This window comes from Nymphalis io, chromosome 26 (assembly GCF_905147045.1).
Source record: "Nymphalis io chromosome 26, ilAglIoxx1.1, whole genome shotgun sequence".
Lineage (NCBI taxonomy): Eukaryota > Metazoa > Arthropoda > Insecta > Lepidoptera > Nymphalidae > Nymphalis > Nymphalis io.
Genome location: NC_065913.1, coordinates 56,135 through 200,313, shown reverse-complemented (window position 1 = coordinate 200,313; position 144,179 = coordinate 56,135). Strand labels below are relative to the sequence as shown.

At 40.7% G+C, this 144,179-nt stretch overlaps 2 protein-coding genes, 1 long non-coding RNA gene and 1 pseudogene across 13 annotated transcripts; 1 reads left to right on the top strand and 3 right to left on the bottom strand.

Annotated features, from left to right (window-relative positions):
* Window positions 1–3,511: 3,511 nt before the first annotated feature.
* On the top strand, window positions 3,512–9,689 carry LOC126778512 (uncharacterized). 11 transcript variants are annotated; one of them, XR_007670151.1, is made up of 4 exons: window positions 3,512–3,889; window positions 4,446–4,605; window positions 5,251–5,760; window positions 9,272–9,689. XR_007670151.1 is itself a non-coding variant. In XM_050502140.1 (4 exons), exons 1-4 carry the CDS (start codon window positions 4,263–4,265, stop codon window positions 9,488–9,490), a joined length of 879 nt encoding a protein of 292 aa, XP_050358097.1. In that variant the 5' UTR covers window positions 3,512–4,262; the 3' UTR covers window positions 9,491–9,689. The 11 variants fall into 11 exon arrangements, 8 of the variants coding, with proteins under 8 accessions (XP_050358097.1, XP_050358096.1, XP_050358095.1 ...); XR_007670150.1 differs by having other exon boundaries at window positions 3,512–4,164; XM_050502140.1 differs by adding an exon at window positions 7,452–7,624 and having other exon boundaries at window positions 3,512–4,605; window positions 5,617–5,760.
* Window positions 9,690–63,223: 53,534 nt separating this feature from the next.
* LOC126778604 (GTP-binding protein 2-like) lies at window positions 63,224–78,980 on the bottom strand. Its single transcript, XM_050502293.1, has 3 exons — window positions 78,828–78,980; window positions 63,689–63,850; window positions 63,224–63,396 (listed from the first exon to the last, which is right to left on the bottom strand). The coding sequence occupies exons 1-3, from the start codon at window positions 78,957–78,959 to the stop codon at window positions 63,283–63,285; spliced, it is 408 nt and encodes a 135-aa protein (XP_050358250.1). The 5' UTR covers window positions 78,960–78,980; the 3' UTR covers window positions 63,224–63,282.
* On the bottom strand, window positions 77,564–78,188 carry LOC126778629 (uncharacterized). Its single transcript, XR_007670177.1, has 3 exons — window positions 78,166–78,188; window positions 77,710–77,815; window positions 77,564–77,629 (listed from the first exon to the last, which is right to left on the bottom strand). It is a non-coding gene; the product is annotated as an uncharacterized LOC126778629 (long non-coding RNA).
* Window positions 78,981–97,114: 18,134 nt separating the features above from the next.
* On the bottom strand, window positions 97,115–130,421 carry LOC126778374 (GTP-binding protein 2-like; annotated as a pseudogene).
* Window positions 130,422–144,179: the final 13,758 nt, after the last annotated feature.

The following is a 144,179-nucleotide window of genomic DNA, read 5'->3' as shown; positions in this document are numbered from 1 at the left end:
TATACTCAATTAAATGAAGCTGAAGAGTTAATCCCCGGAGAGAATTTCTTTAAAAAAATGTTCCTCCTAAAAAATGTCTGACCTGAAAATATCCTATTTGATTTCATCTGACATAGCCCTATTTAGGGGGAAAACCCCCAAGTTGGCAACACTGTATAAAAAAATGTGGACCATCCATATAAACTTTCATATATTTAACACTAGGGGACAAATTTTTAATAAACCATCGTATGTGATCGAGCAAATTTTCACTCATAACTCATTTTTATTCAGTCAGTTAATTAATCAGTGTCAGAGTTTTTATTACGTATATAACATACATGCAAAACGTCTATGCTTATGTATAAATAATATTGCAATATATAAAGGCTTATATATATATATATGAAAATATAATATGGAACTAATGGCTTCTTATGTATGTACACACATACATCCAATTTCTAGTTAATATTAAATAATTATATAACTAGGTTTATGAAATAACGTACATACACAATGGATATTACATCTTGGTTCCCAATGTTGGTGGCACATTGACAATATAAATGATGGTTAATATTTCTTAAAACGCCAATGACGCGGTGGAGAATTACCACCAAAATTACATTAGCCTTCCTATTCGAAATTAAAAAAGAGAAACAGAAATCGCAACAGTAAAAGGTTATAAGTCTTTATATTTGAAAATATGTACATTCAAAAACATTAAATTCTTAGTTATACCATGTTTGCCTATCTACCCTTCCGTGACGCCAAGGTGACACGACTATGATAATCCTATCGTATGTTAAATTGTTACAATAATAACTTATTTAGAAGTTAGTTGACTTCAAATTTCAAATAAACTGAGATTTAAATTAAATATTCTTATTTAAAATCAAAATAGCACTATGTACGTGTTAATATTGTATTTAATACACCTTTTACAATTAGTTGAAATGTATATTTAGTATATTCCAATCGTAGGAGTAAATATAAACAAAATTTATATTTCCATACCCCGTGTTATTCGCTAACAGCTCAGCTTAACTACTTTCCCGAATAAAACGCAATTTTTTCGCAAATCCATAATGAATATCACAGATAATTCAAAATCTCGACCAATGATATCGCGCCAATTCAATGTCAGTTGTTAATTTGCCTTTGTCTACTCTTGTGGCTTTAATACACTAGTTATTTTCTATTTAAATGAAATAACATATTTATATGCATACATATATAACGTAACATTTTTAAAATGATAATCACGCCCCAAGGAACAAATCTTTTGGTTTATATTATGTGTTGTAATTTTGGGTAATTATACGTTTTTTCTTAAGGCTTTGCTTGCTTTTCACGGTATGGAAGAGCAAGGAACAATAACATATCTATTCGCTTCACCCGGGACTTCAATCAAGGCTTTATATTTAAGCTCATTAACTAACATCTAGATTAAAAGAGTCAATTGGTTTCAGAGATGTAGAATTAGGATTACAGTGTTAATGTACCAGGAGATCATAAACAGTGAGTCGGTCTCACCGAACGATTACATTAAAAGAGTCAATTAGTTTCAATTAGGATTACAGTGTTAATGTACCAGGAGATCATAAACAGTGAGTCGGTCTCACCGAACGATTAGATTAAAAGAGTTAATTTTGACAAGACGTTTGGCGCATTTGGTAGATACTTGCCTTTTCACGCCGAAGGTTGTGGGTTCGATTCCCACCCAGGACAGACATTTGTGTGCATGAACATGTCTGTTTGTTCTGAGTCTGGGTGTAATTTTCTGTATAAGTATGTATTTACAAAAGAAAAGTAGTATATGTAGTATATCAGTTGTCTGGTTTCCATAGCACGAGTTTTGTACGAGCTTAATTTGGGATCAGATGGCCGTGTGTGAAAAATGTCCCAGGATATTATTATTATTAAATATATTCGATTTGGCCCTCAGAACATCCGACGCCGATGTTTCCGGCGACGAGTGCTACGGGAGTCTACCCCAGAGCCTCGTTTCGGGAACGTCGAGTACAAACTGCAGCTGGTCTCGCCGTTCGAGCGACGCTTCAAGCACCTGGTGACGGAAGTGAATAATAAATAATATTAAATATATAACATTATATATAACTTAGGTAGCTAACTGGGTAGGTATCACCCACTCATCAGATATTCTACCGCAAAACAGCAGTACTTGGTATTGTTGTGTTCCGGTTTGAAGGGTGAGTGAGACAGTATAATTACAGGCACAAGGGACATAACGTCTCAGTTCCCAAGGTTGGTGGCGCATTTGCGATGTAAGCGATGGTTAACATGTCTTACAATGCCTATGTCTATGGGCGTTAGTGACCACTTACCATCAGGTGGCCCATATGCTCGTCCGCTTTCCTATTCTATAAAAAAAAATACCTTTGATATCACACAACGGTTATTAATTGATATAAAACAAACACTTTATTAGGAAAACATTTTCCTTGTTCGAAATATTTTATTAAATCACGAAGGTTTTAAAAATATGTTAATTTTGACTGTTAACGCTGATAAAACGCAACCACGAGCTACAGTGTGTGCTTTCATACAGACCCTGTGGTCTTGACAGCTCAACGCCACGAGGTAATTCATTTTATAACACGGATTAAAAAAAAACAATAGCGTTTTTATATGTCGTTTAAGCAATATTTATGTATATTCAATTTGAGCGTATAATACAAACAATTTTATTGAGGTTGTGCTCATGAAATATATCAATGCGATGCTCGTAGTTCCACTTTTTTCCACTTCACGCCGAATTTTCTTATCAATCTCAGTATACTTGCTATTGTCGGAATTCTTGTAATTCTCCTTTCTTCGATAAGATCAAATATTTTTTCTGTCATCCAACTCTGCTTAGGAATCCAATCTCTTTTCAAGTGTGTCTTATTGATGTTTAATATTTTGTTCTTTATTGAACACCACTCTTCCTCCACCGTACGCATTATCCCAGGTTTCTCATCTGCTGCCCACTCGTTTATTTCTTTCGCCACTTTATGTTGGATGTTAAGTTCTTTAAGTTTCCTCACGTCTATTGCGTGATACTGTGTTCTCTTCTTTAGTTGTTTGAGTCTACATGATATTAACATGGTTCGGTTTGATTTTGGTACTAAGTTAACAGGTGTATTAATGTATTTTGTGTTTATGATTACTCCCACTCCATACTTGTTGGAGCTATCCTCGGAACCAGAGTAATACATGGTGTAATTATTATCTATTTGGTATCCATCTAATCTCACTTTATACCTTTGCCTATCCATCTAATCTCACTTAGTCCCATGATGTTAATCTTCATTCGTTGCATTTCTTTGCCGACATTGTAGACTTTTTCAGGACTCTTCAAGCTTCTGACGTTCCACGTTCCTATCTTCATTTGTTGTTTTTTCCACCTGGAGATTCTTAGCACCCCTGTCCCATTTACGGGACGCCAAGAACTCGGGGCCATTTCTTTCTTAGACTTTTCCATAAAGCTGACGATAACTAGGGAATAATAGTGCAGTGGTGTCGGCGCTTCACATATGCCGACGACGAGAGAGGCGCGGGGCGCGGGGCGCGGGCTAGCGGCCCGTTGCGCGTGCGCCGCGATTCACCGGTCACTCAGCGAGCGACAGCCAACTAGGCGGACACTTTATCGTCCTTGCGTGCAATTTGAATACGCGAATAAATTATTATAATACAGTCCAAGTCTTATTACACCGAAGTCCCGTTAGGGCTCCTACATTTTCTGGTCCTTCGAGCCGGATAACCTGCATACTTCCGTCGCATTACAATTGCAACGCAACGGTCATTGACGTCGCGTGGTTTACATTGACCGCGCCCAAGGACAAAGGACAAGAAGTCGTCTCCGTCATCTACGTGGCAGCCTTTGTCGTCTGAAGAAGCTGATGTCAGGGAGTATAATTCTGTATTTGAGTGAGTCCATCCAATTACTTATTTCCAACTTTCCCTATTGAAAACTTCTTTTTGCTGAAATTTTTATTTTTTAAATATTTCTCCATAATTAATCTTCTAGTTAATCAAGTAATATATTGCTTAATTACTTCATTGATGCATTATTTAATTATTTTATAACAAAAAGTACGCACGCACTTGACACGTGTTAACCTTGAAACCGGTCAAGTCTTATCGCTTTGAATAGAACCCGTTCGTCTACGCAAACAGGTGCTGCATTTTTTATATCCATTCATTACGATTCCTTTGTTTAATTTTATTTTTTATGACTCTTTTTTTGTTTCACATTGCAACATAAAAACTTTAAGATGTCTGATAATTTAAAAACCCTTATTAAAAAACGTAGTTCAATAAAGTCTAAATTAACAATATTTAATAATTATTTAATGTTAATAAAAAGCAGTCCCGAATTATCAGAGTTACAACGTCTTGACCTCATGGAACGTTTTCGTAAATTTGAAAATTTATATAATGAATTTGATGACCTGCAGAATACGATTGAACTACTTTCCGAGGATGCCGAGTCTACGTTTACTGAGCGTGAGGACTTCGACCGTCAGTATTTCAATCTGGTGGCACTCACGCGCAGCCTGCTCGGTGCTTCGTCCAACGGTACTGGATCTGAGGCGGGCTTCAAAGATGCTGACTCAGGTGCACATATTTCCAATTCAAGGAATTTTATTCGTTTGCCTAAAATAGATTTACCGCATTTCGACGGGACCTATCAATGCTGGCTAGAATTTCGCGATACTTTTACATCTTTAATTCACAACAATACTACCATTAATGATATCAATAAATTCCATTACCTTCGAGCTTCACTCCAGGGTAATGCAGCTTTAATTATTAAAAATATTGATTTTAAAGGGGATCATTACAATATTGTATGGGATCTTTTATGCGAACGATACAATAATAATCGCATTCTCGTCAATAACCACATACAGGCCCTTTTTGATGTCGAGTCAATAACAAATGAGTCTAGTGTTTCAATTAGAAATCTAGTTGATACGATCAATAAAAATGTTGGGGCATTAACAACATTAAATCAGCCCACTCAATATTGGGATACTTTACTCATTTATATAATGTCTAAAAAATTAGATTTAAAAACTAGTCGTGATTGGGAAGAACATAGAAACAATACTTTAAAAGATGATCCCACTCTAGCACAATTTTGTTCTTTTTTAAACAAAAAGGCAGATTGGTTGGAATCCGTCGAATCAAATATTAATCTTTCCCAAAATAATATTATTGTTGCTTTAAATAATAATCATTCAAATAAATTTGTTCCAGATAAAACTACTCAAATACCAAAAAAATCTAATAATAATTTTAATAAATGTCCGCTTTGCTCCCAAGCACATGCTTTATACAAATGTGATTCATTTCGAAGTTTATCTATTGAAAGTCGCATACAAAAGGCAAATGATTATAATGATTGTCTTAATTACTTACGGTTAGGCCATTCTGCTAAGCAATGCAAACTATCACATTGCAAATATTGTAAAATAAAACATAATACGCTTTTGCATTTAAATTCGAATGACTTCAAAACTGTCAATTCATTGCTTTCTTCTTTGCACCTTGCTACGTCAAATGTTGCACTTCCGGCCAATTGCTTGCAGCTTGCTACTTCTGCGCATGTATTACTGTCCACAGCTCTGGTGAACGTGATCGGCGCGTCGGGTAAAAAGTACACGGCACGTCTACTGCTGGACAACGGTAGCACGGCCAACTTTGTTACGCAGACATTCTTCGAGAAACTGGGTTTGTTACGACGCGGTACTAGCACCAGGGTAACAGGTATTAATAATCGTATTTCTACTAGTACACAGTCTTGTCACCTCCTAATAGAGTATTTATGCTGTGCCTATACTGTAGATATAGAGTGTCATATCTTGCCTGAAATTACAAAAGTGTTACCGTCGTCTTTCGTACACATCAACCACGTCTCTATTCCTTCAGGTCTTAAACTAGCGGACCCGAACTTCAACGTTCCGTCGGCCGTAGATATCCTGGTAGGGGCTGAAGTGTTCTGGGAGGTATTAAGTAAAAATTATATAGATTTAGGGAAAAACTTACCTAAATTACACGAAACTAGATTCGGATGGCTAGTATCAGGTAGTATTCCCCACCAATCTAAACAAAAATCTATTTTTAATCATTTTTGCCATCACACCAATGTCACTCCCGACCTTACTCAATTCTGGGAGCTTGACAACGTTTCTTCAAAACATTCATATTCTCTAGAAGAAAGAGCATGTGAGCAAATTTTTAAGCAAACCACTGTTCGTAACAATGATGGTGGATTTGTAGTCACCATGCCTTTAAAGGGTGACCCTAGTAATTTAGGTCAATCTTATTTACATGCTAAAAATAGGTTTTTATCCCTTGAAAGGCGATTTAGGCGTGACCCTATTTTTAAAAGGCATTATATTGAATTTATGCGAGAATATGAAAACTTAGGTCATATGACTTTAGACTCGCACTCTACTTCAGTACCTGAAATCTCTAAATTTCAATATTTTATTCCCCATCATGGAGTTGTTCGAGATTCTAGTACCACGACAAAACTACGCGTAGTATTCGACGCATCAGCCTCTACCAGTTCGGGCGTGTCTCTTCTTGACATACAGATGGTCGGACCAGTAGTTCAAGACGACCTGTTTTAAATTTTAACACGTTTTCGTCAGCATAGGTACGTGGTTTCAGGTGACGTTGAAAAGATGTATAGGGCGATTGAATTAAATCCAGTTCAACGACCTCTTCGAAAAATTATTTTTCGTTTTAATTCTTCAGAACCTCTAAAGACCTATACATTAAATACGGTCACTTATGGTACTGCAGAGGCAGTATTATTTAGCTACAAATTTAGCTACAAAGTGTCTCACAAGTCTAGCTGATAACCTTGACGACTATAGTGTTCAAAGCGCTATTCGTCGTGATTTTTACGTAGACGACTATTTGAGTGGAGGGAATACCATAAGCGAAACTATCGAAATTTCAAAAAAGGTACATTCGGTTCTATCATCAGCTAAATTTAATTTACGTAAATGGAGATCAAATAATCCAGAAATTCTTAGACATGTTACTAATAGTAAAATCGAATCACAAAATACTCTACATTTTTTTTGATCAAGATCCGAATTCTTGTCAGGCTAAAACTCTAGGTCTTAATTGGGTTTGTGATTCAGATTCCCTTACATATACTATTAATATAACGCCAAATACTAAAATTACTAAACGTCATGTTCTTTCTGTAATTAGTAAAATATTTGATCCACTGGGTCTAGTAGGACCTTGTGTCGTTCAAGCAAAAATCATTATGCAGAGACTTTGGATAAATAAATATGATTGGGATGACGAGATGTCACACGAGCTTAAAAATCTTTGGTCGACATTTGAAAACACTTTGATATCATTAAATAATTTAAAAATACCACGATGGGTTTTGTGTCAAGACTCTATTAAACACGAAATTCATGTCTTCACAGATGCATCGGAAAAGGCGTACGGGGCATGTCTGTATATTCGATCAAGTAGTGATAATGGCTCTACAAATGTACAGCTTCTAGTCTCTAGAAACCGAATAGCGCCTGTCAAACCGACGACCATACCGAGGCTTGAACTTTGCGGAGCTTTGTTAGGTGCAAGGCTGTGTACTAAGGTTCAGGAATCGCTTACCATACCCATTCATAGATGTAGCTTTTGGTGTGACTCTACCATAGTTCTAGGATGGCTTTCAACTCCTTCTAATCAATTAAAACCTTTTGTTAAAAACAGAGTCAATGAGATTTTGGAAATCACATCTGGTCACTCCTGGAGCTACGTACCGTCGAAGGACAACCCGGCGGATCTTGTTTCCCGTGGCCTCAGTGCCGACGTAATAAACGATACACCTCTGTGGTGGTCCGGTCCTTCTTTTTTACTTCATGGTGAAAAAGAGTGGCCGAAAATGCCAAACACAGCGAAACACGATTTGCCGGAAGTAGTTACTCATTTCATTAGTAATTGTCGCAATCATTCATACGTTTATCATTCAGACGCAATCACGCATTCATCAATCATTAATTGCTTATTAGAAAAATATTCTAGCCTAAATAAAATTTACAAAATATTTACATATATACAAAGATTTATTTATAACTTAAAACATAAAAATAAAATGCATGGCAATCTTTCTGCAACAGAAATACAAAATTCAATAAATACTATTATACATCATTGTCAACTTGAAATGTTTCCTGAAGAGTATAATCTTTTAAAATCTGGTCAGAAATTGCCACGCAAAAGTAGATTGCTTCCTTTGACTCCATTCATTGACAATCATAATCTCATTCGCGTGGGCGGGAGGCTTGACAACTCCCCCTACGATTTTAACATAAAACATCCCATTGTAATTTGTAGTAAGCATATTTTTACTAAACTTTTATTTCATATGCAACATTTAAAACTTTTACATGCCGGCCCACAATTATTATTGTCACATATAAGACAAAGTTATTGGCCTCTAGGTGGCAGAAACTTATCTAGACTTATCGTAAATAAATGCCTCACATGTTTCAAAAATAGAGCACAAAATGTACAGCCTCTAATGGGTCATTTACCTAGTGCTCGAACTAATCTGGAATTTCCATTTCTCAACTGTTATGTAGATTACGCGGGGCCAGTATTGATAGCCGATCGTAAAGGCCGCGGTTGCAAACTTATAAAATCTTATATGTGCATCTTTGTTTGCTCAGCAGTAAAAGCAGTGCACTTGGAGCTCGTCTCTGATCTTAGCACTGATGCTTATATGGCCGCGCTACATCGTTTCATAGCGCGTCGAGGCAAACCGCGGACGATAACATCTGATAACGGCACGAATTTCGTAGGCGCATCCAACGAAATACAGAAATTTATTCAATCATCGAATGTTGCATGTGAGATAGCACAAGAGGGTATCGATTTCATTTTCACACCTGCTTATAGTCCTCATTTCAACTCTTTAGCAGAAGCAGCAGTCAAATCATGCAAGCATCATTTAAAAAGATTACTTTCTCTAACCCATTTCACATTTGAGGAGATGACTACGTGTCTCACTCAAATAGAAGCGATTCTAAATTCGCGTCCTCTAACACCTCTCTCTTCAGACCCTAATGATTTTTCGGCACTAACTCCTTCTAATTTTCTAATTGGACGACCACTCTTATCAGTACCATGCTCTCGGGTGACTGAAGCCGACATCACTCGACTGGACCGATGGAGGAGAATCCAGTACATACGACATCATTTCTGGAGCCGCTTCCATAATGAGTACACTTCTTTGCTACAGGCCAAATCCAAATGGTTTAGTTCCAGAGGGGAGGTGAAACCAGGGTCTTTAGTCCTAATCAAGGACAAAACAACACCACCGCTGCTCTGGTCCCTGGGTCGGGTCACACAGACCTTTCCCGGCGTAGACGGAGTCACGCGGGTGGCAGAAATCAAAACGAAGAGAGGAACAATTCGTCGCGCTTTCAATAACATCTGCCCCCTTCCTGATCAAGATTGAAGAGCACTCTTCAACCCGGGGAGTATGTCGGCGCTTCACATATGCCGACGACGAGAGGCGCGGGGCGCGGGGCGCGGGCTAGCGGCCCGTTGCGCGTGCGCCGCGATTCACCGGTCACTCAGCGAGCGACAGCCAACTAGGCGGACACTTTATCGTCCTTGCGTGCAATTTGAATACGCGAATAAATTATTATAATACAGTCCAAGTCTTATTACACCGAAGTCCCGTTAGGGCTCCTACATTTTCTGGTCCTTCGAGCCGGATCAGAAAATGTAGGTAAAGTGTAAAGGCTTTACCTTTACACTTTACCTACATTTTCTGATCCGGCTTACCTTTTTTTTTCGGCTTGTCCGCCTAGTTGGCTGTCGCTCGCTGAGTGACCGGTGAATCGCGGCGCACGCGCAACGGGCCGCTAGCCCGCGCCCCGCGCCCCGCGCCCCGCGCCCCGCGCCTCTCTCGTCGTCGGCATATGTGAAGCGCCGACAGTGGTTTCCCCTTGCCTTCTGCACCAGACATTTTAGAGGTTATTTGTACCTCAAGGTCGTTGTTTCCCTTTTTCCAATCATGGTGGGTATGGTTATACCGCCATTGATCGGTCGCCAGAGCCTCGTCTGTTATCTAGCAGGGAGCACCACGTGCAGGTGAGGTTGGCAATTGGGTCGGTTTAGATGGTAGTTCCGTTCCCCCCTTACCCCCCTTTCTTATAAAATAATATAACATTTATAAACATATTTTATAGTAAACATACAAAAAGATTTTTTTAAATTTAACTTTTTCTAATCTGTTATGACTAATAAAAACATTAAAATGCCTTATCGGTTATCTGTTGTGATTATTCCCTTTCCTGCCTTTCACGCCGAAGGTTGTGGGTTCGATTCCCACCCAGGACAGACATTTGTGTGCATGAACATGTCTGTTTGTCCTGAGTCTGGGTGTAATTATCTATATAAGTATGTATTTACAAAAGAAAAGTAGTATATGTAGTATATCAGTTGTCTGGTTTCCATGGCACAAGCTCTGCTTAATTTAGGATCAGATGGCCGTGTGTGAATAAAGTCCCAGGATATTATTATTATTATTATTATACATAGAGCTATACAATAAATATTAGTTGGCGGTTCTGTGGTCGCGTTATCGTATGTCTATTGTATGAGCAAATAAATATTCGCTTTCAAATTGAGTTCCAATTTTAAATTAAGGCTTAGTTTGTTTTAATTTTTGTTATTTTCAACGTTAGGTAGTAATTATTAATATAAAACAATATACTTATATTTAATTTCGTGTCGTTTCGTCTCGGTAGAATCCACACGTGAGTCCGATGAAATTATGCCACTTCACTGTATCAGATTATATAGACTTTAGATAAAACAGTTCAGTGCCTTCTTCTCCTCTGTTAAAGGATTCTTTTTTTTTGAGCTTTAGTGTTATTCATAAAAAAAAATTAAAGAGTAGAAAAAATTACGGTCGAAATATGCAAATTCATATATGTCTACAGAACTTGTACCTATGTAAGTATGTTTATAGATGTAGTAAGGGCTAGCTAATGTCGATAATATTAGTATATATGTTATTTTAAAGTTGCCGTCATGATTTTTCTTTAATACAATGATTATAAGAAAAAACGTTGACAGGTTTTTTTTTGACGTCAAAGAAAATGACGCCCTGAATTCGAGCATTTTACAAGATACAAAAAAAAGACAAGTATCTACTGCTGCTTTAAGCTTTAAGGTCTTATATCCCTCTATGAAGGTTAGGAGCTGTCTCAGGTTACTGCATTACCCTCGTGGTTAGAAGCGCGTTATTATATAGATTACTAAATCCGTAATATTTTAAGGGCTTAAATAAAATGTTTTTACGGAAGGACAGACAAAAAAAAATTACTTATTTTTGAGTCAGAAATCTTCGCAGTTTTACACAGAACACCTCACCAAAACTCATACACAATCGAATGATTAGTTCAAGAACGTTTACATAACGACAAACATACTTACAAACATTCCTTTTCATTTATTAATATGCTTAATGTTATTATGTATATTAGTAGTTTTATTCAAAACATAGAGCCGAGATGGCCCAGTGGTAACAACGCGTGAATCTTAACCGATGATCGTGGGTTCAAACCCGGCCAAGCACCACTGAATTTTCATGTGCTTAATTTGTGATTATAATTCATCTCTTGCTTCACGGTGAAGGAAAACATCGTGAGGAAATCTGCATGTGTCTGATTACACTGAAATTCTGCCACATGTGTATTCCACCAACCGGCATCGGAGCAGCGTTGTGGAATAAGCTGCAAACCTTCTCCTCAAAAAGAGGAGAGGAGGACTTTAGCCCAGCAGTGGGACATTCACAGGCTGTTACGGATTCAAAGCATGCTAATTTTATTTTTATCGTGTCAGTGAACTCTATTTCAATTTATTTATAATAAGAAATTCACGATTGTCAAGTTAAGAGTCTAAATTTAAAGAGGGTGACACTGCGAAGTACATCTATTTATATAATAATAGTTTTCGCCCGCAGCTTGACCCATGTTTGAGGGACTGAGACAGATGTATGTCCTTTGTCCTTTTCTGTTACAATGTCAACATTTTTTCGATCATGATAATCGGTCGAGAAGTTAAAACGTAAAAGCGTAACAAAGAAACAAACACACTTTCACATTCATAATATTAGTAAGGATTCTTTTGACCCTGTTGGTCTAGAAGCGATATATAAGGCAGCTGATCTCGAGGTCCTCAGTTCAATCCCCGAGTGGGGCTGATAGAAAGTTATTGGGTTATTCTTTTGAAAATTCTCAATAGCAGCTCGGAGTTTGGATGTTAGATGTGTGTTCATACCCGTGCCTCGGAAAGCACGTAAAGCCGTTGGTCAAGCGCTTGGACTCCCTTCGGTTGTTGTTGTATTGTTGAAACGTAAGCAATGAAGTTCTGAACAAAAATATCATCTATACTTAATATTATAAATGCGAAAGTAACTGTATGTCTGTTACGCTTTCACGGCTTAACCACCCCCCTATAACACGCGTGCGAAACTGCGAGTGTTAACTAGTATTCTAAAAGCAAAACAAAAATAAGCTTAATAAACATAACTAAATCTAAAAGTATAAGTAAGACATTCTAAAATAATTGTCTAACCATAAATCAATAAAATAACAAATAAAAAGCTAAAATCCACGCGAGTCTTGGTTCCAAAATGTCCATTCTAATCAACCAACCATTCTAATCGCGCGCGGATTATACATATTTCTTCCATTTGTTTAATATTTAAATTTTATTATTGACGGGCCGGTTGGCGTGGTTGGTAGACACTTACCTTTCACGCCGAAGGTTGTTGGTTCGATTCCCACCAGGACAGATATTCGTGTGCATGAACATGTCTGTTTGTCCCTAGTCTGGGTGTAATTATCTATATAAGTATGTATTTACAAAAGAAAAGTAGTATATGTAGTATATCAGTTGTCTGACTTCCGTAGTACGAGCTCTGCTTAGTTTGGGATCAGATGGCCGTGTGTGAATAATGTCCCAGGATATTATTATTATTCGAACAATAATGGGTAATCTAATTTTTCAGACAAAAATGGACTCGTTCTTCAGCCTCTTCGATCCGTCAGATGGCAATACGAACAGACAGAATAATAAGAAAAAACATAAAAACGATCAAGAGAACGGCAGGAAGAACCCAGACGCACCCAAGGGTATGTACAAACCTTTGTATATATGTAATAAGTTTATTTATTGAAATAAAAACTAAAGTCGTTGCTCTGTTAAGCGAAATTTATTCTTTTTTATATCATATCACAAATTACTTCTGCAAACAAAGTATGAGTACAAATTATAATTATTTACTAACCCGTAAAAAGAAACAACATTAAAAGCTATTGCTTCAAATATTTTTTTACAATCTGAATTGTTTCTTTTTTTAAAAAAACGTCGTTAACTTTTTATTATATTAAGCCAGTGTGAATTTCTCTAATTATAGAATTACACATGACATAATGCAAAGTGTTGCCACAATAGATAATACTTGGACGTAATAAGTCGAAGTTAATGCACGTGCAATTTAAATTTAATGAAGAGCCCAAAGAGCTTCATTTACATATATATAACATACTGGCATATAAACGCACAGCCCAAACTACTGCGACATGAAAATTTGCATACGGGTTCCTTTTACGCAATAGGTTAGCACTTAGGAAGGAGTTTTGAAAATTTAACCCTGCAGAAGGAACTCGGGCCTTTCGGAACTTCGGGAACCTTCGCCAGCGAAGGACGTCCTAACAACAGCATGGCAGAGTTCATCACAAGAAGTACCGGAACCGTTGAATAATCAATCGTCGATACCAAAGGTCTGTGACGAGAAAATCGAAAAGAACGTCAACGATTTGAAATCGGAAGACGATTTTAAGAAGACGAAGAGGAAACCGACCAATGATTATGAGGATGCAACGAGAAGTGGGACAAGGTTTGCCGATAGAGTGTACAATGTCATCGATAAGTTGGAGAAGGTCAGGATAAAGGACGATATGTATTTAGCTGGTGATTTCAATTCCGAGGACTTGGAGAGTGACTTCTTCTACAGCTCTGATGATATGGAAGACTTCTGCGATGATACGTAAGTGATGTTTTTTGTTAATTAAAAAAAAGTATTATAATTTATGTGTTGTAAAGTAGTAACGTAACAGCCTGTGTATGTCCCACTGCTGGGCTAAGATCTCCTCTCCCTTTTTGAAGAGAAGGTATGGAGCTTGTTCCACCACGCTGCTCCAATGCGGGTTGGTGGAATACACATGTGTCAAAATTTCAGTGTAATCAGACACATGCAGATTTCCTCACGATGTTTTCCTTCACCGTAAAGCAAGAGATGAATTATAATCACAAATTAAGCACATGAAAATTCAGTGGTGCTTGCCCGGGCTTCACCCACGATCATCGTTCAAGATTCACGCGTTCTTACCACTAGACCATCTCATCTCTTATGTGTTGTAATTTTGGGTAATTATACGTTTTTTCTTAAAGCTTTGCTTGCTTTTCACGGTATGGAAGAGCAAGAAACAATAACATATCTATTCGCTTCACCCGGGACTTCAATCAAGGCTTTATATTTAAGCTCATTAACTAACATCTAGATTAAAAGAGTCAATTAGTTTCAGAGATGTAGAATTAGGATTAAAGTGTTAATGTACCAGGAGATCATAAACAGTGAGTCGGTCTCACCGAACGATTACATTAAAAGAGTCAATTAGTTTCAATTAGGATTACAGTGTTAATGTACCAGGAGATCATAAACAGTGAGTCGGTCTCACCGAATGATTAGATTAAAAGAGTCAATTAGTTTCAGTTAGGATTACAGTGTTAATGTACCAGGAGATCATAAACAGTGAGTCGGTCTCATCGAACGATTAGATTAAAAGAGTCAATTAGTTTCAGTTAGGATTACAGTGTTAATGTAACAGGAGATCATAAACAGTGAGTCGGTCTCACCGAACGATTAGATTAAAAGAGTCAATTAGTTTCAGTTAGGATTACAGTGTTAATGTACCAGGAGATCATAAACAGTGAGTCGGTCTCACCGAACGATTAGATTAAAAGAGTTAATTTTGACAAGACGTTTGGCGCAGTTGGTAGATACTTGCCTTTTCATGCCGAAGGTTGTGGGTTTGATTCCCACCCAGGACAGACATTTGTGTGCATGAAAATGTCTGTTTGTCCTGAGTCTGGGTGTAATTTTCTGTATAAGTATGTATTTACAAAAGAAAAGTAGTATATGTAGTATATCAGTTGTCTGGTTTCCATAGCACGAGTTTTATACAAGCTTAATTTGGGATCAGGTGGCCGTGTGTGAAAATGTCCCAGGATATTATTATTATTAGTTTCAAAGATTTAGAATTAGGATTACGATGTTAATGTACCAGTAGAACATAAACAGTGAGACGGTTTCACCGAAAGATTAGATTAAAAGAGTCGATTAGTTTCAGTTAGGATTACAGTGTTAATGTACCAGGAGATCATAAACAGTGAGTCGGCTCCCGAACAATTAGATTAAAAGAGTCAATTAGTTTCAGTTAGGATTACAGTGTTAATGTACCAGGAGATCATAAACAGTGAGTCGGTCTCACCGAACGCGGATGGCATTAATCGAAATAAGATCAATGTTAAATATATTCGATTTGGCCCTCAGAACATCCGACGCCGACGTTTCCGGCGACGAGTGCTACGGGAGTCTACCCCCGGAGCCTCGTTTCGGGAACGTCGAGTACAAACTGCAGCTGGTCTCGCCGTTCGAGTGACGCTTCAAGCACCTGGTGACGCAAGTGAATAATATATAATATTAAATATATAACATTATATATAACTTAGGTAGCTAACTGGGTAGGTATCACCCACTCATCAGATATTCTACCGCAAAACAGCAGTACTTGGTATTGTTGTGTTGCGGTTTGAAGTGTGAGTGAGACAGTATAATTACAGGCACAAGGGACATAACGTCTCAGTTCCCAAGGTTGGTGGCGCATTTGCGATGTAAGCGATGGTTAACATTTCTTACAATGCCTATGTCTATGGGCGTTAGTGACCACTTACCATCAGGTGGCCCATATGCTTTGGTCTTTTTTTTTAAAATAATTTCGGGAAATATTTAATTCAGTAATCACTTGCCCTGATCGATTCAGACATCAGACCTAAACTGTGGGTATCCTCGAACGTTCATCCCACTTCTGATCTTATAAAGGTAAGATCAAATTAAGACAATAACAATCCTAACCTCTATTTATTCAAATAATCTTAACATGAGCAAATCACAAAATAAACTAAATAGGAACTAAAAAACAAAATTAGCACAAATAAATGAAATCAGAATTAGCAATCACCAATATTACGAATAGCACTTGAGAGCACAACCACACAACCGTCTCGCCCCAGCGCCGATGCAAAAAGTGAAGCGCTGCACGGTATTGCTCCGTTCTCGTGTTGCTATCTCTTCCACCTGACTTCATCGCGCCGATGTACTAGGTTGAGAGAGATTTTCCTCTAAGACGGCCGTTCCTGTCAGCTGAACGGCCTCGTCAGCTTGGATTTCTGCAGCAGGGTCTCTTTGTAGTCCATCCTCACTTGATGGTTCCTCATCAACATCATTCTCTTCAGTCCCGAAGAATGCCTCGCATGTATCCGGGGTCCACTCACCCCGCCACGGAACAATACGACGGAGGATGAGCCTCAGCCTCATCAGCACGGTCCACAGCTTCCAAACGTCAGCACTACATCCAGGAACGCGCGTCGGTTCCAACACTCGACCGCACCGTCCGGCCGCTGCACAAGAAGTGTCGTATGCGCCGCAATCAATCAATGGTCCTCCTGGCTGGCCTAGGCCAGTCTGGGTACGGGCCTCGGGGTTGCCCCCCCTACCCGGGCTGGTCCTCCCCGACGGTTCAACCGTCGTGTCGTTATATTATGACCCAGAGGGCCAGAGTCGTTATGACCCAGTGGCTGTTTTTTCTATGTGGTTTTTCTTCGTTTACGGGTGTTATCGTCCTACCGTGTCTCCAGATCGTCGTCGTCCTCTTCACCGATGCCCGCATCGGCGATGATGGTCGGCGACAGTAGGAGCTCACGAGGTAACGGACGCCCCTCAGGTGGTCTGGCATGAAGCGGTGCTATACCGTGGAGGTGTACGCTCGCACTGCTATCTGCCTTAGCAAATAGCGAGCGAGCGAGCTTGCGGACTTACTCCTCCACGGTGGGCGTCCTGGTGTCTCGATGGATGACATCATTTCTAACGTACCTCGGAGCTCCTACAATCAAGCGCAGACATCGGTTCTGTTGGATCTGAATCCTCCGCTTCTGGTACGCTGAGCAGAGTGCGTCTTGTCTAGCCAATACGGTATCAGATCCAACACACGTTGCATCCTATTATATAGATGATAGCGACGATCTGGTGGTAGGACGACGAGAAATATGCGCTGTCGTCCGCGTACAGGGCCAGCATCACATCCTCTTCACCCTCTCGCAGATGGTCGCGACGGGTAGGGATGTCGTCCGTGTACACCGCGTATAGACGCGGTGAGAGGCAGCTACCCTGGAGTACTCCGGCTCGAATGGGGCGCGGCTGAGAATCCGCGCCTTCCACCGAGCCATAAAAGCTTGGGCCTTCCAAAAATGACGCCACTACTCGCACATACGCGAGAGGCGCCGAGGTGTTCCAGAGCTTAGCCAGGAGTCCGGCATGCCACACCCGGTCGAAGGCCTTCTCCATGTCGAGAAAGACCTCGACGGTGGGATGCCCTTTGTTTCGCTCACTGGCTAAGTGGCTAAGAACTCTCGCCAGCTGGAGCGTCGTTGAGTGGTCGCTGCGGAATCCGAACTGCTCCTCGCGTAGAAGCAGGTGAGGCGCGAGTCTCCGCAGCAACAGACGCTCGAACAGCTTGGCGATGTGCGAGAGTAGCGTGATAAGCCGATAGCTTGCCGGGAAGCGACGATCCTTCCCGGGTTTAGGGAGGGCGATGACCTTCCCTATCTTCCACGCCTCGGGGAAGTGTCCGGTCCGGAGTACCCCGTTAAATGCACTCGCGAGCGCTACGAGGCAGTTGTTGGGTAGCTGCATCAACGCGGCGTTGGTAATTCCGTCGGGGCCTGGCGCCTTCCTCTTCGGTAGTCGGAAGACGGCCTTCCGCAGCTCGGACAGAGAGATATAATCGTCTCCCTGGAGCGGCGGGATTAGGGCCGACAGGAATACCTCCACTTGATTCTGGATCGCCGCGTGATGATGGACGACATCGGTTTTAGACAAGTCCGGTGGGTTGGGGGTAAATTGACCCTCCAAATATTCCGCCAGGATCTCTGCTCTGTCGCTGGCGGAATATCTTCAGTTACCCGCTCGATCTAGGAGCGGGTAGACAGGCGAGTCATGTCCGGTAAGTTGTTTGCAGAGGTGGTACAGCGTAGTGTCGTGCTCGGATGCTCGATCGATGGTGGCCTCCCAGTAGTCATCCTCGAGAGCCACGAGCGCACGCGACACTTCCTCTGCAATCCTGTTGAGGTCACGCTTCACCCTCGGGCAGCGCGTTCGCGCCCATAGTCAGCGAAGATTTCGTTTCTTCCTCAGTTTCACTTGGAGCGAGCTCGGCAGCTGGTCCTGACGACTTCTCGGCGTGCTTCCTTGAGAGGTGGCGGCTTCTTTGGCTTTCTGGATCGCCTCAGAAATTTTAGAAGCAGCTCCTTCTACATCTTCAGTCGTCGCGATCGGGACCGTGAGCTCAAACTCCGAGAGCTCTGAGGAGTAGCGCCCCCAGTCGACCCGCAAACGTGGGGAGCGGGGCACTGTGAAGTCGCGCTGGAGGCCGATTGTGACCACAATTGGTAGGTGTTGTGTGTTGAGGTAGTTCACCTCAACATCGATGGGTGCGTCTAGTCGGTGGTGCAGCACGATGTCCAGGACGTCCGGCTGGTACGTAGGGTTAGTCGATATGTGGGTCGGCGCTCCTGGACCCAACACACCGTAACCCTGTCGTTCGCTATCCTCGAGCAGGTGCCTACCCGCCTGGGTGATGACGCGCGAGCCCCAAGCGTGGTGCTTCGCGTTCAGATCACCCACGATCAGTGTAGGCATCGGCGAGTCGATAAGCGATTGGACATCGGTGCTGCAGAAGGTCTGTCCGGGTGGCTTGTAGGCGGCATACAGCAACAACTCCGTCTCACCAGCATGCACACGCACCCCCTGCGTACGTAGGCTCACAAACGGTGCATGTGCAAGTTCTTCGTGTATGATATCCCTCCTCACCAGGGCTGCAGTTCCTCTGAATGGGCAGCCCCGGGGAGAGATTTCATCTCACCGATACACGAAGAAGTTAGGGATTCGGAGCTCGATTTCGGCCGAGAGCTTCGTCTCGCCCAGGAGGATTACGTGAATATCCTGCAACTGGGCGAGTAGGGTCAGCTCCCGGATATGGCCACGTATGCCGCCTGGGTTCCAGTAAAGTATTCTCAGCTGGAATTAAGCTTCGCAAGAGCGGCTACTCCAGCTGAGATGGCAGGTATAATGTCCTGGCCTTGTGAATAGGCGAACAGGATCGCTGTCAGTGCCTCCATGAAGACCCGGACGATGATGGTGGTGTCCGGGCCTTTCGCACTGGCCGAGGTTGTTATCTGCACAGGGGGAGGCACTTCTTGCCTCACCACCGGCCGCGTGGCGGCAGCCGGAGCGGACTTTGGCTCCGTCGCTGCCTTCCTGGGCTGCGGCGTCGATGCCGCCGCATGCTCAGTCCTGGGTGGCCTAGCTGCCCTCTTCTTCTTCCTCATTTTGCTAGGCGCCTTTAGGGGTTGGTCCCTGGCCGTCGGCTGGTTGGCTGGAGGCGCCAGAGTTGTTGGGGGTGCAAGCTTAGCTCGCACCTCCGTGGCTTTCTTCGCAGGAGGTGGCCGCTTTGTTAGCTGGTCGACTACTATCGTCGCTCTGGGTTCTGCGACGATAGGGCGACCGACCACCTGCTTAGGTGCTACCGGGGGGACACGCTCCCTGTCCCCCTTTGGCTGTGCTCTTGATCCGTTCGGGCGAGGGGCGGGCACGTTAATGCCCCTCCTTCGTGCTTCTTTTTTGAAGACCGGGCACCTCCGGTCCTTTGCTGAGTGCGCCTTTGCCGGCAATTGGCCGAGGAGTGGCCAAATGCCTGGCAGCGGTGGCATTGAGGTGGGCTCTTCGCGCCTCTCCAGGCCTCGATCAGTAGGCCGGGCATGCACAGGAGCTCAGTTGTTTTATATAAACTTATGAGCTCCTGCTCCTTCAGGTGCACCAGCTGGACGAAATAAGTGCACCCATGTCGGCCTCTTCCACCTGGGATCGCCTTCGCGCTCTGCGCAGAGAACCCTAGACTGCGCAGGGCGGCGATCACCTCTTCCGGGGGTGTGGCAGCCCCCTAATGGCCACCTTGGTTGGCAGTTCCGCGGCTGGGCTATAGCAGAACCAGGATAAAGTCTTATCCTGGTTCATAGCCTCAGTCAGATGGCGCGGAATGACCCGGAACTCCTCCGCGGATCCGGGCAAGAAGCGCACTCCCTTTCCCAAAGGGCGAGGAAAGAGGCGTCGTTCTTGGGGCTGGTACCTTCTTCGAACTGGTTCTCTTCTTCGAACAGGCAGACTCCTGGCAACTAGCACCGGCCGTTTCCTCAAGCCGACGTCGGAGGACGCGGCGAGTACAACTGGCACCGGAGGGGGTGTTATTTAGTTTATTTTGTGATTTGCTCATGTTAAGATTATTTGAATAAATAGAGGTTAGGATTGTTATTGTCTTAATTTGATCTTACCTTTATAAGATCAGAAGTGGGATGAACGTTCGAGGATACCCACACTTTAGGTCTGATGTCTGAAGCGATCAGGGCAAGTGATTACTGAATTAAATATTTCACGAAATTATTTAAAAAAAAAAGAGACAATCCCATGAAATGAAGAGTAAAATCGAATAGCAGGCCGTGTCCCGATGGCGGCAAACGGTAGCTTCATTATGCGACGTATAAGCAAGCCGTGCTCCGATGGTGACAAACGAAAGCTTCGTTATGTGACGTATGAGCAGGCCGTGTTCCGATGGTGACAAACGGTAGCTTACCTCGACTATGTGCTGTTAATGAGCAGGCCGTGTCCCGACGGCGGCAAACGGTAGCTCAAGTTCATTAAGCTTGACACAATGTACGTCCAAATAAGAATGAAGTGATATCTAGTTTATTAGTGTAGTGATTACCAGTGAAGTGCGTTATTAGTGTTTCTGACATTAACGGAATAACTATTGATTAATTAAGTGATTGTATCATTTTAAATGTTTCTTAATGTTTGATCAAAACTTGAAATTATCAACCCACCTATCAAGATTGTTATTTAAATAAATGTGTAAACGTAACTATTTGATAGACTTTAAATGTTTCTTAATGTTTGATCAAAACTTGAAATGTGTAAACGTAACTATTTGATAGACTCAGAAATTAACTATATTCTATGATTATCATTTAAATAAATGTGTAAAAACTCAAGTACGGTGTACTAGGTATTTACTGTAATATTTACTTTTGATTTTTATTTTTTTTTATTATATAATTTACTTTTCATTCAATGTAACTCGGGTTTTCTACATAAATTTATTTAATTAAATATCTTATATTAAAACTTAATATATAAAATATACATGTACTCTAAAATTTGTTGTATGTGGTCATACTCTAATTCGAATGGCCGAGCATTATTTGGAATGGGGACATTCCAATAGAAGAATGGCCGTCTGTTAGCGTTTGTAGGAATATAGGAGGGTAGTAGTGGGAGGAAGTGTATTTAAAGACGGTAGACAGGTCTCTTTTTGCTATCGTGTGTTCGGTCGATTGGTGTCATACTGTGTTATTTTTGTAATCCATTGCGATTAAGTTTGTTAGTGTCGTGTTGCTAAGAGTCATTCGATCGGGGGCGACAGCGAATGAGAGTGTGTCCCGTGTGAATTGTGTCTGTGACATTTTAAAATAAAAACTGTTAATAGATTTGATTGTGTTTTCCTACAATTCATTTGGAAAGTTCGGATTCACCCATTTAATATCTGTTCCTGCTAGTGACTTTCAACATCAGAAGTGGGATGTGAATTCCATTGGCGCTCAATGTTCGCGATTCAGCAGAGAAATAGAGCAACCAGATGCTGATCCACGTGCTTGGTGTGCTACGATTGATATTTGTGTTATTGAACGTCCACTGGAAGGTGTATCGCTCATCATAGCTCTCAGAAAGGCACTGAAAGGCAGTGTCTTGTCGTGGCTGTCACAAATCTCCCATGCGGCATATGCAAGCCGTGTGATGACGTCACTGTTGACTAGATGGAAGGATTAAGTCACGAAGAAATCGCTATGTTATATGTGCCGGCCCATATTGCCCAGTTCGATTCGCGTCTGTATCGCTTAGCATTTACAAGACAAATGACAAATGACAAACGACATGTAAGAAATGACGACAAGAAGTGATAATAATTTGTGGTAACGTATTATACAATGAAAAATCTGGTGAGTACGTTCCAATTTGTTTAAAACCGAAACTGTGTCTTACTATGTGTTGTACATCATAAGTTTCTTAGTAACTTCACAAGTTACCTTGTACCTACATTGCGATAATTTCTTTATTTATCTACCCTGCTTTGGATTATTAATTAACAATGATCTTCTGCAATAATAGCTAAGAAACTTGCCTAATAACAATCGCTTACCATGGCTCTCGTTCCAGAAATCGATTAACGTCATTGAAAGAATAAACCGTTCACCTCCACGAGGGACGCTACCGCGACCGCGAGTAGTGCTTGTGACTATGGTGGAGCATCAGGATTCTGCGGCATTGTCTTCGCCAAGTCTGTGAGCTCTGCCACGAACCGCGATGCTGGTGCTGCCGATCGTATCATTGATGCGATACGATCTATCATTACTTCGGTGAGATCCAACCAATATTTTTATATTTCTAATTTCGACATTGATATTTGGTGCGAGGAGGCAGATCGTGCTAAAGTTTAAAGTAAATGGAGTGATAACGAGAGTTGGTCTCACATTGGCAATTGTGTTCTGAAGCGTGTTCGGCGCTTTTCGATTAAGAGTATAAGGAAAAGACTGTACTGGCCCTACTGGTCTGTCTTTATTGTTAACGGTACGTCAAGTCACTTTTAGTAAATAATTTTAATTAGCAACTGCTAACGAATGCGTTGATATTGTGTCCAAAGTCACTCAAGACTGATAGATGTGTGGGTTTTTCTATTAATTTAAAGAAGTGCCTTTTTAGCAATTAATATAAAACTGTTAGGTTGCACTATCAGTTAAGGTCAGGTACAGCCGAGCGAACACGTTAGTTACGTGTCGACCACTTCGAAGCTGTGCGTGAGGTGCAAAGGCAACGGGCATTAGAGCATCTAGCACACTCTACTGGCAAGCTTAATTCAGGCATGCGTGGTCCTATCATGTGGTCAAGGCGCTTCCCGATGGTCGTTACGTGCTGCGCTGCTGGCTGGCTCGTATGGCAAGTCGACTCAAGCGGCTGCGGAATATATTTGTCGCAATCGTATCATCTCTGGAACGCTAGCGCCATCTGTCGGCGCTCGACGGAGTCAATGATTCACCGGCTGAGCATACTACTACACTTATATACTACACACTTATATATATAATATATCGAATCGAATATATATATTGAGGGTATTTGTTAGATTTATATAACGAAATAATAATTTAACTACTACTAGCAACATCTGTCTCTAGGTATGTCAACCCTATTTGTTCTGTCATTGTGTCTTCCGTTCAAATAAAAACTGTTTAGTCTGTAAAAACTCAACGAGTGTTTCATTAGGTTATGGGCCCAGACCCGCTAAATTCAGAAAAAAGTATTAGTTTTCTGCAGTGAAATGGCTGGTAGTTACATCGTAAATGTTCCTAAACTCAAGGGACGCGAAAACTACGACGAGTGTTTCATTAGTATTCTCTGAATATTCTCGTATTGTATTCGGTGAGATAGTTGTGTATGTAAGTCGTGCCATCTCTCTTTTTGGACTTCCCCGCTCCCCGCAACAACCCCCTCCGGTGTTTATGATCTCCTGGTACATTAACACTTTAATCCTAACTAAAACTAATTGACTCTTTTAATCTAATCGTTCGGTGAGACCGACTCACTGTTTATGATCTCCTGGTACATTAACACTGTAATCCTAACTGAAACTAATTGACTCTTTTAATCTAATCGTTCGGTGAGACCGACTCACTGTTTATGATCTCCTGGTACATTAACACTCTAATCCTAACTGAAACTAATTGACTCTTTTAATCTAATCGTTCGGTGAGACCGACTCACTGTTTATGATCTTCTGGTACATTAACACTGTAATCCTAATTCTACATCTCTGAAACTAATTGACTCTTTTAATCTAATCGTTCGGTGAGACCGACTCACTGTTTATTATCTCCTGGTACATTAACACTGTAATCCTAACTGAAACTAATTGACTCTTTTAATCTAATCGTTCGGTGAGACCGACTCACTGTTTATGATCTCCTGTTACATTAACACTGTAATCCTAATTCTACATCTCTGAAACTAATTGACTCTTTTAATCTAATCGTTCGGTGAGACCGACTCACTGTTTATGATCTCCTGGTACATTAACACTGTAATCCTAATTCTACATCTCTGAAACTAATTGACTCTTTTAATCTAATCGTTCGGTGAGACCGACTCACTGTTTATTATCTCCTGGTACATTAACACTGTAATTCTTACTGAAACTAATTGACTCTTTTAATCTAATCGTTCGGTGAGACCGACTCACTGTTTATGATCTCCTGGTACATTAACACTGTAATCCTAACTGAAACTAATTGACTCTTTTAATCTAATCGTTCGGTGAGACCGACTCACTGTTTATTATCTCCTGGTACATTAACACTGTAATTCTTACTGAAACTAATTGACTCTTTTAATCTAATCGTTCGGTGAGACCGACTCACTGTTTATGATCTCCTGGTACATTAACACTGTAATCCTAACTGAAACTAATTGACTCTTTTAATCTAATCGTTCGGTGAGACCGACTCACTGTTTATGATCTCCTGGTACATTAACACTGTAATCCTAACTGAAACTAATTGACTCTTTTAATCTAATCGTTCGGTGAGACCGACTCACTGTTTATGATCTTCTGGTACATTAACACTGTAATCCTAATTCTACATCTCTGAAACTAATTGACTCTTTTAATCTAATCGTTCGGTGAGACCGACTCACTGTTTATTATCTCCTGGTACATTAACACTGTAATTCTTACTGAAACTAATTGACTCTTTTAATCTAATCGTTCGGTGAGACCGACTCACTGTTTATGATCTCCTGGTACATTAACACTGTAATCCTAACTGAAACTAATTGACTCTTTTAATCTAATCGTTCGGTGAGACCGACTCACTGTTTATGATCTCCTGGTACATTAACACTGTAATCCTAACTGAAACTAATTGACTCTTTTAATCTAATCGTTCGGTGAGACCGACTCACTGTTTATGATCTTCTGGTACATTAACACTGTAATCCTAATTCTACATCTCTGAAACTAATTGACTCTTTTAATCTAATCGTTCGGTGAGACCGACTCACTGTTTATTATCTCCTGGTACATTAACACTGTAATTCTTACTGAAACTAATTGACTCTTTTAATCTAATCGTTCGGTGAGACCGACTCACTGTTTATGATCTCCTGGTACATTAACACTGTAATCCTAACTGAAACTAATTGACTCTTTTAATCTAATCGTTCGGTGAGACCGACTCACTGTTTATGATCTCCTGGTACATTAACACTGTAATCGTAACTGAAACTAATTGACTCTTTTAATCTAATCGTTCGGTGAGACCGACTCACTGTTTATGATCTCCTGGTACATTAACACTGTAATCCTAACTGAAACTAATTGACTCTTTTAATCTAATCATTCGGTGAGACCGACTCACTGTTTCTGATCTCCTGGTACATTAACACTGTAATCCTAACTGAAACTAATTGACTCTTTTAATCTAATCGTTCGGTGAGACCGACTCACTGTTTATGATCTCCTGTTACATTAACACTGTAATCCTAACTGAAACTAATTGACTCTTTTAATCTAATCGTTCGGTGAGACCGACTCACTGTTTATGATCTCCTGGTACATTAACACTGTAATCCTAACTGAAACTAATTGACTCTTTTAATCTAATCGTTCGGTGAGACCGACTCACTGTTTATGATCTTCTGGTACATTAACACTGTAATCCTAATTCTACATCTCTGAAACTAATTGACTCTTTTAATCTAATCGTTCGGTGAGACCGACTCACTGTTTATTATCTCCTGGTACATTAACACTGTAATTCTTACTGAAACTAATTGACTCTTTTAATCTAATCGTTCGGTGAGACCGACTCACTGTTTATGATCTCCTGGTACATTAACACTGTAATCCTAACTGAAACTAATTGACTCTTTTAATCTAATCGTTCGGTGAGACCGACTCACTGTTTATGATCTCCTGGTACATTAACACTGTAATCCTAACTGAAACTAATTGACTCTTTTAATCTAATCGTTCGGTGAGATCGACTCACTGTTTATGATCTTCTGGTACATTAACACTGTAATCCTAATTCTACATCTCTGAAACTAATTGACTCTTTTAATCTAATCGTTCGGTGAGACCGACTCACTGTTTATTATCTCCTGGTACATTAACACTGTAATTCTTACTGAAACTAATTGACTCTTTTAATCTAATCGTTCGGTGAGACCGACTCACTGTTTATGATCTCCTGGTACATTAACACTGTAATCCTAACTGAAACTAATTGACTCTTTTAATCTAATCGTTCGGTGAGACCGACTCACTGTTTATGATCTCCTGGTACATTAACACTGTAATCCTAACTGAAACTAATTGACTCTTTTAATCTAATCGTTCGGTGAGACCGACTCACTGTTTCTGATCTCCTGGTACATTAACACTGTAATCCTAACTGAAACTAATTGACTCTTTTAATCTAATCGTTCGGTGAGACCGACTCACTGTTTATGATCTCCTGTTACATTAACACTGTAATCCTAACTGAAACTAATTGACTCTTTTAATCTAATCGTTCGGTGAGACCGACTCACTGTTTATGATCTCCTGGTACATTAACACTGTAATCCTAACTGAAACTAATTGACTCTTTTAATCTAATCATTCGGTGAGACCGACTCACTGTTTATGATCTCCTGGTACATTAACACTGTCATCCTAACTGAAACTAATTGACTCTTTTAATGTAATCGTTCGGTGAGACCGACTCACTGTTTATGATCTCCTGGTACATTAACACTGTAATCCTAATTCTACATCTCTGAAACTAATTGACTCTTTTAATCTAGATGTTAGTTAATGAGCTTAAATATAAAGCCTTGATTGAAGTCCCGGGTGAAGCGAATAGATATGTTATTGTTTCTTGCTCTTCCATACCGTGAAAAGCAAGCAAAGCTTTAAGAAAAAACGTATAATTACCCAAAATTACAACACATAAGAGATGAGATGGTCTAGTGGTAAGAACGCGTGAATCTTGAACGATGATCGTGGGTGAAGCCCGGGCAAGCACCACTGAATTTTCATGTGCTTAATTTGTGATTATAATTCATCTCTTGCTTTACGGTGAAGGAAAACATCGTGAGGAAATCTGCATGTGTCTGATTACACTGAAATTTTGACACATGTGTATTCCACCAACCCGCATTGGAGCAGCGTGGTGGAACAAGCTCCATACCTTCTCTTCAAAAAGGGAGAGGAGATCTTAGCCCAGCAGTGGGACATACACAGGCTGTTACGTTACTACTTTACAACACATAAATTATAATACTTTTTTTTAATTAACAAAAAACATCACTTACGTATCATCGCAGAAGTCTTCCATATCATCAGAGCTGTAGAAGAAGTCACTCTCCAAGTCCTCGGAATTGAAATCACCAGCTAAATACATATCGTCCTTTATCCTGACCTTCTCCAACTTATCGATGACATTGTACACTCTATCGGCAAACCTTGTCCCACTTCTCGTTGCATCCTCATAATCATTGGTCGGTTTCCTCTTCGTCTTCTTAAAATCGTCTTCCGATTTCAAATCGTTGACGTTCTTTCCGATTTTCTCGTCACAGACCTTTGGTATCGACGATTGATTATTCAACGGTTCCGGTACTTCTTGTGATGAACTCTGCCATGCTGTTGTTAGGACGTCCTTCGCTGGCGAAGGTTCCCGAAGTTCCGAAAGGCCCGAGTTCCTTCTGCAGGGTTAAATTTTCAAAAATCCTTCCTAAGTGCTAACCTATTGCGTAAAAGGAACCCGTATGCAAATTTTCATGTCGCAGTAGTTTGGGCTGTGCGTTTATATGCCAGTATGTTATATATATGTAAATGAAGCTCTTTGGGCTCTTCATTAAATTTAAATTGCACGTGCATTAACTTCGACTTATTACGTCCAAGTATTATCTATTGTGGCAACACTTTGCATTATGTCATGTGTAATTCTATAATTAGAGAAATTCACACTGGCTTAATATAATAAAAAGTTAACGACGTTTTTTTAAAAAAAGAAACAATTCAGATTGTAAAAAAATATTTGAAGCAATAGCTTTTAATGTTGTTTCTTTTTACGGGTTAGTAAATAATTATAATTTGTACTCATACTTTGTTTGCAGAAGTAATTTGTGATATGATATAAAAAAGAATAAATTTCGCTTAACAGAGCAACGACTTTAGTTTTTATTTCAATAAATAAACTTATTACATATATACAAAGGTTTGTACATACCCTTGGGTGCGTCTGGGTTCTTCCTGCCGTTCTCTTGATCGTTTTTATGTTTTTTCTTATTATTCTGTCTGTTCGTATTGCCATCTGACGGATCGAAGAGGCTGAAGAACGAGTCCATTTTTGTCTGAAAAATTAGATTACCCATTATTGTTCGAATAATAATAATATCCTGGGACATTATTCACACACGGCCATCTGATCCCAAACTAAGCAGAGCTCGTACTACGGAAGTCAGACAACTGATATACTACATATACTACTTTTCTTTTGTAAATACATACTTATATAGATAATTACACCCAGACTAGGGACAAACAGTCATGTTCATGCACACAAATGTCTGTCCTGGGTGGGAATCGAACCCACAACCTTCGGCGTGAAAGGCAGGTACCTACCAACCATGCCAAACGGCTCGTCATATAATATAAATACTACTGCTAGGCTTCAAATTAGTTCCGCCCGAGGTTTTATTCACATTCCTTTTTTTTATAAACAAATTAGTCTCATAAAAGGCTCGAATTCAGGGCGTCATTTTGTTTAACTTCAATTGGATAGAATGCGAATAAAACTGCGGGACAGCGCTTGTATATTTTGAAGTTTTATTTTAAGAAATAAATATTGAAAATCGATTTCATAATTATAGTATTATTGTAAAATAAAAGCTTTATAAATTGTTTTGGCAACACACCATATTTTCATTTCTGGCATTGGTTATTTTTTTTTATTGAAGTGGTATATTGCCAATTTCTGTATTTATTCTGGATGTTCCGAAAATGTCATTATATGTAACAGAGTCGAACAAGCAATGTAATTCAAAATTATTTTATGTTGTTTTTAGGAAGGACGAGTAAGCTGGCTGGTTAAGGTCTGTTCTACCTTTTTGGATAATACACAGTGGATTGTTTAGCAGAATTTCAGTGAAATTTGATAATTATAAATGCAGGCTGTCTCACGATATTTTTAAACGCAAACTAATCACATGAAAATTCACTGGTAGTGTTATATGTATTTCACTATGCCTGCTCGATATATATATATATATAAAAAACACACAGAAATTGACTTGGGAACAGATAAGTAACATTCCTTTTGAATACAATAACATAACATGAATGACAAATTTCATTATCAAAATAATCACAACAGATAACCGATAAGGCATTTTAATGTTTTTATTAGTCATAACAGATTAGAAAAAGTTAAATTTAAAAAAATCTTTTTGTATGTTTACTATAAAATATGTTTATAAATGTTATATTATTTTATAAGAAAGGGGGGTAAGGGGGGAACGGAACTACCATCTAAACCGACCCAATTGCCAACCTCACCTGCACGTGGTGCTCCCTGCTAGATAACAGACGAGGCTCTGGCGACCGATCAATGGCGGTATAACCATACGCACCATGATTGGAAAAAGGGAAACAGCGACCTTGAGGTACAAGTAACCTCTAAAATGTCTGGTGCAGAAGGCAAGGGGAAACCACTGCACTATTATTCCCTAGTTATCGTCAGCTTTATGGAAAAGTCTAAGAAAGAAATGGCCCCGAGTTCCTGGCGTCCCTTAGATGGGACAGGGGTGCTAAGAATCTCCAGGTGGAAAAAACAACAAATGAAGATAGGAACGTGGAACGTCAGAAGCTTGAAGAGTCCTGAAAAAGTCTACAATGTCTGCAAAGAAATGCAACGAATGAAGATTAACATCATGGGACTAAGTGAGATTAGATGGATAGGCAAAGTTAAACACCAAATAGATAATAATTACACCATGTATTACTCTGGTTCCGAGGATAGCTCCAACAAGTATGGAGTGGGAGTAATCATAAACACATCATCATCATCATCACCAGCCGAAAGACGTCCACTGCTGGACAAAGGCCTCCCCCAAGGATTTCCACGTTGGCCGATCTTGCGCTGCCCGCATCCAACGGCTTCCCGCGACTCGTTCTAAGTCGTCGGTCCACCTTGTAGGGGGCCTGCCCACGCTGCGTCTTCCGGTTCGTGGTCGCCACTCGAGAACCTTTCTGCCCCAGCGGCCGTCGGTTCTGCGAGCAATGTGCCCCGCCCACTGCCACTTCAATTTAGCAATTCTTCGGGCTATGTCGGTTACTTTGGTTCGCCTGCGGATTTCATCATTTCTGATTCGATCTCGCAGAGAAACTCCGAGCATAGCCCTCTCCATTGCCCTTTGAGTGACCTTGAGCCTTCTTATGAGGCCCATTGTGAGCGACCACGTCTCTGATCCATAAGTCATCACTGGCAACACACACTGGTCGAAGACTTTCGACTTGAGAAAAATAAATAAAAAAATAAAAAAAAAATCATAAACACAAAATACATTAATACACCTGTTAACTTAGTACCAAAATCAAACCGAAACATGTTAATATCATGTAGACTCAAACAACTAAAGAAGAGAACACAGTACCACGCAATAGACGTGAGGAAACTTAAAGAACTTAACATCCAAGATAAAGTGGCGAAAGAAATAAACGATTGGGCAGCAGATGAGAAACCTGGGATAATGCGTACGGTGGAGGAAGAGTGGTGTTCAATGAAGAACAAAATATTAAACATCAATGAGACACACTTGAAAAGAGATTGGATTCCTAAGCAGAGTTGGATGACAGAAAAAATATATTTATTTATTGACACTTTATTGCACCCAAACTTAAAACTAAAAATTACAATTTTTAAACAAAAAAGTTGCATGAGGTGCAACAGGCGGCCTTATCGCTAAGCAGCGATCTCTTCCAGGCAACCTTTGGGCAGAGGATCATAATATTTATAAATGGGAAGGGTACAAGCCAGTTTATCTATATACTACATACACTACTACATACATAATACATACATACATATATATACTACACTACTATTATATATAATCTCTCTACAATCTGACTTAAATAGGTTAGAGACATACTGCAAATTAAATTCTCTTCATCTTAACATAAACAAATGTGCTATAATTTCTTTTTCTCGTAAGCGTAAAACTTTGCTTTATAAATATACTGTCAATAATAACGACATATCAAGGAAGAACGAGGTGAGAGACTTAGGCGTGACACTGGATAGCAAGCTCTCTTTTGGTTCTCATATTAGAAGTATTTCAACAAAAGCCTATCGCATGCTAGGATTCATCATGAGAACAGGATCTGAATTTAAAAATACTTCTACTATTAACCTGCTTTATAACGCGTACGTCCGTTCTATACTCGAGTATGCATCTACGGTATGGAATCCTCAGTAAAATATTCATATAAATGAAATCGAGAAGATCCAATACAAATTTTTAAAATATTTGTCTTTTAAATCTAGCGATTCTACCCATGTACCTTTATTAGCTCTTTCAAAACGCCGATCTATGAGAGACCAAGTTCTCTTATATAAAATTATTAATAATATACTCCCCTTTTCTACTTAGCAAGTTGTCTCTGAACTGCCCACGATCCGACGCTCGTCAACCGTTATGATTTTATACTCCCACTTGTCATTCATCACATAATGCTAACTGTTTTCTAATCAGAGCTTGTCGCGAATATAATAAGCATTTTGGGAACATTGATATATTTCATTTATCTTTGATTAAATTTAAAGATAATATTTGTAACAATCTTAAATCAACTTAATTATATATTTTTAATATTGTCCAATAATTTTTCTCTTATTGTGTTAAAGTATTTGAGTGCATTTTATGTTTCATCAATCGGTGGAAACTTTGCTGGATAATGTGATATTTAAATTGTATTATGTAATTAGATTATATTTTATATCTGTTTGTTTCCCAAATATTAAATAAATAAATAAATAAATAAATAAAAACGGCCAATATATGATCTTATCGAAGATTTGATCCGTGCAGTGACGGAGAAAGAATACATTTCACTGCCCCTCTCTTTCCCATGGGTGTCGTAAGAGGCAACTAAGGGATATCTGAGCGACCATCTGCTCATCTGGTGGTAGGATGCTAACATCCGCCTGGCTTGTTACCACCGTACGCATGGTGAAAAACTCGTGAAGTGGCTTGCAGCCGCGTTTCGAGTTCAGCCAGCGTACAGCCAGAGCCCGAGCGAGTATTGCCGCGATGGGTGTTGTCCAAGAAGACGGCTGTTGAACCAATGCCGGGGGAAACTGTATTGACCTGCCGGACAGGGAGACCCGAAGAAACGGCTGTTCCGCTGGCCGCCCGTGCCATAGTACAGGGGCCCGAGCGTGCCTAACCAGCTCGTGAGGCTGCCCCACCAGGCCACGCATAATCTCGGGGTGGACCGTCGTGCCGGTTGGTGACCGGTAGGTGGGGTCCCGACGGCCACTTCCGGGGGGGTTCGGGGGCCCTTCCGTCCGGCGGGTCAGTGTATTTTTTCTTTTGGCAACCACTTGGGGAAACACGCCTCCACGCTTTGCCCATCCCTATCGTGGCAATACATCGCTCGCTTCGCTCTTTTCCATTTTATTTTTCCCAAATGGCGCAACAAAACAGAAATAACGGTTGTACAGCGGTGCACACCCCCACCATACCCTCGCTGTTTGAGGTCGAGTTCTCTAACATCCGAGGACTCCACACTAACCTCAACGCTGTCCACCACCTCGAGACAGCACGGCCAGCAATGTTGTTTCTCACGGAGGCACAAATACTCCGTCCTGCCGATACCAGCTACCTTAATTATCCCGGCTACACGCTTCAAGAATCCTTCAAAGCGAAAGCCGGAGTATGCTTGTTCGTCAGGACGGATGTTTGCTGTCACCGACTGCGCTGCTTGGAGGACCCCTCCTTCTCCATGTTGGTGGTACGTGTGGACCTGGTTCGTCAGAGCCGAGTCTATGTGTGCCTCTACAGATCCCACAATGGTGACTTGGAGACAAGCCGATTATTTGACCATCTTAGTCGGGTGACAGATGCTGCGCAAGAGCAATTTCCTAACGCGGAATTGGTGTTTTTGGGGGATTTTAATGCTCACCACGAATCCTGATTGAAATCCCTCAAAACTGACCATGCTGGAAGGACTGCTCATGCTTTTGCTCTCACACATGACTTGACCTAACTGGTTGATCAGCCCACCAGGATCCCAGACATTGATGGGCAAGCACCTTCTCTACTGGACCTTCTGCTGACTTCTCACCCGGTGGAATATCAGGTTGTGGTTCAGGCTCCTCTTGGCTCTTCGGATCACAGCCTTATTTCTACCAGAGTGCCACAGGCCAAGCTGCCGCCACTAGCGGTATGCAAACGTCGCGTTTGGCACTATAAGTCGGCGGATTGGGACGGTATGCGCGATTACTATGCGTCGGTCCCTTGGAAGGAACGTTGCTTCAGTGGGAATGACCCGACAGCTAGTGCCGCTGCTGTTGCTGGCGAGATCATGCTGGGAATGGAATACTACATTCCTAGCTCAGATCTCGTCAGTAGGAGTACGCGTAACCGTTGGTTCACTCGTGAATGTGCCGATGCTGTATCATCTAAGCAGGCGGCATATCGCAAGTGGATCAACGGCTGCATTAGCGGGGCATCTAACATTGACTCACTGAAAGCAAACTATAATAAAAATTCCAAGTCCTGTAGAAAGGCATACACAAGAGCGGATGCACAGCGCATTGTACAGATTGGTCATGACCTTGTTTCGCATCCTAGGGGCTCCCGTAGCTTCTGGCGTCTGACCAAGTCTGTGCAAAACAATTTCTGCCAACCTTCGCTGCCACCGCTCAGAAATCCGGACGGATCGCTAGCTCACAATCCGCAAGAGCAAACTGATCTCCTGGCAAAACTCTTTGCCGACAATTCCGTCACCGATGATTCTAGTGCACTGCCACCTACAATACCTGCATGTGGTCATACAATGCCTGACATTAAAATCAGGCAACGTGATGTGCGTGCGGAGCTGCAATCACTTGATGTACGGAAAGCTAGCGGTCCCGATGGAATACCAGCCATAGTGCTGAAGAAGTGCGCAGCGGAGCTGTCTCCTGTGTTAACGCGCCTGTTCCAACTTTCTCTCTCTTCGGGAAGTGTGCCGGAGGCTTGGAGAAGAGCTAATGTGCAAGCGGTTCCCAAAAAAGGGGATCGGTCTGACCCGGCAAATTATCGGTCAATAGCTATCACCTCAGTACTTTGTAAGGTGATGGAACAGATTTTAAACAACCAACTAATCCATTACCTAGAAGATCACTCTTTAATTAATGATCGTCAATACGGGTTTCGACCAAAACGGTCCACAGGTGATCTTCTAGCGTACGTAACGCACCTCTGGGGTGAAGCTATCGACAAGCATGGAGAATCGTTGGTTGTCAGCCTCGATATCTCCAAGGCTTTCGACAGGGTCTGGCACAGAAGTCTTCTCTCCAAGCTGCCGGCATATGGTCTGCCTGCTCAGCTATGCACCTGGATTGCCAGCTTCCTACACAAGCGTAGCCTTCGTGTTTTAGTTGATGGTTGCGCTTCACAATTCTTTGTAGTGAATGCTGGGGTCCCCCAGGGATCTGTGCTATCTCCCACACTCTTTCTTTTGCATATCAATGATATGCTCTCTCTTGGGAACATACATTGCTATGCAGACGATAGTACAGTGCATGGTGGATACCACGGACGCGCAGTGGCTGGGCGAGCGGAAATTGAGGAGAGGCGGAAGGATCTTGTCATTGAACTCGATAGGACGTTAGAGCTCATCGCCAAATAATCGGGCTCTGATAATCTTGTTGAGTTTAATGCCAAGAAAACACAGGTATGCGCTCTCACGGCGAAAAAGTCAACATTTTCCCCTCTTCCCACCCTCTGTGGTACTCCGCTGGTGATGCAAAGCAAAATCGCCATGCTGGGGATTGACGTTCGCTGCGACCTTAGTCCAAGGGATTACATCGAGGCTGTTATAAAAACAGCTTCACGGAAACTCGGAGTTCTGAACAAGGTGCGGCGCTTTTTCACGCCACAACAACTGTGCCTGCTGTACAAAACACAGGTACGGTCTTGCGTGGAATATTGCTCGCACCTTTGGGATGGCTCCGCTAAGTACCTACTTGAGGCCTTGGACCGGTTGCAGCGACGTGCCGCACGCATTATTGGCGAAGTAAAGGTCAGAAACACCCTTGAACCTTTACAATTGCGTCGTGAGATAGCAGCACTGAGCGCTTTCTATCGACTGTATCACGGCGAGTGCTCTGAGGAATTATTCTCCCTAATTCCTGCTTCCCCCTTCCTTCTTAAGTCAACGCGAGCTGGTTCTCGATGTCACCACCTAACTGTGACATTAATTCCATCGCGAACAAAGAAATTTGGCAACTTTGTCGCACTTCCAAAAAATGGAATTCCTTACTAGCTCACGTGTTCCCCTACTCTTACAACCCGGGTTCCTTCAAACGAGGCGTGAAGAGGCATCTTGCGGGCCGGCAAGGCGAAGGCGGCTGGTGCAGAACGTTTGTCCCGACTGTACTGGCCGTCGTCGCGTTTGGACTCTACTACCACTTACCATGAGGGATATCATATCCTGAAAAATGAAGTCACAAACGCTCTTAAAAAAGCTAAAACGGGAAAATCAACCGGACCGGATAATGTTCCCATAGAGGTACTCAAACTTATTGAAGACGAAAATATTAACTTCCTGGTTAAATTCTTTAACTTGGTATACGACTCTGGCCACTTACCCAAAGACTGACTAACCTCAACTTTTATTACGCTTCCTAAGAAGACCAACGCAAGAAGGTGCGAAGAGTTTCGAAAGATTAGCCTTATGAGCCAAGTATTGAAACTATTTCTGAATATCATCCACGAGCGAATAAGAGCTAAATGCGACGAACATCTCGCAGATAGTCAGTTTGGTTTTCGAATAGGAGTGGGCACGAGAGAGGCTCTTTTCGCAATGCAGGTTCTCGTACAAAAATGCAGAGACATGCAACAAGACGTTTTCCTTTGTTTCATCGATTACGAAAAAGCCTTTGACAGAGTACTGCATGACCGTCTAATTGCAATATTACATGATATCGGCTTAGATGACAAAGATGTACGTATTATCCAGAATCTGTATTGGAACCAGAAGGCTACTGTACGAGTTGACAATGAGGAGACTGATGAGGTAGAAATAAAGAGAGGAGTCCGACAGGGCTGTATATTATCACCCACGCTATTTAATTTGTACTCGGAACAAATAATAGCAGAAGCAATTGAAGGCCAAGAATGTGGAGTCAAAATAAATGGCCGGTATATTAACAACATCAGATACGCTGACGATACAGTCCTAATAGCATCATCTCCTGAAGAGCTGCAATTAATTATGAGCCATGTTAATGAGTGCAGTGAAAACGCTGGTCTGAGGATGAACCTATCAAAAACGAAGATCTTGGTGTTATCTAAACATAGCTTCGATGACATTGCTATCATTGTAGCAGGCCAAAAAATTGAGAGGGTGCGCAAGTACAAATATCTGGGGACATGGCTTAATGACACCTGGAGCTGTGAACAGGAGGTAAAGACTCGCATCGAAATAGCTCGAAGTGCCTTCTGCACGTTGAAAAAAGTACTCTGCAATCGCAGACTTAAGATCCCTGTGCGCATACGACTCCTACATTGTTACATCTGGCCTATACTTCTTTACGGATGCGAGGCGTGGACAATTAAAGAAGACCTCAAAAAACGTATAGAAGCTTTCGAGATGTGGGCTTATAGACGTATGTTGGCCATTAGTTGGACTCAAAAGGTCTCGAACGTGGAAGTTCTGCGACGCGTCAACCAAAAACGGCAACTTTTGGAGACTGTCAAGAAGAGAAAAGTTGCATATCTCGGACACGTGCTTAGGCATGAAAGATATGAACTTTTGCAACTGATTATGATGGGAAAAGTTGCCGGAAGGAGAGCTGTTGGGCGCAGAAAAAAGTCTTGGCTGTGCAACATCCGTGAATGGACGGGAATCGCGAGTGCTGTCGAACTCTTTCGCCTCGCGAAGAACAAGAAGGAGTATTTAAAGCTGACTGCCAACCTTCGCTAGTCGGAGTGGCACTCGAAGAAGAAGAAGAAATGATCCAGAGACTTTTTTCGAATTTATTTCTAAATTTGATTTTTTTTACCAGTATCTATGCTAGTTGTGTACAAAACATTCTGCCTTGATAAAAATATTTGTTGCTTATTACAAAAGACTACTATTTACTTTATAGACTAATAGTCTGAGTTTCTTTCACTGGTTCGACACAGGGCTGGGTGTTACTTTTAACCGGTGGGAGTTTCTAGTTTGACTATCAATAAGCAAGTGTAATGCTTCAATGTCGAATAAAGTATTTTGATATTAATATTGTTTATGTGAACCTAGTGTGTTTGTTAATTCATAATAAAATTTAAATAAAAGATGACATAGGATCTGGATAAGGATAAACAAACATAAATTATGGAAATAAACAGAAAAAATGACTAAATGAGTCATGGAAAACCACTAATGATGGAATTCGATTAACACTACAAGATTTACTATTGAGTTTCTTTCTTCGGTTCAGTTCTTCTTGGTAGAATCTGCATATATCCACAACTAGTAGCTTTAAACCTTTGTGAAATAATTCGAATGTACTTATAAGTCTACTTGATTAATTATCACAAACTCAGCAAGCGCGCATTGTCGTGCAACTTTCTTATGAACGCGGGTTGACACAATAATTGCCAATTTATTTTTTACAAATTGTAGCTTAAATTATAAAGATTTTAAATAAAAAATCCAACATACTTTAATTATTTTTATTATAGTCTAATGATGTGCTAAAAAATGTTTTAATTTTTTTTTTTAATATTGAAAAATTTTTTAATCTTTGCTAATATATAACATTTTTCTAAGTCAGTAAAAAACATTGTTTTATTTTTTAAGTCACAATCACACGTTTTATTCAAAGCATAATTAAATAAAAAGATTAATTTAGTCTAATAACACCCTAAAATTTTCATAAATAGATGACACGAAGCTAACTTTTATTAAAACTGGCCGTTTACTCTGACAAAATTAAAAAATTAAAGAAACACACGTTTAAAATTAATAATCTAAGCGAACTGCCACAGATAATACACAATTAATTATTTAACACCATCATTTCATCGCTTACCATTACTTTATCAAATTAAATTAATTCGGATTAATTGATACTTTGAGGCAAAGAGATCTAATAAAATACGTACTTAAAATTTATGCAATAACGACTATTATTGTATAAACAATAAGATATGTAAGAAAATTTTAAAGTCGTTAAGAAGAAGATAAAAGGTTAAATGAATCTTAGTGGAATATATATAAAATACAAATTTGATGATAAATATAAAGTAAATGTAAAAAATACACTTATAAATATACATTTTTTTAGTAGGATTACTTTTTAGGTATTTTTAGTTCTTACAAATTGTAAATTAAAATATTTACTTACAATTGTTTTTACAGATGAAAAACGAAACAGCAAATTATTTAATTAATTTTGTTCCCATAAATATTTCTGAATTTCAAAATGGTGTCACTTAAAAATGTCTTACGTTTGTGTTACATAAATACGTATATTTAACTTAAAATAGCAAGTTATATCAGCTTACAGGAACTAGAAAAATCATTTAGATTTAATGTACAAAATTTAAATACTTCGACAAAAGATATGTATACAACAATACAATAATATGAATCGCGCCTAAATTTAAATTTAAAATAGCGTCATGATTACGTTTAAAAATATTTAATATTTTAATAAATTTAAATAACACAATACGAATTTGAAAATGGGGTCTTTTCAAAATAACAGAATATGACATAACAGACCATTTTTAGTATTCTTGAGGATGGTTATCACTCAAATGCTATTTCTGATGTTAGGTCTGCTATTCTTTTAATAATTATTGTTATTTAGCTTAGCGGTATTTTTTTCCATTCATGTTGCCGCAGAGTCTTAAACACAGGCCATTCCTTATATATTCAAAATGGCGCCTAATAAGAATAAAATATAATTTTCAAGCAGTGATGAATCGCTTGAATTTTGTATGAAATGAATTATATGAAGTGAACACGACAAGAAAACTGGTTACAGATACAATTAATATATTTAATTTATCTAGAATATTCTAGAGAGATCTCGAATTTTACATTGGAGCCGTGTTCTATAGAATTCATGGTATGTACGGGAAGGTTTGCGTGACCCAGCCGATGGCTCTGTAACAAAACAATTTCGTTAATATATAAAAATGGCTGTTTGAGTATCTGTTTGTGATTAATAGAGTTCGGACCGTTTGAATCACCATTATAGTTGAAATTTAGATGTATGTCTCATGGTCATCATCAATGGTCCTCCTGGCTGGCCTAGGCCAGTCTGGGTACGGGCCTCGGGGTTGCCCCCCCTACCCGGGATGATCCTCCCCGACGGTTCATCCGTCGTGTCCTTACCTTTTGGCCAAGAGGGCCAGGGTCGTTGTGACCCAGCGGCTGTCTTTCTTCCTTGGTATTCTGTTGTTCACGGGTGATGTCTCATGATTTTATAATATCCACTTCGTTGTAACGCCGCTAGATGGCGCTGTACCACATTAACAGCCACCTTCCGGGTTTTGCTAGTAAAGTACAAAAGTGTCTGTTGGTCGAAGATATCTCTTCTTAAGAACAAAACTTATTCCAACATGATTCAAAACAGTTACAGTATATAAATGTCCCACAGCTGGGCTAAAACCCCTCCTTCTCAGGAGAAGGAGCTGAGCTTATTCCACAACCTGCTTCGATGCATGGATTTCCTTCACCGAACACTTATAAATTAAATGTGTGAAAGTCAGTGGAGCTAGCGATCTCGGATACCAACACTGAGCTGACGATATACTTTATTGACTCAACAATTCAACTGTAATTAGAAGTTATCGTTGGGTTCGTTGAGCGGTACCTGGTCCCCAGCCCCGCCCTGAACACCAGCCGGCGGCCCCGCACGAGGTACTCCGGACAGCGGGCGAACCTGAACAGCACGGAGGCCCCCTCGCCCGCCCTCAGCACGTTGTTCGGAGACATTATACCCTAAAGCGAAAAATATACCCGTGGTCAGCGATGAGATGAGCAACCCGATGGTAAGTGTAATAATTGACACCGCAATAAATATTAACCATCGCTTACATCACCAATGCGTCACCAACCTTGGGAACTAAGATGTTATGTCACTCGTGCCTGTAGATACACTGTTTTACTCACCAACAACAATGCTATTGCTGTTTGGCGGCAGAATATATTATGAGTGTGTGGTAACTGGTGGTAAGGGCATTGTGCAAACCCGCCTGGGTAGGTACCATCCACTCATCAGATATTCTACCGCTAAACAGGAATAAAACATAAAAAAATAAATATCATTATCATACTTAAGTATTTTACGCAACACCACAAATTATATCAAAATTAAACTATTTAATAGGTGATAATTACACCCAGACTCAGGACAAACAGACATGTTCATGCACACAAATGTCTGTCCTGGGTGGGAATCGAACCCACCTTTGGCATGAAATGCAAGTAACTACCAACCACGCCAACCGGCTTGTCAAAAAATCAATACGTCAATACTATCGAAAAATCATTGATTGTCGATAGTCCAAAACTATCGATTTTATCGATAATGGACTATCGACATGCAACACTACCCGGTATTACTTATACCTAAAATGAGAGTCATATAATGTATTACATTCATATAATCAGGGTAATGTCGTCAACTACGGTTGTTCCGAGCTGATGACAGCGGAGCGCATCGGAGAGAGGAGCGCCAAGCTGATGTATTTCCTGGACCTGGCGGGCCACAGCAAGTACCAACGCACCACGCTCCACGGGCTCACGGGTTACTCCCCGCACTACGCCATGCTCGTTGTAAGTATGTTTATTTATTACTAGTTCCCATAAGTGTGGGGGGGGGGCTCAGATTTTAGGTATCCTAAGTCTTTTTCTATAGCCCTGATAACGTGTTTTCAAATTATTATTAGGTAAGGATTTTTTTGGAGTCCTGACATATCAAACCAAAAGTTAATTTTCATTTTATTGAATAAATATCTTATCTTAATAATACATTTTTACAAACAGCTCAAAATCAAAATAATTTATTCAGGTAATAATATATAAACCTAACACCGGCTCAAACTGTAGATCCTACTAAAAATAATCGGCAAAAAACTAAACTCTTTTGCTACAATTAAACTATGTAAGAGTTTAAACACAATTTTTTATCATATTTATAAACCCTTATCGAGCAATAAGTCTTATTAATGAAAGTTTTTTAAGAGAGAGAGTTGGTTCCTCCTAACTGGCCTAGGCCAGTCTGGGTACGGGCCGCGGGGTTGCCCCCTAACCTGTCGTGTCTTTAATTTTTGGCCCAAGGGGCCAGGGTCACAGCGACCCAGTGGCTGTAAGTTTTTTAATTCAGCTACAAGATAATATTATAGATGGCACTGTAGTCATATTATCAACTTATACTATAAACTTATACTATAAAGTTCAAAAGTCGATACTGGACACCATAGACAATGTAGACAAGGAAATCAAAAAGGATGAGGAGTGAGTAGCTTCACAAGCCTTTATTTAAACCCGAAGTGTTTCTGGGTGAACTCTTATGTATGACCTTAAAACGAGTTCCATACTATTGGTAATGGTAATAGTATTGTCTATAGCTACGCCAACCACCCTTGCTAGATACTTGCCTTTCACGCCAAAGGTTGTGGGTTCGGTTCCCACTCAGGACAGACAATTGTGTGCATTAACATGTCTGTTTTTCCTGAGTCTGTGTGTAATTGTCTATACAATAGTATATCAGTAGTCTGGTTGCCATAGTACAAGCTCTGCTTAGTTTCGGATCAAATATATATATATATAGTTGAACGCAAATCACAGTAGTGTCGGCCGGCAGGGTGGCCGTGTTCCCGGTGAGCTGCGTGCGCGGCGCCGGCCTCAACGCGCTGCACGCGTGCCTGCTGGCGCTGGCGCCGCGCCGCGACCTGCAGCGCTCCGAGGACGTGAGTGAACCATATGTTGCGCAGTTGACTAGTATCCTTTTTATTAAATTATAAATGTTATAATTTATGTCACTTTACAGGAGGCGTGCGAGTTTCAAATAGACGAAATTTTCCACGTAGGGGACTCGACGGGGCCCGTCGTGGGGGGACTGCTCGCGCGAGGGCGACTCTACGAGGGCGACGAACTTATCATAGGTGCGTTGCGTTCTGTTAGTTGTGAGATGAATAGAGCGACGTATATTTAACCCCCCCAGGACCTCTGGAGTCCGGCGAGTTCGCGGAGATATCCGTGCGCACGATATACCGCAACCGCGTCACGTGCGGCAGCGTGCGCGCGGGACAGTCGGCGTCGCTGGGCCTGGGCTTCCCGCTGGGACTGCGGCAGGGCAGTGCTATTAGCGCGGCCGGGGGCTACGCCGCGGGACACGAGCGGCCCACCTTCGGAGGCTGTTCGCCCGGGACTTGCAGAGGACGACAGGTGGGTCGCTAATTCAAACCTTATTACTAAATAAAAACTTACATGTATTTAAGACAGAATATATATACGCGGCCAGTAGTGCTATTCTAGAATTTTAGATTCATCACTCTCCGGTGAAATGTTGACATGATGATGATGCGTGTGGTGAAATGTTACAATTATTACCGTTTTCTGCGGTGAGTGAGAGATTGTTCTTACAGAGTACTGGTTTACTGGTTGTAGCTTTATATTTAAAATTATATTATACAAACGATTTATATAACGATTATAAGGTCGAGATGGCCCAGTGGTAAGAACGCGTGAATCTAAACCGATGAACGTGGGTTCAAACCAGGGCAAGCACCTCTGAATTTTCATGTGCTTAATTTCTGTTATAATTCATCTCGTGCTTTTCGGTAGAGGAAAACATCGTGAGGAAACCTGCATGTGTCTAATTTCACTGAAATTCTGCCACATGTGTATTCTACCAAACCGCACTGGAGCAGCTTATTCCACCACGCTGCTCCAATGCGGGTTGGTGGAATACACATATGGCATCGTTATATGAATTATAATCACAAATTAAGTACATGAAAATTCAGTGGTGCCTGGATCATCTCGGCTGTTTTTTTTATATGCTAGCAATATTGGCACAGACTGTGCAATATAATATGTAATGCGGTCATGAATTAAATTTGATTGAATGTAACAGGCATCGATGCATGTCCTGAGACACTCCACGGCCATCTACCCAAGGTTTCAGTGCTCTGTGCATGTCGGGAACGTGCGTCAGACGGCCATTATCGAGGTAACGAATACATACATCAAACTCACTTTGCGGAGTGGAATTAAATAGTTTAATTTTGGTATAATTTGTGGTGTTGCGTAAAATACTTAAGTATGATAATGATATTTATTTTTTTATGTTTTATTCCTGTTTAGCGGTAGAATATCTGATGAGTGGGTGGTACCTACCCAGGCGGGTTTGCACAATGCCTATATAAGTATGTATTTACAAATTAAGTACATGAAAATTCAGTGGTGCCTGGATCATCTCGGCTGTTTTTTTTATATGCTAGCAATATTGGCACAGACTGTGCAATATAATATGTAATGCGGTCATGAATTAAATTTGATTGAATGTAACAGGCATCGATGCATGTCCTGAGACACTCCACGGCCATCTACCCAAGGTTTCAGTGCTCTGTGCATGTCGGGAACGTGCGTCAGACGGCCATTATCGAGGTAACGAATACATACATCAAACTCACTTTGCGGAGTGGAATTAAATAGTTTAATTTTGGTATAATTTGTGGTGTTGCGTAAAATACTTAAGTATGATAATGATATTTATTTTTTTATGTTTTATTCCTGTTTAGCGGTAGAATATCTGATGAGTGGGTGGTACCTACCCAGGCGGGTTTGCACAATGCCTATATAAGTATGTATTTACAAAAGAAAAGTAGTATATGTAGTATATCAGTTGTCTGGTTTCCATAACACAAGCTCTGCTTAATTTGTGATCAGATGACCGTGTGTGAATAATGTCCAATATTATTATTATTATTATTTCTATTTAACTTTTAAAGTTTCTCTTCTTTCGAAGGGTTTAAACCGAAAACGCGGGCTGCAGCCAAGCGTTAAGGAGTGTTGCTTATATTAAAAACGTTGATGATAAAGTGGATGATGATATAAACTTTCGGGTGATACGGCAGGTGTTAAGGATTATGGCTTTTTGAAGTATATGGAGAATATACGCTGGCATTTGTAAGGTGTTCAGACTTTGTGTCAAGGATTTTGGCACGATACCTGTGGATGATAGGACTATTGGTACTATGTGTACTGTTTGTGCTTTCCATTGCGTTTTAATTTCTATGGCGAGATCTTGATATTTACTTAACTTTTCAGATATTGTGGTTTGTATGTTATGTGAATTAGGAACGGCTATATCGATAAGATAAACGATTCTATTGATTTTATCATGAACGGTAATATCTGGTCTATTATAACAGATAGTTTTGTCAGTTATTATTGTTCTATCCCAGTAGATTTTGTGGTTTCTAGTGTCTAATACACTTTCCGGTTTATATTTGTAATATGGATTCATTTCTGTTATAAGTTTATATTTGTATGCTAAATGTTGGTGTATGATTGCAGCCACTTGATCATGTCGATGCTTATAATCGGTCTGTGCGAGAGATTTGCAAGCCCCCGTTATGTGCTGAATAGTTTCAGAGGCTGCGTTACATTGTCTACATAAGTCAGTAGGTTGATTATTATCCGTCACTATGTACTTCCTATAGTTACGAGTTGCTATTATTTGGTCGTGAATGGCGAGCATAAAACCTTCGGTCTCAGGGAACAGTTCACCTCGTTTGAGCCATTCGTTCGACTTCTCTTTGTCGACGTGGGGTTGGTTCAAATAGGCTCGGTGCCTCCCATGCAGTGTTTTTTCAGTCCATGCCAACATTTGTTGTTGTGTACTTATGATATGTTCGTTTACTTGAGTGTTTTTGTCATGTAGGTTTAATGGTGTAAGCTTTTTGTCTATTTCTGTTGCATGTCTATGTAGAGGTGAGTGTTCGGATTTATCATGGAAGTATGGTCTGAGTGAGAGTATCTGCTTATTGTGTAAATTGTGTATGTCTATTAATCCCCTTCCTCCTTCTTTGCGTGGTAGTGTAAGCCTTTGAATACAAGATTTTGGATGATGTTTCCTATATTTAGTGAAGTGAGTGTTTATAGTACGCTGCAATTTTTTTATGTCACTTTTTGACCATTGTATTATTCCGAAAGAGTACGTAAGTAAGGGTATGGGAAATGTGTTAATAGCTTTTATTGTGTTTTTAGAGTTAAGGTGTGTCTTTAATACGAGATTTAATCGGTGCGAGAATTTTGTAAGCAGTTCTTGTTTTGTCGTAGTTTGTAGTATTTGCCTAGATTGTTTAAAACCAAGGTATTTATATGTGCTTAGTTCATCCATTGGTTCAATTTGTTCACCAGTTTCGAGTGTGTAGCTATTATTAAGGCTTTTTCCTTTCGAGATTGACAGAATTTTGCACTTGTCGACACCGAATTTCATATGAATATCTTTGGAGAACTGTTCCGTAATGCTTGCTAACTCAAGCAGCGTGTTTTTGTCAGTGGAGTAAAGTTTTATATCGTCCATGTACATGAGGTGTGATAAGTTATATTGGGTGATAATTACCGTAGGATTCACACAATCCTGTATTGGTTTTATTTAACAAGAGTGAAAGAGGATTTAAGGCCAAGCAAAACCAGAGGGGGCTCAGAGCGTCTCCTTGAAAAACTCCTCGTTGGATACGAATTGGTTCAGTAGTTAGAGATTTCATGGACGATTGTTTTATTTTTAATACAGTTTGCCAGTTTTGCATAGAATTTTGAAGAAATGATATGAGGGTTGGGTTTATTTTATACAATTTTAAGACATACAATAACCAGCTATGCGGGACTGAATCAAAGGCTTTTTGATAATCAATAAACATAGTATGGATATCTGATTTTGATTTTACCGCACTACTTAAAATGATTGCATCAAAAGTAAGCTGCTCCGTACAACCTTGGCTATTTTTTCTACACCCCTTTTGCTGTTCGGCTAATATATTATGTTTAGTTAAATGTTTGTATATTTCTTCACTTATGCAAGCTGATAAAATTTTATATATGGTTTTTAAGCAAGTTATTGGTCGGTATTTATCTGGATTTGTGGTATCATGTTTATCTTTAGGTACTAAGTATGTGATTCCATGTGTTATATATTTCGGTAGTAAATGTGGTGATTGAATGAATTTATTTAAGTACTTATGTATGTATGAGTGTATGCTACTAAATTTCTTGTACCAATAGTTGTGAATATTGTCTGAGCCTGGGGATTTCCAATTGTGCATTCGTTTGATGACATCTATAAATGTTTCTATTGGTATGAAGTTGAACTCCATCTCTGGAATATGTGTAGTTATTTCGTTAACCCAGTCTGCATGTTCATTATGTTCTATGGGGTTTTCCCATGTCTTAGCCCATAATTGTCGAAATATTTCAGGGGGAGGTATTTCTAGATTTTGCTCATTATCTTTGCAGTTAGATAATAAATTTCTATAGAAGATTTTTTCATTGTTAGCAAATGTTTTGTTTTCTATTTTACGGGCAGTACACGTCAAATATCTCTTAAGTCTACTAGCTGCTGCATTGAGTTTCTGTTTTAAGGTATCTAAGAAGTGTTCTATATGCGTGTTTGTATTTTCATATTGTGCGTGTGATTGATATTGTGTCTTTATGAGTTCTACTGCAGCTACTACTTTTAGGTTTCTATTTCCTCTAATAAATTGTGTTAACCTGCCTATATTGACTCGCAACTTCCTTATTTTATTTTCTAATCTTCTTTGCCAACTAGGTTTTCTGTATGATTTGTTTTGGTGGTTGTTTTGTGTTAAGAATGTCATTCTTGCCCCATTACATTTAGCTGCTGTCCATGCTGCACAGTAAATTATTGTCTGTAGAGTGATAAAATCAGTATCAGTGTTTACAAATTTTGTCAGTATCATCGTATCTATGTATTTCATTATTAATGAAAACTTTTTAGAAGACCTTTGTTTAGGAATGTATGGTCTGCTAGTTGGTTCAGTATCACAAAAATGTTCTAGAGCATGAACGAATGTGTTCTCTATTTCAGTGTTTACTTCTAAAGTCATATCATGATCGTGGGTGATACTTTCTATGTTTTGTTCATCGATAGGGGTTGATGTAACGGAATCAGTGCATGTAACTGTAGTGTTTTGCATTTTCCTAGCTTGTGAGTTTGTTTCTGAATTAGATTTGAATGCATCGTAGTGTGTAATATTACTTTGTTCTGTTGTTTGTAAATGTTCATTATCTGTGTCTTCCGTTAGTGTGTGTGTATAATGTAATTCATCTGCTACTTGTTGTTTAATCAGTGTTAATCTATCTTGTTTAATATATTTATTATTTATTATTGCCCTTCGTTGATCCGCTAATCTTTGCTCAGTAATGTGTGTAAACTCTGGGTATAAGTTTTATTTTATTTTTATTTTTATTTTATTTATTTTAAGGACCACTAGTAGCTACTACATGTTTTAATGACAAATGTAAAACAATTTAGTGAAAATAGCTAACATGTGAAGCTTTTTAAAGTAGCCACAACAATTACAATATTTGTTTTAAAAATAGATAATAATTTCTTTTGTATAATAGCTCTACGTTGGTCACCAATTCTCTGTCTGCTTACTTCCATATGTGGATATTTATCTATAAATTTTATATGTAATGAAGAAAGATATGAATTTGTGTCTGATTCTAAATTTGTAAGATATAGGTAGGTACGTAGGATGAACTTATTCATTTCCATACTCCATTTTTTACGTTTTTTTATGCCACTGGTGGTAGGCACAGGTTCACTGACAAAATTTGTCTCCTGTACAACATCCGCCAGTTGAGCACCGGTTGATGATGAATTTGGTGAAGATGCATACAAAATTGGTGATGAAGAGGGTATTGATGGGAATAAAGATTTGGAGGATGAATTAGAAGTCTGCGTGGACTCTTCTTCTAACGATGGCTCGTTCGCCTGTATATATTTTTTAGTTTTAGACCTAGTTATCATATTATTCCCACGAGTAGCTAGGGACATAAAAGTCAATCACAGCAGAGCCCTGCATTCACTGTGATAAGGGTAAATTAAATTAGAGGTCCCCTTGTCTCTAAAGTTCGCATACTAACGACTAAGCACCCCCTTAGCCATGGAGCCCTCGGCGTACGCTGTTCCACCTTGGCTTGGGTTGTATCTCTCTTGGTCTGACTTCTCATCTTAGGCCAATCCAACATGAGTAGCTCTATTGACATAGCCCTAAGAATCATTGAAGCGCACAAGCCCCACCACGTCGGCAATGTGAAGATACGTCGGTGGGGTTATCATTTTTATTATTATATTATTATTGCTTTCTCAAGATAAGTAATGTAGTAGGCCCAGTAACAACACTATTATTAATGAAGTTTTATTAAATCGTTACTATTGAATGAATACCTATGGATTGCTGTTATCAATAGTATTAATAATAATAATGTCCTCCAGACCGATTTCGGCTACGGCGGCCAATCTCAAGAGAGATTAGCCAACTACGCAGGAGATATTATAGTGCACAAGTGTGTGCGCAAACACAGGTGTACTCTCTGTTCCCTAACTCTCATAATCCGATGGGACGGCGATCCGAAACGACCGGAAAGAGTTCATGCGCAGGACCAACGACTTTACGTGCTTTCCGAGGCACGGGAGTGTACACACTTCCAACTTCCAGACTCCGGGCTGCTACTGAGAATTTTTTGACAGAAAAACCCAATAACTTTTTATTGGCGCGACCTGGGAATTGAACCCAGGACCTCCGGGGTCTGCGGTCTTATATCAAGCCACTAGACCAACGAGGCAGGCAAACGAGTTATCAATAATATTGTGAACAGAGAGCTATAGTAACTATCGATAATATCGACAATATTGACACAAGACGATACTTTCGGAAGTACTGTCGATAATAGTTTTCGAGGTCAAACTATCGATAGTTCTGCAACACTGATACCTGGGATTAGGTAAATGAAACTACAATTTATTAGATTACAAAAACAATCACTTCTACACTATATACACTCCGTAGCGAATATCTAGACAGCGCGATTCAGGAATGTGACATTTCGAATGAGCGCCATCTATCGTTAACGGGGTGTAACATACGCCATCATACAACTGGATAATAGAATAACGGAAGCTTTTACAAAGATTAATATAATTGAAAAATGAGTATGAAAACTAGATGATGTTTAGACAACTTGTAGCCGAGATGGCCCAGTGGTAAGAACGCGTGAATCTTAACCGATGATCGTGAGTTCAAACCCGGGCAAGCACCACTGAATTTTCATGTGCTTAATTTGTGATTATAATTCATCTCTGCTTGACGGTGAAGGAAAACATCGTGAGGAAACCTGTATGTGTCTAATTTCACTGAAATTAGACACATACAGGTTTTAGGAATACACAAGTGGTAGGTGTATTCCACCAACCCGCATTGGAGCAGTGTGGTGGAATAAGCTCCAAACCTTCTTAAAAAAAGGGAGAGGAGGATTTAGCCCAGCAGTGGGACATTCACAGGCTGTTACGGATACGAACGGTTTAGACAACTGCACGGGACTAATAATAGTACTTGTGTTTGCGTGCAAGCACAGACAGTCTCTATTCCCACACACTCTTAATCCTATTGAAAACCGAGATGGTAGTGAATAGAATGTGTAAATCGTTACCAATGATAGCGTGTTAAAACCCAGATTAGCACCTCTAAATTGGAACAGCGTATTGGAATAAGCTCCTCATCAAAGGGAGAAGAGGGAGGGATTAGCCCAGCCGTGGGACATAGACATTTACATAAAATCCCAGGGTGAAAATTAGAGAGAGTTCAGGCGCAAACAATGTCTTTACATGCTTCCAAATCTCACTTCTAGTGTACAACTTACTTTTACTTTTCTTTTCTATTTACTTATTATAAAAAATAACGCCTCTGCTGGGCTAAGCCCTCCCCTCCACTTGTGATTTGGAGCTCTAGGTTGCTGCTTCAATGCGGGTTGATGGATATACATAGCAATACTTCATCCCATAAAAGCAGATCTCCTGACAATGTGCCCATTAATTAAGCACATCAAAGTGCAGTGGTGTTTGCCCGGGCTTTGCAAGTGGGTGGGGGATTGTTCTTGATTTAAATAAACGTCAAAATAATCATTAGCGCACCTGAGCATCGAAGTCGAGTATCTCGTGGCTGAGCAAGGACGTCCTACCACTTTTCACTTCGTGCAAATGCCTGAACATGTTCAGGCGAGCGCTCCGTCTACCGTTATCGAGTTCAACTGTAGAAAAGAAAAATTATTGTATTGCGCACTACAAACAGCTAACATACCATCAACCAATGACGTCATTACAATTTCAAGATCAAATTTTATACTGCCATTGTAATTACAACTAAGTTTCTTGACCATAAAATATTTATCTGAGGATAAAAAAAATGATATTACAATATAATATTAACAAAGTCGGTTTTTGTCCCGACTGAGTAGGTATCATTTAATTTGTTTAAAAATGTAACAGCATTTTGCCCACAGCTGGGATAAGGCGTCATCTCCTTATTACGAGTACACACGTATAGGATCTCTACATGATAATCGAATCAAAAACTTCTGGATACGAAGCCTTATAAATATATTTTTTTATAGAATAGGAAGGCGGACGAGCATATGGCCCACCTGATGGTGAGTGGTCACTAACGCCCATAAACATAGGCATTGTAAGAACTGTTAACCATCGCTTACATTGCAAATGCGCCACCAACCTTGGGAACTGAGACGTTATGTCCCTTGTGCCTGTAATTATACTGTCTCACTCACCCTTCAAACCGGAACACAACAATACCAAGTACTGCTGTTTTGCGGTAGAATATCTGATGAGTGGGTGATACCTACCCAGTTAGCTACCTAAGTTATATATAATGTTATATATTTAATATTATTTATTATTCACTTGCGTCACCAGGTGCTGGAAACGTCGCTCGCACGGCGAGACCAGCTGCAGTTTGTACTCCACGTTCCCGAAACGAGGCTCCGGGGGTAGACTCCCGTAGCACTCGTCGCCGGAATCGTCGGCGTCAGATGTTCTGAGGGCCAAATCGAATATATTTAACATTGATCTTATTTCGATTAATGCCATCCGCGTTCGGTGAGACCGACTCACTGTTTATGATCTCCTGGTACATTAACACTGTAATCCTAACTGAAACTAATTGACTCTTTTAATCTAATCGTTCGGTGAGACCGACTTACTGTTTATGATCTTTTAATCTAATCGTTCGGTGAGACCGACTCGATGTTAATGATCTCCTGGTACATTAACACTGTAATCCTAACTGGAAATAATTGACTTTTTTAATTTAATCGTTCGGTGAGACCGACTCACTGTTTATGATCTCCTGGTACATTAACACTGTAATCATAACTGGAACTAATTGACTCTTTTAATCTAATCGTTCGGTGAGACCGACTCACTGTTTATGATCTCCTGGTACATTAACACTGTAATCCTAACTGGAACTAATTGACTGTTTTAATCTAATCGTTCGGTGAGACCGACTCACTGTTTATGATCTCCTGGTACATTAACACTGTAATCATAACTGGAAATAATTGACTCTTTTAATCTAATCGTTCGGTGAGACCGACACACTGTTTATGATCTCCTGGTACATTAACACTCTAATCCTAACTGAAACTAATTGACTCTTTTAATCTAATCGTTCGGTGAGACCGGCACACTGTTTATGATCTCCTGGTACATTAACACTGTAATCCTAACTGAAACTAATTGACTCTTTTAATCTAATCGTTCGGTGAGACCGACTCACTGTTTATGATCTCCTGGTACATTAACACTCTAATCCTAACTGAAACTAATTGACTCTTTTAATCTAATCGTTCGGTGAGACCGGCACACTGTTTATGATCTCCTGGTACATTAACACTGTAATCCTAACTGAAACTAATTGACTCTTTTAATCTAATCGTTCGGTGAGACCGACTCACTGTTTATGATCTCCTTGTACATTAACACTGTAATCCTAACTGAAACTAATTGACTCTTTTAATCTAATCGTTTGGTGAGACCGACTTACTGTTTATGATCTTTTAATCTAATCGTTCGGTGAGACCGACTCGATGTTTATGATCTCCTGGTACATTAACACTCTAATCCTAACTGAAACTAATTGACTCTTTTAATCTAATCGTTCGGTGAGACCGACTCACTGTTTATGATCTCCTGGTACATTAACACTGTAATCATAACTGGAACTAATTGACTCTTTTAATGTAATCGTTCGGTGAGACCATCTCACTGTTTATGATCTCCTGGTACATTAACACTGTAATCCTAACTGAATCTAATTGACTCTTTTAATCTAATTGTTCGGTGAAACCGTCTCACTGTTTATGTTCTCCTGGTACATTTATTTATTTATTTTTTATTTATTTATTTAGTGTACAGGAAACAAACAGTGAAATAATTACAATAAAATAAAAAATATAAAACAATTCATAAACCAAAACAGTTTCCATTTATAAATTAATCATAAGTAATTACAAAACAAGACATTTTTTATATTTAATATAAATTTAATTTTTAAATCAAGAAAACATAATTTAATAATAAATAATCAATTTATAATTAATTAATTAAAAATGCATGAGTAAATTAAAGCTCTTGAGAGTATAATATTTCTTTTACTTGCAGTTTGAATTTTTTAAGGGAGAGATGAAATATATCACATTCAATAAATGTTTTATTGTACTGTTTAGATGATCTATTAATAAATGCATTTGCTGCATATTTAGTCTTTGTCAATGGAAAATCAAAAATAGATTTATTGCGACTACCAGGGCGAGGACACTTGATATTTATTTTAGAAAGGAGATAAGGGGAATCAAATATGTTGTGGATCAATTTATATAAAAACACCATATCACGTTCAAGTCGTCTCTGTTCAGTTGTCGGTATCTTTTCTATTTGATTCAAATTATTTATAGACGCAAATTTTAAATATTTTAAAAACTTTTCCTGAATATTTTCGATGAATTCTATATATTTACTATACTGTGGATTCCAGACAGTGCAAGCGTATTCTAGAATAGGTCTCACAAATGATTTATATAAAAGAGCAAAAGTTGAAACACGCTTAAACTCTCTGGAAATCCTCAGCACAAATCCTAGCATACGAAACGCTTTAGAAGTTATGGAATTTATGTGTTCATCGAAAAGAAGTTTAGAATCGAGTGTTATTCCAAGATCTTTGACCACTGATAGACGTTTTATATCATCTTCCTTAAATCGGTAGTTGTAAATGATCACTTTTCTTTTTCTGGTATATGTTATACAATTACATTTCTTTATATTCAAAAACAGCGAATTGGTAGTACAATAATCGCTAAGTAAGTTCAAATCTTTTTGCAGACTAATACAATCATCAACACTCTTAATAATTTTATAAGTTTTTGTATCATCAGCATATAATAGAAATTTAGAAGATGCAAATACCGAAACAACATCATTTATATATATATTAAAAAACAGTGGTCCAAGATGTGAGCCTTGAGGGACTCCAGATGGAACGGGTAGAAAAGATGAGCAATATCCTTTCACAGTCACGGCTTGTCTTCTATTCAATAAATATGACTTGATCCATCTAAGGAGGTCACCATGTACACCGATGAACTCCATTTTTGCTATTAAGATAGAATGAGAGATTTTGTCAAACGCTTTGGAGTAATCGGTGTACACAACGTCCACCTGATATCCTTTGTCCATTGCAGTCAAAACATAGTCAGTGAATTCACACAAATTAGTTTCAGTTGATTTCTTGTTAATAAATCCATGCTGCTGGTCAATAATTATGGGACGTATGCTTGGAAAGATTTTGTCATAAATTATACGTTCAAAAAGTTTTGGAATTGAACTTAATTTCGAAATAGGACGATAATTTTTGATATCATGTCTATCTCCATTTTTAAAAATAGGCACAACATAAGACTGTTTCCAAATTGAAGGCATAGTACATGTATGAAGGGAAATACAAAACAATAAATGTAAAGGAATACATATAGTCATATAGCATTTACTTAGAAAAAGAGGTGGTATACCGTCGGGTCCGCTACCTTTTTTAATATTTAAGGTTTTCAAATACTTACGAACATCAGCAAGTGAAATATCAACAGATGACAATATAATTGTATTAGCATATCCACTATTATTTTGACTGTTACAGGAAAAATTGTTAAGATGTGTACTATGTTCAAAGGATGTATAGAAATATTCATTAAATAGATTGCTTATTTGCTGACCGTCACTTGTTGAGATATCGTTATAATATAGCCGCTCAGGTATGTCATTTGTATTCTGTTTGGTCTTGACAAATGTCCAAAAACACTTAGAGTTTCTCAAAATATTATTTTCCGCAAAATCAAGATAGTTATCGTAGCATGTCTTTTCAACCCTTTTTTGTCTATCACGAAGTAATTTAAAAGTACTGTAATCACTGTAATTATCATACATTTTCCATTTTTTGTGATATTTTAGTTTTTCTTTAATAATTTTAATAAGTGCAGGAGAATACCACGCTGGATACTAAGATCAACAACCACTTTAGAAGGAATATTCTTTGTAATTATATCATTGATTATGTAATAGAATTTCTCAACGGATGTGTCAATATCATAGTAATCAGAAATAACCGACCAATCAATGTTAGCCAATAATTCATTAATTATTTTATAGTCAGCTTTATGAAAAAGTTTAACAATACGAGGAGGGCTAAGAAAGCTACTAATGTTAATATCTATTAACATAATATCCAACGTGGGATGGTGTAAATCTTCCTTTACTAAAGGTTTCACAGCGCATAACCCTACAATTTGAGTTACTGAAGACAAGGTCTAATTGGCGATTATTGATGTTTGAGACTAAGTTATATTGGGAAAAGTTATTTAAGGACATGAAGGAAGACATTGCATTGACCATTGAGTTTCCAATATTCTCACAGAGCTCAGCGGATGTGGACGAAGGAGACCAAATAGCACTGGGAACATTAAAATCACCAACTATTAAAAATATATCTTTCGGATTCAATATCACATATTCAGAGATACGTTCATAAAAGTTCAACTGATCTTGAAATTGTGAACCCGACTGAGGAAAATAACAACAAAAAAATCTACAATTAACGGGCTTACCTTTTGTCCTTAAAGCTACGCATAATGAAAAAACGTCACAGGAAACAATATCGTTTGACGGCAAAAAGACAGGGTCTTTAACAACGAGTCCGTTACGCACCGCAATCAGGACACCGCCTCCCATTTTATCGTTACGTTCATTGTAGTTACGATCACATCTATAGACCGAGTAGCGACTATCAAAAATTTCTGAATCAAAAATTCCAGGTAATAACCACGTTTCAGTTAGGCAAATTATGTCATGTTCACAATTTAATATATTCGAAAAGAACTCAGAAGTTTTTGTTCTAAGACCTCGCACGTTTTGGTACAAAATCGCTATTTTGGATACCATTGCGAAATAAGTAATTTATAAATCATATAAGACTTAAGAATTATACTAAATACATTTAAACTGACCATTTCATCTAAATTAATTGTAATAATTCTCCTTTCTAAAATTATACAAATAGAATAAACCTTAAACAGATTTAGCAGTTTCATCTCTCTCTCAAAGCCTAATAAAATTACAATCAAATAGAAAAGCCAACATAATTTTAGTAAATTTATAAAGAAGACACCAAACGTACTTATATATAATATGTTGGATAAATTAATTGTGCGTATTACAATTTTTTTAAATCACATTCGTTAAGTATATGAATAACAGGGCTAGTGTCAGTTTTTCTAGCCATAATAGAACAGTTTTTTACCCAAATATACGTATATTTTTTATCGCGAGCTATTTCTTTTGTTTTACGAAGAAGCGCCTTATTAGCACTTGTTAGATGATCGTTAAAGTAAACACGATTAGTATTTCCCACGTAGCCAAGGTCGCAAGCCCTGATATTCTTCTTTGCTCGTAATCTAGCAAGGAAATCATCCTTCTTCCATCTAGACAAAAATCGAATAATTACGGGTCTTGGTTTTTTAGAATCATTGCTTTTAGGGGCCACGCGGGTTATAAAATCGATGTCCGAATGACTGTAAGCTGAGTGAACCACCAGTTCCGATAACTTATTCATTGTTGTCATTAAATTTTCGTTTTTGGATTCGGGAAGGCCAATAATCTCAACATTAGAACGCCTGGACCATTGTTCCTTATTATTAATTTCATTTTGGAGGTTTATCATAGATAATTGGCAGTTTTTTACATCGGAATATAATGCATCACACTTTTTTATCCCATTCTCGGCTGTTTCTAGTCTCTTAAGAATCGCATCATGAGTATCACTTAAAAATTTCACAGAGTTTTGGAATGACAAAATTTCCTTTTTAACATCCTCAAGGACATTTTGAAATCCAGAAAAAGCCTCTTTAAACTCAGATTTAATAATATTTCGAATTCATCTCTTGATATTTGTAGCGCAGTGAGATTTACCTTATGTGTATTTTTTTCAGAAGACGTACTCTTATCAGTTTTTTGCTTGGACCGCTTTGTGACATTGCGAATTGGGGTATCAGATTTGTTGTCCCGAGAATTATTTGAGGTACACGATGAACACCGCCAGGAGAGTCTAAGATCATCGTCCGGTTTTAGTTCTTGATCTTTTAGCTGTAGCATACAAGCTACATGGAATTCCCTATCGCAAGATGTACATATAATAGGATCTTCAGCATCTTTTATTGATTTGCTACAGCAGGCGAACTCCATATTATTACTTCGCATCCAAAAAAAAAAAAAATGTAACGATGCGCACAAGTGAGATTTGAACCTGTATCGACTGCGTATGCGGTGCGTTCGAAACCTCTGTTCCAACAACTGTTTAAGTTGACCGGGCAAAAATAGTTATCAGTTTTGTACGTTGTTTATGTGTGGTCAATGACCTATCGGTTGCGGTATGTTTTTTCAATATGAAGCTCATTAACGTCTTGACGGACGAAGTAGATCACGATGCACTTGTCCAACGTTAAACATATGTAAATCACTTTTATATTTGCAAAGTTATTGTTGAAAACTATTATATTTTGGCACTGAAATTGTTATAAGTTTACTTATTCTTTTAAACGAAGATATACTACGTATTTAGATCTTAATTTTCGAGAAAACTGTTAGCAAAATCACTGATTTTTACAATAATATTAAAGCACCAATAGTTAATACGTATTGTCGCTATGTAACAAACAGTGCAACAACATTAACAACGTAATCCTAATTCTATAAAATTAAATTTAAAATGGCGTCATGATTATGTTTAAAAATATTTAATATTTTAATAAATTTAAATAACACAATACGAATTTGAAAATGGGGTCTTTTCAAAATAACAGAATATGACATAACAGAGCATTTTTTAATATTCTTGAGGATGGTTATCACTCAAATGCTATTTCTGATGTTAGGTCTGCTATTCTTTTAATAATTATTGTTATTTAGCTTAGCAGTATTTTTTTCCATTCATGTTGCCGCAGAGTCTTAAACACAGGCCATTCCTTATATATTCAAAATGGCGCCTAATAAGAATAAAATATAATTTTCAAGCAGTGATGAATCGCTTGAATTTTGTAAAAATTTACCAAAATAGTAATATATAATTTTGTTTTGGTACATATTCAAATTTAGTATTGCATAAGTTAGGTAATAGACGAAATTTCATTTATATTTATAACTGATCAGAATATGATTGACGGGAATAGTTCGTGCTTATAATGCCTGAAGTTCTCAAAAAATATGACCGAGTTATTACAACTTATACCTAAATACCTGGATGTTTATTTTTTAATTTATATATTATTAACATTACTTTATGCTGCAATTTCTATTGGAGTCTTACATATCAGCGCGGCTTAATGCAAAAGTAACATCGGCATTGTAAGAGCTACCATTAACAAAAAAAAAAAATACAAACCTAAAGATTTGTTCCTTGGGGCGTGATTATCATTTTAAAAACAGTTACGTTATATATGTATGTATATAAATATGTTATTTCATTTAAATAGAAAATAACTAGTGTATTAAAGCCACAAGAGTAGATAAAGGCAAATTAACAACCGACATTGAATTGGCGCGATATCATTGGTCGAGATTTTGAGTTATCTGTGATATTCATTATGGATTTGCGAAAAAATTGCGTTTTATTCGAGAAAGTAGTTAAGCTGAGCTGTTAGCGACTATCACGGGATATGGAAATATAAAGTTAGTTTATATTTACTCCTACGATTGGAATATACTAAATATACATTTCAACTAATTGTAAAAGGTGTATTAAATACAATATTAACACGTACATAGTGCTATTTTAATTTTAAATAAGAATATTTAATTTAAATCTCAGTTTATTTGAAATTTTAAGTCAACTAACTTCTAAATAAGTTATTATTGTAACAATTTAACATACGATAAGATTATCATAGTCCTGTCACCGTGGCGTCACGGAAGGGTAGATATGCAAACATGGTATTACTAAGAATTTAATGTTTTTGAATGTACATATTTTCAAATATAAAGACTTATAACCTTTTACTGTTGCGATTTCTGTTTCTCTTTTTTAATTTCGAATAGGAAGGCTAATGTAATTTTGGTGGTAATTCTCCACCACGTCATTGGCTTTTTAAGAAATATTAACCATCATTTATATTGTCAACGTGCCACCAACATTGGGAACCAAGATGTAATATCCATTGTGTATGTACGTTATTTCATAAACCTAGTTATATAATTATTTACTATTAATTTATTACTGGTGGTAGGGCTTTGTGCAAGCTCGTCTGGGTAGGTACCACCCACTCATCAGATATTCTACCGCAAAACAGCAATACTTGATATTGTGTTCCGGTTTAAAGGGTGAGTGAGTCAGTGTAATTACAGGCACAAGGGACATAAAATCTTAGTTCCCAAGGTTGGTGGCACATTGGCTATAAGCGATGGTTGACATTTCTTACAATGCCAATGTCTAAGGGCGTTTGGTGACCACTTACTATCAGGTGGCCCATATGCTCGTCCACCTTCCTATTCTATAAAAAAAAAATTAATATTAACTAGAAATTGGATGTATTATATTTTCATATATATTATATTAGCCTTTATATATTGCAATATTATTTATACATAAGCATAGACGTTTTGCATGTATGTTATATACGTAATAAAAACTCTGACACTGATTAATTAACTGACTGAATAAAAATGAGTTATGAGTGAAAATTTGCTCGATCACATACGATGGTTTATTAAAAATTTGTCCCCTAGTGTTAAATATATGAAAGTTTATATGGATGGTCCACATTTTTTTATACAGTGTTGCCAACTTGGGGGTTTTCCCCCTAAATAGGGCTATGTCAGATGAAATCAAATAGGATATTTTCAGGTCAGACATTTTTTAGGAGGAACATTTTTTTAAAGAAATTCTCTCCGGGGATTAACTCTTTAGCTTCATTTAATTGAGTATATTTCAAGTTTACTAATGTTACTTGCAGTACTTGATTTGCTTTTTTTTAACATCATATTATAAATGTATTTTGTATTTGTTTCAATTCATCCGTCAGGAGGATGCTTCTAAGAGGTTGGCAACACTGTTTTTATGTAACATAAAAATACCATCATCGTTTGTCGTTTTTTGTAATTTAATCCGCAAGGCGAAACGCCTCCCACGCAATCATGAAGTGAACACGACAAGAAAACTGGTTACAGATACAATTAATATATTTAATTTATCTAGAATATTCTAGACAGATCTCGAATTTTACATTGGAGCCGTGTTCTATAGAATTCATGGTATGTACGGGAAGGTTTGCGTGACCCGGCCGATGGCTCTGTAACAAAACAATTTCGTTAATATATAAAAACGGCTGTTTGTGTATCTGTTTGTGATTAATAGAGTTCGGACCGTTTGAATCACCATTATAGTTGAAATTTAGATGTATGTCTCATGGATGATTTAATAATATCCACTTCGTTGTAACGCCGCTAGATGGCGCTGTACCACATTAACAGCCACCTACCGGGTTTTGCTAGTAAAGTACAAAAGTGTCTGTTGGTCGAAGATATCTCTTCTTAAGAACAAAACTTATTCCAACATGATTCAAAACAGTTACAGTATATAAATGTCCCACAGCTGGGCTAAAAGCTCTCCTTCTCAGGAGAAGGTTTCAGCTTATTCCACAACCTGCTTCGATGCATGGATTTCCTTCACCGAACACTTATAAATTAAATGTGTGAAAGTCAGTGGAGCTAGCGATCTCGGATACCAACACTGAGCTGACGATATACTTTATTGGCTCAACAATTCAACTGTAATTAGAAGTTATCGTTGGGTTCGTTGAGCGGTACCTGGTCCCCAGCCCCGCCCTGAACAGCAGCCGGCGGCCCCGCACGAGGTACTCCGGACAGCGGGCGAACCTGAACGCCCGCCCTCAGCACGTTGCTCGGAGACATTATACCCTAAAGCGAAAAATATACCCGTGGTCAGCGATGAGATGAGCAACCCGATGGTAAGTGGTCACCACCGCCCATAGACATTGACACCGCAATAAATATTAACCATCGCTTACATCACCAATGCGTCACCAACCTTGGGAACTAAGATGTTATGTCCCTCGTTTTTTTACTCACCAGTTTTTTACTCACCAACAACAATGCTATTGCTGTTTGGCGGCAGAATATATTATGAGTGTGTGGTAACTGGTGGTAAGGGCATTGTGCAAACCCGCCTGGATAGGTACCACCCACTCATCAGATATTCTACCGCTAAACAGGAATATAACATAAAAAAATAAATATCATTATCATACTTAAGTATTTTACGCAACACCACAAATTATACCAAAATTAAACTATTTAATTCCACTCCGCAAAGTGAGTTTGATGTATGTATTCGTTACCTCGATAATGGCCGTCTGACGCACGTTCCCGATATGCACAGAGCACTGGAACCCTGGGTAGATGGCCGTGGAGTGTCTCAGGACATGCACGGATGCCTGTTTTATTCAATCAAATTTAATTCATGACCGCATTACATATTATATTGCACAGTCTGTGCTAATATTCTAAAAAAACAGCCGAGATGATCCAGGCACCACTGAATTTTCATGTACTTAATTTGTGATTATAATTCATCTCGTACTTTACGATGAAGGAAAACATCGTGAGGAAACCTGCATGTGTCTAATTTCACTGAAATTCTGCCACATGTGTATTCTACCAAACCGCACTGGAGCAGCTTATTACACCACGCTGCTCCAATGCGGGTTGGCACTACTGGCCGCGTATATATATTCTGTCTTAAATACATGTAAGTTTGTATTTAGTAATAAGGTTTGAATTAGCGACCCACCTGTCGTCCTCTGCAAGTCCCGGGCGGACAGCCTCCGAAGGTGGGCCGCTCGTGTCCCGCGGCGTAGCTCCCCGGCCGTGCTAGCAGCACCATGCCCTGCCGCAGTCCCGGCGGGAAGCGACCCAGGCCCAGCGACGCCGACTGTCCCGCGCGCACGCTGCTGCACGGGACGCGGTTGCGGTATATCGTGCGCACGGATATCTCCGCGAACTCGCCGGACTCCAGAAATCCGGGGGGGGGGGGGTGTTAAATATACGTCGCTCTATTCATCTCAGAACTAACAGAACGCAACGCACATATGATAAGTTCGTCGCCCTCGTAGAGTCGCCCTCGCGCGAGCAGTCCCCCCACGACAGGCCCCGTCGAGTCCCCTAAGTGGAAAATTTCGTCTATTTGAAACTCGCACGCCTCCTGTAAAGTGACATAAATTATAACATTTATAATTTAATAAAAAGGATACTAGTCAACTGCGCAACATATGGTTCACTCACGTCCTCGGAGCGCTGCAGGTCGCGGCGCGGCGCCAGCGCCAGCAGGCACGCGTGCAGCGCGTTGAGGCCGGCGCCGCGCACGCAGCTCACCGGGAACACGGCCACCTGCCGGCCGACACTACTGTGATTTGCGTTCAACTATATATATATATATATATATATATCTGATCCGAAACTAAGCAGAGCTTGTACTATGGCAACCAGACAACTGATATACTATTGTATAGACAATTACACACAGACTCAGGAAAAACAGACATGTTTATGCACACAATTGTCTGTCCTGAGTGGGAACCGAACCCACAACCTTTGGCGTGAAAGGCAAGTATCTAGCAAGGGTGGTTGGCGTAGCTATAGACAATACTATTACCATTACCAATAGTATGGAACTCGTTTTAAGGTCATACATAAGAGTTCACCCAGAAACACTTCGGGTTAAATAAAGGCTTGTGAAGCTACTCACTCCTCATCCTTTTTGATTTCCTCGTCTAGATTGTCTATGGTGTCCAGTATCGACTTTTGCGGCGCAACGCAGTTCCTTGCCATATTCTCGTCAGTTATTAACAGCGGTTTCTTTAATAAAACCAATATATACCATTAATTTAAATTTAAATAAATCTATAAATTGTACAGCATCCCTGATTTATCATCTCGTGCTCCTTGAAGAACATCGCGAGGAAACCTGCATGTTTCCAATTACAATATATACTAATATTATAAATTGGAAAGTAAATATATCTGTTTGTCTGTTAAACTTCCACCTGATGGTAAGTGGTCACCATCACCCATAAGCATTGATGTAAGAAATAATAACCTAGTTTATAAGCTAGTCTTTATAGATGCTATTTAAAATAAAATCACTGACCTTATTAGCGGGTTCCAACAATTGAGCCAGCCTCGCTACAACAGCGTTGATGTTGCTAACCAGTTCACACTTGTTGATGACTGCGAAGAACGGCATGTCCAAAGCCAGCAGAAGACCGATGTGTTCTTCTGTGATGCGAGTTATACCGGCTGTTGCCGAAATCTAGAAATAAAAAAAAAACTTTATAGTATAAGTTGATAATATGACTACAGTGCCATCTATAATATTATCTTGTAGCTGAATTAAAAAACTTACAGCCACTGGGTCGCTGTGACCTTGGCCCCTCGGGCCAAAAATTAAAGACACGACAGATTAGGGGGCAACCCCGCGGCCCGTACCCAGACTGGCCTAGGCCAGTTAGGAGGAACCAACTCTCTCTCTTAAAAAACTTTCATTAATAAGACGTATTGCTCGATAAGGGTTTATAAATATGATAAAAAATTGTGTTTAAACTCTTACATAGTTTAATTGTAGCAAAAGAGTTTAGTTTTTTGCCGATTATTTTTAGTAGGATCTACAGTTTGAGCCGGTGTTAGGTTTATATATTATTACCTGAATAAATTATTTTGATTTTGAGCTGTTTGTAAAAATGTATTATTAAGATAAGATATTTATTCAATAAAATGAAAATTAACTTTTGGTTTGATATGTCAGGACTCCAAAAAAATCCTTACCTAATAATAATTTGAAAACACGTTATCAGGGCTATAGAAAAAGACTTAGGATACCTAAAATCTGAAACCCCCCCCACACGTATGGGAACTAGTAATAAATAAACATACTTACAACGAGCATGGCGTAGTGCGGGGAGTAACCCTTAAGCCCGTGGAGCGTGGTGCGTTGGTACTTGCTGTGGCCCGCCAGGTCCAGGAAAGACACCAGCTTGGCGCTCCTCTCTCCGATGCGCTCCGCTGTCATCAGCTCGGAACAACCGTAGTTGACGACATTACCCTGATTATATGAATGTAATACATTATATGACTTTCATTTTAGGTATAAGTAATACCAGGTAGTGTTGCATGTCGATAGTCCATTATCGATAAAATCGATAGTTTTGGACTATCGATAATCAATGATTTTTCGATAGTATTGACGTATTGATTTTTTGACGAGCCGGTTGGCATGGTTGGTAGTTACTTGCCTTTCATGCCAAAGGTCGTGGGTTCGATTCCCACCCAGGACAGACATTTGTGTGCATGAACATGTCTGTTTGTCCTGAGTCTGGGTGTAATTATCTATATAAGTATGTATTTACAAAATAAAAGTAGTATATGTAGTATATCAGTTGTCTGGTTTCCATAACACAAGCTCTGCTTAATTTGTGATTAGATGACCGTGTGTGAATAATGTCCAATATTATTATTATTATTATTATTTCTATTTAACTTTTAAAGTTTCTCTTCGTTCGAAGGGTTTAAACCGAAAACGCGGGCTGCAGCCAAGCGTTAAGGAGTGTTGCTTATATTAAAAACGTTGATGATAAAGTGGATGATGATATAAACTTTCGGGTGATACGGCAGGTGTTAAGGATTATGGCTTTTTGAAGTATATGGAGGATATACGCTGGCATTTGTAAGGTGTTCAGACTTTGTGTCAAGGATTTTGGCACGATACCTGTGGATGATAGGACTATTGGGACTATGTGTACTGTTTGTGCTTTCCATTGCGTTTTAATTTCTATGGCGAGATCTTGATATTTACTTAACTTTTCAGATATTGTGGTTTGTATGTTATGTGAATTAGGAACGGCTATATCGATAAGATAAACGATTCTATTGATTTTATCATGAACGGTAATATCTGGTCTATTATAACAGATAGTTTTGTCAGTTATTATTGTTCTATCCCAGTAGATTTTGTGGTTTCTAGTGTCTAATACACTTTCCGGTTTACATTTGTAATATGGATTCATTTCTGTTATAAGTTTATATTTGTATGCTAAATGTTGGTGTATGATTGCAGCCACTTGATCATGTCGATGCTTATAATCGGTCTGTGCGAGAGATTTGCAAGCCCCCGTTATGTGCTGAATAGTTTCAGAGGCTGCGTTACATTGTCTACATAAGTCAGTAGGTTGATTATTATCCTTCATTATGTACTTCCTATAGTTACGAGTTGCTATTATTTGGTCTTGAATGGCGAGCATAAAACCTTCGGTCTCAGGGAACAGTTCACCTCGTTTGAGCCATTCGTTCGACTTCTCTTTGTCGACGTGGGGTTGGTTCAACTAGGCTCGGTGCCTCCCATGCACTGTTTTTTCAGTCCATGCCAACATTTGTTGTTGTGTACTTATGATATGTTCGTTTACTTGAGTGTTTTTGTCATGTAGGTTTAATGGTGTAAGCTTTTTGTCTATTTCTGTTGCGTGTCTATGTAGAGGTGAGTGTTCAGATTTATCATGGAAGTATGGTCTGAGTGAGAGTATCTGCTTATTGTGTAAATTGTGTATGTCTATTAATCCCCTTCCTCCTTCTTTGCGTGGTAGTGTGAGCCTTTGAATACAAGATTTTGGATGATGTTTCCTATATTTAGTGAAGTGAGTGTTTATAGTACGCTGCAATTTTTTTATGTCATTTTTTGACCATTGTATTATTCCGAAAGAGTACGTAAGTAAGGGTATGGCAAATGTGTTAATAGCTTTTATTGTGTTTTTAGAGTTAAGGTGTGTCTTTAATACGAGATTTAATCGGTGCGAGAATTTTGTAAGCAGTTCTTGTTTTGTCGTAGTTTGTAGTATTTGCCTAGATTGTCTAAAACCAAGGTATTTATATGTGCTTAGTTCATCCATTGGTTCAATTTGTTCACCAGTTTCGAGTGTGTAGCTATTATTAAGGATTTTTCCTTTCGAGATTGATAGAATTTTGCACTTGTCGACACCGAATTTCATATGAATATCTTTGGAGAACTGTTCCGTAATGCTTGCTAACTCAAGCAGCGTGTTTTTGTCAGTGGAGTAAAGTTTTATATCGTCCATGTACATGAGGTGTGATAAGTTATATTGGGTGTTATTACCGAAAAGTGTGAATCCTGTATTGGTTTTATTTAACAAGAGTGAAAGAGGATTTAAAGCCAAGCAAAACCAGAGGGGGCTCAGAGCGTCTCCTTGAAAAACTCCTCGTTGGATACGAATTGGTTCAGTAGTTAGAGATTTCATGGACGATTGTTTTATTTTTAATACAGTTTGCCAGTTTTGCATAGAATTTTGAAGAAATGATATGAGGGTTGGGTTTATTTTATACAATTTTAAGACATACAATAACCAGCTATGCGGGACTGAATCAAAGGCTTTTTGATAATCAATAAACATAGTATGGATATCTGATTTTGATTTTACCGCACTACTTAAAATGATTGCATCAAAAATAAGCTGCTCCTTACAACCTTGGCTATTTTTTCTACACCCCTTTTGCTGTTCGGTTAATATATTATGTTTAGTTAAATGTTTGTATATTTCTTCACTTATGCAAGCTGATAAAATTTTATATATGGTTTGTAAGCAAGTTATTGGTCGGTATTTATCTGGATTTGTGGTATCATGTTTATCTTTATGTACTAAGTATGTGATTCCATGTGTTATATACTTCGGTAGTAAATGTGGTGATTGAATGAATGTATTTAAGTACTTATGTATGTATGAGTGTATGCTACTAAATTTCTTGTACCAATAATTGTGAATATTTTCTGAGCCTGGGGATTTCAATTGTGCATTCGTTTGATGACATCTATAAATGTTTCTATTGGTGAATGTGAAATGAAGTTGAACTCCATCTTTGGAATATGTGTAGTTATTTCGTTAACCCAGTCTGCATGTTCATTATGTTCTATGGGGTTTTCCCATGTCTTAGCCCAGAATTGTCGAAATATTTCAGGGGGAGGTATTTCTAGATTTTGCTCATTATCTTTGCAGTTAGATAATAAATTTCTATAGATTTTTTCATTGTTAGCAAATGTTTTGTTTTCTATTTTACGGGCAGTACACGTCAAATATCTCTTAAGTCTACTAGCTGCTGCATTGAGTTTCTGTTTTAAGGTATCTAAGAAGTGTTCTATATGCGTGTTGGTATTTTCATATTGTGCGTGTGATTGATATTGTGTCTTTATGAGTTCTACTGCAGCTACTACTTTTGGGTTTCTATTTCCTCTAATAAATTGTGTTAACCTGCCTATATTGGCTCGCAACTTCCTTATTTTATTTTCTAATCTTCTTTGCCAACTAGGTTTTCTGTATGATTTGTTTTGGTGGTTGTTTTGTGTTAAGAATGTCATTCTTGCCCCCATTACATTTAGCTGCTGTCCATGCTGCACAGTAAATTATTGTCTGTAGAGTGATAAAATCAGTATCAGTGTTTACAAATTTTGTCAGTATCATCGTATCTATGTATTTCATTATTAATGAAAACTTTTTAGAAGACCTTTGTTTAGGAATGTATGGTCTGCTAGTTGGTTCAGTATCACAAAAATGTTCTAGAGCAAGCACGAATGTGTTCTCTATTTCAGTGTTTTCTTCTAAAGTCATATCATGATCGTGGGTGATACTTTCTATGTTTTGTTCATCGATAGGGGTTGATGTAACGGAATCAGTGCTTGTAACTGTAGTGTTTTGCATTTTCCTAGCTTGTGAGTTTGTTTCTGAATTAGATTTGAATGCATCGTAGTGTGTAATATTACTTTGTTCTGTTGTTTGTAAATGTTCATTATCTGTGTCTTCCGTTAGTGTGTGTGTATAATGTAATTCATCTGCTACTTGTTGTTTAATCAGTGTTAATCTATCTTGTTCAATATATTTATTATTTATTATTGCCCTTCGTTGATCCGCTAATCTTTGCTCAGTAATGTGTGTAAACTCTGGGTATAAGTTTATAAACTCTTCATACAAACGTTTTCTATAAGCGGTCTTATTAGTCTCTAATTGTGTTATTTTGAAATAAATCCTAATAATTGCTTCATTGCATTCATTTGTCCATTTCATACGTTTTCCTGTTAGTGTGTTAAGGGATGTTTTAAGATTTGTGGCGTTTTGTTGTATCTGAGTTTGGATTACTTGCAATTCTGTTCTAACTTCATCGTAAATCTGATCAATGGTTTCTTGTGATAATAATTTCTTTTGTATAATAGCTCTACGTTGGTCACCAATTCTCTGTCTGCTTACTTCCATATGTGGATATTTATCTATAAATTTTATATGTAATGAAGAAAGATATGAATTTGTGTCTGATTCTAAATTTGTAAGATATAGGTAGGTACGTAGGATGAACTTATTTATTTCCATACTCCATTTTATACGTTTTATTACGCTACTGGTGGTGGGCACAGGTTCACTGACAAAATTTGTCTCCTGTGTAACATCCGCCAGTTGAGCACCGGTTGATGATGAATTTGGTGAAGATGCATACAAAATTGGTGATGAAGAGGGTATTGATGGGAATAAAGATTTGGAGGATGAATTAGAAGTCTGCGTGGACTCTTCTTCTAACGATGGCTCGTTCGCCTGTATATATTTTTTAGTTTTAGACCTAGTTATCATATTATTCCCACGAGTAGCTAGGGACATAAAAGTCAATCACAGCAGAGCCCTGCATTCACTGTGATAAGGGTAAATTAAATTAGAGGTCCCCTTGTCTCTAAAGTTCGCATACTAACGACTAAGCACCCCCTTAGCCATGGAGCCCTCGGCGTACGCTGTTCCACCTTGGCTTGGGTTGTATCTCTCTTGGTCTGACTTCTCATCTTAGGCCAATCCAACATGAGTAGCTCTATTGACATAGCCCTAAGAATCATTGAAGCGCACAAGCCCCACCACGTCGGCAATGTGAAGATACGTCGGTGGGGTTATCATTTTTATTATTATATTATTATTGCTTTCTCAAGATAAGTAATGTAGTAGGCCCAGTAACAACACTATTATTAATGAAGTTTTATTAAATCGTTACTATTGAATGAATACCTATGGATTGCTGTTATCAATAGTATTAATAATAATAATGTCCTCCAGACCGATTTCGGCTACGGCGGCCAATCTCAAGAGAGATTAGCCAACTACGCAGGAGATATTATAGTGCACAAGTGTGTGCGCAAACACAGGTGTACTCTCTGTTCCCTAACTCTCATAATCCGATGGGACGGCGATCCGAAACGACCGGAAAGAGTTCATGCGCAGGACCAACGACTTTACGTGCTTTCCGAGGCACGGGAGTGTACACACTTCCAACTTCCAGACTCCGGGCTGCTACTGAGAATTTTTTGACAGAAAAACCCAATAACTTTTTATTGGCGCGACCTGGGAATTGAACCCAGGACCTCCGGGGTCTGCGGTCTTATATCAAGCCACTAGACCAACGAGGCAGGCAAACGAGTTATCAATAATATTGTGAACAGAGAGCTATAGTAACTATCGATAATATCGACAATATTGACACAAGACGATACTTTCGGAAGTACTGTCGATAATAGTTTTCGAGGTCAAACTATCGATAGTTCTGCAACACTGATACCTGGGATTAGGTAAATGAAACTACAATTTATTAGATTACAAAAACAATCACTTCTACACTATATACACTCCGTAGCGAATATCTAGACAGCGCGATTCAGGAATGTGACATTTCGAATGAGCGCCATCTATCGTTAACGGGGTGTAACATACGCCATCATACAACTGGATAATAGAATAACGGAAGCTTTTACAAAGATTAATATAAGATTAAGTTTTGTCAGACGCGGCCTCCCAAACTTGCGAGACGCTGCTGCCCATCCCCCCTTTTCCCCGTCCCTCAGTCGCCTCTTACGACACCCACGGGATGAGATTGGGGGAGTACTATTCTAAGCCGGTACTCCACGGCAATTACTCGAATCATTCTTTTTAATCGCGAAAATCTTTCACAATGTGATTGAAACGTTTCATTTATATTAATACAATAAGCTTTAATTTTCCTTTCTTCTAAATTAGTACCGACATCTGGTTTGTCATAATGTACAATATCATTACAGAGCCAACTGGGTCCGTTCATCCATAAAATATTGTTTTGTAAGTCACTAGGAGTCATCCCACGTGACGCGATGTCTGCTGGGTTTTCACCAGACTTAACATGTGACCATTGATTACTTTCAAGTGTTGTCAATATATCTGATACTCTATTCGCTACAAAAGTTTTCCATCGACTAGGGTGGCCACGCAGCCATGCCAGCACTATTGTCGAATCGGTCCACGCATGTATATTGGATGGTTCTACGTGTAGCATTGTTGCGACTTCTTTTAATAATTTTGTAAGTAACGTTGCACCACACAGCTCTAATCGAGGTATTGATATTTGCTTTATTGGTGCTACTTTTGTTTTGGACGTGAACAAGTTTACATTAATTCGTCCGTCTTTATCGAGCACTCTTGCATAAACAACAGCAGCATAGGCTGCATTTGATGCGTCACTAAATCCATGCAATTCTAATTTTGAATAAGTTGATTGGAGTCCAATCCAACGCTTTATTTCGATTTCAGACATTTTTTTTTAAACTCTTGCGATACTCTTCCCATTCCTTTTTCAACGAAGATGGTAACTCCTCGTCCCACGAGATACCTGACATCCACAATTTTGGGATTAAAATTTTTGCTGGTATAATACACGGCGAAATCCATCCAAGTGGATCATAAAGCTTAGATATATCCGAAATCACACGTCGTTTAGTAACTGGAATAATTTGTTCTTCTAGATGTACTGAATATACGAATTTATCTGTTGATCTATTCCAAGTATATACGGAAAGCTAGCGGTCCCGATGGAATACCAGCCATTGTGCTGAAGAAGTGCGCGGCGGAGCTGTCTCCTGTGTTAACGCGCCTGTTCCAACTTTCTCTCTCTTCGGGAAGTGTGCCGGAGGCTTGGAGAAGAGCTAATGTGCAAGCGGTTCCCAAAAAAGGGGATCGGTCTGACCCGGCAAATTATCGGCCAATAGCTATCACCTCAGTACTTTGTAAGGTGATGGAACGGATTTTAAACAACCAACTGATCCATTACCTAGAAGATCACTGTCTAATTAATGATCGTCAGTACGGGTTTCGACCAAAACGGTCCACAGGTGATCTTCTAGCGTACGTAACACACCTCTGGGGTGCAACACACAAGCATGGAGAATCGTTGGCTGTCAGCCTCGATATCTCCAAGGCTTTCGACAGGGTCTGGCACAGAAGTCTTCTCTCCAAGCTACCGGCATATGGTCTGCCTGCTCAGCTATGCACCTGGATTGCCAGCTTCCTACACAAGCGTAGCCTTCGTGTTTTAGTAGATGGTTGCGCTTCACAATTCTATGTAGTGAATGCTGGGGTCCCCCAGGGATCTGTGCTATCTCCCACACTCTTTCTTTTGCATATCAATGATATGCTCTCCCTTGGGAACATACATTGCTATGCAGATGATAGTACAGTGCATGGTGGATACCATGTTATGTAATGTTTTGACTGCTAGATAGGGAGCTGTGGGTGTGCCAAAGGTAACGCGAAGAAGTCTGTAATCTTTTAAGTCATCCTCTGGATTTCTGCGCCAAACGAGTCTTTGATAGTCCACATCCTGTTGAGCTACTTTAACCATTCTGTACATCTTCACAATATCCGCGACAAGGCAAATTGGACCTAGGCGAAATTTCATAATTAAATGTCGTAGATCTGGTTGTAGACGTGGTCCTATCATGAGATCGTCATTAAGAGAAATGCCATTCTCACCCTTACATGATGCATCAAAGACTACTCTCACTTTTGTTGTAGCCTTATCTTCACGAATCACTGCATGATGTGGCAAGTAAACAGCTTCTGTATTTTTATTAAATTTGATTTGTTCCATATGACCTAATTGCAAGTATTCTTCAATAGTGTCATCATATTGTTTTTTCAAATCTCTATTTCTGATTAATCCTTTTTCTTGTCCATAAAACCTGCGCACAGCTATTTCTCTTAAATTTCCATATTTTGATGCTGGGGTTTCTTTTGTAAAAGGCAATCTTACTATATATCGTCCTTTACAGTCTCTTTTTGTTGTGGTCGCAAACAAATCTTCACATTTTTGTTCCTCTGGTGTTAAGCGTTGATTTATTTTATCGGTAGGTTCTGCTTCTAGTTCCCAAAACTTCTTGAGAAGTTCATCATCGCTCATTTGTGTATGTAAATTCACAAATATACTGTGAGTGGTAGGTGAAATATTTTTTTTTTTTTATATCGCCGGGAGGGCAAATGACTCTACTCCACCTGATGGTAAGTGGTAGTAGAGTCCAAACGCGACGACGGCCAGTACAGACGGGAAAAACGTTCTGCACTAGCCACCTTCGCCTTGCCGGCCCGCAAGATGCCTCTTCACGCCTCGTTTGAAGGAACCCGGGTTGTAAGAGGAGGGGAATACGTGAGCTGGTAAGGAATTCCATTTTTTGGAAGTGCGACAAAGAAAGGAGTTGCCAAATTTCTTTGTTCGCGATGGAATTGATGTCACAGTTAGGCGGTGACATCGAGAACCAGCTCGCGTGGACTTAAGAAGGAAGGGGGAAGCAGGAATTAGAGAGAATAATTCCTCAGAGCACTCGCCGTGATACAGTCGATAGAAAGCGCTCAGTGCTGCTATCTCACGACGCAATTGTAAAGGTTCAAGGGTGTTTGTGACCTTTACGTCGCCAATAATGCGTACGGCACGTCGCTGCAATCGGTCCAAGGCCTCCATTAGGTACTTAGCGGAGCCATCCCAAAGGTGCGAGCAATATTCCACGCAAGACCGTACCTGTCTTTTGTACAGCAGGCACAGTTGTTGTGGCGTGAAAAAGCGCCGCACCTTGTTCAGAACTCCGAGTTTCCGTGAAGCTGTTTTTATAACAGCCTCGATGTAATCCCTTGGACTAAGGTCGCAGCGAACGTCAATCCCCAGCATGGCGATTTTGCTTTGCATCACCAGCGGAGTACCACAGAGGGAGGGAAGAGGGGAAAATGTTGACTTTTTCACCGTGAGAGCGCATACCTGTGTTTTCTTGGCATTAAACTCAACAAGATTATCAGAGCCCCATTTGGCGATGAGATCTAACGTCCTATCGAGTTCAATGACAAGATTCTCCCGCCTCTCCTCAGTTTCCGCCCGCCCAGCCACTGCGCGTCCGTGGTATCCACCATGCACTGTACTATCATCTGCATAGCAATGTATGTTCCCAAGGGAGAGCATATCATTGATATGCAAAAGAAAGAGTGTGGGAGATAGCACAGATCCCTGGGGAACCCCAGCATTCACTACATAGAATTGTGAAGCGCAACCATCTACTAAAACACGAAGGCTACGCTTGTGTAGGAAGCTGGCAATCCAGGTGCATAGCTGAGCAGGCAGACCATATGCCGGTAGCTTGGAGAGAAGACTTCTGTGCCAGACCCTGTCGAAAGCCTTGGAGATATCGAGGCTGACAGCCAACGATTCTCCATGCTTGTCGATAGCTTCACCCCAGAGGTGTGTTACGTACGCTAGAAGATCACCTGTGGACCGTTTTGGTCGAAACCCGTACTGACGATCATTAATTAGACAGTGATCTTCTAGGTAATGGATCAGTTGGTTGTTTAAAATCCGTTCCATCACCTTACAAAGTACTGAGGTGATAGCTATTGGCCGATAATTTGCCGGGTCAGACCGATCCCCTTTTTTGGGAACCGCTTGCACATTAGCTCTTCTCCAAGCCTCCGGCACACTTCCCGAAGAGAGAGAAAGTTGGAACAGGCGCGTTAACACAGGAGACAGCTCCGCTGCACACTTCTTCAGCACTATGGCTGGTATTCCATCGGGACCGCTAGCTTTCCGTACATCAAGTGATTGCAGCTCCGCACGCACATCACGTTGCCTGATTTTAATGTCAGGCATCGTATGGCCACATGCAGGTATTGTAGGTGGCAGTGCACTACAATCATCGATGACGGAATTGTCGGCAAAGAGTTTAGCCAGGAGATCAGCTTGCTCTTGCGGACTGTGAGCTAGCGATCCGTCCGGATTTCTGAGCGTTGGCAGCGAACTTGACCTGACAGTACCCAACCCAAATTAGTCTTCTGTGCTATGGTGGTGCCATAAGGGCTACGAAGGAGACCTTCCTCTATTATTTTTCCATAGACATCACTCCCCAATAAAATATCGATTTTACCAGGAGTGTGGTAATTTGGATCTGCTAACTTCAAATTTTTAAGTTCAGGCCAGTTATTCATGACTATTGGTTTGATTGGTAAAAACGATGTTAATCTGCTCAAAACATGAGCACCCAATTCAATTACAGTTTCAGTGTCATGGATTGATGATATAGCTATATTGACTATAGCCTTTGAGGTCAACACACTAACATTACCACCCAATCCACACACCGAACTCTTTACAAAAGTTTTCTTGACTCCAAGTAACTGTACTGCTGATTCTGTTATAAATGAGGCCTGTGACCCCTGGTCGAGCAAAGCTCTCAGCAGTTGGTAGCTTCCATTTTTAGTTTGGACCTTGACTAATGCAGTAGCTAATAATACCTGAGTATATTTATCCTTGCTAGAATAACTTTTAGTAACCATATTCAATGGTTGGTCAGTCTGCGGTTGATCATCACTAAAATGCATTGACTCAACAGCATGGTTAACAGGTACCGCAGACGCGATCGATCGATTTGGTTTTTGAGGATGAAGTAGTGTATGGTGTTTACGGTTACAGATCCGACATGAGGTACGTAAGAAACAAGATTTTACACTATGGTTAGACCCAAAACAATTAAAACAAAGCTTTTGCTTTTGCACAAAATCTATACGAGTCTTATAATCAGCATGATGAAATTTTTTACATTAAAACATTTTATGATTTTCCGAGCAAAACGGACATACGGTAGATGAAGCAGAAGAGACGTGATGTGCCTTAGGTTGATTATAATTATTTGATTTAAATCTACTTGTAGTAGGTTCCAAGAATTCCAATGCTCTAAAACGACTTATTAAAAATTCTTCGAATTGAGAAAAGGTAGGTAAATCATCGGTTAACTCATTTGATTTTATTTCCCATTGTTTGCGGGTATCACAATCTAACTTTTGACAAACTAAATAAATAAGTAACACATCCCATGAATCGGTACAGATACCAATATTAGACAATGCATTTAAACTATCTTTCGTTGTGTCTAAAAGGTTCTTTATACCATTGGCCGATTGCATGGTTAAATTATTTTGCGAGAATAAACGTTTAAAAATACAATTAACTAAGAATCTTTTATTATTATATCGCTCTTGTAATTGTGACCAACACGTAATATAATTAGCATCAGTAATAGAAATATGTCGTAACAGCTGTTCGGCTTCTCCCGATAAATTAGTTTTTAAATAATGCAATTTTTGAACATTATCTAATTGCTTATTATTATGAATAACTGATACAAATAAATCCCTAAACGTCGGCCATTCCGTGTACTTACCAGAAAAAACGGGTAGTTTAATATCCGGTAATTTTATAGGAATAGGATAACTGCCATTTTTAGCTATAGTCGATGATTCCGATTTTTCTGATAAGTTAACACTTTTAACTTTTAATAAATAATCTTTAAGTTCACATTTATATGCAGTATACTCTTGTTCAATTAACTCATACATATTCATACTAAAATAATCACAATTAAACTTAGATTCCTGGGTAGCTATGTCAATTATTTGCTTATGAGTGACCTTAACCTCACTCCAAATATCATTTAATATTTCAAGTCTAGTTTCTAGTTTTTAAAGTTTGCCAAATTTCTTTGTATTTGACCCCGATGATCTTCTTGGTACTTAATAAATTTTTCCATATTTATTGTTATAATAAAGTTCGTTTGTATAATTAATTAAATTTTCCAATTAATTATTAAATTGTACTATTCAAATAAATTATTATACTAAATAATTGTTGATTAACTTATAACTTAGTTCACTAAATGTTTTTATAAAACCGTTACGATTTTTTATAAAGTTCAAATTATCATTTATTTTTCACGTTACTTCACGTTCACTTTTATATAAATAAACTCAGTACCTCGGTTTATAAACTTTCCTCATCTGGAAATGCTCGCAGCCAGCAGTAACTTCTTGAACTAGCAAAGCTTGGTTTTCAATGACGACTAACGGCACCCGGCACCCGACACCCGGCACCCAGCTTCGGACACCCAGCACCTGGCATACAGCAAGCAGTACCAGCGACCCGGCCTCAGCAGTCTTGACTTTGTTTCTATTTAAACTTTGTCAGGTCTTGGCTCCTGAACAACTTTTGGTTGGTCACACAGGAACTACTCACGTATTAATAGCCGTTTTGCTTATATCTGTATGTTATTTCCTTTATATTCTCTTCATTTCATTATTTGATTAATTTATTTTCAACTAATTTGTTATTTATCCGACTCGAAGAACTATGAATAGAACTCATGTGTTTCGTACAACGGTTTATTGCAGACAAAAAAAAATCAAAAAATACATCGTCACTACGATACGGTGACCCGCGTAAAACCCAATCTACCCACAACTTTTTATATTAACGGGCGTCAACATAGCGACCCACCTGTCGTCCTCTGCAAGTCCCGGGCGGACAGCCTCCGAAGGTGGAACGCTCGTGTCCCGCGGCGTAGCCCCCCGGCCGCGCTAGCAGCACCATGCCCTGCCGCAGTCCCGGCGGGAAGCGACCCAGGCCCAGCGACGCCGACTGTCCCGCGCGCACGCTGCCGCACGGGACGCGGTTGCGGTATATCGTGCGCACGGATATCTCCGCAAACTCGCCGGACTCCAGAGGTCCTTGTGGTGTTAAATATACGTCGCTCTATTCATCTCACAACTAACAGAACGCAATGCACCTATGATAAGTTCGTCGCCCTCGTAGAGTCGCCCTCGCGCGATCAGACCCCTACGACGGGCCCCGTCGAGTCCCCTACGTGGAAAATTTCGTCTATTTGAAACTCGCACGCCTCCTGTAAAGTGACTTAAATTATAACATTTATAATTTAATAAAAATGATACTAGTCAACTGCGCAACATATGGTTCACTCACGTCCTCGGGGCGCTGCAGGTCGCGGCGCGGCGCCAGCGCCAGCAGGCACGCGTGCAGCGCGTTGAGGCCGGCGCCGCGCACGCAGCTCACCGGGAACACGGCCACCCTGCCGGCCGACACTACTGCGATTTGCGGTCAACTATATATATATATATATCTGATCCGAAACTAAGCAGAGCTTGTACTATGGCAACCAGACAACTGATGTACTATTGTATAGACAATTACACACAGACTCAGGAAAAACAGACATGTTAATGCACACAATTGTCTGTCCTGAGTGGGAACCGAATCCACAACCTTTGGCGTGAAAGGCAAGTATCTAGCAAGGGTGGTTGGCGTAGCTATAGACAATACTATTACCATTACCAATAGTATGGAACTCGTTTTAAGGTCATACATAAGAGTTCACCCAGAAACACTTCGGGTTAAATAAAGGCTTGTGAAGCTACTCACTCCTCATCCTTTTTGATTTCCTCGTCTAGATTGTCTATGGTGTCCAGTATCGACTTTTGCGGTGCAACGCAGTTCCTTGCCATATTCTCGTCAGTTATTAACCGCGGTTTCTGTAATAATACCAATATATACCATTACTTTTAATTTAAATAAATCTATAAATTATACAGCATCCCTGATTTATCATCTCGTGCTCCTTGAAGAACATCGCGAGGAAACCTGCATGTTTCCAATTACAATATATACTAATATTATAAATGGGAAAGTAAATATATCTCTTTGTCTGTTAACTTTTTCCCCCCGGCTTCTCTTTATGTTATATGTGTGCGGACGGGCAATTGGGCCACCTGATGGTAAGTGGTCACCATCACCCATAAGCATTGATGTAAGAAATAATTACCTAGTTTATAAGTTAGTCTTTATAGATGCTATTTAAAATAAAATCACTGACCTTATTAGCGGGTTCCAACAATTGAGCCAGCCTCGCTACAACAGCGTTGATGTTGCTAACCAGTTCACACTTGTTGATGACTGCGAAGAACGGCATGTCCAAAGCCAGCAGAAGACCGATGTGTTCTAAAAAAAAAAAGACTTAGGATACCTAAAATCTGAACCCCCCCCCCCCACACGTATGGGAACTAGTAATAAATAAACATACTTACAACCAGCATGGCGTAGTGCGGGGAGTAACCCGTGAGCCCGTGGAGCGTGGTGCGTTGGTACTTGCTGTGGCCCGCCAGGTCCAGGAAAGACACCAGCTTGGCGCTCCTCTCTCCGATGCGCTCCGCTGTCATCAGCTCGGAACAACCGTAGTTGACGACATTATATGAATGTAATACATTATATGACTTTCATTTTAGGTATAAGTAATACCGGGTAGTGTTGCATGTCGATAGTCCATTATCGATAAAATCGATAGTTTTGGACTATCGATAATCAATGATTTTTCGATAGTATTGATGTATTGATTTTTTGACGAGCCGGTTGGCGTGGTTGGTAGTTGCTTGCCTTTCATGCCAAAGGTCGTGGGTTCGATTCCCACCCAGGACAGACATTTGTGTGCATGAACATGTCTGTTTGTCCTGAGTCTGGGTGTAATTATCTATATAAGTATGTATTTACAAAAGAAAAGTAGTATATGTAGTATTTTCAGTCCATGCCAACATTTGTTGTTGTGTACTTATGATATGTTCGTTTACTTGAGTGTTTTTGTCATGTAGGTTTAATGGTGTAAGCTTTTTGTCTATTTCTGTTGCGTGTCTATGTAGAGGTGAGTGTTCGGATTTATCATGGAAGTATGGTCTGAGTGAGAGTATCTGCTTATTGTGTAAATTGTGTATGTGTATTAATCCCCTTCCTCCTTCTTTGCGTGGTAGTGTGAGCCTTTGAATACAAGATTTTGGATGATGTTTCCTATATTTAGTGAAGTGAGTGTTTATAGTACGCTGCAATTTTTTTATGTCACTTTTTGACCATTGTATTATTCCGAAAGAGTACGTAAGTAAGGGTATGGCAAATGTGTAAATAGCTTTTATTGTGTTTTTAGAGTTAAGGTGTGTCTTTAATACGAGATTTAATCGGTGCGATAATTTTGTAAGCAGTTCTTGTTTTGTCGTAGTTTGTAGTATTTGCCTAGATTGTTTAAAACCAAGGTATTTATATGTGCTTAGTTCATCCATTGGTTCAATTTGTTCACCAGTTTCGAGTGTGTAGCTATTATTAAGGATTTTTCCTTTCGAGATTGACAGAATTTTGCACTTGTCAACTCCGAATTTCATATGAATATCTTTTGAGAACTGTTCCGTAATGCTTGCTAACTCAAGCAGCGTGTTTTTGTCAGTGGAGTAAAGTTTTATATCGTCCATGTACATGAGGTGTGATAAGTTATATTGGGTGTTATTACCGTAAAGTGTGAATCCTGTATTGGTTTTATTTAACAAGAGTGAAAGAGAAACTACCAAAAAATGGAATTCCTTACCAGCTCACGTGTTCCCCTCCTCTTACAACCCGGGTTCCTTCAAACGAGGCGTAAAGAGGCATCTTGCGGGCCGGCAAGGCGGTGACGGCTAGTACAGAACATTCTTCCCGACTGTACTGGCCGTCGTCGCGTTTGGACTCTACTACCACTTACCATCAGGTGGAGTAGAGTCATTTGCCATCCCGGACATATAAAAAAAAAAAAACAAGTCCCACCACGTCGGCAACGTAAAGATACGTCGGTTGGGTTATTATTATTATTATTATATTATTATTATTGCTTTCTCAAGATAAGTAATGTAGTAGGCCCAGTAACAACACTATTATTAATGAAGTTTTATTAAATCGTTACTATCGAATGAATACCTATGGATTGCTGTTATCAATATTATTAATAATAATAATAATGTCCTCAAGACCGATTTCGGCCACGGCGGCCAATCTCAAGAGTGATTATTTTTTTTTTTTTTATAGAATAGGGAGGCGGACGAGCATGTGGGCCACCTGATGGTAAGTGGTCACCAACGCTCTTAGACATTAGCATTGTAAGAAATGTCAACCATCGCTTACATATCCAATGCGCCACCAACCTTGGGAACTAAGATTTTATGTCCCTTGTGCCTGTAATTACACTGGCTCACTCACCCTTCAAACCGGAATACAACAATATCAAGTATTGCTGTTTTGCGGTAGAATATCTGATGAGTGGGTGGTACCTACCCAGACGAGCTTGCACAAAGCCCTACCACCAGTAGCCAACTACGCAGGAGATATTATAGTGCACAAGTGTGTGCACAAACTCAGGTGCACTCTCTACTCCCCAACTCTCATAATCCGATGGGACGGCGACCCGACACGACCGGAAAGAGTTCAGGCGCAGGACCAACGGCTTTACGTGCTTTCCGAGGCACGGGAGTGTACACACTTCCAACTTCCGGACTCCGGGCTGCTACTGAGAATTTTCTAACAGAAAAACCCAATAACTTTTTATTGGCCCGATCTGGGTATTGAACCCAGGACCTCCGGGGTCTGCGGTCTTATATCAAGCCACTAGACCAACGAGGCAGGCAAACGAGTTATCAATAGTATTGTGAACAGAGAGCTATAGTAACTATCGATAATATCGACAATATTGACACAAGACGATACTTTCGGAAGTACTGTCGATAATAGTTTTCGAGGTCAAACTATCGATAGTTCTGCAACACTGATACCTGGGATTAGGTAAATGAAACTACAATTTATTAGATTACAAAAACAATCACTTCTACATTATATATACTTCTTAGCGAATATCTAGACAGCGCGATTCAGGAATGTGACATTTCGAATGAGCGCCATCTATCGTTAACGGGGTGTAACATACGCCATCATACAACTGGATAATAGAATAACGGAAGCTTTTACAAAGATTAATATAATTGAAAAATGAGTATGAAAACTAGATAATGTTTAGACAACTTGTAGCCGAGATGGCCCAGTGGTAAGAACGCGTGAATCTTAACCGATGATCGTGAGTTCAAACCCGGGCGAGCACCACTGAATTTTCATGTACTTAATTTGTGATTATAATTCATCTCTGCTTGACGGTGAAGGAAAGCACCGTGAGGAAACCTGCATGTGTCTAATTTCACTGAAATTCTGCCACATGTGTATTCCACCAACCCGCCTTTAGCCCAGCAGTGGGACATTCACAGGCTGTTACGGATACGAACGGTTTAGACAACTGCATGGGACTAATAATGGTACTTGTGTGTGCGTGCAAGCACAGACAGTCTCTATTCCCACACACTCTTAATCCTATTGAGAACCGAGATGGTAGTGAATAGAATGTGTAAATCGTTACCAATGATAGCGTGTTAAAACCCAGATTAGCACCACTAAATTGGAACAGCGTATTGGAATAAGCTCCTCATCAAAGGGAGAAGAGGGATTAGCCCAGCAATGGGACATAGACATTTACATAATCCCAGGGTGAAAATTAGAGAGAGTTCAGGCGCAAACAATGTCTTTACATGCTTCCAAATCTCACTTCTAGTGTACGACTTACTTTTACTTTTCTTTTCTATTTACTTATTATAAAAAAATAACGCCTCTGCTGGGCTAAGCCCTCCCCTCCACTTGTGATTTGGAGCTCTAACTTGCAGCTTCAATGCGGGTTGATTCATATACATAGCAATACTTCATCCCATAAAAGCAGATCTCCTGACAATGTGCCCATTAATTAAGCACATCAAAGTGCAGTGGTGTTTGCCCGGGCTTTGCAAGTGGGTGGGGGATTTTTCTTAATTTAAATAAACGTCAAAATAATCATTAGCGCACCTGAGCATCGAAGCCGAGTATCTCGTGGCTGAGCGAGGACGTCCTACCACTTTTCACTTCGTGCAAATGCCTGAACATGTTCAGGCGAGCGCACCCTCTACCGTTATCGAGTTCACCTGTAGAAAAGAAAAATTATTGTATTGCGCACTACAAACAGCTCACATACCATCAACCAATGACGTCATTACAATTTCAAGATCAAATTTTATACTGCCATTGTAATTACAACTAAGTTTCTTGACCATAAAATATTTATCTGAGGATAAAATAAATGATATTACAATATAATATTAACAAAGTCGGTTTTTGTCCCGACTGAGTAGGTATCATTTAACTTGTTTAAAAATGTAACAGCATTTTTACCCACAGCTGGGATAAGGCCTCATCTCCTTATTACGAGTACACACGTATAGGATCTCTACATCATAATCGAATCAAAAACTTCTGGATACGAAGCCTTATAAATATATTTTTTTATAGAATAGGAAACATTGGCATTGCAAGAAATGTTAACCATCGCTTACATCGCAAATGCGCCACCAACCTTGGGAACTGAGACGTTATGTCCCTTGTGCCTGTAATTATACTGTCTCACTCACCCTTCAAACCGGAACACAACAATACCAAGTACTGCTGTTTTGCGGTAGAATATCTGATGAGTGGGTGATACCTACCCAGTTAGCTACCTAAGTTATATATAATGTTATATATTTAATATTATTTATTATTCACTTGCGTCACCGGGTGCTGGAAGCGTCGCTCGCACGGCGAGACCAGCTGCAGTTTGTACTCGACGTTCCCGAAACGAGGCTCCGGGGGTAGACTCCCGTAGCACTCGTCACCGGAATCGTCGGCGTCGGATGTTCTGAAGGCCAAATCGAATATATTTAACATTGATGTTATTTCGATTAATGCCATCCGCGTTCGGTGAGACCGACTCACTGTTTATGATCTCCTGGTACATTAACACTGTAATCCTAACTGAAACTAATTGACTCTTTTAATCTAATCGTTCGGTGAGATCGACTCACTGTTTATGATCTCCTGCTACATTAACACTGTAATCCTAACTGAAACTAATTGACTCTTTTAATCTAATCGTTCGGTGAAACCGTCTCACTGTTTATGTTCTCCTGGTACATTAACATCGTAATCCTAATTCTAAATCTTTGAAACTAATGATAATAATATCCTGGGACATTTTTCACACACGGCCATCTGATCCCAAATTAAGCTTGTACAAAACTCGTGCTTTAGAAACCTGACAACTGATATACTACATATACTACTTTTCTTTTGTAAATACATACTTATACAGAAAATTAGACCAATTTTATTTTCTTTTGTAAATACATACTTATATAGAAAATGTAACCAGAAAATATAACCTAACCTTTTTTTTTTTTTTTCGGGGAGGAAAGTCAAGCCCCGCGGCGGATCAACAGACTGGCTCCGCCACCAACCACACCTTAACTCTGCGGCAGCGTCCGGCCTGCGAAGGCACGTCGCCGTCGAAGAGGTCTCCTTCTTCGTTGCGGGAGCGAGTCCACGTCGTCCTCCCGCTCCCGCTCTGCCTCCTCCTTTTGCGACATGACGCATGCGCTGAACCGGGACACTGCCGCCCAGATCTCTTCGCTTCCGGCCATCTTCTCGACGACGGCCGGAAGCGACAGGTCTCCACCTACGGCCGTGGATAGGACCGCGCGAGGCTCCGCTTAAGCCGGGCACTCTACGCGCGTGTGTTCCGCCGTATCCACGGCTCCTCCGCCACAATGGTGGCACTCCACCGTCGCCTCCCTACCGACCATCTCACACAGGTACCGGCCAAAACAACCGTGGCCGGTCAAAAGCTGTGTGAGGTGATACGTGGGTGGGCCATGCTTGCGCTCGACCCACTTCCTTAGCACCGGCCGAATGGCCGCAACGAGGTCCCGGCTAGCACTCGGGACACCCAGTCTCTCCGACCACTTGGCGAATACCCTCTCGCGGGCCTCCTCCCGCCACATCCGAACCTCACGTGGGTGGGGCCGGTTCTCCCCCTCCGCTCTCACTGCCGCCTTGATCCGCCAATAGACCCTCGAATTAGCTTCGGCCTCGAGGTCCCATGGCGGGCTTCCCGCGAGCAGGCACGCCGCGATGTACGACACCGTGCGGTACGCCCGAGCCGCTCTGAGCGCCATCGCTCGCTGTGGACGTCGCAGCGAGGCGACGTTACGGGCGCTCAGAGCGTCTGCCCATATCGGCGCCCCGTAGAGCGCCATCGAGCGCACGACGCCGGTGTACAGGCGCCTGCAGGAGCCTCCTGGCCCACCCACGTTCGGGAGGATCCTCCCTAGCGCCCCGGCTGCAGCCACCAACTTTGGGGCCAAGCGCCGGAAGTGCTCTTCGAACTTCCACCTGCCGTCGAGCACGAGTCCCAGGTACTTCATAGTCAACCCGACGGTGATGGAAGTTCCACCCACTGTTATCGCCGCCCCCGGAGGTGGCGCGTTCCGAGGCCCGTGAAAGACGAGGGCCTCGGTTTTGTGTAGGGCCACCTCGAGGCCCAGCGTGCGGATTCGGTGGACCACGTGCGCCACTCCAGCCGTGGCGCGATAGGCCGCCTCCCGGTATGAACTGCCGCGGGCCGACACGAGGGTGTCGTCAGCGTAGCACGTGACGCTGACCCCCCGCAACGTGGCCCCGCGCAGCACCCAGTCGTAGCCGATGCACCACAGGAGCGGTCCTAGTACCGACCCCTGCGGAACACCGCACGACAACGACCTGACGGCCCATCCGTCCGCAGTCGGGAAGGCCACCGCCCTGCCCGAGAAGTAATCGGCCACGGTACGCCGCAGGTAGCCCGGCACACCGTTGAACCGCAGGGCCTCCATCACCGTTTCCCAGGGCAGGGTGTTGAAGGCATTGGAAATATCCAGCGACACTGCCAACACAACCCTGCCCCGAGACACCTCCTCCTCGGCCAGGCCCCTCACCCTGGCGATCGCGTCGAGCGTCGAGCGGCCGGGACAGAACCCGTATTGCCGCTCGTCGAGTCCCGGCTCCATACTGCCGACGAGACGGGCAGCGAGCACCCGCTCGAAGAGCTTGCTCACCTCGTCGAGCAACAAGATCGGGCGGTAGGCTGACGGCTGATCGGACGGACGCCCGTCCTTGCGGATCAGAACGAGCGTGCCCGTTTTCCACCGTCGCGGGAACCTACCCTGAGACAAGCATGCGGTGAAAAGGCGCCGCATGCTCTCGCCGAGTTCCTCCGACGCGATCTTCAGGGCTCGACCAGGGATTCCGTCGGGCCCAGGGGCTGTCTTTTTCGACCCTAGTCTGATGACAGCCGCCTACAGTTCCGCTTCAGTGATCGGAATCACCGCTCCCCCGTCGTCCTCCTCTTGGGGCCTGCTCGCGGGCGGCACCATGGCCGGTGGGACGAATATAACCTAACCTGTCCTAACCTAACCTAACAGTGTGTCGGTCTCACCGAACGATTAGATTAAAAGAGTTAATTTTGACGAGACGTTTGGCGCGGTTGGTAGATACTTGCCTTTTCACGCCGAAGGTTGTGGGTTCGATTCCCACCCAGGACAGACATTTGTGTGCATGAACATGTCTGTTTGTCCTGAGTCTGGGTGTATTTTTCTGTATAAGTATGTATTTACAAAAGAAAAGTAGTATATGTAGTATATCAGTTGTCAGGTTTCCATAGCACGAGTTTTGTACAAGCTTAATTTGGGATCAGATGGCCGTGTGTGAAAAATGTCCCAGGATATTATTATTATTATTAGTTTCAAACATTTAGAATTAGGATTACGTTGTTAATGTACCAGGAGAACATAAACAGTGAGACGGTTTCACCGAACGATTAGATTAAAAGAGTCAATTAGTTTCAGTTAGGATTACAGTGTTAATGTACCAAGAGATCATAAACAGTGAGTCGGTCTCACCGAACGATTAGTTTAAAAGAGTTAATTTTGACGAGACGTTTGGCGCGGTTGGTAGATACTTGCCTTTTCACGCCGAAGGTTGTGGGTTCGATTCCCACCCAGGACAGACATTTGTGTGCATGAACATGTCTGTTTGTCTTGAGTCTGGGTGTAATTTTCTGTATTTACAAAAGAAAAGTAGTATATGTAGTATATCAGTTGTCTGGTTTCCATAGCACGAGTTTTGTACAAGCTTAATTTGGGATCAGATGGCCGTGAGTGAAAAATGTCCCAGGATATTATTATTATTAGTTTCAAACATTTAGAATTAGGATTACGTTGTTAATGTACCAGGAGAACATAAACAGTGAGACGGTTTCACCGAACAATTAGATTAAAAGAGTCAATTAGTTTCAATTATAATCAATGCTGTTTCTCACGGAGACGCAAATACTCCGCCCTGCCGACACCAGCTACCTTAACTATCCCGGCTACATGCTACAAGAATCTTTTAAAGCGAAAGCCGGAGTATGCTTGTTCGTCAGGGCGGGTGTTTGTTATCACCGATTGCGCTGCTTGGAGGACCCCTCCTTCTCCATGTTGGTGGTACATGTGGACCTGGTTCGTCAGAGTTGAGTCTACGTGTGCCTCTACAGATCCCACAATGGTGACTTGGAGACAAGCCGATTATTTGACCATCTTAGTCGGGTGGAAGATGCTGCGCAAGAGCAGTTTCCTAACGCGGAATTGGTGTTTTTGGGGGATTTTAATGCTCACCATGAATCATGGGTTAAATCTCTCAAAACTAACCATGCTGGAAGAACTGCTCATGCTTTTGCTCTCACATACGACTTGACCCAACTGGTTGATCAGCCCACCAGGATCCCAGACATTGATGGGCAAGCGCCTTCTCTACTGGATCTTCTGCTGACTTCTCATCCGGTGGAATATCAGGTTGTGGTTCAAGCTCCACTTGGTTCTTCGGATCACAGCCTTATATCTACCAAAGGGCCACAGGCCAAGCTGCCGCCATCAGCGGTATGCAAACGTCGCGTTTGCTGCCGCGACTTATAGCTGCTGTCGACTTATAGTGCTTTGGCACTATAAGTCGACAGCAGCTATAAGTCAGATTGGGACGGTATGCGCGATTACTATGCGTCAGTCCCTTGGAAGGAACGTTGCTTCAGTGGGAATGACCCGACAGCTAGTGCTGCTGCTGTTGCTGATGAGATCATGTTAGGAATGGAATACTACATTCCTAGCTCAGATCTCATCAATAGGGGTACGCGTAACCGTTGGTTCTCTCGTGAATGTGCCGACGCTGTATCATCTAAGCAGGCGGCATAACGCACGTGGATCAACGGCTGCATTAGCAGGGCATCTAACATTGACTCACTGAAAGCAAACTACAATAAAAATTCCAAGTCCTGTAGGAAGGCATACACGAGAGCAGATGCACAGCGCATTGTACAGATTGGTCATGACCTTATTTCGCATCCTAGGGGCTCCCGTAGCTTCTGGCGTCTGACCAAGTCTGTGCAAAACAATTTCTGCCAACCTTCGCTGCCACCGCTCAGAAATCCGGACGGATCGCTAGCTCACAGTGCGCAGGAGAAAGCCGACTCCTGGCTAAACTCTTTGCCCACAACTCTGTGATCGATGATTGTAGTGCGCAGCCATCAACAATACCTTCATGTGGCCACACGATGCCTGACATCAAAATCAGGCAACGTGATGTGCGTGCGGAGCTGCAATCAATTGATATACGGAAAGCTAGCGGTCCTGATGGAATACCAGCCATTGTGCTGAAGAAGTGTGCCGGAGGCTTGGAGAAGAGCTAATGTGCAAGCGGTTCCCAAAAAAGGGGATCGGTCTGACCCGGCAAATTATCGACCAATAGCTATCACCTCAGTACTTTGTAAGGTGATTGAACGGATTCTAAACAACCAACTGATCCATTACCTAGAAGATCACTGTCTAATTAATGATCGTCAGTACGGGTTTCGACCAAAACGGTCCACAGGTGATCTTCTAGCGTACGTAACACACCTCTGGGGTGAAGCTATCGACAAGCATGGAGAATCGTTGGCTGTCAGCCTCGATATCTCCAAGGCTTTCGACAGGGTCTGGCACAGAAGTCTTCTCTCCAAGCTACCGGCATATGGTCTGCCTGCTCAGCTATGCACCTGGATTGCCAGCTTCCTACACAAGCGTAGCCTTCGTGTTTTAGTTGATGGTTGCGCTTCACAATTCTATGTAGTGAATGCTGGGGTCCCCCAGGGATCTGTGCTATCTCCCACACTCTTTCTTTTGCATATCAATGATATGCTCTCCCTTGGGAACATACATTGCTATGCAGATGATAGTACAGTGCATGATGGATACCACGGACGCGCAGTGGCTGGGCGGGCGGAAACTGAGGAGAGGCGGGAGAATCTTGTCATTGAACTCGATGGGACGTTAGAGCTCATTGCCAAATGGGGTTCTGATAATCTTGTTGAGTTTAATGCCAAGAAAACACAGGTATGCGCTCTCACAGCGAAAAATTCACCATTTTACCCTCATCCCTCCCTCTGTGGCATACCGCTGATGATACAAAGCAAAATCGCCATGCTGGGGATGGACGTTCGCTGCGACCTTAATCCAAGGGCATATAATTACATCGAGGCTATTATAAAAACAGCTTCACGAAAACTCGGAGTTCTGAACAAGGTGCGGCGTTTTTTCACGCCACAACAACTGTGCCTGTTATACAAAACACAGGTACGATCTTGCGTTGAATATTGCTCGCACCTTTGGGATGGCTCCGCTAAGTACCTACTGGAGGCCTTGGACCGGTTGCAGCGACGTGCAGTACGCATTATTGGCGACGTAAAGGCGACGTAAGAAGAAGATATTTATTTCAGAAAGTATATATATTTTAGACATGGAAAAAAGGCTTCAGTAAATTTAACCAAACAAAATGGATAAGAATAACTTAAAAAGTCATAAAATAAAGGTGGTGAGCTTTAATTGTAAATCTCTTAAGCGTTCAATAGACAGTATGAGAATACTTTGCTTGAGTGCCGACGTAGTGGCACTACAGGAGACTTGGTTACTACCTCATGACCTTACCTACCTCGGCACTGTTCACGACGAGTTTGAATCTACTGGTACGTCGGCTGTGGACACCAGTGCCAGCATTCTGCTAGGCAGACCCTATGGTGGCGTCGCGCTCTTATGGCGAAAGGGTGTTTTTTCTTCTGTGTCAGTGGTTAAATGTAATAACGTGAGGCTGTGCGCGATCAAATGTAAACTTCGTGAGTATAATATACTATATTTTTCTGTGTACATGCCTACAGACTGTGCAGATAATTTAATAGAATACACAGAGTACCTTAATGAAATTAATGCAATTGTTGAGGATTGTGGAATTAGTATAGTTTTTGTATTAGGAGACTTTAATGCGCATCCTAAAGAGTTATTTTTTAATGAAATGATGCAATTTTGTACTGATCAGTCTTATGTATGTGCTGACTATGAAATGCTTGCTAATAAGAACAATGTCTACACATATGTTAGTGACAGTCATGGGTCCTCGCGGTGGTTAGATCACTGCATTGTAACGGAACTAGCTAGAAGGCATATACAAAGTATCAATGTTATAAATAATGTGTCATGGTCTGATCACTATCCTCTGGAAGTCCATTGTAGTTTTAACTATAATGCACAAGCCAATCATAAAAAACTAGAATCGACCCCGCTCTCTACTAACAAAATAATATGGGGTCATAGGGATAGTGACCAGATTAAGCTATATACTGAATTATGTAACAATAGGTTAAGTTTAGTTAATTTTCCAATAGAAATGATCGATTGTTGCAATAACGTATGTAATAAGTCCGAGCATAAAGTAATTATAGATAAACTGTATAGTGATATTATAGGTATATTGCAGGAGGCTGCAATATTATCCAGCCACAAAACTGTAAAGCGTAGTAAGAAAGAATATGTTATGGGATGGAATAAGCACGTTAGGATGGCTCATTTGAAGGCTCGTAATTGCTTTCAGTCGTGGATATGAGCTGGAAGGCCGACATGTGGAGCGTCATACGACGAGATGCGAGAATCACGTAAGGTTTTTAAGAGCAAATTAAAGTGGTGCCAAGACAATGCCGAAACAATAAAAATGGATATCCTCGCCTCGTCGTATGAGGCTAAACATTTCAGTAAATTTTGGGAACAAACTAACAGGCTGAATGCAAAGGCGAGCCTTCCGGCTGAGGTAGGAGGTACCAGTGGCTCTAAAAATATTGCTAATATGTTTAAAGCCCAGTTTAGCGTGGACCCATGTGAAATTTGTGACTGTGGGGATGAGAGCGATGCTGGGGGCGTTAGTGTCGCTGGTGAGGGTCCGGTCTGTTTCACAAGAAATGACATAATGAAAGCGTTAAACAGCATGAAACGTGGGAAATCGCCGGGTCACGACGGCCTCAGCATCGATCATTTAAAGTATGCCGGTATTCACCTTTCCAGAGTTCTCAGGTTACTCTATAATCTTTGTTGTAGCCATGTTTATCTACCAGATGCAATGATGATGACTGTTGTGGTGCCCATAGTTAAAAACAGAACAGGGGATGTGGCAGACGGGTCAAATTACAGGCCGATATCACTGGCGACAATCACAGCAAAGGTCCTGGACAGTCTTCTTGATGCACAGTTAAATAATTCAGTCAAAATTCACGACGCGCAGTTTGGCTTTAAGCCTGAATTATCAACTGAGACCGCAATACTGTGCCTCAAGCAGACTGTGCGGTACTACACTGACAGGAAAACGCCGGTATACGCTTGTTTTTTTGGACCTGTCTAAAGCTTTTGATCGAGTGTCATATAAAATTCTTTGGCAAAAGCTCAAAACCGAAACTAGCTTAAGATCCAATCAAATCTCATTGCTTAAGTACTGGTATGAAAACCAAACGAACGTGGTGAGATGGGGACAGTCACTAAGCGATTCATACAGATTGAAGTGCGGAGTAAGACAGGGTGGCCTCACATCGCCCAGGCTTTTCAATTTGTATGTGAACCAACTGATTGGGAGGCTGAGTGGAGCCGGAGTTGGATGTTCCATCGATGGCGTGGCTATGAACAATTTCAGCTATGCGGACGACATGGTTCTTCTGAGCCCTTCAGTCAGTGGTCTCAAAAAATTGCTAAAGATCTGTGAGGACTATGCCAGGGTGAATGGACTCAGTTACAATGTGAAGAAAAGTGAATTTATGCTTTTCAGGGGTAGGAACAAGCCGATAAATTGTAATCCTGACATAAGACTATATGGCACACCCCTGAAACAGGTAACTGATTTCAGATACCTTGGTCACATAGTTAATGAAAACCTCAGTGATAACAGTGAACATTGAACGTGAGCGTAGGGCTCTGTCGGTCCGAGGTAATATGTTGGCTCGCAGATTTGCACGATGTACGACACCTGTAAAGCTGGCCCTGTTTCGAGCATATTGCCAATCATTTTACACGTGCAGTCTGTGGACGAACTATACGCTGAGGGCCTACAGTGCCCTACGCGTCCAATACAACAATGTGTTGAGGGCGGTGTTGAGGAAACCTCGACACTGTAGTGCGTCGGCAATCTTCGCTGATGCTCGCGTGGACGATTTTTTCTCTATAATACGCAAGCGTGTCGCCTCCATTATGAGCAGAACTTCGAAAAGTACCAACACCCTCCTCAGCACATTGGCTTGTAAATTGGACAGTCACTTCTGGGAAATACTGGAATGGTGTACATGTGAAGCGGGTCTAATTCTAGGATTAAGTACTAACATAGTTTAAGCATTCGTTACTAATCTATTTAATTTTAATTATTTATTTTAATTTATTTGTTATTATTTTTTAATTTTATTTGAATTTAATGTTAATTTTAATTTAATATGGATTGTTTAATCTGAAATAAAGTATTATTATTATTATTATTATAAAGGTCACAATCACCCTTGAACCTTTACAATTGCGTCGCGAGATAGCAGCACTGAGCGCTTTCTATCGACTGTATCACGGCGAGTGCTCTGAGGAATTATTCTCTCTAATTCCTGCTTCCCCCTTCCTTCTTAAGTCCACGCGAGCAGGTTCTCGATATCACCGCCTAACTGTGACATCAATTCCATCGCGCACAAAGAAATTTGGCAACTCCTTTCTTTGTCGCACTACCAAAAAATGGAATTCCTTACCAGCTCACGTGTTCCCCTCCTCTTACAACACGGGTTCCTTCAAACGAGGCGTGAAGAGGCATCTTGCGGGCCGGCAAGGTGGTGACGGCTAGTTCAGAACATTCTTCCCGACTGTACTGGCCGTCGTCGCGTTTGGACTCTACTACCACTTACCATTAGGTGGAGTAGAGTCATTTGCAATCCCGGACATATATAAAAAAAAAAGTTAGGATTACAGTGTTAATGTACCAGGAGATCATAAACAGTGTGTCGGTCTTACCGTACGATTAGATTAAAAGAGTCAATTAGTTCCAGTTAGGATTACAGTGTTAATGTACCAGGAGATCATAAACAGTGAGTCGGTCTCACCGAACGATTAGATTAAAAGAGTCAATTAGTTTCAGTTAGGATTACAGTGTTAATGTACCAGGAGATCATAAACAGTGTTTCGGTCTTACCGAACGATTAGATTAAAAGAGTCAATTAGTTTCAGTTAGGATTACAGTGTTAATGTACCAGGAGATCATAAACAGCGAGTCGGTCTCACCGAACGATTAGATTAAAAGAGTCAATTAGTTTCAGTTAGGATTACGTTGTAAATGTACCAGGAGAACATAAACAGTGAGTCGGTCTCACCGAACGATTAGATTAAAAGACTCAATTAGTTTCAGTTAGGATTACAGTGTTAATGTACCAGGAGATCATAAACAGTGAGACGGTTTCACCATAATTGTCACAATAATTGCCAATTTATTTTTTACAAAGTGTAGCTTAAATTATAAAGATTTTAAATAAAAAATCCAACATACTTTAATTATTTTTATTATAGTCTAATGATATGCTAAAAATGTTTTAATTTTTTTTTAATATTGAATGACTGATTTAAAATTTTTTTTAATCTTTGCTAATATATAACATTTTTCTAAGTCAGTTAAAAACATTGTTTTATTTTTTAAGTCACAATCACACGTTTTATTCAAAGCATAATTAAATAAAAAGATTAATTTAGTCTAATCACACCCTAAAATTTTCATAAATCGATGACACGAAGCTAACTTTTATTAAAACTGGCCGTTTACTCTGACAAAATTAAAAAATTAAAGAAACACACGTTTCAAATTAATAATCTAAGCGAACTGCCACAGATAATACACAATTAATTATTTAACACCATCATTTCATCGCTTACCATTACTTTATCATATTAAATTAATTCGGATAAATTGATACTTTGAGGCAAAGAGATCTAATAAAATACGTACTTAAAATTTATTTAATAAGGACTATTATTGTATTAACAATAAGATATGTAAGAAAATTTTAAAGTCGTTAAGAAGAAGATAAAAGTTAAAATTAATCTTAGTGGAATATATATAAAATACAAATTTGATGATAAATGTAGAGTAAATGTAAAAAATACACTTATAAATATACATTTTTTTAGTAGGATTACTTTTTAGGTATTTTTAGTTCATACAAATTATAAATTAAAATATTTACTTACAATTGTTTTTACAGATGAAAAACGAAACAACAAATTATTTAATTAATTTTGTTCCCATAAATATTTCTGAATTTCAAAATGGTGTCACTTAAAAATGTCTTACGTTTGTGTTACATAAATACATATATTTAACTTAAAATAGCAAGTTATATCGGCTTACAGGAACTAGAAAAATCATTTAGATTTAATGTACAAAATTTAAATACTTCGACAAAAGATATGTATACAACAATACAATAATATGAATCGCGCCAAAATTTAAATTTAAAATGGCGTCATGATTATGTTTAAAAATATTTAATATTTTAATAAATTTAAATAACACAATACGAATTTGAAAATGGGGTATTTTCAAAATAACAGAATATGACATAACAGAGCATTTTTTAATATTCTTAAGGATGGTTATCACTCAAATGCTATTTCTGATGTTAGGTCTGCTATTCTTTTAATAATTATTGTTATTTAGCTTAGCGGTATTTTTTTCCATTCATGTTGCCGCAGAGTCTTAAACACAGGCCATTCCTTATATATTCAAAATGGCGCCTAATAAAAATAAAATATAATTTTCAAGCAGTGATGAATCGCTTGAATTTTGTAAAAATTTACCAAAATAGTATCATATAATTTTGTTTTGGTACATATTCAAATTTAGTATTGCATAAGTTAGGTAATAGACGAAATTTCATTTATATTTATAACTGATCAGAATATTATTGACGGGAATAGTTCGTGCTTATAATGCCTGAAGTTATTTTATCTTTGTTTAAAAAAAATCTTATCCAACCATTAATTGCTTTTATTAAATTATGTTTAATATTATTGTAGTTTAATTAATATCGATGCCACAGATAGCTATAAAAATATTAATTAATACAAATCATAAAAAGTCAATGTCATATCGTCTAAAGTAAAATCGGCATTAAATAATCCGATCATTGATAGTTAGATATCGTAATGTTATATAAATATGTATCATAAACTTAAAATTGCAATTTATAAACAGGAACTGGATATATCATTTAATGTACAAAGTTTAAATACTAACAATATAATAATAATAATAATAATAATATCCTGGGACATTTTTCACACACGGCCATCTGATCCCAAATTAAGCTTGTACAAAGCTTGTGCTATGGAAACCAGACAACTGATATACTACACATACTACTTTTCTTTTGTAAATACATACTTATATAGATAATTACACCCAGACTCAAGACAAACAGACATGTTCATGCACACAAATGTCTGTCCTGGGTGGGAATCGAACCCACAACCTTCGGCGTGAAAGGCAAATATCTACCAACCACGCCAACCGGCTCGTCAAAATTAAAAAAGGCTCGTAAAAATATGAAAGCTAATTTGGTTTACCTCTTGAGGTAGTGATTATATTAATGGCGCCAAAATTGTAATTCAAAATGGCGTCATGACGTTTGTGTTTTTAAAATACTAAGATTTTTTTAAAATAAATACAAAAATTATTTTACCGTACAACATTATTGTTTTAAATTTATAATCAATTGTTATTGGAGTCTTACATATCAGCGCGGCTTAATGCAAAAGTAACATCGGCATTGTAAGAGCTACAATTAACAAAAAAAAAAAAATACAAACCTACAGATTTGTTCCTTGGTGCGTGATTATCATTTTAAAAACAGTTACGTTATATATGTATGCATATAAATATGTTATTTCATTTAAATAGAAAATAACTAGTGTATTAAAGCCACAAGAGTAGACACAGGCAAATTAACAACCGACATTGAATTGGCGCGATATCATTGGTCGAGATTTTGAGTTATCTGTGATATTCATTATGGATTTGCGAAAAAATTGCGTTTTATCCGCGAAAGTAGTTAAGCTGAGCTACTATCACGGGATATGGAAATATAAAGTTAGTTTATATTTACTCCTACGATTGGAATATACTAAATATACATTTCAACTAATTGTAAAAGGTGTATTAAATACAATATTAACACGTACATAGTGCTATTTTACATTTAAATAAGAATATTTAATTTAAATCTGAGTTTATTTGAAATTTTAAGTCAACTAACTTCTAATTAAGTTATTATTGTAACAATTTAACATACGATAATATTATCATAGTTAGTAATTTTAAAATAGGAAGGCTAATGTAATTTTGGTGGTAATTCTCCACCGCGTCATTGGCGTTTTACGAAATATTAACCATCATTTATATTGTCAATGTGCCACCAACATTGGGAACCAAGATGTAATATCCATTGTGTATGTACGTTATTTCATAAACCTAGTTATATAATTATTTAATATTAACTAGAAATTGGATGTATTATATTTTCATATATATATATGAAAATATAATACATCCATACATATATATAAGCCTTTATATATTGCAATATTATTTATACATAAGCATAGACGTTTTGCATGTTTGTTATATACGTAATAAAAACTCTGACACTGATTAATTAACTGACTGAATAAAAATGAGTTATGAGTGAAAATTTGCTCGATCACATATGATGGTTTATTAAAAATTTGTCCGCTAGTGTTAAATATATGAAAGTTTATATGGATGGTCCACATTTTTTTTCCCCCTAAATAGGGCTATGTCAGATGAAATCAAATAGGATATTTTCAGGTCAGACATTTTTTAGGAGGAACATTTTTTAAAGAAATTCTCTCCGGGGATTAACTCTTCAGCTTCATTTAATTGAGTATATTTCAAGTTTACTAATGCTACTTGCAGTACTTGATTTGCTTTTTTTTAACATCATATTATAAATGTATTTTGTATTTGTTTCAATTCATCCGTCAGGAGGATGCTTCTAAGAGGTTGGCAACACTGTTTTTATGTAACATAAAAATACCATCATCGTTTGTCGTTTTTTGTAATTTAATCCGCAAGGCGAAACGCCTCCCACGCAATCATGAAGTAAACACGACAAGAAAACTGGTTACAGATACAATTAATATATTTAATTTATCTAGAATATTCTAGAGAGATCTCGAATTTTACATTGGAGTCGTGTTCTATAGAATTCATGGTATGTACGGGAAGGTTTGCGTGACCCGGCCGATGGCTCTGTAACAAAACAATTTCGTTAATATATAAAAACGGCTGTTTGTGTATCTGTTTGTGATTAATAGAGTTCGGACCGTTTGAATCACCATTATAGTTGAAATTTAGATGTATGTCTCATGGTCAATCAATCAATGGTCCTCCTGGCTGGCCTAGGCCAGTCTGGGTACGGGCCTCGGGGTTGCCCCCCCTACCCGGGATGGTCCTCCCCGACGGTTCGACCGTCGTGTCGATTCTTTTAGGCCCATAGGGCCAGGGTCTTTGTGACCCAGTGGCTATCTTTCTTCAATGGTTGGTTGGTTGTTCACTGGTTATGTCGTCCTACCGCGTCTCCAGATCGTCGTCTTCCTCTTCACCGATGCCTGCATCGGCGCTGATGGTCGGCGACAATAGGAGCTCACGAGGTAACGGACGCCCCTCAGGTGGTCTGGCATGAAGTGGTGCTATACCGTGGAGGTGTACGCTCGCACTGCTATCTGCCTTAGCAAATAGCGAGCGAGCGAGCTTGCGGACGAACTCCTCCACGGTGGGCGTCCTGGTGTCTCTATGGATGACATCATTTCTGACGTACCTCGGAGCTCCTACAATCAAGCGTAGGCATCGGTTCTGTTGGATCTGAATCCTCCGCTTCTGATACGCTGAGCAGAGTGCGTACCAGGCGGGGGCCGCATACGTCAGGCGCGAACGGACGTAGGCACCGTAGACCCTCAGTCTGGTCTTTAATGGAAGCCGCGACGTGAAGAGGGTGTGCAGCTTAGACCGGGCAGCCGCGGCATGACTCACCACCTTGTTAACGGTGGGTATCATGCGCAGCCTGCGGTCCAAGTGACACCCCAGGTAGCAGACTGAGGTCTGCCATCCCACGTCCTGGCCTCGAAGGGTGAGCCGACGCATCGGCTTGTCAGCACCGACAAGCAGAGCGGCCGTCTTATCGACGTTGACAGCCATCCTCCACTTGTCTAGCCAATCCGGTATCAGATCCAACACTCGTTGCATCTTATTTATTGCGACGATCTGGTGGTAGGACGACGAAAAGAATGCGCTGTCGTCCGCGTACAGGGCCAGCAACACATCCTCTTCACCCTCACGCAGATGGTCGCGGAGGGTAGGGATGTCGTCCGTGTACACCGCGTATAGACGCGGTGACAGGCAGCTACCCTGGGGTACTCCGGCTCGAATGGGGCGCGGCTGAGAGTCCGCGCCTTCCACCGAGACATAGAAGCTTCGGCCTTCCAAAAACGACGCCACTACTCGCACATACGCGAGAGGCGCCGAGGTGTTCAAGAGCTTAGCCAGGAGTCCGGCATGCCACACCCGGTCGAAGGCCTTCTCCATGTCGAGAAAGACCCCGACGGTGGGATGCCCTCTGTTTCGCTCACTGGCTAAGTGGCTAAGAACTCTCGCCAGCTGGAGCGTCGTTGAATGGTCGCTGCGGAATCCGAACTGCTCCTCGCGCAGGGGCAGGTGAGGCGCGAGTCTCCGCAGCAACAGACGCTCGAACAGCTTGGCGATGTGCGAGAGTAGCGTGATAGGCCGATAGCTTGCCGGGAGGCGACGATCCTTCCCGGGTTTAGGGAGGGCGATAACCTTCCCTCTCTTCCACGCCTCGGGGAAGTGTCCGGTCCGGAGTATCCCGTTAAAAGCACTCGCGAGCGCTACGAGGCAGTTGTTGGGTAGCTGCATCAACGCGGCGTTGGTAATTCCGTCGGGGCCTGGCGCCTTCCTCTTCGGTAATCGGAAGACGGCCTTCCGCAGCTCGGACAGAGAGATATAATCGTCTCCCTGGAGCGGCGGGATTGGGGCCGACAGGAATACCTCCACTTGCCTCTGGATCGCCGCGTGATGATGGACGACATCGATTCTTGATAAGTCCGGTGGATTGGGGGTGAATTGACCCTCCAAATGTTCCGCCAGGATCTCTGCTCTGTCGCTGGCGGAATATCTTCTGTTACCCGCTCGATCTAGGAGCGGGTAAACAGGCGAGTCATGTCCGGTAAGCTGTTTGCAGAGGTGGTACAACGTAGTGTCGTGCTCGGATGCTCGATCGATGGTGGCCTCCCAGTAGTCATCCTCGAGAGCCACGAGCGCACGCGACACTTCCTCTGCAATCCTATTGAGGTCACGCTTCACCCTCGGGCAGCGCGTTCGCGCCCACAGTCGGCGAAGAACTCGTTTCTTCCTCAGCTTCACTCGGAGCGAGCTCGGCAGCTGGTCCTGACGACTTCTCGGTGTGCTTCCTTGAGAGGTGGCTGCTTCTTTGGCTTTCTGGATCGCCTCAGAAATTTTAGAAGCAGCTCCTTCCACATCTTCAGTCGTCGCGATCGGGACCGTGAGCTCAAACTCCGAGAGCTCTGAGGAGTAGCGCCCCCAGTCGACCCGCAAACGAGGGGAGCGGGGCACTGTAAAGTCGCGCTGGAGGGCGATTGTGACCACAATCGGCAGGTGCTGTGTGTTGAGGTCGTAATTCACCTCAACATCGATGGGTGCGTCTAGTCGGTGGTGCAGCACGATGTCCAGGACGTCCGGCTGGTACGAAGGGTTAGTCGGTATGTGGGTCGGCGCTCCTGGACCCAACACACCGTAACCCTGTCGTTCGCTATCCTCAAGCAGGTGCCTACCCGCCTGGGTGACGACGCGCGAGCCCCAAGCGTGGTGCTTCGCGTTCAGATCACCCACGATCAGTGTAGGCATCGGCGAGTCGATAAGCGATTGGACATCGGTGCTGCAGAAAACCTGTCCGGGTGGCTTGTAGGCGGCATACAGCAGCAGCTCCGTCTCACCAGCATGCACACGCACCCCCTGCGTACGTAGGCTCACAAAAGGTGCATGTGCAAGTTCTTCGTGTATGATATCCCTCCTCACCAGGGCTGCAGTTCCTCTGAATGGGCAGCCCCGGGGAGAGACTTCATCTCGCCGATACACGAAGAAATTCGGGATTCGGAGCTCGATCTCAGCCGAGAGCTTCGTCTCGCCCAGGAGGATTACGTGAATATCCTGCGACTGGGCGAGTAGGGTCAGCTCCCGGATATGGCCACGTATGCCACCTGGGTTCCAGTATAGTATTCTCAGCTGGAATTGAGCTTCGCAAGAGCGGCTATTCCAGCTGAGCGGCTATTCCAGCTGTCTCATGGATGATTTAATAATATCCACTTCGTTGTAACGCCGCTAGATGGCGCAGTACCACATTAACAGCCACCTTCCGGGTTTTGCTAGTAAAGTACAAAAGTGTCTGTTGGTCGAAGATATCTCTTCTTAAGAACAAAACTTATTCCAACATGATTTAAAACAGTTACAGTATATAAATGTCCCACAGCTGGGCTAAAACCTCTCCTTCTCAGGAGAAGGTTTGAGCTTATTCCACAACCTGCTTCGATGCATGGATTTCCTTCACCGAACACTTATAAATTTAATATGTGAAAGTCAGTGGAGCTAGCGATCTCGGATACCAACACTGAGCTGACGATATACTTTATTGGCTCAACAATTCAACTGTAATTAGAAGTTATCGTTGGGTTCGTTGAGCGGTACCTGGTCCCCAGCCCCGCCGTGAACAGCAGCCGGCGGCCCCGCACGAGGTACTCCGGACAGCGGGCGAACCTGAACAGCACGGAGGCCCCCTCGCCCGCCCTCAGCACGTTGTTCGGAGACATTATACCCTAAAGCGAAAAATATATCCGTGGTCAGCGATGAGATGAGCAACCCGATGGTAAGTGGTCACCACCGCCCATAGACATTGACACCGCAATAAATATTAACCATCGCTTACATCAACAATGCGTCACCAACCTTGGGAACTAAGATGTTATGTCCCTCGTGCCTGTAGTTACACTGTTTTACTCACCAACAACAATGCTATTGCTGTTTGGCGGCAGAATATATTATAAGTGTGTGTGGTAACTGGTGGTAAGGGCATTGTGCAAACCCGCCTGGGTAGGTACCACCCACTCATCAGATATTCTACCGCTAACCAGGAATATAACATAAAAAATAAATATCATTATCATACTTAAGTATTTTACGCAACACCACCAATTATACCAAAATTAAACTATTTAATTCCATTCCGCAAAGTGAGTTTGATGTATGTATTCGTTACCTCGATAATGGCCGTCTGACGCACGTTCCCGACATGCACAGAGCACTGGAACCCTGGGTAGATGGCCGTGGAGTATCTCAGGACATGCACGGATGCCTGTTACATTCAATCAAATTTAATTCATGACCGCATTACATATTATATTGCACAGTCTGTGCTAATATTGCTAGCATATAAAAAACAGCCAGGATTGTTCAGGCACCACTGAATTTTCATGTACTTAATTTGTGATTATAATTCATCTCGTACTTTACGATGAAGGAAAACATCGGGAGGAAACCTGCATGTGTCTAATTTCACTGAAATTCTGCCACATGTGTATTTACCAAACCGCACTGGAGCAGCGTGGTGGAATAAGCTCCAAGCCTTCTCCTCAAAAAAGGGAGAGGAGGCCTTTAGCCCAGCAGTAGGACATTCACGTGCTGTTACGGATAAAAAAACACACACACACACACACACAATGTGCTGCGCAAACATATACAAGTCTATAGTCGATTCCAATAGCAAGTAGAGTATATAAGCAACTTTGACCTTGAAATTTGGTCGAAATCTTAATATTCTGTGGTATTGACTATGGATTCGCAAAAAATTTAGCGTTTTGGTTATCTGTGAAGTTGTTATCGGAACTTTGTAAGTAAAACTAAAGTGTATATATGTGCTTAAGTGTAACAGTGTCGTGTTATATATAGAGATATATTGATCGAGAAGTGTTTGTACTGTACAATACAGCAGAGCTGGTAGCGAATCGCGTGGAATCGCATATCTAAGGTTTGCTAATCTTTTAAAAACGAGTAGAGTTTTCTGCTCACCTGAAAGTATATACAGCGTCTAGGGTCGTTTGGGTCTTCGAGGAACACCAGGTCGTCACACACGCACTTGTCCTGCGTGTCGCTCGACACGTGAGCGTCGCTGTACTTGCTCCCGTCGTCCGACACGTACACGTTCGTGCACTTCGTGTCCGATGTCTTCGTGAGGCTGTTCTTCACGTTGGCGATGTCCTGGAGGATATTCTTGTTCTGTCTCCTCGCGTTCTTTCGATTCTACTCCGAAGCTTGCGACGAGTGGACTAGTTCTGATAGTCCCGTGGCGTAGCCCCCCGGCCGCGCTAGCAGCACCATGCCCTGCCACAGTCCCGACGGGAAGCGACCCAGGCCCAGCGACGCCGACTGTCCCGCGCGCACGCTGCCGCACGTGACGCGGTTGCGGTATATCGTGCGCACGGATATCTCCGCGAACTCGCCGGACTCCAGAGGTCCTGGGGGGGTGGTATTAAATATATACGTCGCTCTATTCATCTCACAACAAACAGAACGCAACGCACCTATGATAAGTTCGTCGCCCTCGTAGAATCGCCCTCGCGCTAGCAGTCCCCCCACGACGGGCCCCGTCGAGTCCCCTACGTGGAAAATTTCGTCTATTTGAAACTCGCACGCCTCCTGTAAAGTGACTTAAAATATAACATTTACAATTTAATAAAAAGGATACTAGTCAACTGCGCAACATATGGTTCACTCACGTCCTCGGGGCGCTGCAGGTCGCGGCGCGGCGCCAGCGCCAGCAGGCACGCGTGCAGCGCGTTGAGGCCGGCGCCGCGCACGCAGCTCACCGGGAACACGGCCACCCTGCCGGCCGACACTACTGTGATTTGCGTTCAACTATATATATATATATCTGATCCGAAACTAAGCAGAGCTTGTACTATGGCAACCAGACAACTGACATACTATTGTATAGACAATTACACACAGACTCAGGAAAAACAGACATGTTAAAGCACACAATTGTCTGTCCTGAGTGGGAACCGAACCCACAACCTTTGGCGTGAAAGGCAAGTATCTAGCAAGGGTGGTTGGCGTAGCTATAGACAATATTATTACCATTACCAATAGTATGGAACTCGTTTTAAAGTTATATATAAGAGTTCACCCAGAAACACTTCGGGTTAAATAAAGGCTTGTGAAGCTACTCACTCCTGATGCTTTTTGATTTCCTCGTCTACATTGTCTATGGTGTTCAGTATCGACTTTTGCGGCGCAACGCAGTTCCTTGCCATATTCTCGTCAGTTATTAACAGCGGTTTCTGTAATAATACCAATATATACCATTACTTTAAATTTAAATAAATCTATAAATTATACAGCATCCCTGACTTATCATCTCGTGCTCCTTGAAGAACATCGCGAGGAAACCTGCATGTTTCCAATTACAATATAAACTAATATTATAAATGGGAAAGTAAATATATCTATTTGTCTGTTAAACTTCCCCCCCCCCCCCGGCTTCTCTTTATGTTATATGTGTGCAATTGGGCCACCTGATGGTAAGTGGTCACCATCACCCATAAGCATTGATGTAAGAAATAATAACCTAGTTTATAAGCTAGTCTTTATAGATGCTATTTAAAATAAAATCACTGACCTTATTAGCGGGTTCCAACAATTGAGCCAGCCTCGCTACAACAGCGTTGATGTTGCTAACCAGTTCACACTTGTTGATGACTGCGAAGAACGGCATGTCCAAAGCCAGCAGAAGACCGATGTGTTCTTCTGTGATGCGAGTTATACCGGCTATTGCCGAAATCTAGAAATAAAAAAAAAACTTTATAGTACAAGTTGATAATATGACTACAGTGCCATCTATAATATTATCTTGTAGCTGATTTAAAAAACTTACAGCCACTGGGTCGCTGTTACCCTGGCCCCTCGGGCCAAAAATTAAAGACACGACAGGTTAGGGGGCAACCCCGCGGCCCGTACCCAGACTGGCCTAGGCCAGTTAGGAGGAACCAACTCTCTCTCTTAAAAAATTTTCATTAATAAGACGTATTGCTCGATAAGGGTTTATAAATATGATAAAAAATTGTGTTTAAACTCTTACATAGTTTAATTGTAGCAAAAGAGTTTAGTTTTTTGCCGATTATTTTTAGTAGGATCTACAGTTTGAGCCGGTGTTAGGTTTATATATTATTACCTAAATAAATTATTTTGATTTTGAGCTGTTTGTAAAAATGTGTTATTAATATAAGATATTTATTCAATAAAATGAAAATTAACTTTTGGTTTGATATGTCAGGACTCCAAAAAAATCCTTACCTAATAATAATTTGAAAACACGTTATCAGGGCTATAGAAAAAGACTTAGGATACCTAAAATCTGAACCCCCCCCCCACACGTATGGGAACTAGTAATAAATAAACATACTTACAACGAGCATGGCGTAGTGCGGGGAGTAACCCGTGAGCCCGTGGAGTGTGGTGCGTTGGTACTTGCTGTGGCCCGCCAGGTCCAGGAAAGACACCAGCTTGGCGCTCCTCTCTCCGATGCGCTCCGCTGTCATCAGCTCGGAACAACCGTAGTTGACGACATTACCCTGATTATATGAATGTAATACATTATATGACTTTCATTTTAGGTATAAGTAATACCGGGTAGTGTTGCATGTCGATAGTCCATTATCGATAAAATCGATAGTTTTGGACTATCGATAATCAATGATTTTTCGATAGTATTGACGTATTGATTTTTTGACGAGCCGGTTGGCGTGGTTGGTAGTTACTTGCCTTTCATGCCAAAGGTCGTGGGTTCGATTCCCACCCAGGACAGACATTTGTGTGCATGAACATGTCTGTTTGTCCTGAGTCTGGGTGTAATTATCTTTATTAGTATGTATTTACAAAAGAAAAGTAGTATATGTAGTATATCAGTTGTCTGGTTTCCATAACACAAGCTCTGCTTAATTTGGGATCAGATGACCGTGTGTGAATAATGTCCAATATTATTATTATTATTATTTCTATTTAACTTTTAGTTTCTCTTCTTTCGAAGAGTTTAAGCCGAAAACGCGGGCTGCAGCCAAGCGTTAAGGAGTGTTGCTTATATTAAAAACGTTGATGATAAAGTGGATGATGATATAAACTTTCGGGTGATACGGCAGGTGTTAAGGATTATGGCTTTTTGAAGTATATGGAGGATATACGCTGGCATTTGTAAGGTGTTCAGACTTTGTGTCAAGGATTTTGGCACGATACCTGTGGATGATAGGACTATTGGGACTATGTGTACTGTTTGTGCTTTCCATTGCGTTTTAATTTCTAGGGCGAGATCTTGATATTTACTTAACTTTTCAGATATTGTGGTTTGTATGTTATGTGCATTAGGAACGGCTATATCGATAAGATAAACGATTCTATTGATTTTATCATGAACGGTAATATCTGGTCTATTATAACAGATAGTTTTGTCAGTTATTATTGTTCTATCCCAGTAGATTTTGTGGTTTCTAGTGTCTAATACACTTTCCGGTTTGTCCGGTCATATTTGTAATATGGATTCATTTCTGTTATAAGTTAATATTTTTATGCTAAATGTTGGTGTATGATTGCAGCCACTTGATCATGTCGATGCTTATAATCGGTCTGTGCGAGAGATTTGCAAGCCCCCGTTATGTGCTGAATAGTTTCAGAGGCTGCGTTACATTGTCTACATAAGTCAGTAGGTTGATTATTATCCTTCATTATGTACTTCCTATAGTTACGAGTTTCTATTATTTGGTCTTGAATGGCGAGCATAAAACCTTCGGTCTCAGGGAACAGTTCACCTCGTTTGAGCCATTCGTTCGACTTCTCTTAGTCGACGTGGGGTTGGTTCAAATAGGCTCGGTGCCTCCCATGGAGTGTTTTTTCAGCCCATTCCAACATTTGTTGTTGTTTACTTATGATATGTGCGTTTACTTGAGTGTTTTTGTCATGTAGGTTTAATGGTGTAAGCTTTTTGTCTATTTCTGTTGCGTGTCTATGTAGAGGTGAGTGTTCGGATTTATCATGGAAGTATGGTCTGAGTGAGAGTATCTGCTTATTGTGTAAATTGTGTATGTGTATTAATCCCCTTCCTCCTTCTTTGCGTGGTAGTGTGAGCCTTTGAATACAAGATTTTGGATGATGTTTCCTATATTTAGTGAAGTGAGTGTTTATAGTACGCTGCAATTTTTTTATGTCACTTTTTGACCATTGTATTATTCCGAAAGAGTACGTAAGTAAGGGTATGGCAAATGTGTAAATAGCTTTTATTGTGTTTTTAGAGTTAAGGTGTGTCTTTAATACGAGATTTAATCGGTGCGAGAATTTTGTAAGCAGTTCTTGTTTTGTCGTAGTTTGTAGTATTTGCCTAGATTGTCTAAAACCAAGGTATTTATATGTGCTTAGTTCATCCATTGGTTCAATTTGTTCACCAGTTTCGAGTGTGTAGCTATTATTAAGGATTTTTCCTTTCGAGATTGACAGAATTTTGCACTTGTCGACACCGAATTTCATATGAATATCTTTGGAGAACTGTTCCGTAATGCTTGCTAACTCAAGCAGCGTGTTTTTGTCAGTGGAGTAAAGTTTTATATCGTCCATGTACATGAGGTGTGATAAGTTATATTGGGTGTTATTACCGAAAAGTGTGAATCCTGTATTGGTTTTATTTAACAAGAGTGAAAGAGGATTTAAAGCCAAGCAAAACCAGAGGGGGCTCAGAGCGTCTCCTTGAAAAACTCCTCGTTGGATACGAATTGGTTCAGTAGTTAGAGATTTCATGGACGATTGTTTTATTTTTAATACAGTTTGCCAGTTTTGCATAGAATTTTGAAGAAATGATATGAGGGTTGGGTTTATTTTATACAATTTTAAGACATACAATAACCAGCTATGCGGGACTGAATCAAAGGCTTTTTGATAATCAATAAACATAGCATGGATATCTGATTTTGATTTTACCGCACCATTTAAAATGATTGCATCAAAAGTAAGCTGCTCCTTACAACCTTGGCTATTTTTTCTACATCCCTTTTGCTGTTCGGCTAATATATTATGTTTAGTTAAATGTTTGTATATTTCTTCACTTATGCAAGCTGATAAAATTTTATATATGGTTTGTAAGCAAGTTATTGGTCGGTATTTATCTGGATTTGTGGTATCATGTTTATCTTTATGTACTAAGTATGTGATTCCATGTGTTATATATTTCGGTAGTAAATGTGGTGATTGAATGAATTTATTTAAGTACTTATGTATGTATGAGTGTGTGCTACTAAATTTCTTGTACCAATAGTTGTGAATATTGTCTGAGCCTGGGGATTTCCAATTGTGCATTCGTTTGATGACATCTATAAATGTTTCTATTGGTATGAAGTTGAACTCCATCTCTGGAATATGTGTAGTTATTTCGTTAACCCAGTCTGCATGTTCATTATGTTTTATGGGGTTTTCCCATGTCTTAGCCCAGAATTGTCGAAATATTTCAGGGGGAGGTATTTCTAGATTTTTTCTAGATTCTTTCATTCGTGCAGTGACGGAGAAAGAATACATTTCAGAGGGGCAGCCCTCTCTTATCCCATGGGTGTCGTAAGAGGCGACTAAGGGATATCTGAGCGACCATCTGCTCATCTGGTGGTAGGAATCTAACATCCGCCTGGCTTGTTACCACCGTACGCATGGTGAAAAACTCGTGAAGTGGCTTGCAGCCGCGTTTCGAGGTCAGCCAGCGTACAGCCAGTGCCCGAGCGAGTATTGCCGCGATGGGTGTTGGTTCAGTGGAGACGGCTGTTGAACCAATGCCGGGGGAAACTGTATTGACCTGCCGGACAGGGAGACCCGAAGAAACGGCTGTTCCGCTGGCCGCCCGTGGCATAGTACAGGGGCCCGAGCGTGCCAAACCAGCTCGCGAGGCTGCCCCACCAGGCCACGCATAATCTCGGGGTGGACCGTCGTGCCGGTTGGTGACCGGAAGGTGGGGTCCCGGTGGCCACTTCCGGGGGGGTTCGGGGGCCCTTCCTTCCGGCGGATCAGTATATTTTCCTTTTTAGCAAACATTTGGGAAAACACGCCTCCATACTTTGCCCATCCCTATCGTGGCAATACGTCGCTCGCTTCACGTCTCTTTTCCTAATTTTTCCAAATGGTAGCGCAAATAAGAAATAACGGTCGTTCAGCGGTGCACACCCCCACCATACCCACGCTGTTTGAGGTCGAGTTCTCTAACATCCGAGGACTCCACGCTAACCTCAACGCTGTCCACCACCATCTCGAGACAGCACGGCCAGCAATGTTGTTTCTCACGGAGACGCAAATACTCCGCCCTACCGACACCAGCTACCTTAACTATCCCGGCTACATGCTTGAAGAATCTTTAAAGCGAAAGCCGGAGTAGGCTTGTTCGTCAGGGCGGATGTTTGTTGTCACCGATTGCGCTGCTTGGAGGACCCCTCCTTCTCCATGTTGGTGGTACGTGTGGACCTGGTTCGTCAGAGTCGAGTCTACGTGTGCCTCTACAGATCCCACAATGGTGACTTGGAGACAAGCCGATTATTCGACCATCTTAGTCGGGTGGCAGATGCTGAGCAAGAGCAGTTTCCTTACGCGGAATTGGTGTTTTTGGGGGATTTTAATGCTCACCATGAATCATGGTTGAAATCCCTCAAAACTGACCATGCTGGAAGAACTGCTCATGCTTTTGCTCTCACACACGACTTGACCCAACTGGTTGATCAGCCCACCAGGATCCCAGACATTGATGGGCAAGCGCCTTCTCTACTGGATCTTCTGCTAACTTTTCACCCGGTGGAATATCAGGTTGTGGTTCAAGCTCCACTTGGTTCTTCGGATCACGGCCTTATATCTACCAAAGTGCCACAGGCCAAGCTGCCGCCATCAGCGGTATGCAAACGTCGCGTTTGGCACTATAAGTCGGCCGATTGGGACAGTATGCGCGATTACTATGCGTCAGTCCCTTGGAAGGAACGTTGCTTCAGTGGGAATGACCCGACAGCTAGTGCCGCTGCTGTTGCTGATGAGATCATATTAGGAATGGAATACTACATTCCTAGCTCAGATCTCATCAATAGGGGTACGCGTAACCGTTGGTTCACGCGTGAATGTGCCGACGCTGTATCATCTAAGCAGGCGGCATATCGCGCGTGGATCAACGGCTGCATTAGCGGGGCATCTAACATTGACTCACAGAAAGCAAACTACAATAAAAATTCCAAGTCCTGTAGGAAGGCATACACGAGAGCGGATGCACAGCGCATTGTACAGATTGGTCATGACCTTATTTCGCATCCTAGGAGCTCCCGTAGCTTCTGGCGTCTGACCAAGTCTGTGCAAAACAATTTCTGCCAACCTTCGCTGCCACCGCTCAGAAATCCGGACGGATCGGTAGCTCAAAGTCCGCAGGAGAAACTTTTCTGGCTAAACTTTTTGCCGACAATTCTGTGATCGATGATTGTAGTGCGCAGCCACCAACAATACCTTCATGTGGCCACACGATGCCTGACATCAAAATCAGGCAACGTGATGTGCGTGCGGAGCTGCAATCACTCGATATACGGAAAGCTAGCGGTCCCGATGGAATACCAGCCATTGTGCTGAAGAAGTGCGCGGCGGAGCTGTCTCCTGTGTTAACGCGCCTGTTCCAACTTTCTCTCTCTTCAGGATGTATGCCGGAGGCTTGGAGAAGAGCTAATGTGCAAGCGGTTCCCAAAAAAGGGGATCGGTCTGACCCGGCAAATTATCGGCCAATAGCTATCACCTCAGTACTTTGTAAGGTGATGGAACGGATTTTAAACAACCAACTGATCCATTACCTAGAAGATCACTGTCTAATTAATGATCGTCAGTACGGGTTTCGACCAAAACGGTCCACAGGTGATCTTCTAGCGTACGTAACGCACCTCTGGGGTGAAGCTATCGACAAGCATGGAGAATCGTTGGCTGTCAGCCTCGATATCTCCAAGGCTTTCGACAGGGTCTGGCACAGAAGTCTTCTCTCCAAGCTACCGGCATATGGTCTGCCTGCTCAGCTATGCACCTGGATTACCAGCTTCCTACACAAGCGTAGCCTTCGTGTTTTAGTAGATGGTTGCGATTCACAATTCTATGTAGTGAATGCTGGCGTCCCCTAGGGATCTGTGCTATCTCCCACACTCTTTCTTTTGCATATCAATGATATGCTCTCTCTTGGGAACATACATTGCTATGCAGATGATAGTACAGTGCATGGTGGATACCACGGAAGCGCAGTGGCTGGGCGGACGGAAACTGAGGAGAGGCGGAAGAATCTTGTTATTGAAATCGATAGGACATTAGAGCTCATCGCCAAATGGGGTTCTGATAATCTTGTTGAGTTTAATGCCAAGAAAACACAGGTGTGCGCTCTCACAGCGAGTCACAGAGAAAAGTCACCATTTTACCCTCATCCCTCCCTCTGTGGCACACCGCTGATGATACAAAGCAAAATCGCCATGCTGGGGATGGACGTTCGCTGCGACCTTAGTCCAAGGGCATATAATTACATCGAGGCTATTATAAAAACAGCTTCACGAAAACTCGGAGTTCTGAACAAGGTGCGGCGTTTTTTCACGCCACAACAACTGTGCCTGTTATACAAAACACAGGTACGGTCTTGCGTTGAATATTGCTCGCACCTTTGGGATGGCTCCGCTAAGTACCTAATGGAGGCCTTGGACCGGTTGCAGCGACGTGCAGTACGCATTATTGGCGACGTAAAGGTCACAAACACCCTTGAACCTTTACAATTGCGTTGCGAGATAGCAGCACTGAGCGCTTTCTATCGTCTGTATCATGGCGAGTGCTCTGAGGAATTATTCTCTCTAATTCCTACTTCCCTCTTCCTTCTTAAGTCCACGCGAGCTGGTTCTCGATGTCACCGCCTAACTGTGACATCAATTCCATCGCGCACAAAGAAATTTGGCAACTCCTTTCTTTGTCGCACTACCAAAAAATGGAATTCCTTACCAGCTCACGTGTTCCCCTCCTCTTACAAACCGGGTTCCTTCAAACGAGGCGTGAAGAGGCATCTTGCGGGCCGGCAAGGCGGGGACGGCTAGTACAGAACATTCTTCCCGACTGTACTGGCCGTCGTCGCGTTTGGACTCTACTACCACTTACCATCAGGTGGAGTAGAGTCATTTGCCATCCCGGGGCATATATAAAAAAAAAAAATTTGCTCATTATCTTTGCAGTTAGATAATAAATTCTATAGAAGATTTTTTCATTGTTAGCACATGTTTTGTTTTCTATTTTACGGGCAGTACACCTCAAATATCTCTTAAGTCTACTAGCTGCTGCATTGAGTTTCTGTTTTAAGGTATCTAAGAAGTGTTCTATATGCGTGTTTGTATTTTCATATTGTGCGTGTGATTGATATTGTGTCTTTATGAGTTCTACTGCAGCTACTACTTTTCGGTTTCTATTTCCTCTAATAAATTGTGTTAACCTGCCTATATTGACTCGCAACTTCCTTATTTTATTTTCTAATCTTCTTTGCCAGCTAGGTTTTCTGTATGATTTGTTTTGATGGTTGTTTTGTGTTTGTGTTTGTGAGAATGTCATTCTCGCCCCATTACATTTAGCTGCTGTCCATGCTGCACAGTAAATTATTGTCTGTAGAGTGATAAAATCAGTATAAGTGTTTACAAATTTTGTCAGTATCATTGTATCTATGTATTTCATTATTAATGAAAACTTTTTAGAAGTTCTTTGTTTTGGAATGTATGGTCTGCTATTTGGTTCAGTATCACAAAAATGTTCTAGAGCATGAACGAATGTGTTCTCTATTTCAGTGTTTACTTCTAAGGTCACATCATGATCGTGGGTGATACTTTCTATGTTTTGTTCATCGATAGGGGTTGATGTAACGGAATCAGTGCATGTAACTGTAGTGTTTTGCATTTTCCTAGCTTGTGAGTTTGTTTCGGAATTAGATTTGAATGCATCGTAGTGTGTAATATTACTTTGTTCTGTTGTTTGTAAATGTTCATTATCTGTGTCTTCCGTTAGTGTGTGTATAATGTAATTCATCTGCTACTTGTTGTTTAATCAGTGTTAATCTATCTTGTTTAATATATTTATTATTTATTATTGCCCTTCGTTGATCCGCTAATCTTTGCTCTGTAATGTGTGTAAACTCTGGGTATAAGTTTATAAACTCTTCATACAAACGTTTTCTATAAGCGGTCTTATTCGTCTCTAATTGTGTTATTTTGAAATAATTCCTAATAATTGCTTCATTGCATTCATTTGTCCATTTCATACGTTTTCCTGTTAGTGTGTTAAGGGATGTTTTAAGATTTGTGGCGCTTTGTTGTATCTGAGTTTGGATTACTTGCAATTCTGTTTTAACTTCATCGTAAATCTGATCAATGGTTTCTTGTGATAATAATTTTTTTTGTATAATAGCTCTACGTTGGTCACCAATTCTCTGTCTTCTTACTTCCATATGTGGATATTTATCTATAAATTTTATATGTAATGAAGAAAGATATGAATTTGTGTCTGATTCTAAATTTGTAAGATATAGGTAGGGTACGTAGGATGAACTTATTCATTTCCATACTCCATTTTTTACGTTTTTTTACGCCACTGGTGGTGGGCACAGGTTCACTGACAAAATTTGTCTCCTGTGCAACATCCGCCAGTTGAGCACCGGTTGATGATGAATTTGGTGAAGATGCATACAAAATTGGTGATGAAGAGGGTATTGATGGGAATAAAGATTTAGAGGATGAATTAGAAGTCTGCGTGGACTCTTCTTCTAACGATGGCACGTTCGCCTGTATATATTTTTTAGTTTTAGACCTAGTTATCATATTATTCCCACGAGTAGCAAGGGACATAAAAGTCAATCACAGCAAAGCCCTGCATTCACTGTGATAAGGGTAAATTAAATTAGAGGTCCCCTTGTCTCTAAAGTTCGCATACTAATGACTAAGCACCCCCTTAGCCATGGAGCCCTCGGCGTACGCTGTTCCACCTTGGCTTGGGTTGTATCTCTCTTGGTCTGTCTTCTCATCTTAGGCCAATCCATCATGAGTAGCTCTTTTGGCATAGCCCTAAGAATCATTGAAGCGCACAAGCCCCACCACGTCGGTAACGTAAAGATACGTCAGTTGGGCTATCATTATTATTATTATATTATTATTGCTTTCTCAAGATAAGTAATGTAGTAGGCCCAGTAACAACACTATTATTAATGAAGTTTTATTAAATCGTTACTATCGAATGAATACCTATGGATTGCTGTTATCAATAGTATTAATAATAATAATGTCCTCCAGACCGATTTCGGCCACGGCGGCCAATCTCAAGAGAGATTAGCCAACTACGCAGGAGATATTATAGTGCACAAGTGTGTGCGCAAACACAGGTGTACTCTCTGTTCCCTAACTCTCATAATCCGATGGGACGGCGACCCGACACGACCGGAAAGAGTTCAGGCGCAGGACCAACGGCTTTACGTGCTTTCCGAGGCACGGGAGTGTACACACTTCCAACTTCCAGACTCCGGGCTGCTACTGAGAATTTTCTGACAGAAAACCCCAATAACTTTTTATTGGCCCGATCTGGGTATTGAACCCAGGACCTCCGGGGTCTGCGGTCTTATATCAAGCCACTAGACCAACGAGGCAGGCAAACGAGTTATCAATAGTATTGTGAACAGAGAGCTATAGTAACTATCGATAATATCGACAATATTGACACAAGACGATACTTTCGGAAGTACTGTCGATAATAGTTTTCGAGGTCAAACTATCGATAGTTCTGCAACACTGATACCTGGGATTAGGTAAATGAAACTACAATTTATTAGATTACAAAAACAATCACTTCTACATTATATATACTCCGTAGCGAATATCTAGACAGCGCGATTCAGGAATGTGACATTTCGAATGAGCGCCATCTATCGTTAACGGGGTGTAACATACGCCATCATACAACTGGATAATAGAATAACGGAAGCTTTTACAAAGATTAATATAATTGAAAAATGAGTATGAAAACTAGATAAAGATTTGTGATTATAATTCATCTCTGCTTGACGGTGAAGGAAAATATCGTGAGGAAACCTGCATGTGTCTAATTTCACTGAAATTCTGCCACATGTGTATTCCACCAACCCGCCTTTAGCCCAGCAGTGGGACATTCACAAGCTGTTACGGATACGAACGGTTTAGACAACTGCACGGGACTAATAATGGTACTTGTGTGTGCGTGCAAGCACAGACAGTCTCTATTCCCACACACTCTTAATCCTATTGAGAACCGAGATGGTAGTGAATAGAATGTGTAAATCGTTACCAATGATAGCGTGTTAAAAACCAGATTAGCACCACTAAATTGGAACAGCGTATTGGAATAAGCTCCTCATCAAAGGGAGAAGAGGGATTAGCCCAGCAGTGGGACATAGACATTTACATAATCCCAGGGTGAAAATTAGAGAGTTCAGGCGCAAACAATGTCTTTACACGCTTCCAAATCTCACTTCTAGTGTACAACTTACTTTTACTTTTTTTTTCTATTTACTTATTATAAAAAAAATAACACCTCTGCTGGGCTAAGCCCTCCCCTCCACTTGTGATTTGGAGCTCTAACTTGCAGTTTCAATGCGAGTTGATGGATATACATAGCAATACTTCATCCCATAAAAGCAGATCTCCTGACAATGTGCCCATTTATTAAGCACATCAAAGTGCAGTGGTGTTTGCCCGGGCTTTGCAAGTGGGTGGGGGATTGTTCTTAATTTAAATAAACGTCAAAATAATCATTAGCGCACCTGAGCATCGAAGCCGAGTATCTCGTGGCTGAGCGATGACGTCCTACCACTTTTCACTTCGTGCAAATGCCTGAACATGTTCAGGCGAACGCTCCCTCTACCATTATCAAGTTCACCTGTAGAAAAGAAAAACTATTGTATTGCGCACTACAAACAGCTAACATACCATCAACCAATGACGTCATTACAATTTCAAGATCAAATTTTATACTGCCATTGTAATTACAACTAAGTTTCTTGACCATAAAATATTTATCTGAGGATAAAATAAATGATATAACAATATAATATTAACAAAGTCGGTTTTTGTCCCGACTGAGTAGGTATCATTTAATTTGTTTAAAAATGTAACAGCATTTTTACCCACAGCTGGGATAAGGCGTCATCTCCTTATTACGAGTACACACGTATAGGATCTCTACATGATAATCGAATCAAAAACTTATAAATATTTTTTTTTAATAGAATAGGAAGGCGGACGAGCATATGGGCCACCTGATGGTAAGTGGTCACCAACGCCCATAGACATTGGCATTGTAAGAAATGTTAACCATCGCTTACATCGCCAATGCGCCACCAACCTTGGGAACTAAGATGTTATGTCCCTTGTGCCTGTAATTAAATACTCAATATTTAATTTAGTTACTAGAACTCACGACTTCAACAAGATAATAACGAACGTACCTTGAGTGAGAACGCCTATGAGCGTCGACTTGCCCGCCTCGTTCGCCCCCATCACCGCGACCCGCAGCTCGACGCTCTGCTGCGTGTCCGCCAGCTGCGAACCGAGTACGTACTGTAGCGTAGACAGGTTTAGACAGAGATAGAATTATCAAATCTTTTGACCCTTATCGTGTAACCAGTTTTGGTGTTTGTTGAAACTTGACAGTTGGTGCGTTCATTGTGTTTTATGTTCAATTTTCGCTTATATTTATGTTAGAAAACGATTCTAATCCAGTGTAAAGGCCGAGAAACAATCCTTATATCATATCGATGGCTATACAATGGTGCAGTGTCGTATTATTTCATGTTAAAGCGACAGATAATATAGTTTCTCAGTGATGTTTATTTATGCCATAGCATGACGGAACCTTATATCGCATTAAAATCCTAAAGATAATATGATTTTCCAGTTTTTATTATTCATAACCTATAATTATTTATCATGTGAGTGCTGCCAGCATCGGCTAAAAAAAGTCCCGATATTCGATAAAAAATATCGACTCGTCGACAATGATAAGGCCCCGGATACACACGTGTGAAGCTGTTAGTTAGTGAATCGTTTAATTAAAATGAATTTTGATAGGCGGTTGACATTCAGGGAGATATTTTTTTTTTATAGAATAGGAAGGCGGACGAGCATATGGGCCACCCGATGGGAAGTTAGAATAAATTACTGGTGGTAGGGCTTTGTGCAAGCTCGTCTGGGTAGGTACCACCCACTCATCAGATATTCTACCGCAAAACAGCAATACTTGATATTGTTGTGTTCCGGTTTGAAGGGTGAGTGAGCCAGTGTAATTACAGGCACAAGGGACATAAAATGTTAGTTCCTAAGGTTGGTGGCGCATTGGATATGTAAGCGATGGTTGACATTTCTTACAATGCCAATGTCTAAGAGCGTTGGTGACCACTTACCATCAGGTGGCCCATATGCTCGTCCGCCTTCCTATTCTATAAAAAAAAAAAAAAAAAAAAAAAAAAAAAAAAAAAAAAAAAAAAAAAAAAAAAAAAAAAAAAAAAAAAAAAAAAAAAAAGTGGTCATCGACGTCCATAGACATTGGCATTGTAAGAAATGTTAACCATCGCTTACATCGCAAATGCGCCACAACCTTGGGAACTGAGACGTTATGTCCCTTGTGCCTGTAATTATACTGTCTCACTCACCCTTCAAACCGGAACACAACAATACCAAGTACTGCTGTTTTGCGGTAAAATATCTGATGAGTGGGTGATACCTACCCAGTTAGCTACCTAAGTTATATTTAATGTTATATATTTAATATTATTTATTATTCACTTGCGTCACCAGGTGCTGGAAGCGTCGCTCGCACGGCGAGACCAGCTGCAGTTTGTACTCGACGTTCCCGTAACGAGGCTCCGGGGGTAGACTCCCGTAGCACTCGTCGCCGGAATCGTCGGCGTCGGATGTTTTGAGGGCCAAATCGAATATATTTAACATTGATCTTATTTCGATTAATGCCATCCGCGTTCGGTGAGACCGACTCACTGTTTATGATCTCCTGGTACATTAACACTGTAATCCTAACTGAAACTAATTGACTCTTTTAATCTAATCGTTCGGTGAGACCGACTCACTGCTTATGATCTTCTGGTACATTAACACTCTAATCCTAACTGAAACTAATTGACTCTTTTAATCTAATCGTTCGGTGAGACCGACTCACTGTTTATGATCTCTTGGTACATTAACACTGTAATCCTAACTGAAACTAATTGACTCTTTTAATCTAATCGTTCGGTGAGACCGACTCACTGTTTATGTTCTCCTGGTACATTAACAACGTAATCCTAATTCTAAATCTTTGAAACTAATAATAATAATATCCTGGGACATTTTTCACACACGGCCATCTGATCCCAAATTAAGCTTGTACAAAACTCGTGCTATGGAAACCTGACAACTGATATACTACATATACTACTTTTCTTTCGTAAATACATACTTATACAGAAAATTACACCCAGCTCAGGACAAACAGATATGTTCATGCACACAAATGTCTGTCCTGGGTGGGAATCGAACCAACAACCTTCGGCGTGAAAGGTAAGTGTCTACCAACCACGCCAAACGGCTCGTCATATAATATAAATACTACTGCTAGGCTTCAAATTAGTTCCGCCCGAGGTTTTATTCACATTCCTTTTTTTATAAACAAATTAGTCTCATAAAAGGCTCGAATTCAGGGCGTCATTTTGTTTAACTTCAATTGGGTAGAATGCAAATAAAACTGCGGGACAGCGCTTGTATATTTTGAAGTTTTATTTTAACAAATAAATATTGAAAATCGATTTCAAAATTATAGTATTATTGTAAAATAAAAGCTTTATAAATTGTTTTGGCAACACACCATATTTTTATTTCTGGCATTGGTTCTTTTTTTTTATTGAAGTGGTATATTGCCAATTTCTGTATTTATTCTGGATGTTCCGAAAATGTCATTATACGTAACAGAGTCGAACAAGCAATGTAATTCAAAATTATTTTATGTTATTTTTAGGAAATACGAGTAAGCTGGCTGATTAAGGTCTGTTCTACCTTTTTGGATAATACACAGTGGATTGTTTAGCAGAATTTCAGTGAAATTTTAATAATTATAAATGCAGGCTGTCTCACGATATTTTTAAACGCAAATTAATCACATGAAAATTCACTGGTGCTTGTTTAGGTTTGAAACAGTCATTATTGTTTAAGGTAGTGTTATATGTATTTCACTATGCCTGCTCGATATATATATTTAAAAAAAACACACAGAAAGTGACCTGGGAACAGATAAGTAACATTCCTTTTGAATACAATAACATAACATGAATGACAAATTTCATTATGAAAATAATCACAACAGATAACCGATAAGTTATCTATTAATGTTATTTTAATGTTTTTATTAGTCATAACAGATTAGAAAAAGTTAAATTAAAAAAAATCTTTTTGTATGTTTACTATAAAATATGTTTATAAATGTTATATTATTTTATAAGAAAGGGGGGTAAGGGGGGAACGGAACTACCATCCAAACCGAACCAATTGCCAACCTCACCTGCACGTGGTGCTCCCTGCTAGATAACAGACGAGGCTCTGGCGACCGATCAATGGCGGTATAACCATACGCACCATGATTGGAAAAAGGGAAACAGCGACCTTGAGGTACAAGTAACCTCTAAAATGTCTGGTGCAGAAGGCAAGGGGAAACCACTGCACTATTATTCCCTAGTTATCGTCAGCTTTATGGAAAAGTCTAAGAAAGAAATGGCCCCGAGTTCCTGGCGTCCCTTAGATGGGACAGGGGTGCTAAGAATCTCCAGGTGGAAAAAACAACAAATGAAGATAGGAACGTGGAACGTCAGAAGCTTGAAGAGTCCTGAAAAAGTCTACAATGTCTGCAAAGAAATGCAACGAATGAAGATTAACATCATGGGACTAAGTGAGATTAGATGGATAGGCAAAGGTAAACACCAAATAGATAATAATTACACCATGTATTACTCTGGTTCCGAGGATAGCTCCAACAGTATGGAGTGGGAGTAATCATAAACACAAAATACATTAATACACCTGTTAACTTAGTACCAAAATCAAACCGAACCATGTTAATATCATGTAGACTCAAACAACTAAAGAAGAGAACACAGTACCACGCAATAGACGTGAGGAAACTTAAAGAACTTAACATCCAAGATAAAGTGGCGAAAGAAATAAACGAGTGGGCAGCAGATGAGAAACCTGGGATAATGCGTACGGTGGAGGAAGAGTGGTGTTCAATGAAGAACAAAATATTAAACATCAATAAGACACACTTGAAAAGAGATTGGATTCCTAAGCAGAGTTGGATGACAGAAAAAATATATGATCTTATCGAAGAAAGGAGAATCTACAAGAATTCCGACAATAGCAAGTATACTGAGATTGATAAGAAAATTCGGCGTGAAGTTCGTTATGCTAGAGATGCTCGGTATCAGTGCAAGTGTGATTTTGTGGAGGACCTTTATGCTAAACATGATGCATTTAACCTGCATAAGGAAATAAAATCTTTGGTATGACACAAAAAGACGACTCACCAACTTACGGATGAAAATAATATTCCCATATTAGATATATCAGGAAAAAAACACCTATGGGAACAATACATTTCATCAATATACCGACGATTTCCGAAGCATAGCGGTAAATTGTGATCCAAATGTCCTATCCTGAAAAATGAAGTCACAAACGCTCTTAAAAAAGCTAAAACGGGAAAATCAACCGGACCGGATAATGTTCCCATAGAGGTACTCAAACTTATTGAAGACGAAAATATTAACTTCCTGGTTAAATTCTTTAACTTGGTATACGACTCTGGCTACTTACCCAAAGACTGGCTAACCTCAACTTTTATTACGCTTCCTAAGAAGACCAACGCAAGAAGGTGCGAAGAGTTTCGAACGATTAGCCTTATGAGCCAAGTATTGAAACTATTTCTGAATATCATCCACGAGCGAATAAGAGCTAAATGCGACGAACATCTCGCAGATAGTCAGTTTGGTTTTCGAATAGGAGTGGGCACGAGAGAGGCTCTTTTTGCAATGCAGGTTCTCGTACAAAAATGCAGAGACAAGACAAGACGTTTTCCTTTGTTTCATCGATTACGAAAAAGCCTTTGACAGAGTACTGCATGACCGTCTAATTGCAATATTACATGATATCGGCTTAGATGACAAAGATGTACGTATTATCCAGAATCTGTATTGGAACCAGAAGGCTACTGTACGAGTTGACAATGAGGAGACTGATGAGGTAGAAATAAAGAGAGGAGTCCGACAGGGCTGTATATTATCACCCACGCTATTTAATTTGTACTCGGAACAAATAATAGCAGAAGCAATTGAAGGCCAAGCATGCGGAGTCAAAATAAATGGCCGGTATATTAACAACATCAGATACGCTGACGATACAGTCCTAATAGCATCATCTCCTGAAGAGCTGCAATTAATTATGAGCCGTACGTCTGCACGTTGAAAAAAGTACTCTGCAATCGCAGACTTAAGATCCCTGTGCGCATACGACTCCTACATTGTTACATCTGGCCTATACTTTTTTACGGATGCGAGGCGTGGACAATTAAAGAAGATCTCTGTAATGTATGGGGTAGTTTTAGAATATTACTTTTATAACTGTGGGTAATTGTAAACCCATGTATGGTGGTCTCTCGCAATTAAACGCTTAACCGAACGGACGTCTTTTATTGTGCTCAGTAATTATCCTCAAATAATTATCAATAATATTATATATTATTCACATACTCAACAGTGGCGACGAGTAGTAAAGAAACTACGTGTGTGACGCATCGTTTTTATTACTATGTCGGTGGGAAAACTGGAACACTTCGACCTTGGCAAGGACGGTTGGAATTTGTATGTGGATCGGTTGGAACAGTATTTTATTGTTAACGATGTGAAACCGGCGATACGAGTAGCGACACTGATAACGGTGATCGGAAGTGACGCGTACGAACTGATGGTGAATTTATGTACACCAGTCAAACCATCTGCGAAAAGCTATGAAGAGCTGGTGGATGTTATGCGACGCCATCTTCAACCAAAACCGAGTGTATTGGCGGAGCGGTTCAAGTTCAGACAAAGAGTGCAACGTCATAATGAGTCCGTGGCGGAATATGCGGCGGCATTAAAGAAATTGACGAAAAATTGCGGTTTTTGTTCGGAAACATTATTGGATAATTTGAGGGATCAATTTGTATGTGGTATTAACAGTGACTGTATCCGTCAAAGAATGTTTGCGGAGGATAATATAACGTTTGATTCGGCGTTTAAACTCGCGGTGACAATGGAAGCTGCAGAGGCGGATGCAGCCTTGGTAGAAGGTCGTACCAGGAGATTAGGTGACGGCGTATCAGAGGTGGAGGAATCTATAAACCAGATTACGTCCAGGAGAAGAAGCACAGGGAAACATCTACAAAAATATATGAACGTAGGAACGCGAGAACCGGTTTTAAGCAGTGGTACAAGCCTCACAAACGGTGCGATAATTAGCAGGTGGAGCGATAATAATATGAATGACTTTGCACGACAAAAGAAGGGAACGACTTTTAAACAAGTGTGTGACGTTTGTGGTGCAAATCATCAAGTAAATCGGTGTAAATTTAGACTTTATATATGTCGAGTTTGCAACGAACAAGGTCATTTAAAAAAGGTTTGTCCAGTACTACAAAGTCAGGTGTCATTAAACATCGTAAAAAATGATAGTTCCGTATGCACAGAAAACGAAGGCTCGGGCAGTGAGGTGGTAAACAATTTTTCTATAAGTAGTTATTTTAAAAAATTTGCACCATACACAATTAGTATCAATATTGATAAATGTGTTCTTTGTATGGAAATAGACACGGGCAGTGCGATATCATGCATTAGTTATAATTGCTATAAGAAATATCTGTCACATAATTTAATTCGAAAGTGTGATTTAAATTTACGCTATTATACTGGAGAAATTGTAAAACCCGTTGGTAAAATAAGTCCTATAGTTAATTACAAAAATAAAAGAAAATCGTTGGATTTATTTATTATAAAAGATGCAAAAACGAATCTGTTAGGCAGGCATTGGATTAGCGAGTTACAGATCGAGATTCCTATTATGAATTGTAATAGTATTGATTTTAATAACCAAGCTGTTTAATTTTAATGAATTCAGTTCCAGATATTGTGAAGTGTTTTCGGACGGGCTGGGACGATTCAATGGTGGAACGGTTGGTTTTCGGCTGCGACCCGACGCGAAGCCGGTGTTCATGCGCGCACGACCGCTCGCTTACGCACTTCGCGAGCCTGTGGAGCGGGCGCTGGATCAGCTGGTACGGGATGGAGTGATCACGCCGGTTACTACATCTGACTGGGCTACACCGATCGTACCGGTAATGAAAAAGGATCTGTTAGTTAAATTACACGGGGGTATCAAATTTACTAAGTTAGATCTGTCTCAGGCCTATTCACAACTTGAACTTGATGAATCAAAAAAATACACTGTAATAAACACTCACAAGGGCTTATTTAGGTATAATAGACTGATTTATGGTTTGGCTTCGAGTCCAGGTATTTTTCAAAGATTGTTAGAACAACTATTTTCGGATATGCCTCGAGTGGCTGTTTTCCTAGATGATGTGATAATTACCGGGGAGGACGACCAATCACATTTAAAAACACTTCACGAGGTATTTAATCGATTACAAAAATATGGTTTAAAAATTAAAAAAGATAAGTGTACGTTCTTTGCCGACTCTGTTACATATTTAGGCTTTGTAATTAGTAAAGAAGGGGTTCATACATGCCCAAATAAGATTGAAGCAATTCAGAAGGTTCGCATACCGAATAATGTATCCGAATTGCGCTCATTTTTAGGATTAGTTATGTATTACGCTAGATTTGTGCCAAACATTAGTACAATTTTAGCACCATTGTATATTTTATTAAAAAAGGAAAAAAAATATGAATGGAATACAGAAAGTAATATAGCTTTTAATAAGGTTAAGCAATTGTTAACATCTAGTGAAATTTTAGCAGATTATTCACCTGACTTACCCTTAATTCTAACAGCTGACGCTAGTAGTTATGGAGTAGGGGCTGTAATTTCACATATAACCGCTAAAGGAGAGCGACCTATAGCTTATGCGTCTCGGGTACTTAATGCTGCTGAGAAATCGTATGCTCAAATAGAAAAGGAAGCTTTAGCTATTATTTATGGCATTAAAAAATTTCACACGTACTTATACGGAAGGAAATTTACGTTACGCACGGATCATAAACCGTTGGTAGCTATTTTCGGTGATAAACATGGTATCCCTACAATGGCGGCTAGCAGAATGCAACGGTGGGCCGTTATTTTAGCTGGTTATAATTATAATATTAAATACGTTCAAAGTAATAAGAACGCGGCCGATGCTTTATCTAGATTTCCAACGAGAGAAGGGAACCTACAAGTAGAGGAGAAAACTTACGTTAATTTCATACAAATTTTTTTACCTATAACACGGAAGACATCAGAATAAGGATAACATACTTAAGAAAGTAATTTTATACTTACAATCCGGGTGGTCCAAGGCGTGCGACGATGAAGATCTTAAGCCATATTTTGTACGTCGTAATGAATTGTATTTAGATGCGGGGTGTATAATTTGGGGATACCGCTTAGTAATACCTAAATCATTAACATCTGAGTTGCTAAAGGAAATACACGTTGGTCATTTAGGTATAGTAAAGATGAAGAGCATTGCACGTAGTTACGTTTGGTGGCCCGGTATCGACGCCGACATTGAACGCACTTGTAATGAGTGTGTTACTTGTGCGATGGAAAACGCAGCACCAGCGAAAGCTCCGATCAAGCCATGGCCTTTTATTCCGGAGCCATGGTCGATACACATTGACTTCTTAGGACCGCTTAACGGTAAAACATTTTTAGTTTTAATAGACATCGAAATGGTTAGAAATTTTTAACATGCCAAATACGACCGCGGCTGCTGTTATTAAAGTTTTACGGGAAACTTTCGCTAGGTTCGGTTTGCCTAAAGAAATTGTTTCGGATAATGGGCCGCCTTTCTCGAGCAAAGAATATGCCAATTTTATGAGGAACAACGGTATTAAGGTTACATTCTCCCCCGTGTATCATCCGTCTAGTAATGGAGCAGCGGAAGACGCTGTTAAGTTGTGCAAACGGGCAATAAAAAAGTCGTTAAGGGATGGTTGCGATATCGATGCCGCATTGCAAACCTATTTATTAGCATACAGGAACGTCGATCAAAGTACCACGGGTCTTTCACCTGCCATGATTTTACAACGTAGGCGTATAAGATCAAGACTAGACTTATTGCATAGGGATTGGGCGATGGAAGATAGAGTACGGGAGGTGCAAAATAAGCAAATAGAAAGAGGAAAAGGAGTTATAAGGCAATTTAAACAAGGGGATAATGTCTGGGTAAGGAATTATGGGGAAGGAAAGAAATGGTTAAAAGGTAAAATAGATGGTAATTTTGGGTCTCGTAATTACCTCATAGGTAGGGATGACGGTCCACCTATCAAAAGACACGTTAATCAGATAAAAAAACGTTGGGTAAGCTTTGATTTATCTACGTCTAAATCGCCACCACAAAACCAAAACATGTCGAGTGATCACCCCATATCTGAGCCACAGCTAGAAATACCGACGACTGAGTCGGCTGAATCATCCAACACGGAACTTATTATTCCACCATCGATTCGTTCCCAGCGCGTTAGGAAACCAGTTGAACGATTTCGATTCGAATTTGATTAGGCAACTAATATTATATAATTTATTTTTAAGTTAGGTTAAGTTAATTCTAAGTAATGTATAAGTAATTAAGGGTGAAGGTGTAATGTATGGGGTAGTTTTAGAATATTACTTTTATAACTGTGGGTAATTGTAAACCCATGTATGGTGGTCTCTCGCAATTAAACGCTTAACCGAACGGACGTCTTTTATTGTGCTCAGTAATTATCCTTAAATAATTATCAATAATATTATATATTATTCACATACTCAACAATCTCAAAAAACGTATAGAAGCTTTCGAGATGTGGGCTTATAGACGTATGTTGGCCATTAGTTGGACTCAAAAGGTCTCGAACGTGGAAGTTCTGCGACGCGTCAACCAAAAACGGCAACTTTTGGAGACTGTCAAGAAGAGAAAAGTTGCATATCTCGTACACGTGCTTAGGCATGAAAGATATGAACTTATGCAACTGATTATGATGGGAAAAGTTGCCGGAAGGAGAGCTGTTGGGCGCAGAAAAAAGTCTTGGCTGTGCAACATCCGTGAATGGACGGGAATCGCGAGTGCTGTCGAACTCTTTCGCCTCGCGAAGAACAAGAAGGAGTATTTAAAGCTGACTGCCAACCTTCGCTAGTCGGAGTGGCACTTGAAGAAGAAGAAGAAATGATCCAGAGACTTCATTCGAATTTATTTCTAAATTTGATTTTTTTTACCAGTATCTATGCTAGTTGTGTACAAAACATTCTGCCTTGATAAAAATATATTTGTTGCTTATTACAAAAAGACTACTATTTACTTTATAGACTAATAGTCTGAGTTTCTTTCACTGGTTCGACACAGGGCTGGGTGTTACTTTTAACCGGTGGAAGTTTCTAGTTTGACTATCAATAAGCAAGTGTAATGCTTCAATGTTGAATAAAGTATTTTGATATTAATATTGTTTATGTGAACCTAGTGTGTTTGTTAATTCATAATAAAATTTAAATAAAAGATGACCTAGGATCTGGATAAGGATAAACAAACATAAATTGTGGAAATAAACAGAAAAAATGACTAAATGAGTCATGGAAAACCACTAATGATGGAATTCGATTAACGCTACAAGATTTACTATTGAGTTTCTTTCTTCGGTTCAGTTCTTCTTTGTAGAATCTGCATATATCCACAACTAGTAGCTTTAAACCTTTGTGAAATAATTCGAATGTACTTATAAGTCTACTTGATTAATTATCACCAACTCAGCAAGCGCGCATTGTCGTGAAACTTTCTTATGAACGCGGGTTGACACAATAATTGCCAATTTATTTTTTACAAAGTGTAGCTTAAATTATAAAGATTTTAAATAAAAAATCCAACATACTTTAATTATTTTTATTATAGTCTAATGATGTGCTAAAAAATGTTTTAATTTTTTTTTTAATATTGAATGACTGATTTAAATTTTTTTTTAATATTTGCTAATATATAACATTTTTCTAAGTCAGTAAAAAACATTGTTTTATTTTTTAAGTCACAATCACACGTTTTATTCAAAACATAATTAAATAAAAAGATTAATTTAGTCTAATAACACCCTAAAATTTTCATAAATCGATGACATGAAGCTAACTTTTATTAAAACTGGCCGTTTACTCTGACAAAATTAAAAAATTAAAGAAACACACGTTTCAAATTAATATTAGAATATTACATAATTAATATTACATTATACATATTTTCAAATATAAAGACTTATAACCTTTTACTGTTGCGATTTCTGTTTCTCTTTTTTAATTTTGAATAGGAAGGCTAATGTAATTTTGGTGGTAATTCTCCACCGCGTATTGGCGTTTTAAGAAATATTAACCATCATTTATATTGTCAATGTGCCACCAACATTGGGAACCAAGATGTAATATCCATTGTGTATGTACGTTATTTCATAAACCTAGTTATATAATTATTTAATATTAATTGAGCGGTACCTGGTCCCCAGCCCCGCCGTTAACAGCAGCCGGCGGCCCCGCACGAGGTACTCCGGACAGCGGGCGAAACTGAACAGCACGGAGGCCCCCTCGCCCGCCCTCAGCACGTTGTTCGGAGACATTATACCCTAAAGCGAATAATATACCCGTGGTCAGCGATGAGATGAGCAACCCGATGGTAAGTGGTCACCACCGCCCATAGACATTGACACCGCAATAAATATTAACCATCGCTTACATCACCAATGCGTCACCAACCTTGGGAACTAAGATGTTATGTCCCTCGTGCCTGCAGTTACACTGTTTTACTCACCAACAACAATGCTATTGCTGTTTGGCGGCAGAATATATAATGAGTGTGTGGTAACTGGTGGTAAGGGCATTGTGCAAACCCGCCTGGGTAGGTACCACCCACTCATCAGATATTCTACCGCTAAACAGGAATATAACATAAAAAAATAAATATCATTATCATACTTAAGTATTTTACGCAACACCACCAACTATACCAAAATTAAACTATTTAATTCCACTCTGCAAAGTGAGTTTGATGTATGTATTCGTTACCTCGATAATGGCCGTCTGACGCACGTTCCCGACATGCACAGAGCACTGGAACCCTGGGTAGATGGCCGTGGAGTGTCTCAGGACATGCACGGATGCCTGTTACATTCAAGCAAATTTAATTCATGACCGCATTACATATTATATTGCACAGTCTGTGCTAATATTGCTAGCATATAAAAAAAACAGCCGAGATGATCCGGGCACCACTGAATTTTCATGTACTTAATTTGTGATTATAATTCATCTCGTACTTTACGATGAAGGAGAACATCGTGAGGAAACCTGCATGTGTCTAATTTCACTGAAATTCTGCCACATGTGTATTCCATCAAACCGCACTGGAGCAGCGTGGTGGAATAAGCTCCAAGCCTTCTCCTCAAAAAAGGGAGAGGAGGCCTTTAGCCCAGCAGTAGGACATTCACGTGCTGTTACGGATAAAAAAACACACACACACACACACAATGTGCTGCGCAAACATATACAAGTCTATAGTCGATTCCAATAGCAAGTAGAGTATATAAGCAACTTTGACCTTGAAATTTGGTCGAAATCTTAATATTCTGTGGTATTGACTATGGATTCGCGAAAAATTTAGGGTTTTGGTTATCTGTGAAGTTGTTATCGGAACTTTGTAAGTAAAACTAAAGTGTATATAAGTGGTTAAGTGTAACAGTGTCGTGTTATATATAGAGATATATTGATCGAGAAGTGTTTGTAGTGTACAATACAGCAGAGCTGGTAGCAAATCGCATGGAATCGCATATCTAAGGTTTGCTAATCTTTTAAAAACGAGTAGAGTTTTCTGCTCACCCGAAAGTATATACAGCCTCTAGGGTCGTTTGAGTCTTCGAGGAACACCAGGTCGTCACACACGCACTTGTCCTGCGTGTCGCTCGACACGTGCGCGTCGCTGTACTTGCTCCCGTCGTCCGACACGTACACGTTCGTGCACTTCGTGTCCGATGTCTTCGTGAGGCTGTTCTTCACGTTGGCGATGTCCTGGAGAATATTCTTGTTCTGTCTCCTCGCGTTCTTTCGATTCTTCTCCGAAGCTTGCGACGAGTGGACTAGTTCTGATATCTGTAACAAGGAATTTTGAAAATAAAAAATATATCACTTTTTTAATTTCGTATAGGTACGCTGGCAAATGACCACCTTATGGTAAGTGGTCGTCACTACCCATAGATTTTGTCACAGTCTATTAATCACCCCTAACATCGTAATGCGCCATCAACCTTGGGGATTAAGATATTACGTCTCTTGTGCCTATAGTTACACTGTCTAACTCATCTTTCAAACTAGCACACAATAATACTAAGTATTGCTATTTGGCGGTAGAAACGTTATTCAAAAAAGCATTTTTAAATCGTTTGTATAACATAATTTTAAATATAAAACTACAACCAGTATGGCTACTCTGTAAGAACATTCTCTCACTCATCATCATCATCATCATGTCAACATTTCACCGGAGAGTGATGAATCTAAAATTCTAGAATAGTACTACTGGCCGCGTATATATATTCTGTCTTAAATACATGTAAGTTTTTATTTAGTAATAAGGTTTGAATTAGCGACCCACCTGTCGTCCTCTGCAAGTCCCGGGCGGACAGCCCCCGAAGGTGGGCCGCTCGTGTCCCGCGGCGTAGCCCCCCGGGCGCGCCAGCAGCACCATGCCCTGCCGCAGTCCCGGCGGGAAGCGCCCCAGGCCCAGCGACGCCGACTGTCCCGCGCGCACGCTGCCGCACGGGATGCGGTTGCGGTATATCGTGCGCACGGATATCTCCGCGAACTTGCTGGACTCCAGAGGTCCAGGGGGGGGGGTGGTGTTAAATATACGTCGCTCTATTCATCTCACAACTAACAGAACGCAACGCACCTATGATAAGTTCGTCGCCCTCGTAGAGTCGCCCTCGCGCGATCAGACCCCCACGACGGGCCCCGTCGAGTCCCCTACGTGGAAAATTTCGTCTATTTGAAACTCGCACGCCTCCTGTAAAGTGACTTAAATTATAACATTTATAATTTAATAAAAATGATACTAGTCAACTGCGCAACATATGGTTCACTCACGTCCTCGGGGCGCTGCAGGTCGCGGCGCGGCGCCAGCGCCAGCAGGCACGCGTGCAGCGCGTTGAGGCCGGCGCCGCGCACGCAGCTCACCGGGAACACGGCCACCCTGCCGGCCGACACTACTGTGATTTGCGTTCAACTATATATATATATATCTGATCCGAAACTAAGCAGAGCTTGTACTATGGCAACCAGACAACTGACATACTATTGTATAGACAATTACACACAGACTCAGGAAAAACAGACATGTTAAAGCACACAATTGTCTGTCCTGAGTGGGAACCGAACCCACAACCTTTGGCGTGAAAGGCAAGTATCTAGCAAGGGTGGTTGGCGTAGCTATAGACAATATTATTACCATTACCAATAGTATGGAACTCGTTTTAAAGTCATATATAAGAGTTCACCCAGAAACACTTCGGGTTAAATAAAGGCTTGTGAAGCTACTCACTCCTCATCCTTTTTGTTTTCCTCGTCTACATTGTCTATGGTCTCCAGTATCGACTTTTGCGGCGCAACGCAGTTCCTTGCCATATTCTCGTCAGTTATTAACAGCGGTTTCTGTAATAATACCAATATATACCATTACTTTAAATTTAAATAAATCTATAAATTATACAGCATCCCTGATTTATCATCTCGTGCTCCTTGAAGAACATCGCGAGGAAACCTGCATGTTTCCAATTACAATATATACTAATATTATAAATGGGAAAGTAAATATATCTGTTTGTCTGTTAACTTTTTCCCCCCGGCTTCTCTTTATGTTATATGTGTGCGGACGGGCAATTGGGCCACCTGATGGTAAGTGGTCACCATCACACATAAGCATTGATGTAAGAAATAATTACCTAGTTTATAAGTTAGTCTTTATAGATGCTATTTAAAATAAAATCACTGACCTTATTAGCGGGTTCCAACAATTGAGCCAGCCTCGCTACAACAGAGTTGATGTTGCTAACCAGTTCACACTTGTTGATGACTGCGAAGAACGGCATGTCCAAAGCCAGCAGAAGACCGATGTGTTCTTCTGTGATGCCAGTTATACCGGCTGTTGCCGAAATCTAGAAATAAAAAAAAACTATATAGTATAAGTTGATAATATGACTGCAGTGCTATCTATAATATTATCTTGTATCTGAATTAAAAAACTTACAGCCACTGAGTCGCTGTGACCCTGGCCCCTCGGGCCAAAAATTAAAGACACGACAGGTTAGGGGGCAACCCCGAGGCCCGTACCCAGACTGGCCTAGGCCAATTAGGAGGAACCAACTCTCTCTCTTAAAAAACTTTCATTAATAAGACGTATTGCTCGATAAGGGTTTATAAATATGATAAAAAATTGTGTTTAAACTTTTACATAGTTTAATAGTAGCAACAGAGTTTATTTTTTTGCCGATTATTTTTAGTAGGTTCTGGTGGTAGGATGTTAAACATCCGCCTGGCTTGTTCCCACCGTACGCATGGTGAAAAACTCGTGAAGTGGCTTGCAGCCGCGTTTCGAGGTCAGCCAGCGTACAGCCAGAGCCCGAGCGAGTATTGATGCGATGGGTGTTGGTCCAACGGAGAGGGCTGTTGAACCAATGCCGGGGGAAACTGTATTGACCTGCCGGACAGGGAGACCCGAAGAAACGGCTGTTCCGCTGGCCGCCCGTGGCATAGTACAGGGGCCCGACCGTGCCTAACCAGCTCGTGAGGCTGCCCCACCAGGCCACGCATAATTTCGGGGTAGACCGTCGTGCCAGTTGGTGACCGGTAGGTAGGGTCCCGACGGCCACTTCCGGGGGGGTTCGGGGGCCCTTCCGTCCGGCGGAAGTCCGTTCCGTCAGTGTATTTTTCCTTTTGGCAACCACTTGGGGAAACACGCCTCCACACTTTGCTTATCCCTATCGTGGCAATCCATCGCTCGCTTCACGTCTCTTTTCCATTTTATTTTTCCCAAATGGCGCAACAAAACAGTAATAGTAATAACGGTCGTACAGCGGTGCACACCCCCTCGCTGTTTGAGGTCGAGTTCTCTAACATCCGTGGACTCCACACTAACCTCAACGCTGTCTACCACCATCTCGAGACAGCACGGCCAGCAATGTTGTTTCTCACGGAGACACAAATACTCCGTCTTGCCGATACCAGCTATCTTAATTATCCCGGCTACACGCTTAAAGAATCCTTGAAAGCGAAAGCCGGAGTATGCTTGTTCGTCAGGACGGATGTTTGCTGTCGCCGACTGCGCTGCTTGGAGGACCCCTCCTTCTCCATGTTGGTGGTACGTGTGGACCTGGTTCGTCAGAGCCGAGTCTACTTGTGCCTCTACAGATCCCACAATGGTGACTTGGAGACAAGCCGATTATTTGACCATCTTAGTCGGGTGGCAGATGCTGCGCAAGAGCAATTTCCTAACGCGGATTGGAAATGCAAACTACAATAAAAATTCCAAGTCGTTCCAAGACGTTAGAGCTCATCGCCAAATGGGGCTCTGATAATCTTGTTGAGTTTAATGCCAGGACAACACAGGTATGCGCTCTCACGGCGAAAAAGTCAACATTTTCCCCTCTTCCCTCCCTCTGTGGCACTCCGCTGGTGATGCAAAGCAAAATCGCCATGCTAGGGATTGACGTTCGCTACAACCTTAGTCCAAGGGATTACATCGAGACTGTTATAAAAACAGCTTCACGGAAACTCGGAGTTCTGAACAAGGTGCGGCGCTTTTTCACGCCACAACAACTGTGCCTGCTGTACAAAACACAGGTACGGTCTTGCGTGGAATATTGCTCGCACCTTTGGGATGGCTCCGCTAAGTACCTACTGGAGGCCTTGGACCGGTTGCAGCGACGTGCCGTACGCATTATTGGCGACGTAAAGGTTACAAACACCCTTAAACCTTTACAATTGCGTCGTGAGATAGCAGCACTGAGCGCTTTCTATCGACTGTATCACGGCGAGTGCTCTGAGGAATTATTCTCTCTAATTCCTGCTTCCCCCTTCCTTCTTAAGTCCACGCGAGCTGGTTCTCGATGTCACCGCCTAACTGCGACATCAATTCCATCGCGAACAAAGAAATTTGGCAACTCCTTTCTTTGTCGCACTACCAAAAAATGGAATTCGTAAGGAATTCCATTTTTTCAGCTCACGTGTTCCCCTCCTCTTACAACCCGGGTTCCTTCAAACGAGGCTTGAAGAGGCATCTTGTGGGCCAGTAAGGCGAAGGCGGCTAGTGCAGAACGTTTTTCCCGTCTGTGCTGGCCGTCGTCGCGTTTGGACTCTACTACCACTTACCATCAGGTGGAGTAGAGTCATTTGCCCTCCCGGCGATTATAAAAAAAAAATAGTAGGATCTACAGTTTGAGCCGGTGTTAGGTTTATATATTTTTACCTGAATAAATTATTTTGATTTTGAGCTGTTTGTAAAAATGTAAGATAAGATATTATTTATAATTTTGGCAATATTTATTCAATAAAATGAAAATTAACTTTTGGTTTGATATGTCAGGACTCCAAAAAAATCCTTACCTGATAATAATTTGAAAACACGTTATCAGGGCTATAGAAAAAGACTTAGGATACCTAAAATCTGAGCCCCCCCCCCACACGTATGGGAACTAGTAATAAATAAACATACTTACAACGAGCATGGCGTAGTGCGGGGAGTAACCCGTGAGCCCGTGGAGCGTGGTGCGTTTGTACTTGCTGTGGCCCGCCAGGTTCAGGAAAGACACCAGCTTGGCGCTCCTCTCTCCGATGCGCTCCGCTGTCATCAGCTCGGAACAACCGTAGTTGAAGACATTACCCTGATTATATGAATGTAATACATTATATGACTTTCATTTTAGGTATTTTTTTTTTTTTTATAGAATAGGAAGGCGGACGAGCATATGGGCCACCTGATGGTAAGTGGTCACCAACGCTCTTAGACATTGGCATTGTAAGAAATGTCAACCATCGCTTACATATCCAATGCGCCACCAACCTTGGGAACTAAGATTTTATGCCCCTTGTGCCTGTAATTACACTGGCTCACTCACCCTTCAAACCGGAACACAACAATATCAAGTATTGCTGTTTTGCGGTAGAATATCTGATGAGTGGGTGGTACCTACCCAGACGAGCTTGCACAAAGCTCTACCACCAGTATAAGTAATACCGGATAGTGTTGCATGTCGATAGTCCATTATCGATAAAATCGATAGTTTTGGACTATCGATAATCAATGATTTTTCGATAGTATTGACGTATTGATTTTTTGACGAGCCGGTTGGCGTGGTTGGTAGTTACTTGCCTTTCATGCCAAAGGTCGTGGGTTCGATTCCCACCCAGGACAGACATTTGTGTGCATGAACATGTCTGTTTGTCCTGAGTCTGGGTGTAATTATCTATATTAGTATGTATTTACAAAAGAAAAGTAGTATATGTAGTACATCAGTTGTCTGGTTTCCATAACACTTAATTTGGGATCAGATGACCGTGTGTGAATAATGTCCCAGGATATTATTATTATTATTATTATTTGATGAATTAAATAATTTGATGAATTATTAATATTATTTGATGATGAAATTAATGAATTTTTATTAAATCGTTACTATCGAATGAATACCTATGGATTGCTGTTATCAATAGTATTAATAATAATAATGATGTCCTCCAGACCGATTTCGGCTACGGCGGCCAATCTCAAGAGTGATTAGCCAAATACGCAGGAGATATTATAGTGCACAAGTGTGTGCGCAAACACAGGTGCACTCCCTATACCCTAAGTCTCATAATCCGATGGGACGGCAATCCGACACGACCGGAAAGAATTCAGGCGGAGGACCAACGGCTTTACGAGGTTTCCAAGGCACGGGAGTGTACACACTTTTAACTTCCAGACTCCGGGCTGCTACTGAGAATCTTCTGACAGAAAAACCCAATAACTTTTTATTGGCCCGACCTGGGAATTGAACCCAGAACCACCGGGTCTGCGGCCTTACATCAAGCCACTAGACCAACGAGGCAGGCAAACGAGTTATCAATAGTATTGTGAACAGAGAGCTATAGTAACTATCGATAATATCGACAATATTGACACAAGACGATACTTTCGGAAGTACTGTCGATAATAGTTTTCGAGGTCAAACTATCGATAGTTCTGCAACACTGATACCTGGGATTAGGTAAATGACACTACAATTTATCAGATTACAAGAACAATCACTTCTACACTTATATACCGTAGCGAATATCTAGACAGCGCGATTCAGGAATGTGACATTTCGAATGAGCGCCATCTGTCGTTAACGGGGTGTAACATACGCCATCATACAACTGGATAATAGAATAACGGAAGCTTTTACAAAGATTAATATAATTGAAAAATGAGTATGAAAACTAGATAAAGATGTTTAGACAACTTGTAGCCGAGATGGCCCAGTGGTAAGAACGCGTGAATCTTAACCGATAATCGCGAGTTCAAACCCGGGCAAGCACCACTAAATTTTCATGTACTTAATTTGTGATTATAATTCATCTCTGCTTGACGGTGAAGGAAAGCACCGTGAGGAAACCTGCATGTGTCTAATTTCACTGAAATTCTGCCACATGTGTATTCCACCAACCCGCATTGGAGCAGCGTGGTGGAATAAGCTCCAAACCTTCTTAAAAAAAGGGAGAGGAGGCTTTAGCCCAGCAGTGGGACATTCACAGGCTGCTACGGATACGAACGGTTTAGACAACTGCACGGGACTAATAATAGTACTTGTGTGTGCGTGCAAGCACAGACAGTCTCTATTCCCACACACTCTTAATCCTATTGAGAACCGAGATGGTAGTGAATAGAATGTGTAAATCGTTACCAATGATAGCGTGTTAAAACCCAGATTAGCACCACTAAATTGGAACAGCGTATTGGAATAAGCTCCTCATCAAAGGGAGAAGAGGGAGGGATTAGCCCAGCAGTGAGACATAGACATTTACATAATCCCAGGGTGAAAATTAGAGAGAGTTCAGGCGCAAGCAATGTCTTTACATGCTTCCAAATCTCACTTCTAGTGTACAACTTACTTTTACTTTTTTTTTCTATTTACTTATTATAAAAAAAATAACACCTCTGCTGGGCTAAGCCCTCCCCTCCACTTGTGATTTGGAGCTCTAACTTGCAGTTTCAATGCGGGTTGATGGATATACATAGCAATACTTCATCCCATAAAAGCAGATCTCCTGACAATGTGCCCATTTATTAAGCACATCAAAGTGCAGTGGTGTTTGCCCGGGCTTTGCAAGTGGGTGGGGGATTGTTCTTAATTTAAATAAACGTCAAAATAATCATTAGCGCACCTGAGCATCGAAGCCGAGTATCTCGTGGCTGAGCGATGACGTCCTCCACTTTTCACTTCGTGCAAATGCCTGAACATGTTCAGGCGAACGCTCCCTCTACCATTATCAAGTTCACCTGTAGAAAAGAAAAACTATTGTATTGCGCACTACAAACAGCTAACATACCATCAACCAATGACGTCATTACAATTTCAAGATCAAATTTTATACTGCCATTGTAATTACAACTAAGTTTCTTGACCATAAAATATTTATCTGAGGATAAAATAAATGATATAACAATATAATATTAACAAAGTCGGTTTTTGTCCCGACTGAGTAGGTATCATTTAATTTGTTTAAAAATGTAACAGCATTTTTACCCACAGCTGGGATAAGGCGTCATCTCCTTATTACGAGTACACATGTATAGGATCTCTACATGATAATCGAATCAAAAACTTCTGGATACGAAGCCTTATAAATATTTTTTTTTATAGAATAGGAAGGCGGACGAGCATATGGGCCACCTGATGGTAAGTGGTCACCAACGCCCATAGACATTGGCATTGCAAGAAATGTTAACCATCGCTTACATCGCCAATGCGCCACCAACCTTGGGAACTAAGATGTTATGTCCCTTGTGCCTGTAATTAAATACTCAATATTTAATTTAGTTACTAGAACTCACGACTTCAACAAGATAATAACGAACGTACCTTGAGTGAGAACGCCTATAAGCGTCGACTTGCCCGCCTCGTTCGCCTCCATCACCGCGACCCGCAGCTCGACGCTCTGCTGCGTGTCCGCCAGCTGCGAACCGAGTACGTACTGTTGCGTAGACAGGTTTAGACAGAGATAGAATTATCAAATCTTTTGACCCTTATCGTGTAACCAGTGTTGGTGTAACCAGTGTCAAGTTTGTTTCGCTACTTAAGCAGCGAAACAAACTTGACAGTTGGTGCGTTCATTGTGTTTTGTTTTTGTTCGTTTGTTAGAAAACGATTCTAATCCAGTGTAAAGGCCGAGAAACAATCCTTTTATCATATCGATGGTTATACAATGGTGCAGTGTCGTATTATTTCATGTTAAAGCGACAGCAAGAAGAAAATTGCCGGCGTGTGTTTTCACGCGTAAGTACGACTATTTTGTCTCAAAATATAGTTTCTCAGTGATGTTTATTTATGCCATAGCATGACGGAACCTTATATCGCATTAAAATCCTAAAGATAATATGATTTTCCAGTTTTTATTATTCATAACCTATAAATATTTATCATGTAAGTGCTGCCAGCATCGGCTAAAAAAAGTCCCGATATTCGATAAAAAATATCGACTCGTCGACAATGAAACAAATAAATACGGAGTCCATTAATAAACTAAAGTGCTTCGTTATATGTATATATGTTATTTTAATTTATTCGTTATCCTATTTATAGTTTTCTAACGACAACATGATTTAACATTCTTCATGAATTTATAATATTATTAGATTCGGAGTCAAGAGGGTAACATAGAAATATATGTGGCAACCATTCTTTATGAGAACGCTAATCCAGTACCATATAAAGATGCCGAAGTACTATTGATAACGGAAACAAAAACAAACAATGCAACGGTTTTCGGGTGTAGGAGGAAAACAAAAAAATATTATAATTAAAAAAAATGTATAATAAACATTAAAAAGTAAAATTTAATAACCCTATTTAGTTTTAATTAAGTCACGAAAATTTCCCAAAACAGGGAACGCGGGTACTATGGCAATATTATAAGCACACATCGACAAACCATCTCCGTCTCGATCGCGGCCTCGCGGCCCCTCGGTGTACCAGTTCCAGGCGTGCCCACCTTGCGGATGTACACCTCGTCAACGGCGCGCGCGGGCGCCACGCGGCGGGCCCTTATGACAACAGTAGATATTTTGTTGATGAAATGTTCCCAGGTAACCACTTAACAACAACATTATAGCCTCTTTATTTGTACCAGGCCAAACAAAGGGAATGCATTGAAGGAGATATTAATATGTATACCTACCTACCCATCCTCACAACTTTGCTTTAATTTCCATTGATATATATTATTGGTGGAGGTGGATAGTTAGATACATTATTACAATATAGATCGCGGCCGCCACAGTGCTGACCGCTGAACATAAATATCTCCAGATGGATAAGTACATAAAATAAGAAAACATACCTGTGGGTATCCTCGAACGTTCATCACACTTCTGATGTTGAAAGTCACTAGCAGGAACAGATATTTAATGGGTGAATCCGAACTTTCCAAATGAATTGTAGGAAAACACAATCAAATCTATTAACAGTTTTTATTTTAAAATGTCACAGACACAATTCACACGGGACACACTCTCATTCGCTGTCGCCTCCGATCGAATGACGTTTTATCCGTCAAAAAAAAGAACCATTGACAGCTTGCCGCCGGTTATCGTACAAAAAACTAAACGCTAACAGACGGTGTTAAAAGTCACTAGCAGGAACAGATATTTAATGGGTGAATCCGAACTTTCCAAATGAATTGCAGGAAAACACAATCAAATCTATTAACAGTTTTTATATTAAAATGTCACAGACACAATTCACACGGGACACACTCTCATTCGCTGTCGCCCCCGATCGAATGACTCTTAGCAACACGACACTAACAAACTTAATCGCAATGGATTACAAAAATAACACAGTATGACACCAATCGACCGAACACACGATAGCAAAAAGAGACCTGTCTACCGTCCACCCTCCTTTAAATACACTTCCTCCCACTACTACCCTCCTATATTCCTACAAACGCTAACAGACGGCCATTCTGCTATTGGAATGTCCCCATTCCAAATAATGCTCGGCCATTCGAATTAGAGTATGACCACATACGACAAATTTTAGAGTACATGTATATTTTATATATTAAGTTTTAAGATAAGATATTTAATTAAATAAATTTAGGTAGAAAACCCGAGTTACATTGAATGAAAAGTAAATTATATAATAAAAAAAAATAAAAATCAAAAGTAAATATTACATTAAATACCTAGTACACCGTACTTGAGTTTTTACACATTTATTTAAATGATAATCATAGAATATAGTTAATTTCTGAGTCTATCAAATAGTTACGTTTACACATTTATTTAAACAATCTTGATAGGTGGGTTGATAATTTTTTTTTTTTTATGTCCGGGATAAGGCCTCAAGATGCCTCTTCACGCCTCGTTTGAAGGAACCCGGGTTGTAAGAGGAGGGGAACACGTGAGCTGGTAAGGAATTCCATTTTTTGGTAGTGCGACAAAGAAAGGAGTTGCCAAATTTCTTTGTGCGCGATGGAATTGATGTCACAGTTAGGCGGTGACATCGAGAACCAGCTCGCGTGGACTCAAGAAGGAAGGGGGAAGCAGGAATTAGAGAGAATAATTCCTCAGAGCACTCGCCGTGATACAGTCGATAGAAAGTGCTCAGTGCTGCTATCTCGCGACGCAATTGTAAAGGTTTAAGGGTGTTTGTGACCTTTGCGTCGCCAATAATGCGTACTGCACGTCGCTGCAACCGGTCCAAGGCCTCCAGTAGGTACTTAGCGGAGCCATCCCAAAGGTGCGAGCAATATTCAACGCAAGACCGTACCTGTGTTTTGTATAACAGGCACAGCTGTTGTGGCGTGAAAAAACGCCGCACCTTGTTCAGAACTCCGAGTTTCCGTGAAGCTGTTTTTATAATAGCCTCGATGTATTCCCTTGGACTAAGGTCGCAGCGAACGTCCATCCCCAGCATGGTGATTTTGCTTTGTATCATCAGCGGTATGCCACAGAGGGAGGGATGAGGGTAAAATGGTGACTTTTTCGCTGTGAGAGCGCATACCTGTGTTTTCTTGGCATTAAACTCAACAAGATTATCAGAACCCCATTTGGCGATGAGCTCTAACGTCCTATCGAGTTCAATGACAAGATTCTCCCGCCTCTCCTCAGTTTCCGCCCGCCCAGCCACTGCGCGTCCGTGGTGTGGATACCACCATGCATACCATGATGCACTGTACTATCATCTGTATAGCAATGTATGTTCCCAAGGGAGAGCATATCATTGATATGCAAAAGAAAGAGTGTGGGAGATAGCACAGATCCCTGGGGGACCCTAGCATTCACTACATAGAATTGTGAAGCGCAACCATCAACTAAAACACGAAGGCTACGCTTGTGTAGGAAGCTGGCAATCCAGGTGCATAACTGAGCAGGCAGACCATATGCCGGCAGCTTGGAGAGAAGACTTCTGTGCCAGACCCTGTCGAAAGCCTTGGAGATATCGAGGCTGACAGCCAACGATTCTCCATGCTTGTCGATAGCTTCACCCCAGAGGTGTGTTACGTACGCTAGAAGATCACCTGTGGACCGTTTTGGTCGAAACCCGTACTGACGATCATTAATTAGACAGTGATCTTCTAGGTAATGGATCAGTCGGTTGTTTAGTATCCGTTCCATCACCTTACAAAGTACTGAGGTGATAGCTATTGGTCTATAATTTGCCGGGTCAGACTGATCCCCTTTTTTGGGAACCGCTTGCACATTAGCTCTTCTCCAAGCCTCCGGCACACTTCCCGAAGAGAGAGAAAGTTGGAACAGGCGCGTTAACACAGGAGACAGCTCCGCCGCGCACTTCTTCAGCACAATGGCTGGTATTCCATCAGGACCGCTACCTTTCCGTATATCAAGTGATTGCAGCTCCGCACGCACATCACGTTTCCTGATTTTGATGTCAGGCATCGTGTGGCCACATGAAGGTATTGTTGGTGGCTGCGCACTACAATCATCGATCACAGAGTTGTCGGCAAGGAGTTTAGCCAGGAGGTCGGCTTTCTCCTGCGGACTGTGAGCTAGCGATCCGTCCGGATTTCTGAGCGGTGGCAGCGAAGGTTGGCAGAAATTGTTTTGCACAGACTTGGTCAGACGCCAGAAGCTACGGGAGCCCCTAGATGCGAAAGAAGGTCATGACCAATCTGTACAATGCGCTGAGCATCCGCTCTCGTGTATGCCTTCCTACAGGACTTGGAATTTTTATTGTAGTTTGCATTTAGTGAGTCAATGTTAGATGCCCCGCTAATGCAGCCGTTGATCCACGCGCGATATGCCGCCTGCTTAGATGATACAACGTCGGCACATTCACGAGTGAACCAACGGTTACGCGTACCCCTATTGATGAGATCTGAGCTAGGAATGTAGTATTCCATTCCTAACATGATCTCATCAGCAACAGCAGCGGCACTAGCTGTCGGGTCATTCCCACTGAAGCAACGTTCCTTCCAAGGGACTGACGCATAGTAATCGCGCATACCGTCCCAATCTGCCGACTTATAGTGCCAAACGCGACGTTTGCATACCGCTGATGGCGGCAGCTTGGCCTGTGGCACTTTGGTAGATATAAGGCCGTGATCCGAAGAACCAAGTGGACCTTGAACCACAACCTGATATTCCACCGGGTGAGAAGTCAGCAGAAGATCCAGTAGGGAAGGCGCTTGCCCATCAATGTCTGGGATCCTGGTGGGCTGAGCAACCAGTTGGGTCAAGTCGTGTGTGAGAGCAAAAGCATGAGCAGTTCTTCCAGCATGGTCAGTTTTGAGTAATTTCAACCATGATTCATGGTGAGTATTAAAATCCCCCAAAAACATTCATTCATTTCATGGGATTGTCTCTTTTTTTTTAAAAAAATAATTTCGGGAAATATTTAATTCAGTAATCATTTGCCCTGATCGATTCAGACATCAGACCTAAACTATGGGTATCCTCGAACGTTCATCCCACTTCTGATCTTATAAAGGTAAGATCAAATTAAGACAATAACAATCCTAACCTCTATTTATTCAAATAATCTTAACATGAGCAAATCACAAAATAAACTAAATAGGAACTAAAAAAACAAAATTAGCACATTATCACCAGCCGAAAGACGTCCACTGCTGGACAAAGGCGTCCCCCAAGGATTTCCACGTTGGCCGGTCTTGCGCTGCCCGCATCCAACGGCTTCCCGCGACTCGTTCTAAGTCGTCGGTCCACCTTGTAGGGGGCCTGCCCACGCTGCGTCTTCCGTTTCGTGGTCGCCACTCGAGAACCTTTCTGCCCCAGCGGCCGTCGGTTCTGCGAGCAAAGTGCCCCGCCCACTGCCACTTCAATTTAGCAATTCTTCGGGCTATATCGGTTACTTTGGTTCGCCTGCGGATTTCATCATTTCTGATTCGATCTCGCAGAGAAACTCCGAGCATAGCCCTCTCCATTGCCCTTTGAGTGACCTTGAGCCTTCTTATGAGGCCCTTTGTGAGCGACCACGTCTCTGATCCATAAGTCATCACTGGCAACACACACTGGTCGAAGACTTTCGACTTGAGACACTGCGGTATTTGGGATGAGAAGATATTGTGTAGCTTCCCGAACGCTGCCCAGCCGAGTTGAATTCGACGATTGACCTCTTTCTCGAAGTTGGACCTACCTAGTTGGATGGTCTGACCTAGGTAGACATAGTTGTCTACAACTTCGAGTGCAGAATTTCCAACCTTGACTTGAGTGGGTGCAACATGGATGTTCGACATGATTTTCGTCTTGTCCATGTTCATTTTTAGACCCACTTGTTGGGAAACCCTGCTGAGGTCATTGAGCATAGTGCCGAGGTCTTCCAAGGTCTCGGCCATAATTACGATGTCATCGGCAAATCGAAGATGAGTGATGTACTCGCCGTTGATATTGATGCCAAGTCCGTTCCAGTCCAGAAGCTTGAAAACATCTTCCAATGCAGCGGTAAACAGTTTAGGAGATATCACGTCTCCCTGTCTTACACCTCTCTGCAGTTGGATAGGTTTTGAGTTCCGATCCTGGAGTCGGATCGACATGGTGGCGTTCTCGTACAAGCACTTTTACACCCTGATATACCGATAATCAATTTGGCACCTTTGAAGAGAATTCAGCACGGCCCAGGTTTCGATCGAATCAAAGGCTTTCTCATAGTCCACAAACGCTAAGCAAAGTGGCTGGTTATACTCCTCAGTCTTCTGTATAACTTGCCGCAGCGTATGTATGTGGTCTATAGTGCTAAAGCCTTTCCGGAATCCGGCTTGTTCGGCTGGCTGGAAGTCGTCAAGCCCTTGCTCGAGACGATTCGTAATGACTCTTGAAAACAACTTGTAAACATGACTCAGCAGTCAGATGGGCCTGTATTTCTTCAGAAGGGTTTTATCACCCTTCTTAAAGAAAAGTACCACCACACTTCTGTGCCATGCTTTTGGCGTTTGACCTTTGGCAATGACGGAGTTAAAAAGCCTCTGAAGAGCCCTGAGAATCGGTGTACCACCCGCCTTCAGAAGCTCGGCTGTAATACCATCATCACCAGGTGCCTTGTTGTTTTTGAGTTGTCCGAGAGCCATTCTAATCTCGAAAAGACTGACGTCCTGAAAATCTTCAGTGTAGTGTCGGGTTAGTCTTGCTCTGGGATCTGCAGCATGACTACTGACAGGTGATTGAGCTGTCGTGTACAGCTGACCGAAGAACTTCTCAACCTCTTCCAACAGCTCAGATCTTGACGTGATTATTCTGCCATCCTCAGTTTTCAGCCTTGCCAGTTGACTCTGACCAACAGACAGATCTCTGGCGAACACTTTAGAGCCTTTGTTCCGCTCGATGGCCTCTTTAATGCGCATTGTATTAAATTGGCGAGTGTCGCGAGTTAGAGACTTTGAAATCTGTCTGTTGATCAGCCGATAGCCGGCAGCATCAGCTGGGGACGTCAGAATCATTTTCCGTCTTTCCTCCATAAGACGTAGGGTAGAGGCAGAGATCTTTTTGGTTCCTTTTGTACGGCTGGTCTTGAAGGTCTTAGACCCAGCCGTTCGGACAGTTTCCACAAGCCTGTCGTTGTATGTGTCCACTTCCTCGCAGTCTGCTAGGTTATCGAATCGGTTTTGGAGTTCGAGCTGAAAGGCTTCGGGATTTCGGATTTGAAGAGGTGATGGTCGGAGCGTAGACTTCATCAGTCGGGACCTCTGGAGTTTAACATTGATATTTAACGAGCCTCTTACGAGTCTGTGATCGCTCCCAGTTTTGACTGCATTGATCACGGAGACGTCATTAAATATTTGTCTTCTCGTCGACAAGATGAAGTCTATATCATTCTTGGTTTTCCCATCAGGGCTCACCCAGGTCCATTTACGCTGACCTGGCTTCTTGAAAAAGGAGTTCATCATAAAGAGTCCCTCCTTCTCCATAAAGTCGGCCAACATCTGGCCCCGAGGGTTGCGGTCTCCAATTCCATGAGGTCCCACCTTTAACTCATCACCAAATCGTTTGCCCAGCTTCGCGTTAAAGTGATTGTATCATTTTAAATGTTTCTTAATGTTTGATCAAAACTTGAAATGTGTAAA

Excerpts from the sequence above, each read along its gene's own strand:
- LOC126778512 (XM_050502137.1), top strand. The coding sequence starts at position 4,263 with ATGTCTGATAATTTAAAAACCCTTATTAAAAAACGTAGTTCAATAAAG. Across the intron at positions 5,761-7,451 it reads TACTAGCACCAGGGTAACAG|ATGCATCGGAAAAGGCGTAC; the intron begins GTATTAATAATC and ends ATGTCTTCACAG. Across the intron at positions 7,625-9,271 it reads GTGCAAGGCTGTGTACTAAG|GCCAAATCCAAATGGTTTAG; the intron begins GTTCAGGAATCG and ends TCTTTGCTACAG.
- LOC126778604 (XM_050502293.1), bottom strand. The coding sequence starts at position 78,959 with ATGACAGCGGAGCGCATCGGAGAGAGGAGCGCCAAGCTGGTGTCTTTC. Across the intron at positions 63,851-78,827 it reads CGCACTACGCCATGCTGGTT|ATTTCGGCAACAGCCGGTAT; the intron begins GTAAGTATGTTT and ends TTTTATTTCTAG. Across the intron at positions 63,397-63,688 it reads TGTTGGAACCCGCTAATAAG|AAACCGCTGTTAATAACTGA; the intron begins GTCAGTGATTTT and ends GTTTTATTAAAG.